At 47.0% G+C, this 144,179-nt stretch overlaps 1 protein-coding gene across 4 annotated transcripts; it reads left to right on the top strand.

The window, feature by feature from the left end:
• Positions 1-31,911: 31,911 nt before the first annotated feature.
• On the top strand, positions 31,912-119,116 carry CYRIA (CYFIP related Rac1 interactor A). Of its 4 annotated transcripts, none has more exons than XM_079791514.1 (13): positions 31,912-32,018; positions 73,388-73,428; positions 75,111-75,260; positions 93,693-93,772; positions 104,597-104,718; positions 105,949-106,054; positions 107,951-108,087; positions 108,537-108,614; positions 108,791-108,907; positions 108,998-109,077; positions 110,746-110,872; positions 114,113-114,183; positions 115,771-119,116. In XM_079791514.1, exons 4-13 carry the CDS (start codon positions 93,703-93,705, stop codon positions 115,832-115,834), a joined length of 972 nt encoding a protein of 323 aa, XP_079647640.1. In that variant the 5' UTR covers positions 31,912-32,018; positions 73,388-73,428; positions 75,111-75,260; positions 93,693-93,702; the 3' UTR covers positions 115,835-119,116. The 4 variants fall into 4 exon arrangements, with proteins under 4 accessions (XP_079647640.1, XP_079647639.1, XP_079647641.1 ...); XM_079791513.1 differs by having other exon boundaries at positions 75,108-75,260; XM_079791515.1 differs by lacking the exon at positions 73,388-73,428 and having other exon boundaries at positions 31,913-32,018; positions 75,108-75,260.
• Positions 119,117-144,179: the final 25,063 nt, after the last annotated feature.

The raw sequence follows: 144,179 nt of genomic DNA, 5'->3' as shown, positions 1-144,179 counted from the left end.
TATTCCAACAGGGCTGGCCACGCCCTCTGTCACTCAGGTTTTTTGGTTTCTCTACTTTGGGTGAAATATGAGAATGTCTTGTTCTCCCACGTATACAGTAATCCCTCGTATGTCCATGTCTACATTGTTCGAGCTCAGCAACACAAACCAAGCGTTGATACAGACAGCGGAGGCCCTGTCTGCCGGGAGGTCTGTCTCTCGCGTCATCTCCATTTCCACTTCTGTAAAGGAGACCTTGGTCCCCTTCGGTGACACCGACTTTACGTCCCAGGCATCATGGGAGGCAGGGTGGAGAGCCACTAATTGCAAAGGCACGTCCTCACATTGATGTTCCTTTTACTTCTTTACGTTCCATGTTGTACGTTATTTAATAATCACAGCTTACGGGAGAAGAAAATTACTAAGTGAATGGTTGCCTCTAGTTCATAGACAACACTGTGGTTCAGATGCACAGACATGTTTCTAATTCTCTGCTGACTGTGAAATCTCAGCTTTCTTTTTTAAAAAAATACATTTTATTGATTTTTTACAGAGAGGAAGGGAGAGGGATGGAGAGTTAGAACATCGATGAGAGAGAAACATCGATCAGCTGCCTCCTGCACACCCCCTACTGGGGATGTGCCCGCAACCAAGGCACATGCCCTTGACCGGAATCGAACCTGGGACCCTTCAGTCCGCAGGCCAGCGGTCTATCCACTGAGCCAAACTGGTCAGGGCAAAGCCTCAGCTCTTTCCACGACAATATCCAGCTTCCCCACACTTCAGACCATTGGCCACAGGAGTGACAGTTAACACACACGTGACTTAGAGGAAAGTAAACAGAACAATTAATGCTCTGAAATCATTTCTGTGTGGGCCCGGCTGGTTGATGCTGGGGACGGGAGATGGGAATCTGGTGGGGCGGGCACGGGACTTGGAGGCCACAGACGCAGTCATTGGTCACGTTGAATTCCGTGTCATCAGATTCTGAGTCTATCAGTGGGGCTTTATTTGCGTTAAATGAAAAGCGGTCCCAAAATACACACTGTTGCTAAGGTTACGTCTTGCTGGATGCAGATGAAGATGTGTTTGTTCAGACCAGTTAAAAATACCCTGGCCCTGGCTAACGTTCCCGTTGGCATAAAGGGAATAGCAGCAGCTACTAAACGGAGAGCTGGGGCTTACCTCACTCGACATGAGGGGTCTGGATGGCTTCTTTTCTGAGCAATATTTTTAGAACTTGCAGAAACTACTTTATTATTATTATTAATTCAAGTTGTAAGTCTGGTTTCAGTAGGTTGTTGTTTGTCAAATATCCAAAAACAGGATCTCTACTACTGAAAATACAGAGCTACGCTTCCTCCCGTTTCCAATATGTGTGGAATCTGGGGGGGGGGGGGGGGTGTTGGGGGTTGGGGGAGTGAGAATAGGCAGGGATGGGGTTGCAGCCCAGTGGGACAGGTGAAGAAGGAAAGCATGATGTTCACCTTGTTGAGTCTATGATGTCCTTGATTTTACTTAGTAACCCTGCAAAACAAGTATTACCATTTTCTTTTAAATTGGGGAAACTGAGGCTCAGAGACATCCAGCCATTCTGTAGTAAGTAATACGGGGCTAATCATGAACTCCTCCCAGGGCTCTCACCGGGAAAGAGGAGCAATCTAATACAATCGCTTCCGTTGATTGGGCACCACAGCCTGCAAAGTAATGTCCCTGTTTCCACGTGGAAATGAGGGAAATGAACCCACCAAGGCCAAGGCACTGGTTCACAGCCACACAGCTAGTCAGCGGGGCCCCTGAATTAAAACCAGAGACAGGGTAACCACACAACATATTTTCTTTCACAGTAAAACATTGAACACATTTTTTTTTACTGTTTTTGTATGTTTCCCAGCATTATGAACTGAGACCAAGGTGTAGAAAAAGTATTTGGGGTTAGATTGAATTTGTCATAAAAAAAGAACTTCTACAGCGATCGTGACTTGCTTCTGAAACCTCCCTCTTCCTGCATCATCGCACCCTTCTGTGACCTCCGTGTCCCTGGGGTCTCCTTCCCAGGTTCTTCTCCCCGCTCTGTGTGTCCTTGGGGCAGTAGGATGCCCAGTGCTCTCTCTGGGACATGGTTTCTTCTCCAACCACATCTTCCTTCTGTTCAGTTTCATCTGGTCTCCTGGCTTCATGTATCTAATACCTGAATGTCCACTCACAAATCTGCATTGCTAGCCCTGACCTCTGAACTCACTTATCCAACTGTCTAGTCAACATCTGCACAAAAATGTCTGATAAACATGTCAAATATAACAAGTAAGGAAGGAATAAGTTGGGTGGTTCTCATTTTCCCTGAAAACACCCAGTCCTTCCATCCTAGTCCTCCCAAACACCACTCTTTCCATCTGAGTCCATGGCACTTTATAATCCACCCACTTGCTCAAAGCCAAAACCTATACATGCCCCTGGACTCCACCCTATTCCCTGGTCCCACTTCAAGTCCCGCCTAATGATTACACCCTTGACTTACATCTTAAAGCTCTCCACCCTTCTCCATTTACGCTGCTACCACCCTGGCTCAAGACATGACCATAAGTTGCCCAGACAATTGCAAAGTCCCACCCTGATCTCCCATATCTACTCTTGTTCTTTGGAGCAAGGGGAGTAAATTTTTTAAAATACAGGGTGTCTCCCAAAAATGTATACATACTTTAACAGCTGCTAGCTCAATTTTGTCAATGAAAATGCATTCTAATAAACACTGCCTCTACAATTATTCAAAGTGTGTGTATACATTTTGGGGGGATACCCTATATACATCAAATGATGTCACTCCATTCTTTAAAAAACTTCAACCCACTGAATTGAGAAGAAATCGCAACTTCTTAACGCAGGATTGCTCCCTTGTTTTTCTCTTTAACCCACTGTTGTACCATGTTCTAGGTCAGCCGCCATTCTCCAGTCATGCTGACTTCCCCTCAGAGTAGCATGTCTTCATCAGTCACTGTAAAGGAATGTTTTCTGTAATACTCCATCATATGACCCTATTTCACTTCTCCCGTATGCATCAATAGTTAAACTCTACCTTTTATTTATTTACTGTTAATTATTGCTACGGACTGATGTTTTGTGTTCCCCTCAAATCCATATGTTGAAGCCCTAATCCTCAAAATTATTTTTTTAAAATTGATTTCAGAGAGGGATGGAGAGGGAGAGAGAGATAGAAACATCAATGATGAGAGAGAATCATTGATCAGCTGCCTCCTGCATGCCCCCTACTGGGAATGGAGCCTGCAACCTGGACATGTACCCTTGACAGTAATTGAACCTGGGACCCTTCATTCCGCAGGCTGATGCTCTATCCACTGAGCCAAACTGGGTAGGGCAAGATGATTGTATTTAACATGAACTTATCTATACGTGTATAGGTAAGCGCAGAGCAGAAGTTTTAGAAGGACACCCAAACCGTTAACCGTGGTGACTCTGGGGAACAGAGTGGGTTGTACATTTACAAGTGGGCACCGGCCTTTTACTTTGAGCTCTGCATACTTCTATATTGTCGAAATGTTTGCATTGGCTATGCATGCCCATACTGGCAACGCTTTAAAAAATGATTCCTTAGCTAACCCATCATATCTCAATTACCTCATATGCAACTCCTTGCTAGTCCTGGTCCAGCCCTTTCCACACAGCCCCCCAGTGCTCTCCCGCAGCCCCCCCGGCCCCTCAGCTGAGTGGAGAACCCAGCTCAGGGTCTGGATGTCTGAGTGCGAGTGGAAATGCTGGGAGAGCATGATGGACATGTCATTAGGCTTCTGCAGGACAGGGCCAGGACTGCTAGGCTTGGCAACGTGCGTGTGGCTGCCTGGGAGCACGGTGCAAGGTTGCTGCAGTGGCTGGAGTAGCTGTTTTCATTATTGATGCCTCCCAAGCTAAAGAAAAGAGAAATATCCTCTTATAAATATAAGTCATTAAGTTTAAAAAACTACCATTTACCAAGTGCCTACCAGGACCCACGCTAAAAGCTGTACATGCACAGGCCCACTGAAGGTTAATAAAACCAGGCCAAAGCGATAGCAATTGTCCCCACTTTACAAAAGAGGACCTGGAGCCGGGAGAGTTTGCTTAACCAGGATGATTCTGAGATGTGCTCATGGAGCACTTGTTCTCCTAGGAGACAGAAGAAAGGAGCATGGGCAGCACCCGCCCCAGCTTCCCGGACGCTAATTAATATCTTCCACGTTATGCCTTTTGTCTCTCACCCACCACCCCACCCTCCCCAAAGTGCAACTGATAAAGCAAGTGAGGAGCGGCTCTGAGGCGCCTGCCAATTCCTCTCCCCGTAAGGTTTCCTGAGTCATTCACTCCTGCCTCTCACCACACATGAGCCTCACTCTCTTGGCACGGGTGCGGGAGGAGGGGGGAGGGTCTGGAAGGGAGTCAAGGGGGAAACCCAGGGGCACATGCCTCCCAGAGAACAAGTCAGCTGGAGCAGATGTCAGAAGCAGAGTCTGCTTCAGACCAAGAAAGGAAGAAGCTGGAGTGAACTAGGAGGGGGGCGGAGGGGAGTAAGGGGAAGCAGAGTGAGAAGCAGGAGTGTGTACACGTTTTGGGGAGACACCCTGTATTTTAGAAAAATTACTCCACTCGCTCCGAAGAACCAGAGTGGAATATGGGAGAACCATACGGGATTGTGAAATTTTCTGGACAGTTATGGTCATGTCTTGGGCCAGGGTGGTAGCAGCGTAAATGGAGAAGTGTGGATTGTAGGCCATCGGATGGCTCCCCGCGTTCTGATCAGAGCCACCCCTTGTTTTAGGGCACACCCCTAGCCCCCAGTAACGCCGGGTGCACATGAGTATTCCACAGAGAACAGCGACCTGAGGCCCAGGGTATTCTAACAACTGCAGATACGCAATGCCTTTTGGAGGAAGGAGCTAAGGGGAAAAGAGCTCCTTTTATTCTTTCAATGTAAGAAACACTTTTTGGAGCATTTGATTTTAAATATTCAGAACCAAATGGTCACCAGTCATTTTCACCTCACAGGGCTTTTCTGAGAGCTCTAAATGAGACTTAGGAAGGCGCTGATGGTCATGAATTTGCTTTAGTTCCTTTTAATGCTCTGTATCTGACGTGCTAAATGCACTAGCTACCCATTAAGCTATACATTGAATGGAGAACAATGTCATTACCTTGTTCAGGGACTGAGCTAGCCATTAGTTAATTCACCCATTTGCAAAGTAGACAATAGACATATTTTACCAATAGGAAAATTTTATTTTAAATAGCTCTTATTAATTCGTACTCCTGGCATGCAGGCATGAAGGCAGGCCAAAAGGCACTTCCATGCTTCTCCCAACAGAAGAAAGAAAAAAGGAGAGAATTCATGTTCACAGCTGCAAGAGTGCAAGTCAAAGTAATTCCTATGAGTATCTGTATTGGATGTGCGACCCGGGAGCTAAGATTTGAGCTCCTGTGGAAAATGAAAAGATATGTGTTGAAAGGAATCCAGAACTACCTCGTTGCATGGAACCCAGAGCTACAGAAGTGGTACCGCCTCTGGGCTGAGACTAGAAATATTATGAACAGTGAACAAGAAAAGAGAGAGAGAGAGGGAGAGAGAGAGAGAGAGAGAGAGAGAGAGAGAGAGAGAGAGAGAGATGGAATTTATTTATGACAAAGTGGCTCTGCAAAGCCATGGGAAAAGACTAGCCTTTTCAACAAATGGTTCCATGGAAAATGGATTTTCATATTGGAAGTCATAAATCTTGACCCTTACTTAGCATTATCACATCAATTAATTTCACAAATATCAGTTTCAGATTAATTGATTATCTAAATGTGAGAGGCAAAACCACACAGTTTCTAAATGACAACATTGACTAAATGATACATATGATAAAGCATATAATTCAGCCAAAAGACAAAGCCAGGAGAAAAACAAATGAGTTAAGAAGTTGATAAAATCCTATATAATAAAAACCTAATACGCAAATTGTCCCCTTGACCGGGAGTTTGACTGGGAGTTCGATTGGGAGTTCAACCAGGGGCCAGGGCCAGCCAGCCAACTGCGGGAAGGGAGGCTCCGGCCGGCAGCTGGCAACCGGCACCTGGCCTCTAGTACTTTGTAAGTCTAAATGTTGTTAATTATGATGTTAAAACTTAAACTAAATGTACATGAAATTAAATACTATTAACATAAAAATGCATGTGTTAAAGAGAAAATGAAAATGGAAATTAATATTTATAAATGAATAGAATATACTACACCTCAAAATTGGAAGTTAGAGCAGTATTTGAAAATATGAAGCCAAATGCATTCATTAGAAAACAAGAAAAAAAAATGAAAGCAAATGAGCTACCAACGAGGAAGAGAAAAATAATGTGAAAATCAAAATGAAAATACTTTAAATAAACAACAAATAAAATGGTAATAGAAAATAAGCAAACACATATCAGGAATGCTTATTCTTCCCAAATATGTTTTTTAAAAACAAAACAAAAACTAATGAAAAGGTGCTCAACATCACTAATCATCAGGGAAATGCAAATCAAAACCACAACGTTAGCATGGCTGTCGTCAAAGACAAGAGATGAGTGTTGCTGAGGATGTGGAGGGAAAGGAACCCTTGTCCACTGTTGGTGGGAATGTAAATTGATGCAGCCTCTATGGAAAACAGTATTAGGTTCCTCAAAAACATCTATGTATATAAAAGCCTAATATGCTAAATATCCTACTGTTCAACCGTTCGACCGGTCGATATGATGCACACTGACCACCAGGGGGCAGACACTCCAACAGGTAAATAGGTTAGCTTGCTACTGCATAGGTAGGTTAGCCTGCCCAGCTGATCGGGACTGGGCGAGACAGGCCGGACACGCCCTGGAGTCCTCCCATGGTCCCTTCCCGGCTGGTCAATCTCCTGAGCTACCTCCCTGACCTCTAAAATATTTCTTCTAATTAATTTCCTTTCAATGTGATTGAATCCGTGCACTGGGCCTCTGGTAAATGAATAAACATAGAGCTGCTAGGCATTTTCAAAGTGAGTGTCACTGCAAGTCTATGCAAAGCCTGGGCCCAAAGGAAGCAATGTCTGTGCAATGCCCCTCCCATGTAAAGCTTTTGATCTTTGCAACAACCAGAGCCTCCACAAAAAGTTATGTGGCAAGGAGCCCTCAGGGGACCCCAAATTACCTTCCAGAAGGAAAGACCCACAGGGAGCCTTTTCTGTGCTTGACCCAGCATCCTCAGCAACAGAAACATCAGTCCTGCCGCTTGGCTGAAATGACCACTTTGGTCATTGCTTATAGACAAGGGAGATGCCTCAGAGTGGTCCAATGGGCCTATTGGCAGAACTAATGGCACCCGAGGGAGCAAGGACTCATGAAAATAAAATCAAAAGGAGGTTTCTGTGGCAGACACTACTGTTTTTCCACCCAAATCCTCTCAGGTCCTTGTACTGGTTGGGGTACCTGTTTGTCCCTCTCTATTGTGTAAGGCTTCACCTGAGACTCATCTTGGGGCTTCTGCTTTGTCTGAAAGCACAGAGCCAGGGGCTCTGGGGGTTACATTCTCCCTCATCACTCCAGCACTCCCAGCCCCCTGAGGCTCTTAGCCAAGCGACCGGTATGAGAATATGAGACTCTATTTATTTATTTATTTTATTCATTTCAGAGAGAGGAAGGGAGAGGGAAAGAGAAACATCAATGATGAGGGAGAATCATTGATTGGCTGCCTTCTGCATGCTCCCTGCTGGGGATTGAGCCCACAACCCACGCATGTGCCCTTGACTGGAATTGAACCAGGGACCCTTCAGTCCCCAGGCCGACACTCTATCCATTGAGCCAAACTGGCTAGGGCTATGAGGCTCTTGAAACTGAAAGGGAGAAGCTCTGAGGCATGATGAACACTCCAGAGCTGCCTTGTGGCGTCATTTAGTCAGGGGCTTTGCTTGTCATTTCATCCTTGCGTGGTTTCTTCCTCTTTGCTCTTCCCTTTTCTGCTCTCCCCACTCCCTCACTGGTTTATCCTGGCAGCACATTCTGCATAAATCATTTGCATAAAAATTTTCTCCTCACAGTTGGGTTCTGGGGGACTCAACCTAAGGAAGTTTTTTAACCCCCAAAGCAGCGTACAGTTGTATAAACATGGACATGAATACAGTGGTGTTTATTCAATATTCAGCCAACCAATAATAACGGGCATCTTTAAGTGAAAGCCCCATGCTACATGTTATAGAGATGTAATGCTGGCTCAGGAAACTTTCCAGGCTAGTGAAGAGCACACGACAGAACACAGGTCATTGTACCATAAAGCACCACATAGGACGCCCAGGTCTCAATGGCCCAGATCTTGACTCCTTCCACATCCCCATTTCCCTTCCCAATGTCCCACTGAAGTGAATCAGCCAGTGAGAGAGACTTTAAAAAATATAAAAGCAATGGGAAATAGTGACAGTTCATACGGCATGCTGAAGCTACAGGTGAGGGGGGAGAGAGAGAGAGGCTGTTTACCACATTCAAGGTGAAGCCCTTCCGGGCAGTAGGTGAATGGAGCCGATCCCACCCTATCTCTCCTCTCCTAGCTTCTCACCAATATCACAATAACTCATTGATAATTTCTCAGGATGGGCAACAAGGGCAGGAGAGGCATAAGGTCGCATGTCAGAACACATCAGGACAAGAGTCCTCTCCCATTGCTGTGGACACACATGCACAGACAGCCAAAAACACGCCTCGGCTTTGGATGAACAGGATGGATGGGAGAAGACAGTCATGGGAGGAATTGTGGGATTCCCTCCAGAAGCTCTGTGGGCGCCCATCTTAGTTCCCGACATCTAACAGACTCAGCCTCCTTCCAGCAGATGTTGAGGCAGAGAAATAGCACTGGATGCTTGAACATTTTCAGGAGGTTATTAAAGGTAACCCAGCTCAGCTCCCAGCGCAAGTGAGACATAGGAAGGGAGAATCTCTGGGAGAAAAAGGACACAAAAAACAGAAACAGCAAAGCATTCCTTGTGTTCTGAAAGCTCCAGTTTTCAACTATCTGGGCTTGAAGGTCATAAATGTGCACATTCTGCTTCATTCTTGACATTGATAGAGAAATACAGCTCATTATTTAATGTACAGTAATCATGAGGGGACTTGACATAGAATGAACAACTTCCAAATCAATATAGTCAAAACCAAAGAGGAAATAATAAGCACAATCAACAGAAACAATAAAAGAACACCCTGGAATGAGATTATAATAAATGTGACCGGATTATGAAAACAAAAGTTAAAAAATGGAATAAAATATGCCCCAAAATGTAAATAAAATACAAGTTGTAGTGGCCATTTTATAATAACAAAATGGAAGTCAAAGTAAAAAGCGGTAAATGGGACATTACAAATTACAGAAATGTATTCTTCACAATGAATATAGATTTTGAACACTTAGAAATATTTTTTATGGCATGTTAAATTATTTATTGGAGACACATTTTTAAAAGAATATTTTCTTTATTTTTAAAATGTATCTTTATTATCGAAAGTATTACAGATGTTCCCTATTGTTCCCCATTGACCCTCTCCACCATGCACCCCCACCCCAGGCCTTCACCACACTGTTGTCTGTGTCCATGGGTTATGCATATATGCATATAAATTCTTTGGTTAGTCACTTCCCTCTGAGATTCGACAGTCTGTTCCATTCTTCTGTGTCTCTGGCTCTATTTTGTTCATCAGTTTATTTTGTTCATTAGATTCCACATATGAGTGAGCTCATGTGACAGTTGTCTTTTTCTGACTGGTTTATTTCACTTAAGATCCCTCAGAATTTGCTCTAACAAGTAGGCAATATACAATAATATGACAGACTAAAGTATACATTGGGTAAGCTGAAATCCATAATCGTATTTTCTAATGTACACAGAACATTGATAACGTAAAACTCAACAACCACAAAAGTGCCTAAAATAGAGATTTACAGGCCATGTTCATCAATGACTCCACAGTGATGCAGAAAACTGCTAGTAACGAAATAAGAAGCTTAAATTTAAAAAATGCAAACAACACTCTGAGTATTTGTTTTAAAGAGAAAATAAAATTTGACATCATAGGTTATTAATAAGTTAATAATCAACTACAACAAAACACAGCATAGCAAAACTTAAAAATTCACATACCTAAAGGAAATCCATAATCTGTCTTTTATTATTAAATAAGAAAGACTGAGAATAAATAAATATCAAGCTCAAAAAGTTAAAAGAAGGAAAATAAGATTTGGGAGGAAATTCATAAAGTTAATTAATATATTATAAGCTAGAAAACAACAAAAATATATTTTAAAAAAATTTAAGTAGAATTCATGGAAGAAACTAGTAAAAAAAAATTTCCTGGTAAATTATATTAGGGAAAAGAAGAGATAAAGCAGAATTAAAAGCCACAAAAAAACAGACTTTTGAAATGGATTTTAAATTATAAGAGAATTTTCTGTAGAACAAAACACTAATAAATTTGAAAATGTTTTTATTTTCATGAAAATGCAAATTACCAAAACTGACTATGTGAAAAAAAACAAAACAAAATCTGAATAGACCTATAACTTTGAAAACATATTTAAGACACAGTCACTTAAAACTAGCACATAAAATGACACTACTGCAAAATCTCTTTAAAAGTAAACCTTAATGGATTAAATACTTATTATGTTATTACGTTTTTATAACACAGACAAAGCTGAAACATTTGCTAATTATTTTTATAGTTGAATACTAGTATTAAAATTTATAAAGGCACTCAAAAATAAAATCACAGAATGAACAGATTTGAAAAAAAGGGTGTATATATATAAATGAATTACATATTAGCAAATAAAACCCTACTATAGTATATTTCATGATTTGAAAAACAAGGTCGCCCTGTAAGATTACTCTGGGCAGAATGGTTGCCATTTAGTGAGCAATTTTAGCAAATGGAACGAGTAGGATTAATTTTGGTTATGCAAAGGTAATTCAGCTTTAGGAAATGTATTAAAGCAATTTAGTGCATTAAGAAGACAGAGTAGGAAAAACCCTATGATAATTTCTATAGTGAGCAGGCAGGCATTTGATAAAATTAATTTCCTTTCCTGATAAAAACAAGTTAATTTTTCAAATTGGAGTGAGAGGGCTACATTTACATGCATCCAGGTCAGAACCACAGGTGAGAGGTCAGCAAAGGAGGTTTGGGTTTTACTCTCAGGATCTCATTAAACTGGTTGTGAAGTTTCTGTGCTTGAGAACAGTTAATACAATAGGAATTAGGAATTACCTCGTTTTTACAGCAACCTGGACAGGGCTCTTCATAGGGCTGGATCTTGGCTACGTTTCTTCATTTCTCCCAGGTTAATAGACAGGTGTGCTAACTTTTATTGACTCCGTTTTGCGACATTGTATGTTACTACAAGAATCACCCATAATTTCTATTTTTTCAACTTTCATCAAAATGAATGTATTATTCTTTTATCATTTTAATCATCATTTTCTAATCTTCATATTTGTTCTGTATCATTATTTTTACTATTTATTTATTTGTTTTTTAGCTTAATTTGTCAAGATTTTCTACTTTATTGATGTTTTCAAAGGACCATCACTTCATTTTACTGTCCAAATTTTTGTTACTTTTGTCTGATTTTTATATTTTTGCTTCTCTCTTTGCCAAAATATTCTTCCATTTTATTTTGATTTATTTTTATGGTTTTTCCTACCTTCTTTAATTGTATGCATTCTTCTTTTATTCTTTATCTATTTCTCTCTTATATGAAAGTAATACTATACATTTTCCTTGGAATACTACTAAACTGAAATTCTCCAGCTTATAAAATGTAGTACACTCACTACAAAATAGACCTTCTAATTTTCTCTTTAATTTAAAACTCATTTAAAATATTTTATATATTTTTTTATTGAAATATAATTAACACACAGAAAAGCTCACAAAATTACCAGGATGGTATATACAACTTTAAAAAAAAAATTGACTATGTATTTTTTAGTGTAAGCTATTATTTTGAGGTATTTTCTAATTTTATTACATTACTAGAGGCCCGGTGCATGAAATTCGTGCATGGAGGGGGGTTGTCCCTCAGCCTAGCCTGTACCCTCTCCAATCTGGGATCCCTCTCACAATCCAGGACTTCTGGCTCCCAACAGCTTGCCTGCCTGCCTTCCTGATTGCCCCTAACCACTTCTGCCTGCCAGCCTGATCACCCCCTAACCACTCCACTGCCAGCCTGTTTGCCCCCAACTTCCCTCCTCTGCTGGCCTGGTCACCCCTAACTACCCTCTCCTGCAGGGTTGATCACCTCCAACTGCCCTCCCTTGCAGACCTGGTCCTTCTCAACTGCCCTCCCTTGCAGGCCGGGTGCCTCCCAACTGCCCTCTCCTGCTGGCCATCTTGTGGTGGCCATCTTGTGTCCACATGGGGGCAGCTATATTGTGTGTTGCAGTGATGATCAATCTGCATATTACTCTTTTATGAGATAGGATAGAGGCCTGGTACAGGGGTGGGGGCCAGCTGGTTTGCCCTGAAGGGTGTCCCTGATCAAGGTGGGGTTCCCTTGGGGCGTGGGGCAGCCTGAGCGAGGGGCCTGTGGTGGTTTGCAGGCCGGCCACGCCCCCTGGCAACCCAAGCGGAGGCCCTGGTATCTGGAATTTATTTTCCTTCTACAATTGAAACTTTGTAGCCTGGGGCTCCCTCTGCGGCCGGCAGCCATTTCTGTTGGGGTTATAATTGAAACTTCGTAGCTTAAGCAGGTGGGCCTGGCCAGGGTGTGCGGAAAGCTTTGCTTCCCCTGTTGCCACCGGCAACCCTGGCCTGCTCTTTCAAGCTCCGTTCTGCCGCCATTTCTGTTTGAATTTGTTTACCTTCTATAATTGAAACTTTGTAGCTTGAGTGGAGGCTTAGGTCTGGCAAGGGCAGGCGGAAAGCTTGGCTTCTTCTGTTACCTAGGAAACCTTGCTCTCTGTGGCTGTAGCCATCTTGGTTGGGTTAATTTGCATACTCGCTCTGATTGGGTGGTGGGCGTGACTTGTGGGTGTGTCGGAGGTATGGTCAATTTGCATATGTGTCTATTATTAGGTAGGATAGCCAGAGAAGAAGATCTATAATAAACATTTTCATTATTTAAATTTTATTGAGATTTTCTTTGAGATAAAACACATTGTCAATATTTTTGAATATTTTTATTTTTATAAAGAAATGGGTTCTTTATAGGTACAAAGTCTGATAGAAATTTTTAAAATATATTTTATTGATTTTTTACAGAGAGGAAGGGAGAGGGAGAGAGAGTTAGAAACATCGATGAGAGAAAAACATCCATCAGCTGCCTCCTGCACACCCCCTACTGGGGATATGCTCACAACCAAGGTACATGCCCTTGACCGGAATCGAACCTGGGACCCTTCAGTCCACAGGCCAACTCTCTATCCACTGAGCCAAACCAGTCAGGGCTGGAAAATTTATGTAAATACATAATACAAACATATATAGGAGATCATAATATGTGTCTCATCATATCATGTCCCAGATTCGATTTAACGTTCCTCAGTCATTCCCAAATTTGTTCAGGTCAGAGCACAGCTCACCTAGAAACTTATTTGAATGGCATCTTCAGATAATGAGCAGAGCTGTTTGAAGTCTGAGGTGATTGATTCGAGGCGGTGGCCGCCTCAGGTCCCACCAGGCCACGCCTGGCCACATGGATCAATCACTCAGCCCTTCAGTGGCCCATCTGTGGCCACCGCTGTGCACAGGACTGGGAGCTCAGCTCTCAGTCCTTTTTTATTGTCTACTTAGTCTGCCAATTTCAGAAAAACGTGGTATTAAAATGTTCTCCTTTAATGTAGATTCGTGGGTTTCCCATAGAATGGGTCGATTTTCTTTGCATATTTTAAAGCAAGGTTGTTAGAGGTCTGAAAATCTGTGGGTCATATTTTCTTGCGTGTTATTAAACACTTCGTCTCTCTGTCGTCTCGCTTAGAAATTCTCACTTTAAATGGTCTCCTCTGTTAAATGAATACTGCTCCTTTGGCGTTTGTGCAACACTGTGCCTGGGAGAGATACAAGAGTCACTTTAAACTGTGCCTTTTATGTTTCTTGCTGGTTTAGGTGAGTTACTCACAAACAGACCCGAGCTGCCGCCCTGCTGAAGGCATCCTATTCATTGCGATTATGTCTGCTGGGCTGCTCTTGGCACTCATGTTTTCCATTTTGTACACTTGCTTAGTGCTTCTTTTTATTTCTGTCTTGTTTTTGTGTTAATTGGTTGAGTTTTTTGTTCACTTTGTTCCTCTGGTGTTTTAATGTTTGGTACATCCTAATTTTTGATGCTGAAAACCCTTAAATGAGTACATTACATGTCGACCTTGCAGCCAGCTGGTGTACATGTGCTTCACCTCAACAAGATAAACACCTGGCCAAATGTCACTCTCTTCCTCTGTCTAACCCTAGCCTCCTTCTATATTAAGATCCATATTAGTTTTAAATAGTTTACATTCTGCGAAGTGTGGTTTTGAATGTTATAATCCTTCTTTCCTTCTTTCCTTCCTTCCTTCCTTCCTTCCTTCCTTCCTTCCTTCCTTCCTTCCTTCCTTCCTTCCTTCCTTTTTTCCTTCCTTTCTTTGCAAGGCCAGTTTTTTAATCTATACCTTTCTTTTTTTGAATTTACTATCCGTTTTGCCAGAATCAAGGCTATAACAAATCTCTTGGGAGAATCTCCAAGGTGAAATGCTGTGTCCTTGCATCACTCAAATAGCTTTACTTTGTCTCCTTTGAATTTCAGTTCGACTCAGTTCTGTGATTCCATTTTCAAAATAATTGTATGTCATAACTTTGCAAAAGCCTGTGTCATTGTTTTAACAACTGACGTTGCCCAAAGGGAAGCCAGGTGATAGGTAATCCCACCATCAAGCCTCTGAAGGTGTCCTTTTTACCCTTTTTCTGTCTCTAAAATCTTGGAAGAATTACTCTTTTCTTTTATCCTGAGCTTGGGCCAGCATGGGTCTGGATATCCATCATTATTTATTTGTTTCTGTGTGTGTGTGTGTGTGTGTGTGTGTGTGTGTGTGTGTGTGTGTGTGTTTGTTTAAATTGATCCCAAGCAGCACCTTTTGGGTATTTAGATGTAAAGATTCTGTCCCTTCCTTTGCTTCTGAAGAGGAAGGTGTGACCTAACTCTTTGAAAAGGTTAACATTCCTGCTGTCAATCACCTAGAGAGGGACAGTTATTGGTGTAGGATCCACCCAATGGGGAGGCCACATTAACGTCCCCACCTCCCCAGTCTCCCTCCAGGCAGAGGAGAATGGAGGCGGGCTCCCCAAATGATGGGGCAAGTTTTACCCAACAAGAGATAAATGCCTTAGAGATTATTTACATTTTAAGATCGAACTAAGCTTTATACCAGATTGAACTTTAGGTCAGGGTAGTTTTTCTTTCGTCTATAAGGCATGTGTGTTATAGGTGTGTGTTTGGAATTTGTTTTATTCTGGCTAACCAGCATGCAAAGATTTGAGAGAAAGGCCATTCAATTATATGCAATTTTTTTAAAAAAATTACCATTTTCTCTGCAAATCCAAGTTGTCCTGCGATTTAACCTTGTGACTTCCTCCTACAGTAGCCTTTCACTACATTGTAATGAGAAGAAAGATGAGTAGGAAGAAGAGGAAACTGGGATAAAATCCCAGGAAATTACTTAACCTGACATTTAGCTCACTTGGCGATCGGTGCCAACTTCGCTTCAAGTATTACTTCACGTTTTTCCCTTTCATCTACCCAATCCCTTTCAAGAATAATTCCTTCCTAAATGAGAGCCTCTCGGAACATGTAGTGTCGCTTCGTAACTAGAAAATGGCTCTTTTATTAGAAGCAGGGACGTCCCCTCCTGCCACCTGTCCTGCTGGGCCTCCCAGGCCCACGTTCCTTTCCCTTTGTTCTGAGTCTTAGGCGCGGAGTATCAAGGCCGAGCCTCAGTGGGCACAGAGAATGGGAATGAAAGTGGAGATGAGCAGAAACTGGAGCACCAGCCTGGCAGAGACATGGCATCAGATAAGAACCAGCGGGCAGGGACAAGAAGGAGGACTCCATACAAGCCGCACAAAACTGGCCTTTGTGTAGAACCGGCACTGCCGGGGGTTGAGGAAGTGGCCTGGCCGGGCTGTTTTCAGGAATTCCCAAGCATCCCATCAGCGGCCCCTGGCCCTGTTGGCTTGTCAGCTTTCTCTCCCCGCAGGTGTCGGGCTCCAGGCGGGCACCTACTGCGGAATCAGCAGCGGTGCCCATGCAGAGGAGGAATCTGGTTATTGACCAAGTTTCATTAGGAAAACCATTGAGAAACTTCCATCAAGTGTTGGCTGCTGTGTGCACTGAGCTAGGACAGTCAGCTGCAAGGTGTGTGTTTTGTTGTTGTTGTTTTAGATATATTTTTATTGATTTCAGAGAGGAAGGGAGAGGGACAGAGAGACAGAAACATCAATCATGGAAGACAACCATTGATCAGCTGCCTCTTGTACACCCCACACTGGGGATCCAGCCTGCAACCTGGACATGGGCCCTGACCAGGAATCAAACCATGACCTCCTGGTTCACAGGTCGATGCTCAACCACTGAGCCATGTGGGCTGGGCTGCAAGAGGGTTTCATCAGGGGGTACCCGTATTAATGGGACTGTGTGGGGGCCAGTGGACCTGGGCACCCACAGATCAGGATAACCCGGCGATGGAACGGGTGCCGCTATCGGCGCAGAAAACTTTACCTCCATGCTGAGTTTCCAGGAACCTTCTTAAGAATCACTATGGAAATGAGCCTACCTGGGCCGATGCTCTGTCAGATCACCCTTCCACTCCCAGCCCTGGCTCTGCCCCCATTCATGGCTCCGCGGGTCTGTGTGTCCCATGAGCATCACAAAGCAGTTTTTGAGATTCTTGAGAACATGAATGTGGTTGCTATAACACCGTTCTTGGAAATCCATCAAAATGTAAGTTGTTCTCCTTAGTAACTACAGGCAGTCCTCGGGTTACGTCGGACTCCACGTACGTGGTTTCGTGGTTACATCGCCATCTCCCATTTATTTACCAAAAAAAAAAAGTTCCGTCATTTCGACGTCTGTACATATGTGCTTTATGTTTTTATTATTTATTTACCACAAGTAAAGGTCAGGAATTGTTATCTTTCTTTTAAATTTTTTTCACTGTGTCACTTCATTACTGCTGTGTATGTGCTCCATGTGAGTGACGTAGGTGCTTATGTAGGTGGGTCCTGACTTACATGTAACCCGAGGACCTACTGTAATGGCAAAACATCTTCCATTGCACCTTTTCATGTCACCCCTCAGTGTCATCTCTCCCTGATGACTCCCAGCCCTGAGCCTCCAGGGAAAGCCCGGGTTGGCATCAGCATCAAGGCACACGTTTTGAGGCCTCGGGGTCTAAGGGACAGACCACATCAGCTTAGTGTTCATTTTGGAGCCGAGTGACCGTCTGCGTCCTGGCTCTGAGTATAGGGACCGTCTCCCCTTAGAGGGCTGAGCGCATGTGCCCGCCTGGGTGGGCTGGGTCTGCCTCGCAGTGACCCCCGGGACAGCTTTTCCAGCCTCTGCAAAGATGCATGACATGGAATCATACAGCAGAGGTTCCAGCCCACCACCCAGTGAACTTGGCAGGCGTTCCTTCGTCTTCCCGGGGCTGTGATCGCCCACGTAGACGCTCCTCCCGTTCCCGGAATGGCCCATCATCCCCTCTCCGCCTGTATGTGAGATCTCGGCCAGTTGGCTCTGCCCTGTGTCGCAGCCTCACCGGAGTCCGCCTTCCTCCGCCCCTCATCCTTGCTCAAGCAGATCCGCTTTCTCCTTAATACCACTGGGCCCCTTGGGTCCTCATGCGCTGCCCAAGTGCATTTCCAGACCCCAGCTCAAGATGACCCGGCCTCTCCCCCTCCAGCTCTCCCACCCTGCCCACCCTCTGTGACCCTTACTGAAACCCAGAGAGTCTCAACAACAAAATGCGCCGACCCAGGGTAGGAACACCCCCTCCCGCAGCCTGGCCAAGCAGCCCGCCTCGTGTGACCAATGATGGTGGAATCCCTGCCCCCCCATTCCTCTAGGGTGTGCTGCTCTAACAAAAAGTTCTTCCCCCAAATCAAAGAGAAGTAAAAGGGCCTTGTAACGTTCAGGGAACACACATCTATTGTGGTCCATGAATGACACTGGGCCAGACGGTGACAATGAACTGCCCAGTCACTCAGCAAGTCTGCAGTCCCAGGGCTCAAGGCTGCATGGCCTTCCAAGCTCTGAGCATGACATGCTACCCGTCTCTCAGGCCCAGCTCGGCCTTCCTTCAATGTCACCCCAGCCCAGTGGTCGGCAAGCTCATTAGCCAACAGAGCCAAATATCAACAGTACAACGATTGAAATTTCTTTTGAGAGCCAAATTTTTTAAACTTAAACTTCTTCTAACGCCACTTCTTCAAAATAGACTCGCCCAGGCCGTGGTATTTTGTGGAAGAGCCACACTCAAGGGGCCAAAAAGCCGCATGTGGCTCGCGAGCCGCAGTTTGCCGACCTCTGCCCTAGCCACACTGCTGTCCTTTGGGGTTACAGGGGACCCATCTCCTTCTCTCCCTGGTAGGCCCCCCAACTCTTCTTTATGCAAATTATTTCCATAGGTTCCTGGGGCCTTCTCATCCTCAGGCTCAGCCCCCCCACTCCCTATGATGGATCCAAAAGTTTATAGCAACCCCACCCAGGCTTTTACTCCTGCCTTCACCCCAGTAGATTTCCCTGTGGTCTCTGTTTGTGTGTTTTTAATACACTGAGCTTCCTGGAGGCAGGCACTCATGTATTATTGCCCATGTGTAAAGAAACTGTACATAACTTTTCCATTAATAACCACTGTCTGACTTCCTAATTTTGTCCAACTTCACACAGGAAAGTGAAGCCGGGGAGGGCGGGTGATTTCCAAGCTCTCTCAGTTGAGTGCCAGGAAAGCCAGACTAACACCCAGGTCTCTTGACTCCCATTCCAGTATTTTGTTTTTCCAACACATGCCCTTTGCGGGGGCCAAATCCAGCGGGGGCCAGATATGGCGGGGATCTCCCTTTTCTGCGTCCAGCAGGGAAAGAGAGATGAACGAACCAGTTCTAAGTGGAGGCGGCAAGGGATTGAGAAAGAAAGAAGAAAGAAAGAAAGAAAGAAAGAAAGAAAGAAAGGAAGGAAGGAAGGAAGGAAGGAAGGAAGGAAGGAAGGAAGGAAGACACAGAGAAAGATTAAAAGCTGGGAGCCGGGTGGGACGCTGCCACTCTGATGGAGGGACAGGACGACCGAGCCCACGCAGCGCGTTTATTTTATACCCCCAATACCAGGAAGTATCACCAAAACTTAGGATCAAAGGAGCTTATTTGCATTCTTGAGTAGGCCCGAGCATTCCTGGTGCTTGACTGGATTTACATATCTAAGCCTGCCCCTGCTGACACCTGGGCTGATATGAAGGCCAAACTGATAACATGTCCAGCCCTTTTGGGGGAAGCATGTTCCCAGGGCGTGGCTCTGCCTATCGTCCTGAGTTCAGCTGACGATAATTAAAGAAATGCCCATGTGCCTTCCCAGGCGCTGTCTACACCCTTGGCCTGTATACCATTTCAATACACCGGTTCTTTATGTGGATGGCTTACCTGATCAGGTGTGTGTACATCCCCGGAGTAACATGATCGCCCCTTTAATAACATCCACAAGTTCATACAGCATCTCTAATGGAGCCATCAGATATTTTCCGCCTTTTGAAAGAAGCGTGCACAGATGGCCACTTAGTAAATGCTTTTTTGATGACAGTAGTGATTTTCACGAAAAGCCCTTATTTGGGAATAAGCGTGCAATTCAGGGGAACGAGGCTCCAGTTCTTACGCACATGCCCACGTGCAGCGCAAGCGACTCGGGAGCTCTGCAGATGGAGGCTGCCTCTGGATTGCAACTTAAGCTTCCTGCAGTCACTTCTCTGCAGCCACCCTCACATGTCAATTCCCCAAACAGAAAAGGAACTGAATAGACATTAACAGAGTAATCTTTCCACTTCTTTGAAAATTGCAAACTAGCTGAATTTTTCTCTTACAGTTGATAATAGCCATGAAGAAACCAATCACAATTGCTTTTCCTCAGCCTCAAAAAAGCTTTCCTTACAAGGAAATAAAAAGACAAGATAATCCTATTAGAGATCAATAAACGCATCTAGCGTTATTTTCATTACGTAGTAACCTCGGAGTGTGGTTAATTTTCTTTAAACCATTTTTTAAAATGTGGATGGACTAAGGGACACGTTTCCTTAAAAGCCTGAAGTGATCAAATTATAGTGATAACTTTTTTTTTTTCCAAGTTTATAAATTTTGAGACACAAAAGGAGTCTTGCGCATCTTTGGGTATTTTTATCTGCAATCACATATCCTAGCTGAAGTCATTAAGCCTAGGGCCTGACCCAGATTGAGAAAAAGGGAACATGCATTCTAAAGGCAGAAACATCTGGAACAACCCCTGTAGCCACTGTTCAACGTGGAGGCTTCGGTGTTCTTATAGGATGGACAGGGGACTTCACGTGGGCGCTGGGCACACATCATAGGCTGAGGAGTCCCCTGAGAATCTTATTGGGTACCATCCAGGGCAGGCATCAGCTGGCCAGGCCCTGGAGAGTCAGGCGCAGGCATCAGTGACGTCAGAGGCCAAAAGAATGGTGTGGTGGACAGGTCAGTTGTGTGACCAGGCAAGGCTGACTCTTTGATGCTTAATAAGTGGCATGAGGTGAGAGTCAAGGACAAGGCAGCTGCAGCCAGTGTTCCCTGTGCACCCGCGGAGTGTCTGGCTGCCCACCCGAGGGCCTGCCTTTTGTGTGTCCCTTTCAGAATGTATGTCCCGCAACCACTGAAAAATAAGGCAAGTTGAGCTCAAGTGGAATTACTTGGAAATTGATAGAAATGCTGGACTAAAAATGAAAACACCAATTAGCTAGCAATTGTAAATTCATAGCTTAACAGAAAGGACATTTCCAAAGTGAAACAAAGGGAGAGGAACTCTCCAGATTGGTAAGTGGAGTTAAAACTGAAACGTGTTACAGTGGGATGGGAAACTGTGATGGGCGTTAGCAGCTGGGATGAGCGGTGGATGCCCACACAGAGAGGGACACTCAGCCGGTAGAACCCTGTGGGTGGGCAGCTGGAAGCAAGTGGCCTGAATTGGTTCTGCAGCCACTATATTGTCATTTGTAAGAACATCACTGCCCACCTAATCCAGAAAAGCTGTAATAAAGCTCGCTACCTCCCTCACCAGTGGATGGAAACAGACACACCTGCAGGTAATCAGAACGAAGGAAGGGGTCCAAGTTTAAGCCACCTCAGTAGTTCAGGACCCCAAAGAAATACGTGAACATAAACATTAGTCCAGTATACGTACATTCATGAACGCTCAGCAGAGGCAGACAAGACACTGAACTCCAAAGCAAGTCACATGCGTTTCCCATTGAAAATATTCTCACTGACAGCAAGATCGTGGCCAGAATTATAAACCATGTGAGAAAATGAGTGGCCAGGAAGAAGAGGCAAGAGGAGCACCAAATAATCCTGGAGACAATGGAATGATTTTTGAAAGACCGTAAAACAATTATTTTTTATTGTTTGCCGACATAGAGGAGGAAACAAATCACAATGTAAGAAAAGGTCAAAATGAGAAAAGAAAAATAACTTCTAGTAATATAAGTCAATAAGTAACTCATGACATCCCATGCCCGGAAACTACACTTTCTTTTCAGGTACACAGGAACTACTTCCAAAAATTAACCATGTGTTAGGACACAAATGAAAGTGTACTCTTGGACCAACATGCAAGTGTAACTCAAATAAACAAAATAATTTTTTAAAAAAATATATTTTATTGATTTTTACAGAGAGAAAGGGAAAGGGATAGAGAGTTAGAAACATCGATGAGAGAGAAACATCTATCAGCTGCCTCTTGCACACCCCCTCCTGGGGATGTGCCCGCAACCAAGGTGCATGCCCTTGACCGGAATCGAACCTGGGACCCTTCAGTCCACAGGCTGACAATGCTCTATCCACTGAGCCAAACCGGCGAGGGCAAAAATAAATTTTTTTAAACAAAATTCAAAGCTGGAAACTTCCAGGTTCCAGTCCAACATATACAGCCCTTGGAAGTCTCCACTCCCATCCTCACAACAAGAAAAAAGCTGGACAGACTGAAAATCAACAACCTGTCAGAGGTGCATCCGAGAGCCGAGGTCACGGGGCCTAAGACGTGGAGAAACAGGAAGACGGAGAGAGTCACAGCTTACCAGGCGCAGAAGCCACGCGTGGAGCCTGGTGGAAACACGTGAAGGGTGATTGACTAACTGCTGGAGACTAAGTGAGGACAAAAAGCCTGAGAGGTAAAAATTCCTGGACCCAGCCGGCAGGCATGGCTCAGTGGTTGAGTGTTGACCTATGCACCGGGAGGTCACTATTCGATTCCTAGTCAGGGCACATGCCTGGGCTGTGAGCTCGATCCTCAGGATGGAGTTTGCAGGAGGCAGCCGATCAATGCTTCTCTCTCATCATTGATATTTCTGTCTTTCTCTCCCTCTCCCTTTCTCTCTGAAATCAATAAAAATATATTTTTTAAAAAAACACAACTCCTGGGCCCAGCCTTAGGCAGCCCCCCTCACTTGTAGGAGCCACACCAGATTATCAGGATAAAGATGAAAGCAAAACCCCCTCAACCTTTAACATTGTTTTCCTGAAAGTCCTTCTCGCAGCCTAGGTTTAATGCCTGTCCCTGAGTTCCTTAACACCCTTCTCATACAATAAGGCAATTCCTTATGTATTTTCATGTCTGTGTCCCACCTGGCCAGTAGGACCACAAGCGCATCCTTCCTGGTATCCCTGCCACCTATCAGAGTGGCTGGCATATAGTAACTGCTCAATAAATTCTTAATTACATGAAAATATAAAATTTGTTCAGACTTCATATTGTTTGGTAGAAAAATAAGGGCCAAAGAAAACCTGACCACCGGAAGGAAATTAGCATCAAGTTCCCACGCATGCCACTTTAGAAATAAACAAACTCAAAATATTCTGCTGCGCTTTTGCTGCTACACGAAATAACGAGTTTTCATCGAGCTTCTCACAGTCTTTCCACATCTGTCATTTCATTTGATTCTCTCAAAGGTCCTCTTGGGCAGGCATTTATCATCCATGGTGGACAAATGAAAACATGGAAACAAGAGAAGTTTACTGACCTGCCCCAAATCATACAACAAATCAAGCAGAGGATTCAGGACAAGCTCTTCCCACCAGACCCCCTGCCTGTAAGAATGGCAATTTCAGTCTCCTGTGTCCAGACTTGGCCTGGGCCGTCACTACACAGACTCATCCCATTGGGGACAAGACCCGGTGTAGGCCACTTAAATAGTTTTGGATCTATGAGAAATTGTGGGGGGAAATGGATAATTTATGTCCACCGGATAAGCACCCTGGGTACACAATAGGCTGAAAAGCTTTAGTGATCAAACCAGAAGGTGGCTGCCCATTTGTTCAGCATGGGGCGGGGGGCGGGGGGGCGGGAGGGGGGGAAGAGGGGGGGAAGAGGGGAGGGAAAGGTTAGTGTGAAACCAGAACGCTGTGTTTTCAATCCCAGGGATGCCATGTACTTACCATATGACCTTGGGAAATCCTCTTCCCTCTCTGGGCCTCAGTGTCTCCATCTGGCAAATGAGCACATTGGGTTAGATTATCTCTAAGGCCCCTTCTGCTCTGAGATTCTTTAAAGATCTTGCAATGTCTAAATATGTGGGGGGAAAAAACACAAACAGGTAATGTTCCAATTATTTCTTACGACCTATATTAAGTAGATTCACGGAAGCCTGTATATAGAGAAATGTGGAAATCAGAAAACCAATTGTGCTTATGAATAACAACCTAAAAATCACCGTATTTTCTAAAACCTTCCATTTCCGCTGAACAGATGGGAAGCAGTTTGACAGGGTTTGTTGGATGAAGCAGCTGCCATCCGAGCAGTCACGCCACGTGAGTGACACTAATGAGACAGGTGAAATATTCAAGAGCCCAAGACTCTCCCCAAGAAACCACTGCCTCTCTACCGGGGTCGCACTGGGCATGCCTGGGAGTTAGTCTGCGGCTCTAAAAATAGACTGTGTAATAATATTTCTTATAATGATGATGACTATTATTTACAGCTTGCCCCACCCTCCCAGGCAAAGGTCCAAGAGGAAGAACAAAAAGATGCTTAGTATAATTAAAACAAAGAACATGCAGAGGTCTTGGCATATGAGGAAAGGAAGCGTTTCAGCATCGGAAGACGAGATCTGTTTGTCGGATTTGATTAGTAATCACTAATGCGGATTTTATTTTAAGATCACACAATTAGAAGAGCTCATTATGGGAGTTTTGTTTTATCCACCACAAAGGAGAAAAGGACTCTGGAATCATTCTTTTATGAAAAAGGTCCTGTGTTGCTCTTGCAGGCTTTAGTATATTTTGCTTTCCCAGAAATAACTTGAAAGGGCAGTTTTTCTAATCTCTGTTTATTGAGGGATTTGGTTTAACTCAGAGCAACTCAGTGGTTGTTTATTGCATCTACGTTAGATTGTCAAGCCCTGGGAACACAGGAGCCCAGCAGTGATGAGCAGAATGAAAACACTGTGAGCGAAAGGGTATGAATTACTGGGCCTGAGAATTCTGAGGCTCGGCGTTCAGAGATGACTTTGTTACAAGGTGGTGTTTCTCCTTCTGGGAGGATTACTTGGAGTTTATCCATTTGATAGTGAGGAGTGGGGCATTCTGGGGAGAGGAACCAGCAGGTACAAAAAAGCAGAGGAGTGATTTAATATTTTGAATTCCAAAATGAAAGGGAATGAAAGAAAAACAACCAAGGAAAGATTACAAATGACCTAGGAATTCTGCAGAGGATGTAAGACTTCGCACTAAGGTGGTGGGGAGCCATTGAGGGGTCTGAATAAAAGGGTTGTCGTGATGATCATATAGGTATGGAAACATTACTGGGGCTTCAGGATGGACAGTGGACTGGATGAGATGAATATGAAGGCAGGGGGACCAATCAGAAATGACTCAGGTGAGAGCTCATAGGTGTTGATCTGCATAGTGGCTCAAGGGAAAATAGCAAAAAGAAGAAAAATATGAGTTCTAAATACACTGAGTGGCCAGATTATTATGATCTCTGAAAACATAATAATCTGGCCACTCAGTGTATATCCTATATCAGTGGTCAGCAAACTCATTAGTCAACAGAGCCAAATATCAACAGTACAACGATTGAAATTTCTTTTGAGAGCCAAATTTTTTAAACTTAAACTTATTCTAACGCCACTTCTTCAAAATAGACTCGCCCAGGCCGTGGTATTTTGTGGAAGAGCCACACTCAAGGGGCCAAAGAACCACATGTGGCTCGCGAGCTGCCGTTTGCCAACCACGGTCCTATATAATAAAAGGCTAATATGCAAATTGTCTCCTGGACCAGGAGTTCGACCAGCAGGCAGGCCGGCCAACCGCCCATGTCCCCTCCCCCTGGCCAGGCTGGCCAGACCCCACCCATGCATGAATTCATGCACCGGGCCTCTAATATATATATATATATACTGAGTGGCCAGATTATTATGCGTTCAGAGATCATAATAATCTGGCCACTCAGTGTATATTAAAGTTATTGCATCACTATTCTAAGTCATTTCTCAAGTGATTAAAGAGTTAAAAAGCAAACACAATAGGCTGAAAACCATTAAAAGGGCCATTTATGTGATGGTCACGTATATTAGTTGTGTGCATTTAAGCCTATTCATACATTACTAGCAGGACTTGTGAATAAAGCTCTCTGGAGTTAACCATTCTGTGTGGTGGTAATTTTATCATGGTCTTAGCACCCAGTTGGGTTTTCAGCTTCCTAAATTGGACAAAAATCACTGATAGCAAGAGAGAGAACACTGACTTATGCCTAAATCAACTAACATGCTTGGTCACTGATAAATTTCCCAAAGAGCAAAGGAAGAGAGGGAAGAAGGTCAGGCTGTCTGAGGAATTCAGTGCTTGGTTCTAAATTCAAGGAGCCATGGCACCTGTGTTTTATTTTTATGGTTGTGGCTGAGATGCAGTTGATGACTTGGATAAGTTACATCAAGCCTTCATTTTCCTGGCTATAAAATGGGTACAGTCATAAGTGACCCCTACTTACCTGCTTGTGATGCTACCTAGATGACTGGGCTATGCCTATAAAATGCTCTCAGCCTTTGCTCCGAGGCCCTGGTATATGTGTCATTACTTTGCTGATGGTGATTTTGGAAATGGTGTAAGCTTTGTGGGTGGTGAGGTAGACTCCCCTAGAGGGGCTGACTCATTTTGTCAAGATGCCAAAAATTGATGCAATCAAACATTGCTGGATTTACCTGGCCAGACAGAGATTGAGATTAACTGACCTCTGAAAAGGTATCAGAGGGTTTGGACTCAGAAGAGGTTAGAAGCCATACCTAGAAATCTTGCAAATTAGAGAAGGAAAGAGAAGAGAGAATAAGAGTAGACATAATTTATGGTAAATAATTAAAATCACTTTTTAAATTTGGTAGCTAAGTTACATCAGGCCTGTGTTCAGCATTCATTTACTACGTGCATGTTCATGTTGTCATTCATGTTTCTACCTGGCACACAGTAGGCACTCAATAAATGTCAGTTGCATGAACAGCCCTTTATGGGAAGTCCTATTTTTCCCATTATATCTATGTGAAAACCAAGAAAGAGGGAAGTTGAGAAACCTACCCAAAGTCATGCTGCTGTAGATGAGGGAGAGGGCTCAGGTTTAAATCTTGACCTCTCCGCAAAGCTCCTGCATGGTCCCTGTGATGGCCCTGCCTCCAGTTGTCCACTTTCCTTCCCTCTACCACTCTGCTTCATCCCTTTCCGTCCCTGGACTATGTAATTTTTCTCATTGTTTCCCATTGGCTATATTTTTTCAGATCCTTCTAATTCATTGCCCCCTTTTCTCTTTGGGAGAAATGTGTGGATCGTTTTGTTCATAATCTTTACTCATCTTGGAAGTCATTATCTGGAGTATCCAGATGTGCCACACACAAGGGATGTACCCCACACAGAACGTTCCATATATTTGAAGGCACGAGTCTTCTCAGATGAATGAAAGGAACCAAATGAAGTCCTTGACATTCCTATGAGAGAAGAACCAGACACATTTTGGTATTTTATTACTATAAATTTATAAGTTGTTGGGGAAATCCCTCAAGAAATGCAAGTCTGGATTGCATGGTGCATTCATTCAAATATTGAGCATCAGTTTTTTATGTATCAGGTGCTCTTAGAGGTGCCGAGAAGACACAAAGCCCAATAAAACAGATTTGGGCTGCAAAGAGCTCCTAGTCAAGTCCGGAAGCACATGCAATCCATGTTCATTATTTGCGAATTCTACATTTGTGAACTTGCCTACTCGCTAACTTTTACTTACAACTTCAAAATCAGTACTCTGGTGACTCTTTGTATCCTTTGCCATCTGCAACATACAGCAAAAAACATGAGTCACCAACATGCATATTTCAGCTGAGGTCAATTTAGGCAGAGTTCTGTCTTGTTTCAGCTCCCTTTCCCTGATCTACTAGTGCCATGTTTTCCACATGTGCTTTATATTGGTGAGTTCACTGTTTAAAATGGACCCAAGCATAGTAATGAATTGCTATGTAGTGTTTCTAAGTGTGAGAAGGCTGTGTTGTGCCTTACTGGAGAACATGTCTGTGTTAGACAAGCTTTGTTCCAAAGTTATGTGAGCTAAAGTGCTGTTGGCTGTGAGTTCAATGTCAATGAAGCAACAGTGTATATTAGGTAAGGTGTCTTTAAACAGAAACACATATTAACCAAGGTTACGCACTGATCAGTTGATGAAAATGTTGGGAGTAGAGGCTCACAGGAACCTAACCCTCTATTTCCCTTAGGGGCAATGGTTCACTATTTGCTAGTTCAGTGTTCCTGATAACTTCATAAAACATAGCTACTGGGAATAACAAAAATGGACTGTGTAAAATCTGAGGTGATCAACATGGTCTGATGAGTGGGAAGGTAAAGGTGTGAAGGAAATACTTTGGAAACATACAAGAAAGAACATTTGACACGACCTTAAGAGTAGAAGAGGGCTTTAAAGAAGGGTTGCTTTTGAGCTGGGATTTTAATAAATGAGTAGAAATATAATGAGTGGGCCAGGATGCAAGGCCATTTAAGGTCCAGGGGACCATGTGCAAAGGAAGGGTGGTCTCAAAGAGCTTGACAATCTCAGTGACTAAAGAAGCCATTCAAATCATGGGCTCCAACCCAGCCACAGCCAACGGTTTTCAGCCATTACCAAGTTTCCCTACATAGATTGGGCTGTGATCTCTGCAACGAGGAAGTGTGCAGCATGTCAGCTGTAAAAATTGGCTCAATATTCATAATCAGATCTGCTATGCTCCCTCTGAAGCCTGACCATGTTTCCTTAGAAACCCCTAGTTACATAAAGCAACCATGGCCTGTAATTGGCAAGAAAACCCGCCACCTTTGGAAGTCAATACAGTAATGCCAGAGGGAGAGCACTATATGATTCCTGGGGAAACAAGTGAAGTGGGAGGATAAAATGGAAACCCCTTCGTATAGAGCAGCAGCAGAGAACATTGTAGGGCTCTCTGACACCGAATCCGTCAGCCTCCACTCCTGGTCCTCAACGGTGAATCAACCCACTAAGTAGCAAGTAGCACTTACTGCCTGACCAGCATCACTCAAGGCACTAGGAGGACACACACACACACACACGCACGCGCACACACACACACACACACACACACACGCACACACACACACACACACCCCTATTCTTTCTTTCAGAGCTACAAAGCCCTCCCATCAACTTTCTAAGGCAGGTTTTACTACTCCCATTTTTTTTTGGAAGAGAAATTCAAAACTCCAAAGGCTTAAGTAACTTCTGTTCGCACAGCTAGTGAGTGGCAGAATGAGGATGCATGCTCAGCTTTGATTCCACACCCAGTGGGGGTTTAATCCGCGTCTCAGATAAGGTCCTTTTCTTATCTGAGACACAGATAAAAGAAGCGTTACCCTTCGTGCCACCACTATGGTGAGGCATCGTCAGCATTGGGGCAAGTGGTCTTTGATGGCTGGAGATGGGGTGCCTATGAAGGAGCAAAGGTCCAGAATCAGAAATGATCTTTCAAAGAACAAGGGGGCTTTTGCTGAGAAAGGGCCATGTTCCACCTGCCCCAGGATGGACCTCAGTGGATGGAGAGGAGCCCTGGGTGGGACCAACCCTTGTTGCTCTATCTCCAGAGTGGATGCCCATCTTCCATGTACCTATCATTCTAATATTCAATAAATATAATTGGGGACTGGTTTGTGTCAAGAATTATTCTCAGCCTGGGGATGCTTTTCAAATGCGAGGGAGCAGAGCCTGGTCCATGGAGGGCAGCTCACAACCCTTGGGCGATGGTGGTAGTGCTCTTCTGATTATTCTCACTGCTGCCTCCTCTCTTTCTCCGTCTCTGGTCCTCACGTGCTCTTAGCCTATCTTCGTTCTCTTTATTGGCGGCTCCAGTCAAGGCTGGCCCGTCCTTGGAAGCTCCCAGGGTCGAGTGCAGCCTTCTCGGTTCTGCACTCTCAGCCTCACTTTGTCCAGTCCTTCTAGCGCTGTGGCCACACTGACCCCCTTTGTGTCTCTACCTGGAGTGTCCTTGACCCCATTTCCTACCTATGGAAGTCTAGCTCATCCCTCAGGGTTCAACATAAAAGGGTCTGCCCCTGATTTCCCCCCATCACAATGAATGCCTTCTCGTGCTGGGTCCATACCGCCAATACCTCCGTGCTCATCTGTTTCCTATTCTGCCTTGTCACATACTGGGCTGGCAAGCTGTCAGTGCACTCTCCCAGGCTGGCACAGGGTCCATCATTTAGCACAGTGCCTGGCACTTTGCCAAAGCTCAAGAAATCTCTTTAAACAAAACAAATAAGTGATGAGGGTGTCCTTGAAACTAGAATAGTTCAGTTTAAGTTTAATTTAACTACGACATTAAAGTTCATTTGAGCAAATGTACATTGTGAATAAAAACCATCTGAAACTTGATCTCAAAGCTATCTGGCTCCCTCAATGATAGCTTAATTTCATTGTAATCTTTATTATACAAACCTCTGAACTTGTTATTAGTATTACTGATGACGCTGGAAGACTATTTCATCTGATCACTGTGTCTTAGGAGACACTGAACTGTTAAATTCCTCACTGATCATTAGGAACCCTGTTATTCCACAGGGGGCTAGGCAATACCAGGGGCGTATCCCTCAGTTACTGAAACGGAAGCTGTCTTGACGTGCGTGGAAGTGAAACTTCCTGCATCCAATAGTCTCCTCTCACCAACCTAAGCTGTATTCTGAGGACAGGCGGGTGGGAAGTAAGGAGTCCTCTGGTTTTCTGAAATGGTAGTATTTTATGGGGTGAATGGCGTCTGTGGCTGATTCATCCCGGCCCTTCCCAGAGCCTGACCAGGTTCAAGGAGGATGGAATAAATTTGACATGTTGGTGTGTACGTGTGGGGGTCGGACGAGAAGAATTCTCTAGTAGAACCACCCCAAATTAAAGTGGGTCGTCCTTGTAGGGAATGACAGCAGGGGCTGGGCCGGGAATGTCCGGCCTTGGCAGACACACATGAGGAATGGATAAGTGTCTATTCAGATCCTAAGGCCCCCTTACCCATGGGGAGACTAGTTCATTCTGACCAGACTGTGCCCTCCTGGCTCCTGTCTGAATTCTTGCCAAAACCCAGCACAGGAAGCCGTGCCAAGCGGCTCAGGGGAGCTTTTCAGACCCACCTATGGATTGTCAGAGCCGCAGGGGGATCTGTGTGGGGACCCGACCAAGCTCTCCCACAGGGACCCGACCAAGCTCTCCCGAAGCTTCCTGCACTCAGCCCCGCCTGCCTTCTGCTACCAGCCCACACACTCCTGCAAGGACACAGCTCCAGGCACACGCCTTGGCCCCTTGCAGGAGTCTAATCAATGTCTCGGGATGGGGATGCTCCGGCTGATGGCCTGGAAAAGGAAGCAGGAGAAGCCAGAGCCTGCAGGACCGGCCCAGTCCCCCCCCCCACCCCCCCCCTGCAACTGGGGCTCTGACTCACAACCTGTTTGGCACAGGGCAGCCCTCTCTGGTTTCCTGAATTTCTCTTTAATGCAAAAAGCCTTCATGGCAGATGTTTTAGAACAATGATCATGACAATGACACTGGAATCCCTGCTTTCCCCTTGCATCCTAGCGTTGTTGTTTTTTTAAGTGTTTTTGTAGACTTACTCTTCTGGGTAATTATATTTGAACTCAGCATCCGTGAAGACTTTTCTAGTGGTCTCCTCAATGAGATAATTGTGTCCCCAACCCTCCCCCCGCCTCTCCAGGGGGGCTGGGAACCTGTTACCAGAGTGGGCAGGGAGCTGGGTGTCTAATCCAAGGTGATTTGAGGGTGGGGAGAGGGGTTGCGATGGTCTGACTGGGCGCAGGGGCACTCTTTGAGGGTGGGTGTGAATCTAGGAGTGGATTGCTGGGCCTTTCTTGAGTGTTTGTTGTTGTTTGTTTGTTTGTTTGTTTCTCTTTTGGGAGGGTAGGGTGGGAATGGAGGAATTCCATGGCTAGAACCAGCAGATCCCGGCTTCCCCGGGGGAGGGCGAAGCCCAGCGGCCCAGGCTGAGCGACGGGCAGGGGTTACCGCGGGTGCACCGGGTCCGCACCAGCTCCGGGGCACCGGGGGCCGGGCCGAGCCCGCGGGGGTGGGGACTCCAGGGGCGGGGCGGGCGGCCGCGGCGGGCCGGCTGGGGGCGGGGCGGGGCGGGGCGGGGCGGGCGGGGCGGGGCTCCGGAACCGTCTCGGGCTGCGGTGGCCGCTGGAGAGGCGTTCGCGGCGGCGGCGGCGGCGGCGGGGCGGCGGCGGACGCACGGCCGAGCGGGGCGGCGGCGGCTCCGGTGAGCGCGGCGCGGGCGCGGCGAGGGCGCGGTGGGGACGCGGCCGGGGTCTGCAGGGAACGGTCTGCGGAGGCGCCGGCGAGCCCTGCATCCTCCCCAGCCGTGGGAGGGGGCGGGCGGGAGCGTGGAGGACCCAGTCCTCAGCCCTTCTCTCCTGCAATCGCCGCCCAGACGGCCTCCTGGGCAGCCCACTGCCCTTCTCCCCAGGACAGCCTCCCGGTGTGTTCCCGATCTCCGCCCTCGCCCCTCAATCTCCACCCCCCTCTTCTTCCCCCTGCCCTCCCCACCCCCTCCCCCAGGTATCATCAGCTCCCAAACCATTTTTCTAGGGGACCCCAGCCTCTGCTTCCCCTTCCCACCTGGAGAGGCCGGTTCCCCGTGAGTCCCTAAGGCCCCAGGGACAGGGTGAGCGCTCCCCGCGCCTGCACACCTGGACCCTTCCCCTGCCACCTGCCCCGGAGATTCTTAGCCAGGTGCAAGCTGCTGTGCCTGGGACCCAGGCCTCCTTGCTACCCCCTCCCTAACCCCCCCCCCCCCCGCAAATCTGGAAAAGGGGACTGGCTTTATGGATCCCGAGCTTTGGGAACAATTCGACCCACTTCCTGAAAGGCTGGGCCCTGGCCAGCAGGGCGGTGTGGTGGAGACACCTGTCTTGCCTGCCCGCTGAAGGACCAGAGCCTCTGTCAGATGGGCCAGGTGGTCCCTGGGTCCTGTCCCAGCCGCCCTGGTGTACTGGCCGCTATCCCCGGAGACCAGGCCCAAGAGCTTGGCCATTTAAGATCTCCAAAGCTATTTGCCGACCCCACCCCAGATCCTCAGGATTTCCCCAGCCGCTGGTCTCCTGGTCTCCCATCCCACACCCTTGGTTTCCCACCTGCTCCAGGGGGACCCAGGGCTGGTGTTCAGGGCCTTGGTCTCCCCACTGCTCGGTGGCCCCCCTTCCTTTCCCTGTTTGAAACTTTCCCCCTCTCGCCAGCCACCATCACTCTGCACCGCCTTGAGTCCCCAGGGCGCAGAGCTGGGCTGGGACCGTGCGGGGCTGGGACCTGTGCTGGGCCCGCACCAGGAGGGTGGTTGCCAGCCAGGGCGGGCTGGGCATCGGGGCCTGAGGGCCAGGGCTTTCGGGTGGGTCCCTGGCTCCCCCTGAGCTCCGAATGGGGTCCCAGGGCTTGCTTTGCCTGGAAGAGAGGAGGCAGAGCAGGGGCTGTTTTTCTTGCATGCTTCCGACTGTCTTCTGTTGCCATGGTGACAGTTTTGCCTCCCTTCCTCCTCCTGACTCTTCTGGGAGCTGGTTTTTATTGGTCTGTTGTCCTGTCTTTTATGGCTTTAATTTCTCCTTTCTACTTGCTCTGGGATAAACAGTCATAAACATGGGCACTGGGCCAGGCTGGGGGCTAGCAGAACTTCACCTCATCCTGGCCCTGCGCTCCTGCCAGGGGAAATAGGGCAAAGAGGTGGGGACAGACCTGCCCACACCCCCTCCTGCTCCCAGCTCTGCGCGGGGGGTGGGGGGGAGGGTGGGCACCCACGGGCACGGCACCACAGTCCTAGGCACCCCGTGGGTAGCATCCTGCCCGGGTCCTAATAATAGATGTCGAGTGCGGTGCGGGAGCTGGCTGGCGTTATTTCCTTTCATCGTGATGGCAGCCCTGTGGGGTCGGGGCTGTCCCCACTTTGCAGAGTGAGCTATCTCCCTGGGGTCACGCTGATGTTTGCACACAGCGCTCAGTTTTTGTGAAATGAATGGGACAGCGATGGAGCTGGCACCCGCCCCTGACGCTCCTCCCTGCGGGCGGGCGGGCCTCCTGGTCCTGCTCCCAGAGGGACCGCAATGCCCCCTGAGCCCGTGTTCTGGGAGGCTCATGGGAGCTGGCCCCCAGTTTTCCGGCCCCTCTGTGTGCGGCTGGACTCCCACGGCGGCGGAGGCGGAGGCGAGCTGCTGGGAGCTGCCTGATAGGTCCCTTGACCCCAAGTGTTGGGACCCAAGTTGAGAGGAGAGAGAAGCCACTTGCAACTTCCTGTTTTCACTCGGCACTGAGAAGCATTCAGTTTGCTTTTACTCTCAGGGCCTGGATGCAACTGGATGAGTCAGGGACACTGAGCCCATCTGTCCTTCCCGAGCCAGCCCCCCCCCTCCCCCCGCTCCCGTTCAGAGCGCACCCGGCCCCAGGGTCACGGCTGGCAGCTGTCAGTGACACTCGCAGAGAAGCGCCTCTTCCCTTCCCTTTCATTCTCCCCTTCATTCCACACTCTTCCCCCCACTCCCTCCCCTGCTCCCCTCACATTGCCCGGGCCTTGGGCTTGTTAAGAAGCTGGAAAAGCACTCTGGTCACATGAAAAGACCGGAGAAGCAGCAGCCTCAAGGTCAAACGTTGACCCTGAGGAAGTGCCGTCACTCATCTGGGCCTCAGTTTCAGGCTTTAGAATGGGTTGGCGGCATCTGTCCTCGCGGCCACGCTGGCTTGTGCTTGGAGGATGGGATGGAGTAGTTTATAGAGAGATTGCTCTGGAAGGTTGAAAGCCTGAAGCACCCAGAGAATCCTCTCCGGTAAAGAGACCTTGGACCACCGCTCAGAGATTGAGAACTGGTTTAGGAATAATTAGCTGCAAACTCTCAGGGTTAGAGGCATGCTCTGGTCATCTTGTCCACCCTTCATGTTGAATCTATTTATGTACCTTTCATTAATTGGGCATCTACTCTGTACCAAATGCAGTTTGGGGAATTGGGGATTAAAAAAAGGAGTACAATGACTGTTCACAGCATGTAGTCTGCTGGTGAAGACAGACATGGAAAGAGATCCTTGTAATACAGTCAGGGAGGTGGTGTCCTAAGGGAAAAGGCAGGGTGACGTGGGTCCCAGAGGTGGTGACTTGACTGGGTCACCCGTGAAGGTTGACGCAGGCAACCTGTGCTTCGTGGCTGAAATCCAGCCGTCCTGCCCCTGCCCCCTTGGCAAGCCCTGGTCTGGCCCTCACAGCGATGGGGTGATTGCTGGAGAGCCCCCCGTTCAGCTCCTGTGAGCAGGGCCCGGAGAGAGGCATGTGGCAGGGAGCCAGCCCTGCCTTCCTCGCTGCGTTTTGACTCATCCACTCGTAGTAGCCGCTGGTTCCTGTTTCATCTTGGTCAGAATCCTTCCTCAGGGGCTACATGGTGATTGCGAAGAGTAGATTTCGAAGTCAGATCTGAGTTCAGACTTTACTGCTGTGATGTCCTGGCTGTGAGACTCTGAAAAAAAAAAAAAAAAAAAAAAAAAAGCACCTCTCTGAGCCTCCATTCTTGCATCTGTAGAATGGCAATAACAATACTTGCCTTCTAAGAAACAAATTATCTTATGTATTTATAGGGTCTGGCGTGGCGCCCACCTCACATTAGACTTGCTGTCGTTTAGTTACATTGATTAGAAAAGAGTTCGCAGTTACTGGGCCTCTGGGTCCTCTTAGAAGCGCGGTGGGAAGCTCTTCGGACTAATCCTGGCCTTCAGAGATCCATTCATTATCTGGGAAGGTTAAAAATCGCTCAGGCTCCTCACGCTGCTGGTTAATCTCTGCGTTATCTCTCGCCAGATAAGCGCTGTTCCACAGCACCACAGCACCGGGACACTGTGTGAATCACCAAGGCCTTTGTTTTCTCAAAGAGGAACACATTCGAAATGGCAACAAATGCCCCGATTTTCAACAGACATGTTCCTGCCTTGAGAATGCTTTAATTTGGTGTAGTTCCTTCCACGTGTTTTTTGCTTTTGTTGCCTTTGCTTTGGTGTCAAATCCAAAAATGCACCACCGAGACCCATGGCAAAGAGCTCACTGCCGAGGTTCTATTCTAGGGATTTTATGGTTTCGGGTCTGACGTTCAGGTTTTGAATGCATTTCGAGTGGATTTTGGAGTCTGATGTATTGTTCCTTTGCACGTGGCTGTCCAGTTTGCTCAACACCATTTATTGAAGAGACTGCCCTTGCCTCATGGCATACTCTCGGTTCCTCCATCAGAAAATACTTGAAAATGAATGTTCCATCGTTTTTATTCTGAGCATGTTTAGCTTCCTTTTGTTTTTTTTCCAAGTTACCATATGTGTGTATTGACATTGTTTTTCGAATCCTCAATACAATTTCTGGGCATTACTGTTCCCATCCCCTATTTCCAGTTAAGGAAGCAGGGAGAGGTGAGGTCGCTTGCAGAGCCCAGCGGTTAGCGAGTGGCAGGGCCAGAATTTAAAACTGGGTCCCGCCGGCCCTTTGTGCCACTGCACACAGTCTTGTCATTTTCTTGGCTGGCGTGCCAGTGACCTAAAATAATTGTGCTTGAAGAATGTGCGCAGATTTCAACGGCGGTGGAACTGGTCAGTGTTGTAACTCGGACTCCTAGTAAATATTTAGAGACTTTATTAGGGTTCTGCTCTTGGCTCGGCACTGACGAGGCTTTTCTAAAAGTGATGAATGGGAGCTTGACACATCTGAGCTGGGAGGGGACGTTTGAGAACGCTGGGAGTAGCTTTCTTTGCACAAGAATGGCTTGCTGGTCTTGTTGAAATCAATGGAACTGTTTTCATAATGGAACGTGCGAAGGGAAAGCAGGACAGGGACATCCCAGGGACTTAGGGACGGAAGCAGTGAGGCCAGAAAGTGGGTGGGTGGCTGCTTAAAGTCAAGGGCGGTGTGGATTCGGCAGGCTAACTCCCGTCTAGGAACATGGAGGTATTGGAAAGAAAGCAGTTACAGAATCTCTCACTAACCTTTCCCGGGGAACGTAGGAGTCTGTTGGCCTGGTTTAGGCGCCCCATTGGACCAGCGAGTCCAAGTGCTGGCAACGGGCGTGTCCTTTGCCAGCAGTGAGCTTACTGGGTCCGCCTTGGCCCTGCCGACAGACGCGCTTCTATTCGCAATTATCTCAGGCCTGTGTCTGGTGTCTGCTTGTTTAATGACTTCCCTTTCTAATAAAGCTTCTATATGGCCTGGATAATTAGGTATTTAAAATGAAACTGGGGAATGCAGTGTCCCCAAAGAGTTTAATTGCACTTTTAGGATGGATGAAGCATCAAAATGAGATCATTCATTCATTCATTCATTAACCCTGTGCTGCAGGAGATAGGCCACTGTGGCTCTCATTCCACGGGGAGGCAGAGGGGCGGAAGCAGGGATCCGGGCAGAGCACGGTGTCCCAAGGAAACCAGGGGACTCAAGAGATGTCTTTGTCTCAGAGCCACACAGCCCATTTTCTTCCCCGAGTGTTACCTGTGGAGCACCTGAATTACACCTGACATGTTGCAGGGGGAGCAGGGGGGTGACGCATGGGACCGAGAAGCACGTGGCCTGGACTGGACCCAGGTTCCTCTGCTCCTTGCTGCCTGGGTGGGAGCAGGGCAGGTCTCTACTTCCGTCCCACTGCTGGTGAAATGGGAAGGTTGGATTTCATAACTTGCAAGGGCCCTTGCACGGCGGCCTTTGAGTCTAACAAGCCCTTGGGCTCCTTGCCCCGAGTGACAGGTGAAGGAGCAGACCCTGGCAGCCTCCGCCAGCAGGGTTGCCGAGACAGAGCCGGGACGGGGACAGCTCTGTGTGTTTCCAAAGCTTCCTCTCCAAGCGCAGAGAAACCTTGCTTTTCCTCCCAGGAAGGGAACCGCGTTCGTATTGAGCATCTGATAAAAGGCTGGAAGTCAAGGCCAATCACAAAAGGGAGAGACAAAAAAAAAAAAAAAAAAAAAGGATGCAGGAGCTCAGTGGAGGGGGTGGGGAAGGGGGATGGGGGAGAGAGTCACCAGCCTCCTCCCAGGTCCCAGGCCCCGCACTGACGTGGACACGGAGGGCTCGACCTCACAGATGCCTTCGTTACCGCAGCCTGCTTGTGTTTTAAGTGAATGTCCTTTAATGAAATCATTTGGGTTGACGATTTCCAGGTTTTAGAATAAGGTAAAATGTACAGTCATTTTAGGGTCAGGCGGAACAATGATAAATGCACAACTGTCTCAACACACCGTCAACACTCACGTTCCCACTGGCAACCAAACTCACGCAACGATGAAATGCGGGTGGCAGCACCCCTGAGCCACTAGAGCATCCGCAGCAGGAATACCAAGCCTCACTGTCCACTTTAGCAAGCTTCTGAGGAGCTTTGGTAATAGATGCTGACCCGTTTTGTGGTTGAGGAAACTGACATCCAGAGGGACTGGCATAATGTCACCTCCTTGGGAAGGTTGGGAGCTGATATCTGCAACCACGTCTGGGTGCCCTCAAAGCCTGGTCCTTCTCTGCCACCCACACTAGAACTGGGAGCTGTGCATGTGTGAGGAGCGAGGAATTCATGCCCAGGTGTCGGATAAAATCCTCATCTCAAAGAGCTAGGTGTGCCTGCACACCTGAGAATTGAGAACAGTAAAATAAAATATAGGCTGTGGGTTAAGCGTTCCTGTGACCCGTCTCTCTGGCTTTGGACTGATGTCCTTCCTGGTGGCCTCTGCCCAGCTCACTTCACCAGAATGCCGCCTGGCAGAAATGAGCTGAGCCTCTGGTGGGGGCAGTATATGGCCTGGCTGAGCCGGGAAGTCCAGCAAGTGAGGCAAGTTGTATAGAGCTTGTTTTCTAGACCCTTCCCTGGGACAGCTGAAGTCATGGGAACCCAGGGATGGCTGGTCTCGGCTTGCAGAATGGCAGACTCCTAGGTGGCAAAGCAGGAAGAACAACTGTAGTCTAGTTTCTCTATTTTATAGAAACTTAGGTCAAGAAATAGATAGATGATAGCTAGCTAGCTAGCTAGATACATAGATAGATAGATAGATAGATAGATAGATAGATAGATAGATAGATAGATAGATGATAGATACATACATACATACATACATACATACATACATACATACATAGAAGGATGATAGAGAGAAACCCAAAGTCAAAGGCTTTTCCAAGGCTGGGACAAGAACTCAGCCTTACCAAAGCTACCACTGGCCTACACCTTTGAAATCCAGAGGCGGGAAATGTGCTCTAGAAGTTCCGGGAAAATACCCGAGGGCCACAGGGTGCTTTGCAAGCAAAGAGAGCTGGTTTGGGATCCGGCTCTCCCTTGGGCAAATTCTTTAGGTTTGCTACGTTTCCTCGTTAGTGAACTGAAGCTGATAGTATTTGTGGCTCAGAAGGAATATTGCAAAGAATAGATGAATCAAACATGCCAGTCTTGCTTTTTGCCCAATTTTTGAAGAAAATGTGTTTGAAAAGTGTTGGCCAGTTCCGTTAGGCTCCACTGTATTTGTTGTATTTGGGGGAAGGCAGGGAAGGACAGGGGATCTCTCCTTTCTCCAACAGACACATTCCTGGTCTGCCCGTGGCAAAGCTCTCTGTATCCACTCCTCTGGAGTTCTAGCCCAGCGTGTGAGCCTTCATTTCATTCTGGAAATGAACCTGGATATGATGTTTACTGGAGTGTAACAAGGATAACTATTCCAAGCAGCATCCAGCTTTGCATTTACTATATGATCGATTCCCCCACTTCAAATCTTTTTCTTACTGAGTGTGTGTGTGTGTGTGTGTGTGTGTGTTTGGGAGTGTTGAGGTTTCAAATCTGGGGCCTTGAGCCCTTCAAAACTAAATGGGGTCGTAAGCTATTTTCTGGCATTCTCTTTTTTATAAGTCCCAAATCCAAAAGTACTCTGAAAAGTTGAAGTTTTTTCATAGCTCATTTGGCAGCAAAGCTGGCTTGCTTGTACATGAGTTGATTTACAGGCGAGCCTTGCAGATACTGTGGGTTCAATTCCAGAGTATCTTAATAAAGCAAGTATGGCAATAAAGGGAGTCACACAAAAATTTTGATTACCTGATGCATACAAAAGTCATGTTCACACTAGACGGTAGTCCATTAAGTGTGCAATAACCTTATATCTAAAAAAAGATGTACATAATTACTTTAAAAAGTACTTTATTTCTAAAGAAAAAAACGGGGGGATAACCATCATCTGAGTCTTCGGTGAGTTGTAATTTTTTTTTTTGCTGAGGGAGGGTCTTGCCTCAATGTTGGCTGCTGACAGATGGGTGGTGGTTGCTGAAGGTTGGGGTGGCTGTGGCAATTTCTTTAATCATTTTTTTTTTTTTGCAATTTTTTTCAAATAATGAAGTTTGCCTCATTGATTGACTCTTCCTTTTACAAACAATTTCTCTGTAGCATGTGATGCTGTTGGATGGCATTTTACCCACAATAGAGCCTGGCTGTCAACCGTTTCAACTAATTTGATGCAGTATTCTAAATCCTGTGTGATCACTCCAGCAATCTTTACGGCATCTTCACCAGGTGTAGATTTCATCTGGAGAAACCACTTTCTTTGCTCATCCAGCAGGAGCAATTCCTCATTCTTTAAAGTTTTGTCATGAGATTGCAGTAATGCAGTCACATCTTCAGGCTCCACTTCTAACTCTAGTTCTCTTGCTGTTTTCCCCACATCTGCAGTCATGTCCTCCACTGGAGTCTTGAATCTCTCAGTCATCCAGAGGATTAGAATCAACTTCTTCCAAACTCCTGTTAATGTTGATATTTTTACCTCTTCCCATGAATCACAAATGCTCTTGGTGGCACTAGAATGATGAATTCTTTCCAGAAGGATTTCCCAGACTCATCAGAGGAATCGCTGTCTATGGAAGCTATAGTCCTGTGAAATGTATTTCTGAAATAATGAGACTTGAAAGTCAGAATTACTCTTTGATCCATGGGCTGTAGAATGGATGTTGTGTTAGCAGGCATGAAAACAATATTAATCTCATTTTACATCTCCATCAGAGCTCTTGGGTGACTAGGTTCATTGTAAATGGGCAGTAATATTTTAAAAAGAATCTGATTTTCTGAGCAGTAGGTCTCAACAGTGCCTTAAAATACTCAGTAAACCATGCTGTAAACAGATGTGCTGTCATCCAGGCTGTGTTGTTTTATTTCTAGAGCACAGACAGAGCAGATTTAGCATAATTCTTAAGGGCCCTAGATCTTTAGAATATAAATGAGCACTGGCTTCAACTTAAAGTAACCAGCTGCATTAGCCCCTAACAAGGGAGTCAGCCTGTCCTTACAGCTTTGAAGCCAGGCATTGGCTCCTCTATAGCTATGAAAGGCCTAGATGACATCTTCTTCCAATATAAGGCTTTTTTTCATCTATATTGAAAATCTATTGTTTTATGTAGCCACCTATATCTATTATCTTAGCTAAGTCTTCTGGATAGCTTGCTGCAGCTTCTATATCAGCACTTGGTGCTTCACCTTGCACTTTTATGTTATGGAGATGGCTTCTTTTCTTAAACCTCATGAACTAACCTCTGCAAGCCTCAAACATTTTTTGTTTGTTTGTTTGTTTCTGGAGCTTCCTCATCTTTCTCAGCCTCACAGAACTGAGGAGAGTTAGGGCCTTGCTCTGGATTAAGCGTTGGCTTAAGAAAATGCTCTGGCTGGTTTGATTTTCTTGCCAGATCACCAAAACTTTCTTCTTAAGAATAAGACCGTTTTGCTTCCTTATCATCCATGTATTCACTGGAGTAGCACTTCTAACTTCCTTCAAAAACTTTCCCTTTGCATTGACAACTTGGCTAATTGGTACAAGGGGCCTAGCTTTCATCCTATCTTGGTTTTCAACATGCCTCCTTCACGAAGCTTAATCATTTCTGGCTTTTTAGTTAAAGTGAGAGATGTGCAATTCTTCCTTTTATTTGAACACTTTGAGACTATTGCAGGGTTACTAATTGGCCTAATTTCAATATTATTGTGTCTCAGGGAATAGGGAGGCCCGAGCAAAGGGAGAGAGGTGGCGGAACAGCTGGTCAGTGGAGCAGTCAGAACACACACAACATTTATTGATTAAGTTTGCCATCTTATGTGGGTGCCGTTTGGGGCACACCAAAAGAATTACAAAGGTAACCTCAAAGCTCACTGATCACAGGTCACCATAACAAACATAACAATAATGAAAGAATTTGAAAGATGGCAAGAATTTCCAAAATGTGACACGGAGACACAGAGTGAACAAATGCTGTTGGAAAATGATGCCAACAGACTTGCCGGACATGGTGTGACCACACACCTTTAAATTTGTAAAAACGTAATATCTGGGAAGCGTGATAAAGTGCAGTGCAGTAGAAAGAGTCATGTCTCTATGCTTCTCATTTATCCCTCTTGGGATGAACACGTTTTCATGGGCTGTGTGCCCCAGACCTTGCCAGGGGTGTACATAACATGGTAAATGTATTATGTTACCTTCCTAAAATCTGAAAATTTCTGATGCACATCTGAGCAAAGAGTTTCAAAAAACAGGGTTTGTAGACCTGTCTTTCAAAAATAAGCCCACAGGAACTGACACAATGTCTGGGGTCGGGGCATTGGGAAGGCATAGGTGGGCCCTGGAGTCTCCTACCTCTGGATACCAGATGGTGTGATGACCTGCTTCACCTTGTGCTCTTCCAAAGCCTCAATGGTCAGTTTTACACTGAGGGGCCAGATTATTATGATCTCTGAATGCATAATAATCTGGCCACTCAGTGTATATCCTATATAATAAAAGGCTAATATGCAAATTGTTCCCTCAACCAGGAGTTCGACCAGCAGGCAGGCCAGCCAACCGCCCATGTCTCCTCCCCCTGGCCAGGCTGGCTGGACCCCACCCATGCACGAATTTATGCACGGGCGTTCAGAGATCATAATAATCTGGTCATTCAGTGTATATTTCATCAATTTACATAATAGCAACTGAATGAAATGACCATCTTGGCACAAAACAACAAGTGCTTTTAAAATTGTGGGTTCCAAAATTTCATTGGAACAAAGTAATTTTTTTAAAAAATGGGGGAGGGGGATAGGGACGGGAAGAGATTAACCAAGGAACTTATATGTATACATGCCCCATAGACAAAGACATGGAGGGGGCAATAGGAAGGAAAAGGTGGGGGGGTATATATGTAATACTCTCAACAATAAATTTTTTTAAAAATTCCTTAGAACTGAAAATGAGCTGGGAATTTTTGGTCTAGTGTGGTTTGTAATCAAGTTTCCTCACTGGCCTTTGCGGGGGGGAGGGGGTAGAAGGGAGTTTTTAAAGCCTACTCATCATTTTAGCCTTGTGAGGAGGAACCAGGGCTAGAAGGGTGAGCATGGGGAAGTGAAACGCCCTGCGGAGCGTGAGAAGGTCTTGGTTCTTATCTTGGGTCTGTTCTTGACTTGTTCAGTGAGTTGGTTGGGCATGTTGCTTTCCTACTCTGGGCCCTAGGAACTCCTAGGAGCTCCGGTTCTAAGTAAAGGAATTCTTTCTTGTTCTCCGTCTCTGAGAGTCTAGGCGCTGAGGGGGACCCCACAGGAGGTGGAAAGGGCTGAACAACCTGCAGGGCTACATTCTTGGCGCTTCCCTCCAGCCCCTGATGTGGAAAGGCTTCCTGCTCTGCCTTGGTTTCCTGGAAATTCCTTTACTTCTCTCAACTGGTCTCCTCATGCCTTAGGCTGGTTTGTCCTGGGTTCACTTGGGCTCTAGCCCCTCCGTTCATGTGCAGCAGGGACTCGCTGTGTAAGGGAGCCCTTCAGTTGGCCTGGCATTCTCAGGGCTGTAGTGGAGGCGTGCTAGGCATTGTGGACGGGCGTCATGACGGAACATGAAAGCCCCCTTTGTAGAGCGTGGGGCCAGTGCAGGGTGTCCCCAAGGAAATGGAGCAGGCCCTGGTTATGGCCTGTGGCTGTAGAACATTTAGGTAAAGGGGCCTGGAGACCTACGGCCTTCTCTCTCTATCTCATTCGCTCTTTCATTTCTTTCCTTTGGTTTTATGCTTATTGTATCATAATTCTGACTTTGCCAGGGGGGAGGGTTGACATTCCCTCCAGAGTCTAAAGAGGTTTGAAAGCCAGTGGGTGTGTCCCTCCAGGAGGTCCTCACTTAGCGGTAACTCACCATAGGAACCAGGGGCCTGACCGCAGGCAGGGGGTTTCCACGATGGAGAAGTGACCCTGAATTTTAGGGCCCGGAAGGCCTGCCGTTTGCAGAGACTGTTGGAGCCGCTCAGGAGCTGTAAATTTGCTTGGAACCCTGGCACACTGAGATGAGGATACTTCTGATAATGGCTGGTCCTTATATGAGAGAGACTGGACCCTGTGGGGTGGGTGGTGAATGGGCATTTGTGAATACAAGTATGTGCCTGGTACATGGGTGTGTATGTGAATGTGTGAGTGTGTGCATGGTGTGTGAGTGTGAGTATATGTGTGAGTATGCAAATGTATGTTTGTGTGTTAGAGCATGTGTGACTGCATGTGCACGCATGTCTTGGGGGGTCCTTTCAGATCCTGGCAAGGCCAGGCGCTGCCAGTCACCCTCTGGACAAGGCTGTGCCTCAGCCCATCCCTTGGCCTTTGTGTTTAGGATGGAACTGGTCACAGAGGTGCTGTCGAGGAGCTGAGGGACTCCTATCTTTTACTGATCACTAAGAAAGGCAATTCTGCCAAAACCGGTTTGGCTCAGTGGATAGAGCATCGGTCTGCGGACTGGAAGGTCCCAGGTTCGATTCCGGTCAAGGGCATGTACATTGGTTGCGGGCACATCCCCCGGTGGGGGTGTGCAGAAGGCAGCTGGTCGATGTCTCTCTCTCATCGATGTTTCTAGCTCTCTGTCCCTCTCCCTTTCTCTCTGTGAAAAATCAATAAAATATATTTAAAAAAAAAAAAAGAAAGGCAATTCTACCCTGTAATAGCCCCTATTTTTTTTTTCCTCCCATGAAACCACCTGTGCGTCAAGGCCCTATCCCTTTTTCCTTCACTCTATTCATGTGGTAACCTGCTAGTGAGGCTGTGGGTTGTGTAAATTTATCGGTTCAACCTCAAATTCAGGAAATAATTTGAGTAGCTCATATAAACTAAAATAGCTACAGTGTGCTTGCTGTTTTGTGGTATATGCATGTGAGTTATTTTTTTTGACTTAGTGGTTACAGGTTAGCCAGTACCCACATGCCCCCTAATTTTTCAAAGTAGACACCAATTTTTAATTATATTAATAACAATGAATTATGCTCTTTAGCATGTCTTTAGCACCTATTAATTCTGTTTTGCTAGTCTGTTTGTGCACGCTTTTCACCCTACAGACCACCTTGCAAGGTAGATATATTTATTTTGCTTTTGAAGCAAAGACACTGAAGCTGAGAGGTTTTAAAACTTGCTTTTTAAGACAGAGGATTGTAAGTGAGTGGGGCTCCAGGATTCTGGTTCAGGTCGGCCTGGCTCACAAAACCCTACAGTTCCCCACACACCACACAGTTCACACTGCTTCCAGGCCACAGTTTTATTTTTTTAGGAAAATAAAATCTTTTTATTTCTGCCATGACTCCACTTAAGCCTCAGAAAATACAGTCATAGCTGGATTTCTTTGCCTTTTTCCAGAATGGAGTCCCAGGGCTCTCCCCACCTTAATGTAAACTTCGTGCAAATGATGTCTTTCCATCGAACAGGCCTTTGCCGTGCACTTCTGAAGGGCCAGACACCGTTCTGGGAACGTTCAATGTGTCATTTCATGGGAGAAGATGCTGGGCACTTCATTTTACAGGGAGTCGGACTGAGGCTGGGAGGTGCAGTTGTTCACGAAAAGGCAGGTAGCATACGAAAGGTCGTGGCTTGCTTTGGGGAGTAACAATTCAGAGTGCAGTTCGGTACGGTGCTTGGGATTTTGCCTTCAGCCTGGGACCGAAGCACCCCTTTCTGAACGGTGAGATCAAGTCCTCTGACCCACCAGCTCTCACCCTCATGGTGCCCCACCTCCTCCGTCTATGCCCGCTGCCGCCAGAACTCTGTGCAGTGGTTTGGAGAAAGGCACTTTCCCTCTTATCTTTTTCTGGGCCGCACCAACCCGTGTGAGCCGTGGCTTCTTTTAGTTGGCCAAACTCCTATTTTAGTTTTATGGCTCATCAGAGACTTGCCAATACTATGCATGAGCTTCATATTACAGAAGAGAAAACAAGTCATGTGATTCATCCAAGATGACACATGAGGTCCATATTTTCTCTCCAAAACACTCTTTCTTTACCCAAACATATCCCTGAGATTCACTTTGGTGTTCCATTCTCCTGGAAACTTCCCCCAACTCTCCACTAAAATTATCCATCCTCCCATCTATCATCCATCCATCAATCCATCTATTGTCCATCCAGCACCCATCCATCATCCATTTCCACCATTCATCCATTCATCCATCTATCCATCCATTTCTACTCATCCATTTGTCATCCATCCATCCATCCATCCATCCATCCATCCATCCATCCATCCATCCATCATCCATCCATCATCCATCCATCCATCATCCATCCATTCATCATCCATTCATCCACTTAGTCAACAGGTACTGAGCACCCACAGTGAGGCAGCACTTCGCCTTTGGGCCATTCGCTGGAGAGTCAGAGGTGCACCCAAGAGACAAAACTCCTTGCCCCCATGGAGCTTATTTTCTATTGGGAAAGATGGATCATAAGCCTGTAAACAAGTAACATGTCTGTTGTGTTAGATGGTGATACGTTTCTGGAAGAAGATGAAGCAGAGATGGGTGTGCAGAAAGAGTGGTTGGCGGAGGGAGCTTGGGAGAAAGAGTTGCTATTTTAAGTCAATCAGGGAAGACCACCCTAGAAAGTGGCAAGGAGTGAAGACCTGCAGGGGGTAAGAGAAGGAACCATGTGCTAGCTCCGTGTTCCAGGCAGAGAGTTGGCAAGCACCAAACCAGGGCGGGGTGTGTTCGGCCTTAGCAGAGTGGACAGTGGCCGGTGGCTGGTGGCCGGTGGTGAGGTTGGGGACACATACACGCGCCAGCCTGTGACTTCAGGACCTCTTGGTGCTCCCAGAGAACGTTTCCTATATTTTTACAGTCTTTTTTCCCCACTGATCTGTCCCCACCCTGGCCTGTCACCCCGGAGGGAAGACCTCACTTGTCATCTGTTTTCATATCCCCAGCACGAGCTCCAGGGCAGGGGAGAAGGAGAGTTCAGCTTTTAGGATAACTCCGCTCCTTCTTTCTTCGTTTTTTTTAAGGCCAAGAGTTCTTTTGTTATTTTTTTTTTTACAAAAATGGGGATTTTGAAGAAATGCCACCTCAAAACTCCAATTAGCCAGTTCCTTTTTGGACACCCATCACAGGGGCATTGCTAGGTACCGAGAAAGAGCTGGAAGTGAACGTGGGGGGAGGAGAGTGTTAAGTGGGGTCCTGAAGAAGGGGCTTCCCCAGAGAGCCCAGCAATTACTGGGACTGCCCATCCCTGCCGGGGATGGCAGTTTGCAAGGGTGACCATGGCCTGAACAAGGAGGCTCTCGAGAAATCCTCAGAGCATGTCAGGACCCCAGCCAGGACTCTGCTGACTCAGAGGGGAGCTGGGGGGAGCAGGGAGCTGGAAGGCTGTGTCTCTGGAGACCTTTCTGGGGAAAAGCACATTCTCTCTGGCCGGAGTCTCTCCTTGGAGCAAACCTGGTCCCTGAGAGGCGGGCTTCCTCGGAGGCAGGGCAAGAATGTGGGACATGCAGGTGGGTGGGGCGGCCGGGAGGAGGTCTGAGCAGGAGCATCTCCCACCAGTGACCTGCCGGGCCAGGTCGGGGACCTCCCGGGCCAGGTTGGGGACCTCTCGGGCTGGCAGGCTCGTTTCCAATCTGAATCCTGTGTGTTCTGGACTAAAGGACCCTTCGTGTAGTTTATTCCCACTCATGGCAGTTGGGACAAGTAGCTCAGTGGGGTGGGAGCATGGGGTGGGGGGGTAGTAGTCAGTGGACATTGGATGAAGCAGGAGGCATCCTGAGGCCACTGGGGAATTCCAACGAGGCCAGGCAGTGGCGAGGTGTGTGTGTGTCCCTGTGTGTGCCGCAGCCATGACGTTGGGGAGTGTTCATGGATGAGGGTTGGGGTGGGAAGCACTTCCTTGGTAGCTGGTACATGGGTGGTGGGCTTGTTTCAAAATAATACAAAAGGCCCCAGCCAGTTTGCTCAGTGGGTTTTGTTTTGGTTTCACGCTAATGGGCGAGAAAGGCCAGGAGGGTCGCTCAGGATGTGAAAAGCTTTGGGTGTGACAAGAAAACAGGCCTCTGTGGGCCTGAGGGGGAGGGAGGTGTCAGAAGGCGGGGGTGGGGGGGTGGGGGGAGGACTTTGGGCAGGGTAAGAAACCGGCAGTGTGAACTGTCTCCAAAGCAACATGCAGGGGGACAACTCTGTCAGACGCCCCGGAAAACAGTCATTGGAAATGGAGCTTCAGGGAAAGAGATCAGAGGCTGCAGGATGCTTCCCACCCATGTCCGCGTGCGGGACAGAGCCTGACACCTATGCTCAAGGCCACTCGCTGCTCCTGGGAAAGGAGCTGTTTAAAAGAGTGAAAGTGAGAGGGAAAGAAGGAACAAAGCAGAGAGAGAGAGAGAGAGAGAGAGAGAGAGAGAGAGAGAGAGAGAGAGAGAATTTAAAACAATAGGAACAAGAACCTTGAATTGGTCACTCATGCCGGGTCCTATCAGCCGCTGTCCTGAGTCACTGCTGACTGGTTGGAAGGTCAGGGTCCCTGTGTGGTTGCATTTCCTGGTGAAATAACACACCACTCCCAGGACTGGTTCCAGGCCCGTGACGGGCGGCCTGGGGCGGTTTGTGCTGGAGATGCTGCAGGGCTGCTCTGCCCTGAGCAGGAAGCCTGCTGAGCGCGGCCCCTGTCCCTGGGGAGTGTCAGTTCGACCCCGGGCAGCCGCTGGGCCCCGGGAGGGAGAGCTGAGGCTCACGGCCCGCCCGGCCCGGGCAGGGCAGCTGGAAGCTCTCTGTCGGTTCTGCCTCCTTTTTAGTGTAGATCTCTTGTTTTTCTCTTTTTTGCTACATCATCCCGGATATCAGGAACTGGCCCAGAGACCAATGAAATCTTTCTTATTTGCTAGCGTTTTCATCAATCTGCAGTTTGCAAAAGGGATTTTTACACTAAAGTTGAGTCAGTCTTGTTTTCAACCACACTCGGCTGTGATCAAGTACACGGTTTCCTTCCCATGGCTCGCATGTCTTTGCTGTTTGATCCTGGCCCATCACTTAGCCACTCTTGGGCCTTGAGGACCTCATCATAAAATGGACATACGTCCTTCTTTGCTGACCTCCACATGATATCTCTCAATGTGAAGTAATTTAATCTGGGAAAATGTGGCGTATTAGTCAGTTTTGCTGCGTAAGAAATAATCCCCAGATTTCAGTGGTTGGTAGCAGCAAGCATCTTGCTTGTTACCACGTATCTGGGGCAGCAGGTTGGCCTGTGGCTCTGCTCCATGTTTCTTCCTCTCCTGGGGCTGGCTGACGGGGCAGCTGCTTCTTGGATTGGATGGTGCTCATGACGAGGGAAGAAAGTGAGCAAGACACTTGAGATGCTTCTTGAAGCTTCTGCTTTGTTCTACTCACATTCCGTTTGCTAAACAGGGCAAACGGCCAAGTGCTTATCAGGCGTGTTCCCCCCGTGGGAGGGAGGTGGTGCATACACGTCCCATGGCAACCGGAAAAGCGGTATCATCTTTTTATATTTGAAAACACTATGCAGCCCAACCCACACACTATGAACCTGTTCACCGAGAGGTGAGCATTATGTTCTTCATAAAATAACACTTAATGCTGCTGTAGGAATTGAGCTTATCGATGGTGTAGATATTTTATTCAACTGGACTGCACCGTACTAACCAACATTCAGTGATACTAGAACATAGCTGCTCCATGCCGGGAGAAATCCTGTTGCATTTACCCCCATGTGCGGCTGTGGGGGTGGTCCCTAACACTGGGCCTCGAGTAGGTTTTTGATACAATACCAGTTATTCTGAATAACTGCCTGAGGCACAGCTGCTCCAGTGCCCAAGAGTCAGATATGATGAGAGTTTCTACAGTCTGTTTCTACAGTGTGATACAGTCTGTTTAAGATGATAAAATATGGCCAAGCATGTATTTTGACTTCGTGCTAGATACACAGGTTTATCAATTTATTTCTTAAGTTCGGATGTAATTGGGTCTGTGGAGCTCCCCTCCCCGCACCTGTGTTGGAACTCATCCCATCACAGAACTTCCGTGGTGCAAACGCAACTCAAAGTGTCCAGCTTTGCTGACGGCCACCGTCCTTGCAGGGACAGTGGTGACACGGCTTGCGATCATCGCCGCGTCTTTCTTCGGGGCTGCCCTGGACACTTGCTGTCCTCCCTGTCCTTTGCTGTTGGTTTGGCTCCTGCCTTATCTTGCCGGAAGCCATCGCAGGCTCTGAAATGTAGAGAAATGAAAACCAAGGCACCGAGATGAGAGGGCCCAGCCAAAGGCCAGGCAGGGGGTGCGGGCCCCCCTGCTCCACTCACCAGCTGTGTGACCTCGGGTTACTTACTCAGCCTCTCTGTGCCTCACTGATCACTTCTGCGAAATACAGATAGTAGTCATTGCTTCCTCCTCCTGCGGGTGCTGTGAGGACTGGCTGGTGATGCCTGTGAAGTGTTTGGAGCCATGCTCGATGCACAGTGAGTGCTCAGGGCATTCACGGTCTGTTTTAGTTATCAGCTCTGACCGGCGTTGGCAGAGAGCAGCAGGCCGGGAGCAGCAGGCTGGGCCGCGAGCAGCGCCGATGCCGGCTCCCCGGGGACCATGCCGCATGCTGCTGGCCTTTTGAGAAGGGAGAGCCAACGTGGAAACGCGGTCCTGGGCTGGGCTGGGCTGGGATGTGGGGCTCCCGCACCGAGGGACTGAGGGGGATGGTGAGGGAGGACGAGCTGTGCAGCAGAGGTGGCCACACCATCTGGACCAGTCTGGGGACATGGTGCACAGACCCGAACACTCTCCAGAGTCAGTGTCCTGGGCACTGCTGTGCCTGGGCAGTCCGGACCCAGCGGGCACTCGTGGTGGACAGGCCTCCTAGTCAGCCCGGCCATGGACTCAAACTGCTGTGGAGTGACCCTCTTGAACACTAAACAGCAGGCACAAGAGACATGCGCATGGACGTTGTCAGACTTTGTCCAGGGCCTCTGAGGATGTCTCTGCGTGGCCTGGGTCCGGCAGTGTCCAGCCCGTCTGTGGAAGTGAGGGCCTTTGTGTGCGAAGGGAACCAGCTCAGAGCCTGGTCTCAGGAAGAGGCTTGGGTTCCGGGGCTGGGGGTGGGGACGTTCACAGTGCGGAGTGCCCCACTCAGTCTCCCTCTAAGACCCTGAGCTGACAGTGTTCCAAGGGGCCAGTGTGAGCCGCCGTGTGAACCTGAGAATGATAAGACGTCACCCCGCCTTCATTCTGTAAGGGAGGTTCCCTTTCCCTAACGCACCTGGGTAATTCCATCCTGAGCATCCGGACATCTCAAAAGCCGTTTCAACATGGAACGCTTTTGTCACCAGGATGAGCAGGTTGTCGCGAGACAAAACAGCTCATTTAAACGCTGTGTTTTAGTCGTAGCAGGGACAATCTCGGCCTTATTTACATGTTAGTCATGTCCCTCTGCCAGCGTTAGTCGGGGAACATGTTCTCTGTACAGCTCTGACGTGTTCAAGGGCCAAGGACGCTGAATTTCAGGTGGGTTCCCACCCACGCTGTCTCTCTTACTCTTCACAACCGTCCTGGAGCTTACGCATGATTAACGCCCGTTTAACGGAGAGGGGACTGAGGCTCAGGCACGGCACTTGGCCCGGGGGATAGGAGCTGGCGACAGAAGGGCCAGGGCCTGCACCTGCATGTGTTCCTGGCTCCGCAGAGGGTAGTGGTCAGCGGTGTGATGTGGAGACCAAGCTTTCTGAAGGCCGAGGCGGGTGAAGATTTGTGTTCATGGAGATCGTTATAATGTGACTCAAAGTGTTCATGTGAGGGTGCTCGTGGTGGTCAGGAGCGGTGATGCCCCCCTGTACCGGGTCCCCTCCCTCCTGACTGTGCTGTGTCGAGGAGAGTGAGTGAGGGGAGGTTAGGGTTAATCCATCCTGGGGTACCCGTGGGCGGGTCTTCTCCTCTGTACCCTGCTGTCAGCTTCTACCCAAGGCTGTACGGCCACCCTTTGTACCTCTGAGCATGTGCAGTGGCATCGAGGATGTGGTGACTGGGCCTGCTTCATTCATTTATTCATTCATTCATTCATTCATTCATTCGTTTATTCACTCATTCATTCCCTTATTCTGTTAACAAATATTTATTGAGCACCAAACAGCGCATTCTTTAACGCGATCATCTGGACTAGGGATTTTAAAATGTTCTATGTCTGCCGAAACCGGTTTGGCTCAGTGGATAGAGCGTCGGCCTGCGGACTGAAAGGTCCCAGGTTCGATTCCGGTCAAGGGCATGTACCTTGGTTGCAGGCACATCCCCAGTAGGGGGTGTGCAAGAGGCAGCTGATCGATGTTTCTCTCTCATCGATGTTTCTAACTCTCTATCCCTCTCTCTTCCTCTCTGTAAAAAATCAATAAACTATATATTTAAAAAAAATGTTCTATGTCATGGCCACATGGAAAATAGTAATTTTTGTACAGTACACATAAGAAATGGGTAAAGCCACTTGTGGCCACGGAGGTGTGGCCAGCAGGGCTTTGGCCCCCCTGATCGCACCAGCTGTCTCCTTAGACTGAGAACATAAATGAGCACATCTTTGCCACATGGCTAGGAAAACGTGATTTTTAGACCAAGCCACGTATTTAAAGATGGGGATACTGAGGCCCAGGGAGGGAAAACCCGAGCTACCTGGCCCCAGTCCGAGACCTCCCTGCACGCTCCTGGTTGCACTGCATGGCTGCCTGGCCATGGCAGTCACTCTGAGTTTCTGAATTATTCATCGGCCATTTGTCACAAATTGGCAGGGGCAGCTGACTTGTGTATGTGTGGGTGCATGTGTATAGACACACATGACCTCTTCCCAGCCAGGCTATAAATTATCTAGAGACAAGGTCTTTGCCATGCTCTCTTTCTTCTCTTCTACCCTCCACATGAGCAAGCACAATGGCTTGGACTTCTTTATGAATATAAAGGAATAAGCATCCATCCTTATCCTTTAAAATACACTGGCATCCTCCTACATCGTGTCCCTTCTTCCAGAAAGCCTTCCCCGATGTCCCTGGCTCTAGGTACTCGCTGCTCCGTCTGATGCTCCAGAGCATTTTCTTTGTGATCCCTTAGAGCTTGTCCTACTTTCCACCTTCTGTTGGAGTCATGGGTGAATGGAGTCCACCTCCCTTTCCAATAACACAACCACTTTGAAAGCAGAAGGAAGTGCCGCTCGTGTCACAGAGTGGCATTCACTCAACAGGCCTTCAGTTCAGACCAGCATCTTGGAGGGTCTGCTGCACCTCAGATACTGCACTAGGTCTGTCTTTTCCAAAGCTCATTGGATCTTCAGCAGCCGTGGGCAGTGGGCGTGGCCTATACCTACTACGTTCATGTTATCCTGTGAGGAAACTGAGGCTCGAAGAGGGGAACTACCTATTCAGGACTCTTCGTTGCAGCCAAGACCTCTGCTCCAAACACCGTAACCTTTGCACCAGCCCAGGATCCATCCTTTCTCACCTTAGCTGATGCTTGTTGACTAAATATACAAGCCAAGAAGAGACGAGTGGATGGATTTAGAGGCCAATAAATGCCGACATAAGTCATGTGTGATTTTTGCGAGGGGTTGTAAAAGAGCCCTCGTGTTGGAAAAAATGAGAACAATGTTGGTTCTCATGGATGTGTTCTGCTCGCCTGCCAGTTGTCCCCTGGAATGTCTGCGAGTTCCGTTGCAATATGACTTTCGGGTGAAAGAATGCACCCACTGTCCCAAGTCTCTCTCCCCTGATTTCTGCCACAGTAAAGACAGGGATTTGTACTTTTTCATTTTGACATTAATCAGTTGCTTTGATAGGTCTTGCATTTACCAGGTAAATCCACTCAGCTGCTGACCCCTGGGAGGCTTAGTGGCTGTGGCTCCTTGTGTGTGTGTGTGTGTGTGTGTGTGTGTGTGTGTGTGTGTGTGTGGCAGGGCTATGAGCATCTGTGTGTTTTTTTTTTTTCTGCTCCACTTTCTTCTTATTTCCCATAGCAATAATTGACCCCCTTTTGTGTAAAAGACCCTCCGAAGGTAGAAGAAACAGGCACAGCGGTACTGACTGCATTTTCCATGTGATTAGCTGAGTGTGGCCTCCGAGGAAGTTAGTTCTCGAGCCCAGTGCATTCCTGGCTCTAATCAGAGCTCACAAGCCCCTGATCATGCTTCTGAGTTGGGTAATGGCCAGTCTCTCCACAAACATCTGCCAAGAAAACACGCCTCGAGGAAGCTGGAGAGAGCCAGCGGTAGTGAAGCCACAGCACCCGCCAGCCACATGCATCTGGAATCGCCTGGCAAGCTCCAGCTCACTGGGGCCGTGGCAGGGAGTGCCCGCAGAAGACATAGTTATCCGAGGCTAGTGCTCAATGAGGTCAGTCTCCAAAGGGTCCTACAGATCCTCTCCACAGTCCCCGTGGCACAGTGTGTGACGACTCCTTGTTATGGATGCAAACACTGAGGCTTCCGTGGGAATGATTTCAGAGTAGAGCCTTTCTGATTCCAGTCATAACCCTCCTGCCTGGCAGGGTGGACCCCACAACTCAGTGGGGTGTTCCATGGCCCCCACACCAGCTCTGTCTGGGATCAAATCACAGCAACAGAGTAGAAAATACTGAGAGCCCGGTACAGAGAGTCAAGATGAGGGGCATGTATATCCAACGAGCTGATATATATGCCTGCAGGGATAAACTTGACTTGTAATTGTTAAATCCTTATTGAATGTCTGCTGGAAACCAGGCACTGTGCTAGACACAGGGGGCTAAGTGAGGGCTCATGCATTTGCTGTCTCGAAAACAAGTTTAGTGCAGAGTTACTTCTCAGATGATTTTCTTACATCCTGGAACGGGCCCTGGCGGGAGACGTGAAGGCATTCATTCACTGAACAAGTGATTTTAAAACACTGTGTCTGGGTGGCCACTGAGGGTATGACAGGGGGCAGGACTGACATGGCCTGGTCCTGTGGGCGAATGTAGATAGAACTAAGGATATTATATTTGTAGTATTTTAGGGGAAGAGTGTGAAAATATGTGATGCAAATGACATCGTAGAGGCACATTTATACACAATTATTTACCGGCGTGGGTGTGTTTCATTTCCATTGTGACTGCACGTCTTTCTTACAAAAATAGTATAGTTGTCCATGGAAGTCCCTTGAAACTTTCTGTGGCTGGTCTGGACACGTTGGAAACTGCTCAGCGCTCCCTCTTCATGGTTTGGTAGAATCCGGGCAGGCTTTATGGACGCTGTTGCCTCTTAAGATGTTGGGGAAGGGTTTATCTCCAGGTCTTTGCCTCTTGTGTTTTTCCTGCCTACACATGCCTTGCTGTTGCCTTTCTCTGTGGCTAAAAGCTGTTGGTTTTTTTAAACTACAGTTCAGAGATCATCAGCTAAAGTCATTCATTCAAGCATTTGGCAAATATTTATTGAATGCCTGTGTTTGTGCCATGCATAGTTCTAGGCACTGGTGAAAGAAATTAGATAATAAATAAATAAATAAATAAATAAATAAATAGGACTGCGACTAACTCAGGTAAGTACAGCAAAGTGATATTTAATGCCTTTTCGTATATTAGACAATCAAAAGAGGAAGGGGAAAAATGGAGCGGAGCAAAGGGGGTATACTTGGATGTGTGCTGATGCATTTTAAAGATAAAGCCAGAAGAATTCCCCGAAGGATTGGATGTGGGACGTGAAATAAAGAGGAGGCTAAGATGACTCAATGTTTTGTCCTAAGAAACTGGAAGGATGGAATTGCCATTAGCTTAGATGAGAAACACTGGGGATGAAGCAGGGTTGGGAGGGGAGATGAGTTCAGTCAGAGGCCACAGTAAGCTTGCCTTAGGCATCCAAGTATCGATTTTGAGTGAGCTGTTGGTTATTGCCAGCACAGGAGAGGTCAAGGCTGGGAATCTGAATTTGAGGTTTAGCATGATGTGGCTGATACTGAAAGCCATGCAACTGGGTGAGATCATCCAAGGAGCGAGTCTTGATGGAGAAGGGAGAGACTGGAGACCTGAGTCCTAGGGAAGGCCAATGTCAAATGTTTGGGGGTAAAGAAGGAACCAGTCAAGGAGACTCTGAGAAGGAGCAGACATTAAGTAGGAGGGAAAAGTAATTGACCGCAATCTCCCAGAAGTCAGGTAAATAAGATTTCTTAGAAGGGATGATGACTCGATTGTGTCATAATTGCTGATGATCTTGTAAAGGTGAAGACTGGGAGTTGTCTGTTGGATTTGGCACCGTGGAGGTCATTCATGTCATCCACCTAGGACCCCAGCTCACCCAGATTGCCTCCTCCGCATCCTGTGTGCTCCTTTAGTGATGCTCTTCTACACACAGTGATGTGATCTGTGTGGGTAGCTGTGCCTCCCACAGAATAGCTGCATGCCCGCAATCCTGGAGCCATTCCCATGAACATTGCATAAGAGAGGCCCCTGCCTATATCAGACCTACCTCGCATGAATATACTGAGGTCAACTGGGCATTCCTCTGCCTTCAGATACCTTGCAATGGAAGGAGAATAGCAAGGTGTATAGAATCCATTATAAAAAAAAACAAACGGTCCAACCACCATGGTTCAGTGGTTGAGCATCAACCTATGAACCAGGAGGTCACAGTTGGATTCCTGGTCCAGACACTTGCCTGCAAGTGGGCTCGATCCCCAATGGGGGATATGCAGGAGGCAGCCAATCAGTGATTCTCTCTCATCGTTGATATTTCCCTTTCTCTCCCTCTCTCTTCCTCTATGAAATCAATAAAGATGTATTTAAAAACAGTTTTTAAAAATCTATTGAGATGTAGTAAAATGGTGAGAGTTCAAAGGATGGGGACATTTTCCTTGGGAGTCAAGGTTGAGTCCATGGCTGAAGTGGTCTTTGAATTTGGTATTGAAGGATGAATAGGATTTGGAATGAAGGAGATGGAGTGGAGCGAAGACTCTTAGAAGAGCAAGACCATGAGAAATAGAAGAGCAAGACCATGCAGGTGGGCCCGCTGGAAAGGAGGCACTGAGCTGGAGGGAAGGCTGTGGGAGGAGAAAGAAGGATGAGGCTAGAATTTTGGCCGGGACCTGTGCGGAGAGCCTCCAGGGCTGGGCTTTATCTCTTAGCCAACACGAAAATCATGGCTTTTGAGTCACGCAGTGGGGCAGTGGTGGTTGTGCTCCTTCAGGAAGAGCCATCTGGCTGCCTGTGCACGACCATCCTGGACAGATAATAGGCCTAAATCAGGACAGCGGCCATGGAAGGAAATAGGAGGGACGGAGAGACACCGCAGAAGCTGAATCCATAGGACACAGCACTCCAGAGTGCAGGTTGCAGGGAGTGTAACTTCATCCCTGAGCCCCCCCCCCAAAAAAAAAAACCAACTGCAGTGACTCAGGTGGTCCCTTGTCACCTCTACCCCTATCCTCTTCCAAAGTGCCAGGGTTCAGGCTTTACCTCGCTCATTAATGAACTGAAGCTTGCTGACTTTTAGAGCTCTGTGATTCACAGGGTTGCTGGGTTTAAGAAACAAAGGACCCCTGAGCATTTCAGGGCTGTGCACCACACTGCACCCACTTTAGAGAGGTGAGCATGTGAGTGCTTGTGAGGGCCCGTCCAAGTCACCTCCAACCCCCGTCTTGGGTCCTCTGTTGCATCTGAGCTGATCAGCTGCGTAGAGCATTTTCAGGAATTGCTTTGCAAGAGCAGTTCTCAAAGCTCAGAGAGGCAATTCCTGGTGCCACCCCGACCAGCAGTGCCATCGGAAATGCCAAGCGGCTCAGATGGTGCCCAGGCAGCCTGCCTTCTCCTTCCCCCCAGCCAACCCAGCCCCAGGAGCATGGCCATGGTGCCAGAGCATGGAAACCTTCCAGCTGCTCTGTGATTTTCTCCCCATCGGCTGGGTGGGCTGAGACAGGGCAGGTAATGGCACCCAGGGGGGTCATCCCCGATTTCAGGGAGATTGGAACCCCAGGCTGTGGGGGGAGGGCCTGGCTGGCAGCCAGTCCCAGCATCCAGATCCATGTGGCAGTGGCATGGCATTGGGGGAACAGGCTTTGTGGCAAGGCTGGCTTCCTCCTGAATTTGCCCATAAAAGGATAAAAGCGCTGCTCTCTGGTCGGCATTGGGTAGGGTTGCTGATGATCAATTTTTTTAAAGTGTGGATATTTTTTCACCTTTGTGCAAGGAGTGTGCGTGCGTGAGTGAGTGTGTGTGTTCCCGCTTTCACACAGTCTGCAGCCTGTATGTGCTAACAGATGGATTCAGCCTCATCTTTTATCTAGTGTTACAGGAGACAAAACTGGAACTGGGTGATATGCTGCCTCTTCAATTGAAGAGAGAGAGAGAGAAAAATAAAATAAAAGGCTCTTTAAGGGAAGGACTTATGGTAGAAAAGAATGGTCCAACATATTGTCTGGCTTTACTCAAAAGGCAAATACAGAAGATCCATTTAAAAGCGATTTTCTCCTCCCCCTTCCTGTCGTCTCCAAAATATATGATCTCTGTGTCAAAGTAGGCCAAGCTGTAAGGCAGCCATGAATTATATATCAAGAGACATCATTACCCAGGAGTCTTGGACAAATGCCCCATGGTTTAAATTTTACAGACATCACTCCCCCTCCACCCCCACCCCCCGCTAGTGGCAGCAAGTTCTGTCCTTGCATTCTTCCTGAGATGGAGAGGGAGCGTTTTTATAAAACGCAGGAGGAGGCTTGCTGCTAATAAAGGCAATTGTGCAGGGGTTGGAAAGGGTCCCTCTGAAGGGAGCTTTTCTCCCCCACGCTGGCCTGCACCCCAGGTACTAGGGCGGGGCGGGCAGTCTGCCTGGGGAGCTTTGTCCTGCCTGCTTCCAGCAGGAGGCAGACATCCACAGAGCCTGGCTGATGGAGGGGGGGATCGGATCAGCCGGGTGCGTTCCTGTGCCCACCGCCAGGGCAAAGACAGTGTCATTTCACCCGAATAGCAGGTGCGCTTAGCCACCTCTGCCTTCGCTGGGATTCGGGAAGGGCTTTGTGGAGATGATGCTTCCGTCGGAAATGGGAAACATTAACTGGGTACTTGGAAAGGTGCGCGTTGGGTGGTTGCTTTTTGCCACTTCACAGCTGTTGCCTCGATCTGAAAATTAGCCCAGAACATGGGCTCCCAGGACAAGCGGTCCCAGGTGCAGGCGCAGGCTCAGCACTGGGCGGGGCCCTCCCGACAGGAGCAGAGAGAGTCTCAGCTCCCTGCGCCCTGATCTCCTCCCCCTCTCCCCCCCCATTTATTCTTCTGGTTGGAGGTGTTTCAACTACCCTCTGCTTTATAGGCCTGAGGGAAGTCATGGGTAATTTTCCACATAGTTTCTCTTTGTTTTTAAATCATTAAGAACCCTTTTATTCCCCTTCTCACTGTATTATCATGCTTTTGGGATATGGAGGGGACATGGTGTTTTCCCCATTTTAGAGATAAAATAATTAAGGCCAGGGCAGAGAAGTAACTTGACTGAGGTCCTACCACCAGAGCGAGATGTGTATGAATATGATACAACACACCACTCGGTCATGGTCAAATAGTAAAAGGTAAAACCCTGTGATGGAGCCCCCATTAGGCATGTCCGGTCCTCCATGAGTCTTGTCCAGCCCAGAGCTTTGGCTCAGCCCCGCCTCCCAGGCTGGTCCAGGCTTCTCTCTACACCACCCCGCCCCTCTTTTTCTCACATCCAGCCATACCCAACTCCACGTAGTTCCCATTCCAGAGCTTCCTCACTCCTGTCTGTTCTTTGCCTGTGGCCTCTGCATGTGCCCCCTTGCCCACTCGCATCCTCAGGGCCCTGTTTGCCCCCCACGTCCCATGTGAACTCGAGTCTCAGCTCAGGCAGTGAGTGACCTTTCCACAAAGCCTTTATCCACCGTTCCCACCAACCAAGTGAGGGTAGGTGCCCATTACTGGTGATTCCACATCAGCCTGTCTCCACGACATCAGAGGCCACCCTGTGTAGGCGGTCCCTGCCTCACGATGGCTGGAATGACCAGTTTTCCACTTTACGATGGTGCAGAAGCAACATGCCTAATCAATTCCATGAGGTATCCAACATTTTATTGTAGAACGAGCTTTGTGTGGGCTAGTGTAAGTGTCCCAGACGCATGGAAGGCAGGCGAGGCTGAGCTATCATGCTTGGGAGGTTAGGTGTACGAAATCTATTTTTGACTTATGATATTTTCAAGGTACCGTGGGTTTATCGGGATGTGACCCCATCGTAAGTCAAGGAGCATCTGCATTTTCATTGCTGTTTTACGTAGTTACTTTTTCTGTGAGCTCACGAGCCACCAGCAAACATGAGTGAGGAGCCACACTTGGTTCTCAGAATCTTCATCTGCGAAGCAGAAAAAACACAGGCGGTACTGATAGGGTGCAGGGTGGGCCTCTATGGACCCTTCCTCCTCCTTGCTGTCCCCCTGGATTCACCCAAGGGCCCCACCCACCAGGTAGAGTTTGGTGACTGTCCTGCCTGTCTCTCAGGTGTGTGGCTGCATTCACACTCCACGGTGAAGTCGCAGTCGCTGCCCATTCATTACCTCCACCAACCCAGGCCCTGGGCCCTGGGCCCAGGGGACACATTTAAGAAGGAGGTGGGTCTCCCAAGTCTGTGGTGTCTGACCTAGCACTGAGTCAGCCCATCAACGGGGGACACGCAGGTCATTAGGGTTGAAGGAACACAAAATTCAAGAGTCAGACCAACCTGAGAATCCCAGTTCTGCCAATGACGGGCTGTGTGATCTCAGGAAATCCACCTAAACACTCTGAGCCTTTGTGCCCAGACCAGTAAAATGAGAGAGAGGTTATGTAAAGCTATTTGCTAACAATGAGAGGTTATTTTGGCATATAGAGCATATTTAGAAATGTTGGCCATTAACAGGATGAAAAAAGCCAAGCTTGCAATCTAATAAATCAGGAAATCCCTATCTAATTAAAAGGGGAATATGCTAATTGACCCTCACAACATCACAAAGATGGCAGTGCCCACAGCCAATAAGGAGGGAATATGCTAATTGACCACCTTGCCCTCAAAGATGGAGGCACCCACAGCCACAAGATGGCAGCGCCCAGTCCCCTCAGCCCCGCTGGGGTGGCAGGTGTGCGGCAAAGCAGCAGAGGTGTGATGGGGCGTCGCCTTCCCCTGATGGTCGGGTCGCCTCCCACCCTTGAGGGCTCCCGGACTGTGAGAGGGGGCAGGCCGGGCTGAGGGACGCCCCCCCTCCAGTGCATGAATTTTCATGCACCGGGCCTCTAGTTATTAATAAAATAACAAAATAATTTTGCCATGACTGAAGGAGTTATCACATTGTTGTTTTGGAGTGTATAACTTTAAATTAAAAAAAAAAAAGAATTGGTTTAAGGCACAAGCATCAGAACCAAGTAAATTCATTAGCTGATTAGCCTTGGGGGCATTCCTTTACTTTTCTTTGCATGGGCTCCCTTCTCTCCATTATGGGCTCCATAAGACCCATGTTTCAGGGTCCTGGATGCAGGAGTGAGTGAGAGGTGAAGGATGGAAGGGGCACGGAAGGGGCGAAGCTCAGCAGGGACAGAGTGGGTTCTGATGAGGTCTTTGCTTTGAAATGTTTCTCTGGAGCTGTCTTGCTTCCCCCCTCCGGGCCCAGGTCCTACCTGGATTGTAACCAGCCAGGGCTGAGTGCTTAGAGACCTGAGCAAGTTCTCAGGGCCTGTGTGCAACATTTACATTTGACTGGGAGTCAGGGAGGAACTCAGAGCAGCCCTGGGGGCATCCCGCCTCCTCCCCTGGGCCCCAGCCCCTCATCCCCAGAGTGAAGGGGTGGGGCACTGGGTTGCTCCGGTGGCTTCCAGCTCTGGCATCTGTGCATCTGATTTAGAGTTGAGTGAGCTGTCATTCATAGACCAGGAAGGGCAAACCAGCTCACTGTTCTGCTCCCAGGGCCGGCGCCTGGGAAGCCACAGGGTCCTGCAGGTCTAGAATGAGCTCTGAGCCCTCGGGCTTTTAATTAAAGGTCTTTGTGAGTCAGATGGTTTAGGGGGAGATTCAGATCTTCTGGGAGACTCCAGGGAGGTCCTCTGTTCTGTCCTCCACTCCTTGAGAAATCTGCCACTCCCAGCTCGAGGATGGGGGCGTTGGGATCCCGGCAGGGGACTCTGGGGAGAGGCTGTGGTTAAACTTCCCTCACAGCCCCACTGACTCCAGGCCCCCAGGGCCAGTCTGTGTGTTCCATGTGGTGGCTTTCCCCCTTGTGTCTGAGCTGTGTCAGCCTAGTCCGATTTTGATACCTTCCCCGTGTTGGCTACAAGGCCCAGGGTGTTTCTTACCCAATGCTGTTTCCGCTCAGGGTGGTGTGTGCTAAATGTATTTTCAGCCCCAAGTGGTACAAGGGATAAAAGGATTTTCTACCAAAAAAAAAAAAAAGTGGTTTCTAAATGTGTCAGAAGCAGGGCTGCCTGCTGTGTGTTTTTCACAACTGCCTCCCCAGAGGAGGGTTTGAAAGCCTCACCTTTCAAGATATTTCAACTCATATTAGAAAGTGCCTTAAATAAAATCGCTCCTCTGACCACCGCCACTGTGCTGGCCCGGCTGGTGATTATTTGCCTAAGTGGCGTCTCCCGGGTGGGAACCTCACACCACTTTTCCCATGTTCCTCGCAGAGGAGGTGAGATTATACTTGTCAGATTCTTCTACTTGTTGTCATCTGGGGCCTGGGGGAATGTGCACCCCATGGAGTGTGGGCCTGGTAGCCTGAGCACAGTATGGTTTCAACTGAATCCGTTTGCTTTTCCCCAAAACCATGATTGAGCACCTACTGTGTGCCCGGCACCATGTAGGACAGGAGCTGACTTACTCTTGCTTGCATCGTCACCTGCAGGGATCCCCACAGTGTTCTGCCACTGGCCTCTAGGGTTCCTGACAACTGACCAGTTCCCTTCCGTTTTCTCCTGGACGTGGATATGTTCCGGGAACTTGAAGCAGCCGCTGTGCTGAATATCTTTAGATCAGGCTTCTCAACCTTGGCACCACAGACATCTAGGGCAAATTCCGTCTTCATTGTGGGGACCATCTCACACATTGTATGATGATCTCAGTATCCCTGGGTGCCAGCGGCACCAACAATTCAGTTGTGGCAACTCAACATGTCTGCAGACATTGGCAAATACGCCCTCACGACTTTACATGGACCCAAAGGCCCTTCTCTACTCTCTCTTAGTTCATATAGTTATGTGTAAAGAAAGCCAGGATTTTTGCTCCCTTTTTATAAGATAATTGAGGACCAGAAAGAGAAGAAACTTGCCCATCAAACAGTGAGTTGGAGGCAGAGCTGTAGCTACAATTTAAATCTTCTATCTTCCCAACCCAGTGTCCTTCTCCTGGATCCATTTAGTGGTGGGCTGATACATATTATAGAACTGATTCCCTGGGAAAAACAAAGACAAAACACACCTGATGAGGGATGTTTGCCAATTTCATGGTGTAAATACTCCCACCATGGCTGGTTTCTACTTATCAGACCTCATTGAAGCTGAAGTTAGGGAGGATGCATGTATAATTGGCTCTGGTAAGCTGGTGTCACCTGGATCCAGGAGTACTTGGCTCAGATATTCATCTTGCTTCCTCTGGACCTTGTCCTTCCATCTGTCCTCCTTCTCGCATAATCACACACATTTATTAGTGTGGAGTGTGATGGGGGTGCTTTAGCCTGGTAAGGGTTTTTGATCATTTGTTTGAATAAGGATAGAGCTGTTAGAATGAAATGTTCTCTCTCCCTTTTTTGTTGAATAAACATTTCTTTCTATAATCTTTCTAGCAGGAGGACAGAGCAGAATCCCTAGAGAGCTCATTAGTAAGATCTCCTGGACAGCATGAACCCCTGGGCAGGAACCGAGGGCCGTTGCTCAGCACCAGATATGTTGAGTGTGTAGTGCTTGGAGGTACAAGATAGTGAGGGCCAGGGGGCTGTTGGATATACTGTGCTAGATAGAGCGCAGGAGAAGGGTCTTGGCTGGAGTTTCAGTCCAGATATAAGCCTCAGTGTCCACACATGTGAAAGGACAAGTAATCTTCTCACTGTTGATGGAAAGAGCAAATGCTCTCTCTTACGTCTGAGCTTCCAATGACTGCTCTTGCATTTGCTTGTTTGTGGATTGGCTGGTTGTCATCATATGGAAAACTCATCAAGCCTAAGGACCTAGCTGGTCTTGTGTTTTTTGACCTTGGCCATGGTTCCGTGCCATATGCTTCTAGTCATCTTCTCCATGGTCCAGCATCCGACCTGGGAGAGCCCGGGACTGTGGTTATCAGGAGACCTGGTTTCTCCTCCCACTGTTGGTGCTACCTCATTACATAATCTCGGGGAGTAGTTTGGTGTGACTGGATGTGGGTAGCCCCAGAGGAGGGGTGGGAGCATGCTGTGGTGTTTGGATTTGATCCCGGAGGTGGTGGGAAGTGCCTGAAGGGTTTTGAGCAGCAGGGAAGACTTGATGCATCATCAGAGTTATGCTTTAGGAAATAGTTTCTGCAGAGCACTGGCCAGGGTGCAGGCCGGATGAAACCAGTTAGGAGGCTGGTGCAACAGTCCAGTCCAAAAGTGATGAGGTGCCCCATGGCTGCTGAACGCTGAGCAGCGCAGATAGAAAGTGCTATGAGAGTTGAGAGAAGGAGAGGTCAGTGTGAAGGGGAATGTCAGCATATCAGAGAAGGTTTCATGGAGAAGGTGAGGCTGCTGCTGGCCTTGATGGTGACAGAAAGAATGGAGGTGTGTGGAGCTATAGGTCTGTGTGCATATCAGGGCAAGAAAACACAAAGCTGCTGCAAGCCATATGGGGCTTAAGTCGAGAGCTTATATGAAGGATGGTTCTCAACTCGTATGGACTTGAACGCTAAACCTAAGAATATGGATTTTGTTAGACAGCGGTGGTTCTCACAGGGAAAGTACATTTTCTGTAGTTGATTTCTGTGGGGAGCTTATCCCCAGCATTTTCCTGTCCAGAGCTCCCTCCTGCACCCCCTACAGCCCTGAGCTGGGGAAGGCAGAATCGCTTTGAGTCTTGAGGCTGAACAGGCCTGAATGCTGATCATGTGCCTGGGGATTTGCCGGGCAGCAGGGACCCTGGACCGGGAGCAGCTGTGCTATTATTTCAATGCCGTCTCCAGGGTTTGCTGCCTGGGCCAGCGGACCGTCCTCAGCAGAGTAGATAGAGATAAGCCGGCTGCCAGCTGTCGCAGGTACCTTCTCAATCATTCCTCCTCGCGTCATCCCCGAATCGCTCCCCTTACTAAGAGTAATGGAAATCCCCCGTTTTCTCCCACGCCTGCCTGGTGAACGTGTATCTGGATCTGGTGACGGAAGGGAAGGATGGCCAGCCTCGTAGGTTTGAGTAAAATGAGATCGGTGCTTTCTGGGAAGTAAAGCAGATACCATTGCCTCTGAGGCTCACAGGAGAAAACAGGCTCAGAGGAGTAAAGTAACTCACGAAAGATTGCACAGCCAAGCATCGGTGGGGTGGGAACTAGGAACCAGCTACCCATGGACTTGAGCATGTTCCTGTTAGATCACAATGGGGGCATTCTGCAGGACAGGTTCCTTTAAATGGGGTTTTGTAGCAAATGGCTTTCTCAAAGGGCAGTGTCTCTCGTGGGTGAAGCTCTTACAGTCCACTTTGTTGAAAGGCTGTTCCAGACACTGAGGTCCCAAGTCCCAAAGTCCACTTCATTGGCAGGGAGTGACTTGCCCAGTGTCTTAGAGAGATGTAAAGTCAAAGCAGGCCCTGGCCGGGGAGCTCAATTGGTTATGGCAGTGGTCGGCAAACTGCGGTTCGCGAGCCACATGCGGCTCTTTGGCCCCTTGAGTGTGGCTCTTCCACAAAATACCACGGCCTGGGCGAGTCTATTTTGAAGAAGTGGCGTTAGAAGAAGTTTAAGTTTAAAAAATTTGGCTCTCAAAAGGAATTTCAATCGTTGTACTGTTGATATTTGGCTCTGTTGACAAATGAGTTTGCCGACCACTGGGTTAGGGCGTCATCCCAATACAAGGTTTCGGGTTTGATCTCCGGTCAGAACACATGCAAAAATCAACCAATGAATGCATAAATAAGTGGAACAACAAAGCGCTCTCTCTCTCTCTTTCTCTCTCTCAAATCAATCAATAAATAAAAATTAAAAAAAAAAAAAAGAATGCTTGAGGTCAAAGCTGAAACAGGAGCCCAGATTGCCTGCTTTTCAAGCCGCAGTGTTTTGCCATCCGCCAGCCTTAGGGGGCAAGTGGGTCTTCATAGAAGAACACCCAGTGTAAGCCACCCAGAGGTGGCCCTTGTCGGTGGCACTGTGGGCCAGGGGCTGCGGGGAGCTCGAGGTGGTTTGTGGCTCTTGGGTGGTGTTGCCATGGGAGACCCGCCTGGTTCGGGTACATGGGTGCTGCCAGTGTTTGCAGATCCCTGGAGCACACCAGCGTCGGCAGGAACTTGGGCAACAAATGGCTGCAGCCAGACTGGCCCTCAGATTGTGCCCAGTGCAGTCCGGCCAGGCCCCCATTTCTTAGTTTCCTATTCCTGGGCAGCACTGACCTTGAACTTCCACAGCCATCATCTACCCTGACAGTCCAGGTCAGCGCTTTCTATCCGTGCTGCTCAGCATTTTTTTTAGGGGCCGTTGTATTTGCTGAAGTTCAGATAGGTACCAAGTACTGCACTGGCTACGTTTAACATTGGGGTAACCCTAAGGACCCTGACATGGAGCTCTTGCTCCCATTATAGAAATGGGGTAGCCAGGGCTCAAAGAGGCATTGGTCCTGATGCCCCAGGCTCTTTCCACAGCCCATCCTCCCACTAATACTGACAGGAGCACTTGATACACTAGCTACCTGAGGGCATCCCAGGCAGCCTCAGGCCCAGCCTCTCACCACCTCCTCCGTCCTCCCCGGCACACTGAGCCGCTCACTGCCTTCCAGGAAGCCGGATTTTACAGATCCCACCCTCCTCACTCGTCATGTGTGCGGGGCTCTGGATAAGTAAGACATTCCCCTCCTCTCGGGAAACTTTCCATCCACCGGCAGAGATGAAACATGACCCTCAAGAGCTACGGCACGTTAGAGGAGAAAGCTCACTGGGTCTTCAAAGTAGCCCACAGCGGCCTGCTGGGCCATATCCTTCATTGTAAGGTCAGCGTTGGACAGACTTTGCATCTGACGATCAGAGAGAAGAAATGAGGGACGACAGGTCACATCGCCCAGCCGAGGCCACGCTGGGGGCAGACCCAGGTCTCCTCGCCTCCCTGTGGAGCCTTCCTGTTCCCACAAGCCGTCGTCCTGGCTTGTGGTCCCGCAGGGCCTCTGCAGCCGGAACCGTGTTCATTTCTGTCTTCAACGTTTTTTAAAATTTATTTTTCAATTACAGTTAACATACAATATGATATTCGCTTCAGGTACAACATAGCGATTAGACATTCGTATGCATTGCAAAGTGATCTCCCCGATGAGGCTGGTACCCGTCCGACACCTTCCGTAGTGATTGCCACGTTATTGCCTCTTCCCTGAGCTGCCTCTCCATCCCCACGACTGTTTGTATAACCGGCAATTTGTCCGTCTTCCTCTCTGTCTGATTGCTGCCTGCCTGGAGGAGACGAGGCCGTGCCTCAGACTCCAGCCTGTCGAGTTGTTACAGCGACACCCCTGAAGTCAGCGACACCCCTGAAGTCGCCGCCCTGGGAGGAGATGAGCGAGCACGGAAGGCCCCAGGCTGACTGCGATGTCATCGCCCTGATGTTCGGGGCTGTCAGAGGGAGGAGGAGACGCATCTCATTTGATTTCTCACATGTCCCTGCTCCCAGCCCAGAGGAGGGCCTGATGTCACCAACACCGAAATCCTGCCCGAGACAGAAAGAAGGCCTCAGGCCGGGCCCATCTGCTCAGATGGAAGGCTGGGTGGGGTTTCCCCAATCCCTCGGCCAGTTTGACCCGCGTCCCTGGCCACGCACATGGGGGCGCTCACCTTCTTGGCTGTGTAGGTGGGAAAGAGGTCAGACCCGACGTTAAACCACAGCTCTGGGAAATGGAGCCAGTGTGAGCTTCGGAGCTGAGACCCGGGCTCCGGTCCTGCCACTGGCCACTGCCCTCCTGCCCTGGGTCAGACGCCCCATCTGGCGTGATGGACGGACCCTCCATGGCTGTGGAGCGCAGGGGTTGGAGTGAGCGCCGTGAGATTGAACTTGGGTTCAGTTGCGTGCTTCACGACCAACTCTTATAAGCGTGTGCTGTTAACCATGGGCTGGACCCCCGGCCTCTCTGAGTCACTCTCCAGCTGCTTATCTGTGAGATGTGGCTAGTGGGCGTGCCCTCATTTTCAGCAGGACCGATGTGAGGGCTGAGGGAGACAGTAATGTGACAGGCGGCACAGGGCCTGGGCATAGGCAATGCCCAGTGAGGAAGAGTGGCATTCTTCGGTGCCACCACCGTCACCCGCTCCTTGACCCCTGACAGTCTTGGATCGCCGAGCCCAGGCCACTCTGGTCAGCCCGGTCAGGTCGCTAGGCCGCTCCCAGGACAGGGTTCCCACCGTGGGCTCCCAGCACGCTGACATGGAAGACCCTGAGTGGGTTCCCAGCATGCTGACACGGTGGGGAGACCTGCATCCCAGTCCTGGCTTCTCCACCTGCGTGCTGAGTGGCATTAAACAAGTCCCTTCCCTTCTCTAGGATGGAGGTGTCTCCTGAGTAATATTAGAAATGATATTAGTCGTTATCATGATACTAATAGAGGTAGTGGGTTGAATGGCACCCCACCCCCCAAGGTGAGTCCATGCCCTAACCACCACGGCCTGTGGACGTGACCTAATTTGGAAAAAGGGTCTTACCTACTTACAAGTGTGACCACTTGTAGAAGCTCCTACACAGAACAGATAAGGAGCCTGGCTTATCTGTCTGCATGGCTGCGGGAGGAGGGCCCCCTCCAGGCGCCCCTGGGCCCTCAGGCCCTCAGCCTCAGCAGAGCTGTCAGGAACCTGTGGCCTAGATGTCCTGTCATGCTCTGTGATTCAGTAAATGCCAGGGTCTCTTCAGCAATGGACGGAGGCCTACACTTTCTTGTTAGCATTTACTTTACCTGAACTGATGGGAGAGTGTGAGTCAGGACGGGTCCCTGGTTTGAAAAGAAGGCAGATTCTTCCTCTCCTTGGGCAGAGATTCCTAAGAAGGCAGATTCTTCCTCTCCTTGGGCAGAGATTCCTAAGAAGGCAGATTCTTCCTCTCCTTGGGCAGAGATTCCTAAGAAGGCAGATGCTGAGGGAACGAGCAAAACAAAAATTGGCTTTACGTGCTGCCTCCGTCCTCCCTGGGTGAAAGGGGAGATGCCCGTCCAGAGGGCCCACTCCGTACCCTCCGGCAGGGTCAGTGCCTGCTGGCGGTGGAGAAAGGCCAGGCCTGTCCCAGCAGCATGCAGCCCCTTGAGGAAACAGGGTCTTGTGTCCTGTCGGTGGCCTGTAGTCTCCAGCTGCCTTAGGTAGGGGAGCCACCGAGCCTTTTGAAATATATTATTGCCCAGCCGGTGTGACTCAGTGGTTGAGCATTGACCTATGAACCAGGTGGTCACGGTTCGATGCCCAGTCAGGACACATGCCCAGGTTGCAGGCTCGATCCCCACTGTGGGGCATGCAGGAGGCAGCCGATCAATGATTCTCTCTCATCATTGATGTTTCTCTCTCTCTCTCCCTCCCTCTCTGAAATTAATAAAAATTATATTAAAAAATAAGTGAAGCTGGTCACACCCTTGCTTCTCCCATCGTAGCACGATGCTTCATACTCTGTGGCATCGGCCTGTTTTATGTGCAAAGCCTACCGGCCCAGCAGATGGCGAAGACCTTCCGTGAGCAAAGGGATGTGAACGGGTGCAAAGGAATGTGTGTGTGGATTGGAAAGCCGGGGATTGCCAGGACAGTTCTCTCCCGACACAACAGCACAAGCATAACTGGCCCTCGGGGCTGTGGGTGACATCAGGGTGCCCTCATGTCCTGGGTGCCTGCCACCGTCCCGGCTCATGCCTGTTGTCCCGGTGGCCTTAATGGTTTGCTTTCCACTCCCACAAGCACTCAGTTTAGATGGTGAATCCCACGGTCGCCCGCATTGTATGCGACTGGTACCTACCCGCGTGCAGATGCCACGGGGATAATGCACTCAGGCAAAAACCTGCACCCGTGTTGCCGACAGCGCAGAAGCCGGCTGTGCGTCGGCACCACTGCACGGTCACGGGTAAGGCACGTCACTATGTCACAGCACAGGCAGTGACATCATGGGACAAAATGTCACACAGACCACAGAACGTACAGCAGCTCCTGTCTCATACCGGCTGGCTTTCAGACCGGGCAATTACTTAGTGTAGCTCAGCTACAAATGAGGAGTAATGACACGGCCGTCACAGAGTGGGTGTAATTACTAAGGACCTGTTTCCTGACACATAATAGGCTGCCACAGATGGCATCATCGTCATTATTGTTATTATTATTCCGTGACTGTTATTATTGGGGCTTTAATCTCCCGCCTCTGAAGTGGTGAGAGGTGATTTCTGTGCTGTCCTGCTCCCAGGTCTTCATGAGGCTGAAACCAGAGCTGGTGTCGCTGTGAGTGTGTGCGACAGGGGAGTGTGTGTGACCTGGGAGAGTGTGTGCGACCTGGGAGAGTGTGTGCGACCTGTGAGTGTGTGTGTGACCTGTGAGAGTGCACGACCTGTGAGAGTGTGTGTGACATGAGAGTGTGTGCAACCTGTGAGAGTGTGTGCGACCAGGGAGAGTGTGTGCGACCTGTGAGTGTGTGTGCGACCTGGGAGAGTGTGTGCGACCTGGGAGAGTGTGTGCGACCTGTGAGTGTGTGCGACCTGGGAGAGTGTGTGCGACCTGGGAGAGTGTGTGCGACCTGTGAGTGTGTGCGACCTGGGAGAGTGTGTGCGACCTGGGAGAGTGTGTGTGACCTGGGAGCGTGTGTGCGACCTGGGAGCGTGTGTGCGACCTGTGAGAGTGTGTGCGACCTGTGAGAGTGTGCGTGACCTGGGAGTGTGTGCGCGACCTGGGAGGGTGTGCGACCTGAGAGTGTGTGTGCGACCTGGGAGAGTGTGTGCGACCTGGGAGAGTGTGTGCGACCTGTGAGAGTGCACAACCTGTGAGAGTGTGTGCGACCTGAGAGTGTGTGCAACCTGTGAGAGTGTGTGTGACCTGTGAGAGTGTGCGTGACCTGGGAGTGTGTGCGCGACCTGGGAGGGTGTGCGACCTGAGAGTGTGTGTGTGACCTGTGAGAGTGTGCGCGACCTGGGAGCGTGCGCGACCTGTGAGAGTGTGTGTGACCTGGGAGTGTGTGTGCGACCTGTGAGAGTGTGTGTGACCTATGAGAGTGTGTGCGACCTGTGAGAGTGTGCGCGACCTGGGAGCGTGTGCAACCTGGGAGCGTGTGCGACCTGTGCGAGTGTGTGTAACCTGTGAGAGTGTGTGCGACCTGGGAGCGTGTGCAACCTGGGACCGTGTGCAACCTGTGAGAGTGTGTGCGACCTGGGAGTGTGTGTGACCTGTGAGAGTGTGTGCGACCTGTGAGAGTGTGTGACCTGGGAGCGTGTGCGACCTGGGAGCGTGTGCAACCTGGGACCGTGTGCAGTGTTTGAGGTGGGACTTTCGACAACATCATGGTCACCCACCTGTCCAGTGGGCCCATTCCCCTCTGACACGGGGATGGATTCCCAAGGCACCAGCCCTTCTACTCACCCAAGGACTGTCATCTCGACCCTCCCTGTGCCCTCCCCAGCCTAGCCTCCTCCTCCCTCCAACCCCCCAACACCAAGCCATGCTGTGTGCACACCAGGGACAGATGTCACTGACTAGTGCTGGTTGACTCCCGTGGGGGGTGGGTTGGGGGAGCAGGGAGTGTTGAAGGGTGGGGGCAGGTGGAAAGGAATTGGGGGCGCTGCCACCCAAGGGGGACTGGGGACAAATTCCTGGTCCTGTGGGCTCAGCACCTCTCCATGTCCCCACCTGGAGCCTTGCCTCCTTCCTCTGCCTGTTATTCCTGATTTCTTCCCATGGTCTGCCCTCCTGTGCCTCACCCTTTCCTTTGCTCGCTGCTGCCACTGCTTGCAGAGGGAGTGCTGCATGGTGGCCTTCGGGGCCGGTGCCCCCGCCCTCCTGGTGCCATCAGGAGGCTCTAAGTCTCCACTCATCAGTATTTGCGTTGCAGCATGGTTATCGATCATTGGGCTTGCCTATTTGCGTGACTAGCGATCATCGGGCCTGTCTATCTGCGTGACTAGCGATCATCGGGCCTGTCTATCTGCGTGACTAGCGATCATCAGGCCTGTCTATTTGCGTGACTAGCGATCATCGGGCCTGTCTATTTGCGTGACTAGCGATCATCGGGCCTGTCTATTTGCGTGATGAGCGATCATCGGGCCTGTCTATTTGCGTGACTAGCGATCATCGGGCCTGTCTATTTGCGTGATGAGCGATCATCGGGCCTGTCTATTTGCGTGATGAGCGATCATCAGGCTTGCCTATTTGCGTGACTAGCGACCATCGGGCTTGCCTATTTGGGTGATTAGCGATCATCGGGCTTGCCTATTTGCGTGACTAGCGACCATCGGGCCTATCTATCTGCGTGACTAGCGATCATCGGGCCTGTCTATTTGCGTGACTAGCGATCATCGGGCTTGCCTATTTGCGTGACTAGCGACCATCGGGCTTGCCTATTTGCGTGACTAGCGATCATTGAGCCTGTCTATCTGCATGACTAGAGATCATCGGGCTTGCCTATTTGCGTGACTAGCAATCATCGGGCCTGTCTATCTGCGTGACTAGCGATCATCGGGCTTGTCTATTTGTGTGATTAGCGATCATCGGGCTTGCCTATTCACGTGACTAGCGATCATCGGGCCTGTCTATTTGCGTGACTAGCGATCATCGGGCCTGTCTATCTTCGTGACTAGTGATCATTGGGCCTGTCTATCTGCGTGATTAGTGATCGTCTATTTGCGTGACGAGCGATCATCGGGCCTGTCTATTTGCGGGACTAGCGACCATCGGGCTTGCCTATTTGGGTGATTAGCGATCATCGGGCTTGCCTATTTGCGTGGTTGTTCTGCTTACCATGCCCATTGGGAGTGGGGGACTTCTGTAAGAGTCTATAAGCAAGTGAAGTGGACACCATGGACAGGAGGAGACTGGGGGTGCGTAGAGGCAGGTCCGGAGGCGACCTGCCTTCCTCCGGCCTGGCCCGCTTAGCTTCGTGGTAGAAGAAAGTGGGGCTGTGGCTGGGCCCCGGCAGGTGGACCCAGTCCCAATCATGAACACTGAGAGCAGGTTATACGTTAGAGAGCATTCGGGAAGGAGAGTGGCGGGGGGTGGGGGGGAATGACACCCCTGAGACCCCTCACCTCAACGGCTCCTCTCTCTCGTTTCCAGGTCCTTGTGGGCGCACCTGGGCTCTCAGCCACAGCCAAGAGGTGAGGGACACGGCCTTACCGGGATTCTTCTTTGGGAACTGGTTCTATTCTTTGTCGGCACCAAGTGCTTGTGGGAGACAGTGCCTGTGCCAGGGCGCCGTCTTCTCGGGCCGTGCCCTGGGCTGGAGATGTCATGGGCACCGACCCCAGTCCCTCCCCGCTGCCACCATGGCCCGCTTTCCCCAAACGCAGAGCCAGCCCCATGGACGCCGGCTCAGAATCACTTTCTCATCAGGCCAAGGACTTTTCAGACTTGCTGTGTTTTCTCTATCATTTCCTCCGCCCCCACTTCCTGTTTTTTCTTCCTCTTTCTCCACCCCAACCCCATCTCTCAGCCCTGTCCTGTAGCCTGAGAACAGGAACAAGCAGAGTGCGTTGATAATCATGATTTCCTGACCTACCAGCCCTCTGTCTGCTGCTCAGAGCCCGAGCCAGAGGGCCCAGCCTCTCCGGGCACGTGAGCCGCGGCGGGGAGTAGGCAGGAAGACGGGGCCCCAGAGCTCTGTCTGAAAGAGAATCTCCTAAGACTCATTCTTCATGCCCTCGCAGCAGTTTACAGCTTCCAAATTGTACCCTCCTGCGTTCGAACTAAAACACTGCACAACTCCCAGGGTTTTGGCCGAGTAAATACAGTCAAGTGTCGATGGACACAGCCTAGGTGTGGAGTGAGACAGGAGTTTGTTAATGATTCTCTTTGTGGTGCTGCGGAGCTTTCTAGCTCCCTGACCTTTGGGAAAATGAAGTCGATGGTATTCATGAGGAGAAATTAGGGAAATACATCTGTGAGGAGAAATTAGGGAAATACAGGTGCTCCTGGCAGATAGTATTTGCTTAACAAATGCAAGCTCCCTGGTTTGGTTTTGGTTTTCTGCTCAGGGAAATGGCTCTTCAGAAGTACAGTAGCCAGAAAAATCACCTAATCAGTGATGCCATGGGGGAGAGTCCATGTCTGTTGCTATCTTCCTGAAACAGGGAAAGTGAGATCGAGAGCGAGAGCAAGAGAGAGGCAAATAAAGACAGAGAGAGAGAGAGAGAGAGAGAGAGAGAGAGGGAGGAGAGACAGAGCAAGAAAGAGGGGAGAGACAGAGAGAGACCCACTGAGAGACCTACTGGCTGGTGCTCACATGCCCATCCCTGGACAACAAAGCCTGCCCACCCCTGCGCTCCTGGGCACGCTGTTCCATCACAATATTTGTCTAAGGGAAGCAGGGAGAGCCACCCGACCACATGCCTGACGGGGACTGTTTTACTGATTTAGCTCCCAGGGTAAAACTGCAAAAACAACACAGACAGCGATCTGGAAAACGCGCCACCTCCCTTTTTGAAAATCCGTTTGAAAAAAAAGAAAAAAAAAGGCTTTGCATTCAGGGTCAATGACCAGTTGTTTGAGGAGTCAGCCGGACCATGCGGCTGCTTTTTAAAAAATTCCAAAGGCCAGAGAGTCCAAGACACGTGCTCCTCTGGGTTCCTCGTCCAAGTCGCCGAACCCCGAGCGAGGCTTCTCTGAACCCCCGTCTTCTCAACCACGAAATGAAAGCATGAAGCAGGGTTACCGCGGATTCCTCTCAACCTGGGAATCTGAGATTCGGGGACTCTCTGCTCTCCTTAAAAAAAAAAGTGTTGTTATTAGAGGAGCACAGGAAATGGCCTCTCAGTAACATGACTTGCATTCCTTTTAGCAGATTACCACTCACTTAAGGACAGAGAAACCACCGGACTCCAGGGGGCCGCAGCCCTGACCCGGGAGCCAGACTCGTGGTGGCCGAGGGCTGCTCCGCTGGTCCGTCCCATCAGCCTGGACTGGTGAACCGACTCCCAAGAGCCCTCTCCAGGTGAGATACAGCTTCCGAGGGGCGGCGGGGGGGGGGGGGGGGGGGGGGAGGCAGGCTGCGCAGCGATGCCCAGTGGTTTCTGGGGGGGATGGGTGATCTGCGTGCCTAGAGAGTACGTACAGGAGGGTCATGTCACCAGATGTGTCATCTCTGATTGGAAGCCATGCCTCCTAACCCCACATGCATGTACAAGAACAAAAAAAAATGCAAAACAACAAGGACCTCATTAAGAATTGACGTGCATTTCAAGGTAGCTGCGATGTTGACGTGGTTGAAGGTCCCCAGGTTCCATAAATGCTTTCCGAGGGGGAAGCTATCTTGAGGCGTTTGAGTGTTGGTGTGGTTTTGAACTGTGTGCAGGAGGGGAGAGTATCCCAGCTGGTTTGGGTTGCTTTGTTCTTGCAGAATCCACTTTGGATCAAGCACATCGGGGTTCCTTTCTGCCCGTCCAGCCAAGCAGGGGGAGAAGTCCTTCAGTCGCCACTCTAGGGGGAATTTAGGTCTTGGCAGAGGTCGGGCTGGCATCTTGCTCGCTGAAACAGTTTTAGAGACAAATTCAGTTCATGAACTTGTCATCCGAGAGCAACATGGTGCACGAGCCGCAGGTCACCATTCCCTCGCCCTCTTCCCTCACCGCCAACACCTTGGCTCTCTGTTACCTCCCTCCTCTCTCACCTCCTCCCGATCAGTTATGGACACTTTTCTTCTTATCTACAAAGAGAGGGTCACATCTGCTTGAACTTCTTCCTTGAACTTGGACCTGACATGAACTGACATTCCTTCCCGATGACCCAAGACCTACTGAGTGTTCCGTGCCTGGACTAGGCTATGTTAACACAGCTCCTCTAAGCTGGCCCAGGGACCCACCTACTGGGTCAGGAATCACTCAGGAGATGCCGATACGCCGGGCTGGCCCCACGCCTGTCACCCCTCACTTCTGGCTGGTGTCGCCTTTTGCCATCCTCCCTCCTAAAGGTCGTCTTTTTCATCTAGCTATCTTGAGTTTCCTTAAAAACCGAAACCAGAGCATTTCCTAAAGCTGAGCACAGTACAGAAGGTCAGACCAGGTGATTTCTAAGGTATTTTCCAATCCTGCGGCCCCGGCGTCCTTTTATCCCACACTCCTCCTCACGCCAGAGTCTCATTCGCTGGGGAACGAGGTGTACCGGGTGCTCCCTTTTCTTTCTGTGGTTCCTCTTCCTCGTGGGGCTCCCTGAGAGAGAGCCTAACTCAGTTTCGGAATGAGGCAGACCTGACTTCGAATTTCAGTTCTGCTATTTATGAGCTGACTGGTTTGGCCCAGATCGTTTTAAATCCCCAACCTTCTGTTTCCCCATCTGCGGGGCGGGACAGTGCGGTGCCGTCTAATTTGTAGATTTACGGCGACAGTCAAAGGACATAATGTGTTAGCTTTGTTTCTTTCTTATATTAGACCTCAAAAAAGGTCAGCTTCTCTCCCCGTCCAGCCTTACTTCGAACTGCTCAAATATCGCTTTTCTCCTCCATGGGGTTCCATTTGCGCCTTGGGCTTTGGTTTTCGTTTTCAAGGAGCCTCAAGGTGTCTAGAAGAAGAAGGAGCACTTTAGGAGGGAGGACGGCACAGTGACACCAGCAATTAGTGCACCCGCGGGCGGGCCTTGCGCGCACACCCTAAGTCCCAAGCAGTTACAGAAGAGAGAAGCTGTTACCAGGCTTTTGATATCAGAGCTTGTCCTCAACAGCAGCCTTCCCTCGCCTCGGCTCTGCAGCCCCGCCATGGGGAAGGCTTGCTCTGTTATACCCAATGTCAAGGCCCGCTCCTCTCCCAGCCTCTTGACCCATCCTTTGTCACTCAAGGTGTTAGGTGAAAACTAACTCCCTCCCCACAGCCCCTTTTCTTTTAGACCAGCGGAGTCTCAAGACCCAGGGGGATATCCTGGCAGCTGGCATCGGTTCATCTGGGGGCAGGCCTCCTGGCCTGGCGCTCAGCAGGAGTTCGCTTCAAGAATGTGTTCCTCCAGGGCCATGACATGGGCTTTCTCCCGTGTCTGTCCGCTCTGTGGGGCATGCATTCATGCAGCCATCCGTGCATTCCACAAACTTTTATGGGGCACGGGCTACCCGGCAGGTATCCTTGGTGTTCGGGGTACAGCGCGGAACAAAACCATGTTCCCGTCTCCTGGAGCGTGCATTCCAGTCAGATCAAGGGATTGTCAACAGGGAAGCAGGCATACGTACATGATCTCAGGCAGTATTAAGTGCGGTAAGAAAGTAAGTCTATTCACGCCAGAGGGCTGGGATGCTGGGAGAACGGGCATTCCTCTTCCCTAGGCACAGGGAAGCCTCCCTGGTCTGGCGTTATCTGAGGAGGACCTGAGCCAAGTGAGAGAGGGCGGCATCTCCAAGGCCCCATCCCTAAAGCATCCTCAGTAGAAATAAGTGTGGATGTGCTTTTCTCACAGAGTTTTAGTTACTGAGACTCTGGAGATGAATGGGACTGGGTGCCACGCAAGGGGCCCGTGGCCTGTTGCTCGTACAAAGCTGCGTGGGGAAGTCGCATGGGTAAATCGGGTCGAAGTGAGCAGCTGTCCTTACTTGGTCATTGTGAGACAGATTTGCCAGAGTGGGAATTTTCCATTGGAACCTCCCACTGGTCACTGCTACCAATTCTCTTGGAATTCGTTCACCTAGACCACTGCCAAGTCTTGGCTTCAGGGGAGAGGGCAGATCAGTTCACTCAGCAAACATTCGAGTGCCTATTGCATGCCAGCACCCGTGCTAGACACCAGGGGTCAGGGTGATTAGATTTAGTCCCTGCCCTCCAGTTGTTTGTGGTGTTATTGGGAGACCTACGAGTGACTAGACAACACACACTTGCCACCATTGTGTACGAGTGGGTGTGCAGGAGCCCAGAGGAGGGGTCCCTGACCCACACTGAGGTGTAGAACCTGGGAAACTGCCTAGAGACACGCTACCTCCACTCAGCCTTAGACTTGAGGGCAGCAGGTGAACAGCAGGGAGGGTGGGACCCTTCAGGGTGGGGCATGTGGGCAGAGGGGAGGCATACACAAGGCTGCCCCTGGGAGGCCCTGTGTGCCCAGCCATTCACTGTAGCTGTGGAATGTGACGTGAGGCGACTCTGAGAGACGGGGGGGGGGGGGGGGGGGACACTCATGTGGAGTGAGAAGCTGGAACCTTGAATGTCAGGCCAAGAGGGTTGAGTATGTCCTGAGGACAGCTTGGCGCTGTGAACTGTTCTTGAAGCAAAGATTGGTGGGCAGCTAAGATTGGAGTTTTATGAAGCGAAGGGTCTAATTTTCTTTGAGCCCCAGTTCCTTCAAGGGCTTATGTTACACCCATTCCTTCTAATGTTATAAGACCACGGTTTCCTCGGCTGTAAAGGAGGTTAATCCAGACGGGCTGAATGGGATGTCCATTGGGAGCAGGTGGGTCTAGGGCACGTCCAGCACCGAGTGCCCCCATGAATGTTCACTGTGGACAGTGCTTCACGGGCAGTCTTGGTACTAAGTTGCTGGGGGATGGTTGGAGCATGAGCCTTGTTTCTGATGGGAGAGCGGGGCTGACAAAAGGCCGTGCTGTTCTAGTAGGAACCATGGAATGTAGGTCCTGATGTGCTTTCTCCTGGTGGGAAAATGGATGGGTACTATCCATCTCTTACCCCTCTCCCTGCTGAATACTGAAATAAGAGTGTTCTCTTTAGAAATGAATGGATTCCTTAAGCAGAGAATACCCGAGTACCTACCTCAGGCCAGATACTGTGTGAGGCCTTGGAACATCAAGACACATCAAACATGGGCAGCCCCTCAAGGAGTGCATTAGCTTGGGGAGGAGGCGGCGCGGAAGGCGCCAAACTCACAGGGGCAGACAGTGAGCAAGAGTTTTGGCCTGAACAGAGCGATGTGGTTGCAGGAGCATGCTCTCTGCCCAGGGAAGTCAGGGACGGCTTCCGGGAGGGGCTGATGAGCTGGGCATTGAAGGATGAATAGGAGTTGGGATCTGGGAGAGAGATCTGTTCTAGGCTGTTCTGTACTAGGCTGTTCAGTACTAGGCTGTTCTGCCTAGTACTGAACAGCATTCTACAAACAAGGGCGAACACTCAATTCTCTGTGATGCTGGCGGGGAGGAAGTAGCCAGAGTGATTGTCGTGCACAGATAATGCCTCAACTCTGCCTTTTAAAAGGCAGCCACCCCCTCATGTTCCCACTTTGTTCCCAACAGTGATTAAAAAATAGCTAAATTAACTAATTTGAGTTGATCTCTTCTCTGACCCCTTGGAGGTGTGAATGAGCAGAAGAGGATAAAGGGGACCAAGAGAAAAGGAGGAGAAATCCATCATCATCCCGAAAGAGAGGACCTGCTTGACAGTGGTGTTTCGGTTTTGGTGCAGGTTAGCTGTGTGTTCAGACGTTTTGGTGTGAAATGCCTGCGGGCACGAGGTGCAGATCCCTCCACTTGGCCCAGCTCTGGTGTCGGGGGAGGAAGAGGGCCCTGGACGCGGACATGGAGGCCCCCACGTCAGGACAGGGCTGCTCCCGGCGAGTGAGTGAGCACAGGCCCCTCTGTGTGCTGCCTGGGAGCCTGGCCTGGCCTCAGCCTCTTGAAGGCCCACAAAGACGTGCTTGTTCTCCCCTGACATCAGCCTGGCCCTCAGGATCTCTCTGTCCTTCTGGGGCAAGATCTCACAGAGAGATAATAGAGTGAAAGGGAAGGGGGGATCAAGTGAAGGCTGGCTCCGCGTCACCATGCCAACCGGAGTGGAGGCTAGAGACTTGCCCCGAGTGCCTACCCACCCGCCAGGCCACACCTGCCAGGCCACACCTGCCAGGTCACATCCACCAGGCCCCACCTGCCAGGCCACACCCACCAGGCCACACTCAGGACAGCCCCAGGCTGCTGAGCTGCTGGTCCCACCAAAATAGAAGCTACCTGCATTGGTCCCCAGAGAGGAGAGACGCTAGCTGTCTGGTCAATCATGGACAATACATTAGAGGGTGACATTAGTCCTAGCTGCATACAATGTGTTGATTGTTTAAGTAAGCAAGTATTGCATTTAAACACCTGGGTTTTCTATTTTAGCAAAGACTTGTAGAGAGAGTTTGGCCTCAGAAATTTCACAAAAGCTCACTGTTTAGAGGGTTCTATGAGAGGGTCTGGTCTAGCTTCTGTCTGATCCTTTTTTTGGGTACATAAACCGAGGCCAGGAAAGCGGGAGGCAGTGCTGGAAGTGGAGAGAGGGAAGACTTTATAGCCACATAACCCCGGGCTCCAGGGCGGGAACATGTACGGAAGGCACTCAGCACAGACCTGGCCCACAGCGGGGGCTCAGTACTCCTGGTTGCTTTATGAACTTTCCTTTGTGCTATCCAGGGAATGAGCTCCCTCCTAAAACAAAATGCATATTAAGCCAGGACAAGGGAACTCCTGATTTTCTTCATCCTAAACCAACCGGTCCTAAAACAACCTTCTGGTCATAGAGACAGGATGGAAAGGGAATTTGACATTGAAACTTTAATGCTTAGTCTAGTGTGGTGGCTCTCAAAACTTCCGGCCAAGGTCAGACTAGCCCTTGAAAGGTGAGCTGGCGTCTCCACTGTCCCTCCAGCGTGTTTCCCACACTCCACTGGGCACCCAACGACCCGGGATCGTTTGTTTAGCCGGGTTCTCAGATGGTATGAACTGAGCGGGGTGGGGGGCGGGCCTGGAGTTTGAATAACGATTTGCTCTCTTCCCGTGGAACTCAGAAGTAGCCTAAACAATATTTGATCTGCCTGTGAGGGCTGCGGACCCGACAGCGAGTGAAGGGCAGAGCTTCCAAAGTTAGTCATTTGTGGCCGCAGACACCAGCCTGGGAACCCGGGCCGCAGGGTCAAGTTGAAATCAGGACAACACATGGTTTAGTCATCAAGAACAGGGCTGGGCTTCAACATAAATTGGGAGATAAACTTGGTGAGTTTGTTTGTTTGGTTCCATTGTGGTCCGGGTGGATGAATCCAAACAGGGAAGTCCCGCCGTGACTTCGCTGCCTTCTCTGTGTATCGACAGCTTCCTGTGGGCGCACCTCCGTGCAAGGCACCTCTGCCCCTGTGGGTCTCTCAGCCCCCGGCTGGGGGGACAGACCGCGAATGGAGGCTTTCCCACTGTCTTAATTTGCATTTCCAGAGTAATTTCCAGTTTCATAATATAACTGGAAGTGAAAATTTCTCCAAAGTGAGTGATAAGAACTCATTTTGATAAGTTTGGAGTAGGATTTTAGCCTTAAAAAAAAAAAATCCTTACTCTTTGCAACCGGAGTCAAGAAGATTCAGCCACAAGACAGATGTTTCCCTCGGTGGAAAACGTGATTTAAAAAATTAGCAGAAGGGGCCAGGAGTGGGGGAAGGGGGGACAATTTCTAAGCCAAATGGTTGAATCTATTCATCTTTCATTCCCAAATGTCACTGCTCCTTTACTTATAATGAATCCTATGAAACGATCTTGAATAGGAACTGAGTTACTGCATTGGGTGCTACAGCTGTGGGTATGAACAATTTTTACAACTAAGAGAAATAACATTTAGAAAATATTCAGGATGCTGAAATTGATCCTCTGCTTTTCACAAACTTCTGCTTTTATACTAAGTACCCACCCACACAGGGGCCTGCAGTTTTTAATATGAGATGGTATCTCCCCCTAGTGGAAAAACTACTTAACTGCAAGCTCTTGAATTTGCCCAAAGAAAAGCTCTTTAAAATATATCATTTTAGTAACTCTTAAAACCAAACGACTTACCTGCTTTTGAGAGTTATTGTGAGAATTAATTGAGATAGTTTGTGGGAAGCACCTAAAATTCCAGGATTATCTGGTAATGAGGATTTTTTGAAGCAGGGGACTGAGGGAAGTAATATTTTGATTTTTTCCTTCCTTCTCTCGTTTCTTTCATTCCTCCTCCTCTCTCTTTCTCTCTTTTCCCTTTTCTTGCCCACCCATCCTCCTTCCTTCCTTCCTTCTTCCTCTCTTTCTAATTAATCGGCTGGAACTCAGAGAAGAGGTTCTTGAACATAGGCTTTGGGCCTGGTCTCCTTCACTTCACTCATTTTTTTTTTTTTTTCTGTTTACTCAGAAACACATCCCCTGAGTGGCCTGTTTTGGAATCAAGCCTAAGTAAGTCCTAGTTCCCAACCTGGAGTGCTCTCCTCCCAGCAGGAGTGGCAGGAATGTGGACAGGCCTTGTGAGAGGACTCACGGGTTATGGCAAGAGAGGCAGGAGGCAGGACTGGGACAGGCATCCGGGCCCCAGGATGGTGGGGGATGGAAGCTTGCCCGGCAGAGAACTACCTTGAAGCAGGTTCAAGTGCCAATAGGAAGCTGGTCCCGCCAGGAGATATATTGGGGGGAAACATTTCAGGCAGAAGAACCAGCAAATGCAAAGATCCCGTGGCAGAAACATGTGTGATAAGTTCAAGAAAGAAAAAGCGAGGAGGCCAGAAGCAGTGACTAGTACAAGGAAGGAGGGAGAGATGTCGGGGATGAACTACCTTGGGATGGCATCACCCTGGCCTTGCTGATTATGATAAGGACCTTGTATTTCACTTCGAGTGGAACAGGAGGTCATTGAAGGGAGTTAAGCAGGGGTGTGACATGATCACCATAGCTGCCACACAGCAACTGACTGCGTGGTTGGGCGTGGTTAGAGTGAGGAGATCTGTTTAGAAGGCAAGTGTGATACTCAGGGCAGGAGCTGGTGATGGCTGGTAGCTTGTCCTATACCAGTGGTCGGCAAACGCGTTAGTCAACAGAGCCAAATATCAACAGTACAACGATTGAAATTTCTCTTGAGAGCCGAAAACCGACTTCTGCGCATGGGCCACGAAGTTTCAATCGCACTGTACGTGCGCGCCCGCACGTGGTGTTTTGTGGAAGAGCCACACTCAAGGGGCCACAGAGCCGCATGTGGCTCGCAAGCCGCAGTTTGCCGACCACTGTCCTAGGGCACTGACGATTGAGGGTGTGAAATGAATGAATTTAAGACATACCCTAAAAAGTAGAGCTGGTGGAATTTGTTAGCTTGGATGTGGTGTATGAGAAAAACAAAGGAGTTGAGAATAACACCAATATTTTTGGACCGAGCATCTGGAAACATGGAATGGTCATAATTGCCATTGACTCAGCTGGGAAAGCCTTGGGACGGGACAGATTTCAGGGGGAGAAACCAAAACTTTAATTTTGAATGTGTTCAGTTTGAAATGTCTATTAGAAGTAAAATGGTCAATTGGATATGGATATGTGAGTCAGGTGACAATTATGAACTTGGAAGTCATCAACATACATACGAGGATGGTATTTAAAGCCCTCACAGGTAATAATAGTTATGTAGGAATGAGGGATTCCTCTTCATGGCCAGGGGAACAGAACCAAGGCCAGTGGGTAGGACAATAGAAATGACGATAGTAACAGTGATTACAGTAACATTTATGTCTAGCTATTTACACACGTTGTCTCATTATTCCTGAAAACCACCCTTGGAGAGGTTGAGTTAATCTCTGTGCTGCTCATATTGAAGCTCAGACTCAAGGGAGGTGAAGTAACTGTTGTCAAAGGCATTGATTAGCACCCAGCTAATAAATGGCTGAGCTGGGATTCAAACTCAAGTTCGCGTTCTTGGTGCCACACTGACCATCAGGAACCAGTTCACAGCGCAGGTTAAGAGGGGCACTGGTGTGGCCTTGCTTTCATCTCTGAGATGTGCAACTGAGCGAGACTTTCTGCCAGCTCACCCCCCACCTTCTCGCTGAGCCAGCCCTGGAGGCCGCATGTCAGAGGCCAGGGAAAACTGTGCATGAGGGTGCTGTCCAGGCCAACACACATTCTCTCTCTCTCTCTCTCTCTCTCTCTCTCTCTCTCTCTCTCTCTCACACACACACACTCTCTCTCTCTCTCCTTCTCTCTCTCACACACACTTTCTCTCTCTCTCTCTCTCTCTCTCTCTCACACACACACACACACACACACACACACACACAGTGGACAGCAAGGGAGAGCAGCTTGACATGAGGTCAGAGAGAGGACACCTTAGGAAGATGAAGTCACATTTCTGCTTCAAACACCGCTGCAGCCTAAGCAAAGATAGTACCACTAGGTGCTTATTGACTTCCCTTATCAGGTTCACAGGTCAGACGACAGGGCCTCCTCTGGAGGCAGGTGGAGAAGAGGGGAGGCGGGCGGGCATCTGTCCCACACTGGCCAGGGGCAGGCACTCCTTGACGCCCGCCTCAGCCAAATGAGTGCGGAGGTCTCCTTGGGGGAAGTAAGATCTGGGGCACGAGATGGCTACTCCAAGGTCTACTTGACAGCTTTGAGCTGGGCTTTCCAGACCCTGAAGGTCATGTCTGTGGCACTGGACTCCTTAGAAAGGGAAGGAAGAGGCTGGGATCCTGAGAGCACCTTAGAAGCTTTACACCCAGCACCGCCCCACGCGCCCCCGCCTCCGTGTCCCAGCATGCAGTTCCGTGGACGGCCAGCAGAGGGCAGCGCGCACCCGGCTTTCCCCAGCCCAGGCCTCAAGCCACATTGAATGAGCAAACGTCTGCCGCCGCCTCCGTGAGATCTAAACGTCTCCCCGGCAGGAAATCCGCGAGGAGCACTGCGGGGTTGTGCAAACAGCCGCACAATGTCCGCTTGTGTGTGTGCACCGGGCTTCGCCCGCGTCGCCCACAATGCTCTGGTTTTCTGGATAATGGGGCTCTGTGGGCCCGTATGCCTTGTCATGCAAAGGGAGGGACCCGCGCCTGTCATCAATGGGCTCTTGTGTGATGAATGGCCCCGCCAAGGAGCCGCAGCGGCCGCCCAGCGCCCGGCTGCACCGAGGCGGTGGTCTGAGCAGGGCTCTCCGCCCCGGCTCCACAGCTGCAGTGCAGAATTCACTGGGAAAGGGGAGCGGCTTGTGTGCATGGCGGTGGCAATCTTGTAAACGCAGGACGGGAGGCGCCGGCAGTTAGCTGACTGCATGCCAGCTGGGACGCTCGGTGCTTCACCTGCATCGCCTCACGTCCTCAGTCACAATCCCGCGGAGGAAAGCCGGGCTCAGGGACAGAGGAGGAGCAGGACTTGCCCAGGTCTCCTCAGCTGGTGCTGGTTCTGCTGCGGGACTCTCTTTCCCCTCCAGGGCGGCCGGTGATTTGAAAATAGATGAGGAGTTTCTATTCCTGGGCGTCCGTGTGCTTGTTGTACCTCCTGGAGTTACATGCAAAACTGTGCGGGTCTGTGCATGTGCGCATTTTGCCGAGAAAGCTGATGATCGTCACATTCTCCAAGTCATCTGTGGCCATAAAAGCAACGGAAGCACGTACCCAAAATATTTGTATTTGGCCCTAACCGGTTTGGCTCAGTGGATAGAGCGTCGGCCTGCGGACTGAAGGGTCCCGGGTTCGATTCCGGTCAAGGGCATGTACCTTGGTTGCGGGCACATCCCCAGTGGGGAGTGTGCAGGAGGCAGCTGATCGATGTTTCTCTCTCATCGATGTTTCTAACTCTCTATCCCTCTCCCCTCCTCTCTGTAAAAAAAAAAAATCAATAAGAAATATTTGTATTTGGGGAAATGCTTGTTTTCTCTCACCCGTTCCTCTCACCAATGACTGCTTTCCTGCTCGGTGTGGTTGCAGGTGGCACCTTGTCGCTGTGGCTGTGCAGTGCCTCCTGATCTCCCACTCCAGCCTTTTCGCCGGCATAGGTGATGGGGGTTTGTGTGGGAGCTGTGCTTGGGGAGGAGTGGTGGAAATGGGGGACATTCTGAAAATGAAGAGGACGTGGTCTTTGAAAGAATTCACAGCCAGGGCGGCGGCTCACTCAGCCTGGGCTGTGGGTAGGAGGTTTCTGGGAGCAAATGCTGTTTGACCTGGACCTGGGAAGACAGGCAGGGCGTCCAGAGGCAGCGGAGGAGGGAAGGGCGTTCGGGACAAAGGAGGTTTGTAATCCAGAAGCCCGGACCGTCTGCCTCCTGTAAACCACTGAGGGACCGAGCAGCCCAAACTAGGCAGCTTCTCGGTGTTCCCTTTTCCATTCCAGCCGGAAGTGAGGCCTTACAGAGAGAGGAGATCAGCGACTTGGCCAGCGTCACTCGGGCAGCCAAAGGCAATCCCAAGACCAGCCCTGAGGTGCCTGGGCTGCTGGCTCCTCAGGGGGGCTCTTTCCCTTGGGAATGTGGGGGGTGGGGGGCGGACACTGCCAGGCCTCCCAGGTAAGGGTCAGGCTTACCCATTAGCTCCCTCGTCACCATGTTCTTGATCTCACACGTGAAAGGGAGCAAATTCACCAATGACGTCCCAGCGCTGGGCTGGTCCAGAACGCAGCCCCGGTTGGATTGTTTCCATGCTCACCAGCATTGGACATTGGGGGGCCCACTGACTTTCACGCCCTAAAAAAGAACCTAATTTTCCCCTCATTTCTGGGAGACTGTTGCCGCTATACTATTGATGTTAACGGGGGAAATGAGCTATGATGAGGTAATAGTCTATTTTAGAAAACCGAGCGCAGATATTGATGGGGCTGTGTTTGACCTGCACTTAATTGTTCGGCTCTATAACGGTCTCCTGATATTATTATTCATTTTTTTTTTTTTGGAGAATTCCTGGGGACTGGCTTACACTGGACACCAGCAGCAGCGTGTATTCCACAGAGAACGCCCCCTTTGAGGGACACGGTGGTGGTATTAATGATCGATGAGAATATTCAAGGCATTTTCCCATTTGAGTGCCATTACTTGTAGTGTTAAGGCGTTTTGAAAACACATTTTAGCCATTAACTCATTTTTATTGTCAGATGAAAGTGCCTAATAGACTCACTCTCCTTCAGTGTTGCTCCTTCATCTTGGAATGAAATCATCTGTTGGCTTCTTGGCAACACATCGGGCAACAGAACAGAAAACCCTGTGAGTTCACTGCAGAAGTGAAGCGGCAGATGGGGAGGGACCGCCACCCGGCCCCGCTACCTAACGTCACTCACCTGGTGGAGCAGACCAGGCTCCCGGAACGTACAGGCTGAGCTACTTCATTATCTGGGTGCCTTTCCCCCAGAAAAGCAGGTGCTTAATATCTTTTAAGAAATGCACCTTTACAACCAGCCAGCCTGGCTCAGTGGCTGAGCATTGACCTATGAACCAGGAGGTCCCAGTTCAATTCCCGGTCAGGGCACAAGCCCAGGTTGTGGGCTCGATCCCCAGTGTGGGGCGTGCAGGAGGCAGCCGATCAATGATTCCCTCTCATCATTGATGTTTCTATCTCTCTCTCCCTCTCTCTTCCTCTCTGGTATCAATAAAAATAGATGGTTTTAAAAAAGAAATGTACCTTGACTTTAGTTGAGAAGTACTTTTTTTTTAAAGCGCACTGTTTTGTATCTGATATATCGTAGACTCCTGACTAACTGGTTTTGCTTATAATTCAAAACAATTAAGTAGTGGAGAAGCTGTACAAAGGGGTTCGTCGGTTACCAGGGGAGTGTCTCCCAGTCCTGTGACTACTGGCATGTCAGGTGGCGCCCTGGACGCTGATGCATCATGGGAGGCAAGCAGAGGGGTTGCTTACCTTGCAGGGTGTGTGGGGAGTCCACAGCCTCTGGGGCATTGGCAGCAGCCACTATCCTGGCTGCTGTCATGATTTCTCCACCTCTGAACCTTGTTGACCAGGTTGAAAGGTGGATTGTCTTAATCGCCCCCCTAAAATCACATGCAGCCCCCAGGAGCTTTCCTGCACGAGAACCGGGCTGCTTCTCTCCCCCACCCCTTCTGCTGGGCACCGCTGCAGTTAGGGGTCAGGCTTACGCTACAACGAAGACAGGCAGGTAGCAGCGGCAGGCGCGCTGGAGGCCTGAGACAGGGAGCAGGTGCCTCAGTGGCGTGAATTCTGGTGACGTGCGGGAATGCGGTGGGACTACGAATCAGGAAGCTCAGAGTCCATCTGGAGACTCTGGGAAAGACACTTTACTATACCTGACCCACCAGTCCTGATCTGTGAAATGGGTTCCATCATCTGTCTTTGACACATACTCAAGTTGAGGACAAATGTGGCCGGACAGATCTTTGGCAAAGATGTGATGTTCTGTAAATATATGTCATTGTAGTAGTCATGACTGGCCTATGGTTTATATGGTGACTGTGTTGCCAGAAAATATTTGGATCAACCAGGTCTTCCTAATCCCCCAAATATTGAGTTGTGGACAGAGAATCTAAGTCTTTGGTTTCTTAAAGTCTTTGCACCAGGGATGCTAAAAATTGCAGATTCTGGGAGGCATTGGCTCACTCAACGTGCTAACAAAAGCCGTGCTTTGCCTATGCATTATCTTAGCCTAAGAAAAGTATCGGAAAAAATGAAACCCTGCAGGGCTGCTATTTTATTTTGTTATTTCCCCCCTCACCTTCTGTTCTGTATTGACAGAAGGGGTGTTGGCTTAGGAATCCCCCATTCAAATAGCATAGCTGCAGAGAAAGTCCTGAGAGCTTGTTCTCTATTCAGGAAAATGGGGCGTTGACATTCTGGTGGAGGCAGGCAAGGGCCAGCACACGCAGCGCCCACACCCCGGACCTGTGTCCTGTTTACAGAAAACAACAAGTTTCCTCAAAAACTATGGTCATCTCTTTTCAACACAAGCCCTGGTGGTTTTATTTGGTTTTATGTTCTGGGAAAACAACGAATGCTATTACTTAATTTCTTCCTCCCAAACAAAAACAGAGTTCAAAGCAGAAAAACAACAACAACATACACACATAAAACAAAACACAACAGTGTGTGTGTGTGTGTGTGCGTGTGTGCGCGTGCGCACACACTCCAATTATCTCCTTGTTTTTGGAACTGGAAATGTTCGCAGAGAACTGTTGCTTTAAGAGAGTAATTGTTTTCTACTCAGCAGCCTTAGAGCCAATTCCCTTGGGAATGGTTTCGAGATCAGAGCCAAGAAAGTAGTCATAGAAAACACCGTGTGTACATCCCAAATTGTCTCCCCAGGGAGGAGTGCCGCCCTTGGCAGGGACGTGCGGGCCGTCTCTACAGGCTGTTAGCCCTCCTTCAGGGGCTGGAGAAACGCCCTCTTTCTAGGCTACTTGGGAAATAATGTGAAAGGACCCATTTCCTAATGATCTTGCAGTAAATGAACCTTGAGGGAGAAGCCTTCTGTTTGTGGAAGACTTGTTGAGTCACCCAACTTGTATCTTTCGTTCCATTCTCAGTCCTAACCCCAGCCCCCCTAGTTGGAGCGCTTCTCCAGACTCCCAGCATCCTTCATGTCTGGGTGACAGTTTACTTCTTCTGTAAGCCAACTTTCCAGAAAGAGCCCATCCACATGGTTTTCTTTTTCTCTGAATTCCTAAAGAAGTATGTCCTCCCTGTTCAGGCCACGTTGGATTCTAACAGAAACTGCAGACTTTCTCCCCCAGAAAAATGAGCATCTACATACAACAATAGGATATCCTGTGTGCACTTTCCACAGACCATGGATGCTCCAAGTCCCCAAACAGGGACCTTCTAGGGGTCTGGAGCCCAGGTCTTCTCCTGTGAGGAAAAGAACCTAGACCTTGGGTTTCCAGACCCTCAAGGTCAAATGTGACTCTATCTTTTATTGTCTTGTCATCTTCAGAAATATGCTTAACCATCTGAACCTCTTTGTTTTCCAATAAACTCGGAGATACGTACAGCTACCTGACGGGTAGTATTTGCACTACCTTCATGAGTACGTATGCAATTGGTAAACCCTTTCCTGCCTCGTCATCTGGTAGCCAAGACCTTGGACCCTCCCTCGCTGTGCCCCAACCAGACCCTCCTCCCAGAAATGAAATCAGATGGCACAACACTCACGTGCTGAACAGTAACTATATCACGTGCTTTTCAGTGACCTCTAGGGAGCTAAGAGAGGCGTGTGTGTGTGTGTGTGTGTGTGTGTGTGTGTGTGTGTGGTTTAAAGTAAACCTAAACTTTACAATATCTACAAAAACCCTAGTTTTAAATAATAAGCATGTTTACACATTATTGTTTGACCTCCTCCATGTGAAGCTACTCTTACCCGGAGATTTCCTTTTCTCAACTCTCATAGCCATGATCGCTTTTTCCTTTAATCGTAAAAAGCCGTGCTTCTTCATTGTAATCCATTTGTTTTATTTTTGGAAAACCACATCTTGAAAGAGACCCACCTTTCTCCTTTGCTTTGACTCTCAGAAGCTCAGGTCCAAATTGCTAAGCCACCTCCAGCAAATGTGACGGCCTTATGGCCTAAAAGTCCTGCTCCTCGCCTCTCTACCTTTACCTTCCTAGTCTACTCTTCTTTTTCTCTTTCCTCCACTTCCATTCTGTAAGTATTTGTATTCTCTAATGGTATATAACTTCTCTTAAATTATTTTACTGAACGAGATTAAATATTGATCTTCCTGTGAATTAGTAAGCTATCTCACTAGGAACGTGGTGCATAGCAATGTGTTGTGCATGCACCGAGGAGCTGTTAGAAAAGAGTAGAAAGCCTCTGTCACGAGGATGTGTGTGGGTTTAGTGGAAGTCCCCTGGGTGAGGGGCCTTTCCATGTGGAGCCCTGGGTCCAATTCCAAACAACCATTGTCTCTACTCAGGGACCATCTGTGTGATGTTAACTCACTTTGCACACCTTCAACCAGAACATACTTGCATGGATTCTTGGAGGAAGTAGGATGCATCAAATATTTTGCCATTGCCCAGCAGGTATGGCTCAGTGGTTGAGCATCAACCTATGAACCAGGAGGTAACGGTTCAATTTCCGGTCAGGGCACATGCTCGGGTCGTGGGCTCAACCCCCAGTGGGGGGTGTGCAGGACGCAGCTGATCAGTGTTTCTCTCTCATCATTGATATTTCTATCTCTGTCTCCCTCTCCCTTCCTCTCTGAAATCAATAAAAATACATTTAAAAAAATCTTTTGCCATGAAGGAGTTGACGTGTTTTTGTACTTATTCAAGGAGCTTGTGTTGAAATGAATGTCTTCTTGGTTCCATACATCTGGACTGGACCCCTAATACTACGCAACATCCCACAGTCATTGGTGTCCGACATCCAGAATAGTGAGAGTTCCTAAACTGGCCTTGCTTGATGTAAGCTACATGTTCCAAAATATTGGACCGTATCAAGCAACCAGCTCACATAACTTCTGAACAGATAGAAGTCCACGGCCAGCTCATATCTGGGTGTATTTCCACGTGCGTTCCTTTCAGTCTGTTCCCAATTTTAAAGGCTTGACATATTTCCCACCTCGGTCCTCTGACAGTAAAATCATGCACGAGACAGAATTTTAGGAGAAAGCTAAATCCACTCAGGTCCCTTGTGACACATTAATAGCACAAAACGAGGGAAATTAAGAATATTTAACTTCCATTACGGCATTTCATCTGAAAGGCGGGCTGCTACTACGCAGCAGGATCATCTTCCTATAAAAAAAGCCTGGGTTAGAACTGTTCATTAAGTTGGAAATAGATTTTTTCCTGCAAACCCAGAGGGTCTGTGAAAGTTGCCCAGTGGCAGGGATGAATTGTATCAGTTCCGAATTTTAATTTGCTAGAACCTACCCCATACAAGGCTTTGCTCAAAAGCATCTTAAAAGGAGGTGTGCATACAGGAAAAGAATGACAGGGAGAATAGGGAAGATTCTTTTGGAAGGAAGAAGCATGACATTTGCCTCTCTCTCTCTCTCTCTCTCTCTCTCTCTTGCGCGCGCGCGTGCGCGTGCACCCAAAACATTTATATACTTTAAGGTGGGTGAGTTCTAAGAATTATCCAGTCCAGCTGTCTGCCCAACATATAGCTCATTTCTACAATATTTTAAAGGCTTTATATAGCATATTTCTACTTAAACATCACCAGTGATGAGAAGCTCAGTATTTCACAAGGCAAATAGTTCAATATTCAGACAACTCTAATGGTTAGAAATTTTTTCGTGATCTTGAATGAAGATCTCCCTCATCCTTCCCCCTTCCCTAGAAGTGCATACAACCTGTCTAATTTGTCTTTCTTAGGAGAGTCCTCAATCATTATCTGAAGGCTGTTGTGATCATGAGGATGAGGGTGGTGGTGGGACTGATCATCATCATCATCAATAGTAACCGCGTATAACATGTCCTGAGCAGTCCCCATAAGGGCTATGCTAAGCACTTTCTGTTTTATCTCGTTGATCCTCACGAGCTGATGAAATAGGTACGCTGAACCACTTATTTTACAGAGGAGAGTGCAGTAGCTTGCCCTGGATAACAGCCGGCGGGAGACAGCTAGGATCGGAAGCAGGCCTCCCCGAAAGGTCTCTTTGCTAGCCCCCGGGTGGTGGCTGCAAGTGTTTGTTTTCTCGGGGGAGGATTGCGGGGTCTATATGATACCACCTGCTGCACCCACAGCATGGCTTGCTTTCTCCTTTCATGCACAGAGGCTTCCTTTTAGTGTGTTCTCACTACATCTTTCTTACAGTGGCATTTAAAGACATTCCTGTATCGGCATGAATACCGTCGGAAGCCACACGCCTAGAAAATTGCAGCCCTGTAGTTAGTTCTCTTCTAGAGTCCAGTGGTTTTTCAAGTTGATCTCTCCCCAGCTGAGGGGTCTGAGGCACGAGTCAGGGAAATGCCTGGCAAAGAGCACAGCACCCACATGGAATGGCACCTCCCTCACCACGTGCTGAGTGAATGAAGGGGGGCCTCCCCAGGAGGATAGTTTAGTGTCTAGAGCAGTAAAGATTTTGCTGTTGACTTAAATAATAACTGCATCTGGCCTTTTCTTTTCTTTTTTTAGGTTGACATTGCAGCTATGTAACAAGTTTGCATTTCTCTGTAGGTCTGATTCATTTTTGCAAATGCTGAAGGCTGCAATTTCACGGAGAATAAGTTTTGGATATTATACTTTCTCACTTTTACATTTCATGAAGTACCCGACCTCGTCACCACTGACATGTCAGATTCTGAGAGGCTCTGACTTGCCTGGGACTTGTATCTGTGGGAAACGTGGCTTCTGGTAGAGGCTCAAAGGGGTCGCTGGGGTTGTACATCTGCGTTTTCTAAACTCTTCCTTGGGCACTTTAAGAAACTTACCTTTCTGGACAGACATCGTAATAACACCCTCTCTTGTGCTTATCCATTGACATGGTATGTTCCCGCATCAATGGAACAGAAACAAAGCAAAGATGAAATATTAACTGTGAGGAATCAGGGAATTAGTGAGGGGGGGGGGGGGCAGGGAAATACTTTGTAGACTGTACCTAAACTCTGCTTCCTATAACTAAAATACCTGACTCTTTTCATGGAAATAGTGGTTAAGATATTACCCATCTCCTCATATGAAGATGCTTTTTATAGGGTGTTAAGACATAGTTATGGGGCCCAGGGGTATTTATGCAAGTTAGTCAAATATGGTCAATGCTTTCAAAGTTTATTTTTATACTGCTAATGATATTTGGTTTTGTGTTGCTTTTCCTAGGTTTGCTGGCATGGGAAATCTGCTCAAAGTCCTTACCAGGGAAATTGAAAACTATCCACATTTTTTTCTGGATTTTGAAAGTAAGTTTTAAAAATTTAAAGATGATGATAAAAACTTTTCATTTTATAGCTTGCTGATAGGGAAGCTTATAACAAAAAATGTCTCCTTTCTTTTCCTGTTTAAAAATAAACAACAACAAATGGAACATCTTTGTAAAATATGTACAGTTTTCTTTTCTTTTAGAAGTGATCAGCTTTTGTAAGCTTAGCATAAATCACCATCAAGCATTTTTCCCAATAATTTTCATGAATTTCTATCACATTCTAAATAAAAATAGTGTTCATCGTAATTTCCACCGATTAATGTAAAGCAAATTATCATTGGAGGTGAAAGAAAAAAAGTGATTAATACCAGGAATAAGGCTTACAGGTGATTTATTTTTCAGTCATCGCTACCTCTTCTTTATTCATTATTTCATAATGCAACACTATTTCAGGATTTTGAGACACACAACTTTTATCTGAAAGGTTATGTTTCTTTTATCAAAAACTTTAAATATTTTTCCAAGATAAAATGGCTTATGAATCATGACTAAATAAACACAGAGATTCTTTCTTATCTTGTTTATTTTCTTGATTGAAAATATTTACAAGTGAGTGACACTTCATGTTTAATTGACGAAGCTCATGTTTCCACCTTTCCTCCTGTGTCCCCCCTTGAATTTTTGAATTAAAATTCTATAATAGTGGGCACATTCATTTTGAAATGTCATTTTTGCCAGTATTCATCATCTATTGTGGACTTTAAACTTTAATTTTTCAAGTATTTTATCTATATTAAAAATAAGTAGAAACTTCCTTACATGTGGAGTAAACTTCCTAACAGACATTTTCTAGGCAAATGCTAGAAGACCCATTCAAGGTACAGTACACCAAAAGGTGAAAGCTCTCTAGGAATATCTTCTCAGAATCTCTTCTGGGTCTAAAATAAATATTTAAAAATCAGGAAAATTGATCCCAAAGCTCATGTGTCCTGAAAAAAATATTTAGATTACATTCAGTGAAAGACACCTCACCTCTAATTTAACTCATTTAGCTGCTGCTGTTGTTCTTGTTTGGCTGGGTTTGGCTAGGTTTGTCTCTGTTTGGCTGGATTAGGTTGGGTTTGGCTGTGTTTGCTTAGGTTTGGCTGTGTTTGGCTATACTTGGTTGGGTTTGGCAGTTTTTGGCTGTGTTTGGTTTGGTTTGGCTGTGTTTGGCTGGTTTGGGCTGTGTCTGGTTGGATTTGGCTGTGTTTGGCTAGATTTGGTTTGGTTGGGTTGGGTTTGGCTGTGTTTGTCTGGGTTTAGTAAGGAGTGCATCTCCAGAGAGAATAGCTGATACCAGTAGGGAAAAACTAGAGAGCAGACAAGATCTGAGCAAAAGGGAACTTAAGGTAAGTTTATGCCTAAAGTGGGGACATGATTAGTAGAGGATCCAGGAAAGAGGCCACATTGTAGAGGAAGAAAGATATCATACTGCATTGATATTCTTGATGGCGGAATCTGGGTCTCACTCAGTTCTGTGACCCAGACCGTAGCTCGTGTTGAGCACGGAGCATTGATTACCGAGTGAGACAGTGACAAATGCTGGCCATGTGAAGGAATGGGACAGAACAGGCTAGATCCAGGAGGGCACAGATGTTCAAGAAGAAGGGAGTGTAAATGGATTCAAATGCTGCAATGTCGTCATGAAGGATAGGCTTGAAAAGGGAATGATGAGTTAGGTCATGAGCTGCCCCCCTCCTGGTAGTCACTGGGAGAACAGATTTAAGATTTATTGCTTTGCGTACAGAGGCTGGGTTGCAAAGAGTTAAGTAGGAACCAGCAGAGAAAGGAAGGAAGGCTGAACAGCATGTAGCAACAGCTTAAATGAATTTGGCACCTCTGCTTTGAGTGTTGAATATTCTTTTTGAAGTCAGTGATGGAATATAATTGAACCGGGTCAAATAGATATAATTAAGCTGGGTCAAAATATAACACAAAATTAGACACATCTGTCCTTAGGTTTCCAGTTGTGTAGACCTGATTCAAATTCTTGTTTGACCTTTGCAGTGAGTTCTACTCTTTATGCTCACATTTCTGCACAACCACTTAATATCTCTTTCATTGTTGCTTTTTTTCATCCCACTACTTTTTCTTCTTTTTCTCTATTTCCTTGCCATGTCTACATTTCCTCTTTGAAGGCTGGGAGACAGAAGGGGAATAAAATGCAACCTAATCTTTCATGAGTAATGTTTTTTTGGGGGGACAGTGTATGGAAAGATGTGTGCCTGAAGGTCTGCTGATAACTTTAATCGAATTCACCCATTATGGCACCCAAAGTGGGCAGTGGGCATTAGCCTTCCCGTGAAATAGTTTCAGTGATTGCCAGACTGAAATGACCATTGGAAACATCAAACAAACCTTATTTTTCTATAGTTGTCTGTTCCTCACCCCAAAATTATGATTCAATGGCCTAGTCCTAAGAATCTGCTTTTGCCCACATTCCCCAGGTGTTTTTGAAGGTCAGCCAGTCTGGGAACCACATTTAACTAATGGGTCCAAGTGAGGCACTGGCCCAGCCTACTGTGTGGAACCAGAGTGCTAACAAAGTAACCTCTTGAGTTCCAAGATCCAGAGCTGTGGTCTCCAGAACTGATCACAGAAGGCCCCTTATAGCTCCCGTCTCCTATTTTCCCTTGCCCAGCAGGAAGTTACAGCTGGCTGCAAGGCAGAGCTGCAACTCTAGAGTGATACTCTTCCTTAGTCCTTTAGACAGTGTCCGTCTACCTTGAAGTGGAAGGTCTCCAAGACAGGTAGAAGTTCAAATAGATTAAAATCTACATTGTTATCACAGGTATCATTCCCATTATTTAAACCTGCTATGAACATTCTTATAGAATCTTGGTGGGCATTATTTATTTTGGATAAATACCTAGTAGGGGGTTGCTGGTCAGTTATATGCAACTTTGCAAGAAACTATCAAATAGTTTTCCAAACATGATGTACTGTTTTCCATTCCTACTAACAAGATAGGGAGCTTAGCTGTTCTAAATGGTTTACAACATTTAGTATTGTCAATCTTCACCTTTTTAGTTATTCTAGTGGTTATGGGATCGGTATCTCATTGTGGCTTTAATTTGCATTTGCATGGTAACTGATAATGCTGAACACTTTTTCATGTGCTTATTGATTATTTGATTATCATTTTTAGGAATGTTGTCTATTCACATCTTTTACCCATTTTTAACTGGATTATTTTTCTTTATACTACTAAGATTGTTCTAGCTCAGATAGATTGCTTTAAATCCCTTATCGGAAATTAGTTAACTGTACTTGCCCAAATAAATTTTACAATTAGCTTCAATTTCTACAAAAAAAAAAATCTTGCTTGGATATTGATTATAATCATATTCAATCTATAGCTTGGTTTGCTGAGACTGGCATCTAAACAATATTGATTCTTCCTATTTATGAATATGGTATATCTTTCCATTTATTTAGATATTCTTATAAGTTCATTTATAGTTTTTGAGATCCTGTATACCTTTGTTGAATATACCCTGGAGCAGTTCCTAATTTGACCATAACAGTTTTTTTATGTTTTGTGTTTGTATGGTATGTGTGTCTCCATCCTATCTATGTATTAATCTATATACTGTATTCTTGCAAACAACATATAGTTCACCCTTGCTTTTCATCCAAGCTGATACTATCTACCTTGTAATTGGAGTGCTTAATCTATTTGCATTTAATTATCATATGTACATTTAATTAATGTTATTTGAATCTGTCTTGATGTTGACTTCCATTTGTTACATTTGCTCTTTGTTTCTCTCTTAATGTTTTTCTGCTTTTTGTTTACATGAAATAATTTTTGGTAGTCTCATCTGTCTTTTCTGTTGACTTTTTATTTATGCCTCTTAGTGCTTATTTTAGATATTATAATATACATCTTTAATTTATGGAAATCTATCTTCCAAGTATATTCTTTACTTCATGAAGAATTTATGAACCTTATCACAGTATACTTCCAATCACCACCCTTCCCCTTTTCTGTGAGTGTTAGATGTTTTACTTCTACATATAATATAAACTTCTCATTGCAATTTTTAAATTTTAAACTCTCAGTAACCTTGTGTGTGTGTGTGTGTGTGTGTGTGTGTGTGTGTGTGTGTGTGTGGTTTTAATAGATATTTCATGTTTACTTGTTCTGGTGTTCTCCATTCCTTCTTATGTAACTAGGTCTCTTTGGTATTATTTCCTTGCAGCCTAAACAGCTTTCCTGTGGAGAGGATTTGGATGGCATCTTAAGCTTCTATCATTATGTGTCTTATCTAGTGTTCAGCATAGGGCTGGGCATGAAGCCTAGGCTTAGGAACTTGGATTTTCTTATTGATGCTAAATCAGTCACTATATTCAGAGCATCTCTAGCATTATAGCATCAAGTGGGAATAACAGGGATGGGAGTTGGGCAGGAAGGCACAGAGGGGTGACATAGCAGACATAAATATAGGGACATTAGAAGAATATATATTCTTCAAAGAGTGTATAATTTTATTGGGGAGATAAGATTCAAGGACATTGAAGAGGCAATAGTACAGGTAATAGAGAAATCTGTACTAGAACAGAGAGCCAGAAGAAATAAAGGTTCTAGGCTGTGCTAAAGATAGTGACGGATAAAGGATTTTCTTTTAAGACAAACCAAACCTTATGAGATTAATAGGAATGCTGAGAACAAACATGGCGGAGTGAGGTTGTTAAGAAAGAAATTCTAAAGCCTCCAAACCATTTACTATCAGAAAGACTGAATATTTTGACCTATTAGGACTCTAGTCTCCCACTCTTTAAAGCAAAGAGGGTGTCAGATTAGCTGACCATCTGGGATATTTTGGTTGACACAGATTACTTCTTGCCACTACTGACCTCTTCTTTTATCTGTCCCTCTTTGGTACCCTCACATCTGCTAAGGTTGTTCAGAGGACACCAGATAATCTTGGAGAGAAAGGAGGAACATAAGATGTATTTTGGTCACTTTGCAAATGAGAAAACAGACAGACAATGAAACTCCAATAAAACAAAACAGACATGGGGAGCGAATTATGAATTTCAACAGATGGATTCATTCACAGTGATTCCTTAAATTTCTAGTACTTCCGCTTTTTAAGTGCCTTTCATCCATATCCATATCTTCATTATAACTCCTACAGGACCATATAGGTAGGAGACGGTGGTGGGGGCCTTTTAAGAGGGATCTTGTTTGCTTCTTTCTCTACCAAGAATTAATCTGAGGCCTAGAGAAATTAATCATTTTATCCTTGGGTCTTATAGCGAGTGGCAAATCTGGCAATAGGACCTGGGTCTCCAAAAACTCCATTCTTGGAGCTTCCCCTTTCCCCCATGACATCACAGGGGTCCCATTGCATGTGAGCGAAATAAACAAGCCTTCAAGCACCTCCAGTCTCACTGCTCTTCGCAATCCCTCCTTGGTTGTTCCACGGGTAAGGGCCCTGGGCTCTGGTGTGGAATGACTAATGTTTCTACACAAATAAACGTGTCACCCCAGTCACACTTACATTTTCCAGCGGACCTGTGCAATTTTATGTTGTTTCCGTAAGCATTTATAGTATGGTGCTATAAATCATTGCCATTTTACATCCCTGAATGTTAATAATAGGTAATTATTTATGTTTCTTAGGGAGAGGGGTGGAGGAGTGAGGATGTGGGTTGGGAAGAAAAGCTATAGATTTCACTTGCAGTTTTGGCAAATCCTTTTTTGTACCTTTCTTGGTGTTTATAAAACAGCTGGTGGCATGAAGAGATAGTGATAGATCCTATTGATGAAATGCCAGGGATTCCTTCAAAGCCAAAGACATCTCCAAGTCAATTGTATCTTCCCCTCGTGTTATCTTTGGTTGACTTGTTTGATTCTCTGTCAGCTTTTCTATACAATCCCACATCGGTTGTTAGGAGAAGGTATGTGTGTGTGCCCCTGATGCTTGTGAAGACAGAGGGATACTTGGCTGATTTACAAAGATAAGAACCCTTTGAAGTGACAGCCTGCTCTGGGTTGAGCCCTGACATCCCTCCCTGGGGCTTGTTCACCTAAGATGTTCATTCCTGACAAACAAAACACACAGCCACCTTCCTCTCCATCCCCACAGAGGAATGCCAAGCATCCCGCTTTCAGTAAATATCCCAGTCCTCCACGGGGGAAACCTCCAACTGACCCCGTGACACCAAAATGCTGACAGTTACTATCCACCCTCACTAGCACATGGCGCCAAAAAAAGATAAATAGATCCCCTGCAAACAAAATGAATACCTGTTTACCTCTCTCAATTGATGAGGGAATTTTCTCCATTAAAGATTCAAGGCACTCGGCATTCAGTGAGTTCTTGACGATGAATGTATATATTCAAGGTCACAGAGCACATGATACATTGTCACACTTTCCACAATGGCAAGTACAGGACAGGGGTTTAAATCATCGCCTGGGGAATGGCCTGGAAGGGCTGGTTCCAGGGCGCCTCGAGGTATTGGTTTCTGAAATTGCCTGTGTAAATCACAGCGATGTGTAACAGCGTCATTGGTCGACAGGAGCAGCCCAGCTTCATGGAACCATTCTCTTCGATTTCGATGGAATCATTGGTGATGATTAGAAGTGTAGAATGTGATTCTTAGAAGAAACGTCATGAAAGAATTCACTGGCTGCAGCAGGAAAAAAAAAAAGATCCATTTCCATCAGTAATACAATTGGCGAGCGTTGTGTGTATGTGTGTACCGTTGACTAAAGGTCAATCTTTGTGTTAAAATAGACAAACAAAGCCTGTAATTCAGAGTTGGTGTTGACTCAGCACATGCCTTGGGAGGTGGCTGATAGGTTAAATATAATAACCTTTCAATCACTAATTTGTCAAGGTCTTTTTCAAGAGGTCTCTCGCCTTGACATCTGCAGACACATATATTTTTTAAAAATAGGGTTCCCAATGTGGAGCATGCCAGAAGTATCAACCCCAAAGCCTCTCAGAGGAATGTTCTAGAAAGCAAAACAATACGAGTCTTAAGATTGGGAGAGTAAACCTAAGTGCAGTTTTTCACTTAACAAATATCTGATGAGTGTGTTAACTACACTGAGGAGACATTGAGGCCATAAATAAGTGACGGATTATTTAAAAACACACATCTTAATGCAAGTGTGAATAGCTAATCTGATTGTAAGAAAATACATATATCTTAATGGTAATAGTTAGAGACATAATAGCCATTGGAAGAGAAGGGACAGAAGGGACCATCTAGAAGTAATAGGATTTTTTTTCACTGCTTCCCAATACTTACATTCTCTGCCATCTGGTCAATTTCCTCATTTATTCATTGATTCTTGGCATGTTTATTGAGAATCCCCAGTCAGTAGTGCATATGGGGGCACTGAGGATAAGAATACCAACTTCATCTCCAAAGATTGCAGAATTCAAAGACACGCAAGAAAATCATCATGAAACATAGTGTGAGAAATATATTTAAACTAGAGGCCTGGTGCACGAAATTTGTGCACTCGGGGGTGGGGGGAGGGTGGGAGGTCACTCAGCCTGGCCTGCACCCTCTCGCAGTCCGGGAGCCCTTGGGGGATGTTGACTGCCATGGAGGCCAGAGAGGCTCCCGCCACTGCTGCTGCACTCACCAGCCATGAACCTTGCTTCTGACTGAGCTCACTGACCACCATGGGGCAGCTCCTGCGTTGAGCGTCTGCCCCCTGGTAGTCAGTGCACGTCATAGCGACCAGTCATTCCACCATTTAGTTAATTTGCATATTACCCTTTTATTATATAGGATCATTCAATCAACTGTTCATTCAGCAAATTTTTCGGCAGCATCTACTATGTGCCAGGCCCTGGAGGTATGATATTAAATGAAACAAGGCCAGAGTCCTATGGTCTAATGGATCAGATTCTCATTAATGAGTCCCAACTGATCATTTAGCTGGAGGATAAAGATAGGATGAGTTATGGATTTCCACAGGGACATGGGCCGCTGCCAAATGTCACTTAGGGTTGCACAGTCTTTTCCCGTTTGGAAGAAGGAGCAGACAGGCAGATTGGAGCTTCCCCTAGTGAGCAGTCTTCTCCTTGAAAACCAACGTCCCTTGGGATCTGGGTCTCCTGAGACTCTTACACACCCAGAGGACAGGGACTGTGCTGCTGGCATCAAGGACCTCATTAGTAACTGGAAGAAAAGGTGACTCAGTTCCATCACAGGGGAAGGAGGAAAAATTAGGGCATGCAATGATAACACCAACAAATTATGGAAGAAAATGAGCCAACTCATTTCTAAGTGGGGATGAAAGAAGGAACTGGCGGATTGGATTTCTCCCATCCCACCCCTGCTAACCAGGGCCACAGGAAACATTTCAAACAAGACGCTAGGATACCTGCCAAGAGAAACATTCTCCCAGAGACAGAGGCTAGGGACAAGGGTCCCGTTTCCCAGGTCACTCCAGTTTCCAGGGGTGAGTGACCTTGTAGTGGAAGGTTCTTGACACAGCCCTCCACTGCTCCGCCACTGGGAGAGAGGTGACCACCCTGTGCTGCTTGTCCAGCTCTGCGTGGTCACATAACTGTCGGGGTTGATTTGTATCAGAAAGAGTCACTCCTTTAGGCCACTCAGTGAGAACCCATCTTATTTTGGGAGTACGTAAGACCTCTATTTTTAAAAACTGACTTCGAAATATTTTCCCTTTTGTGGTTCAGTAATTGTCAAAAGGATGGGTTTGGGGGTTTTGTTTGCCCAGCACCCCTCTTCCAGCCCACTCAGCTTTCCTTCTGTTTTGTTTAAAGCTTATCCAGCGGTGGCTTGCAGGGACAGAGCCCCGTGACAGCCAAGATTAGGAGGCTTCGACTCCTGGTTTCCAAGTGCCTTCTCAGTTTACACCTACCTTATAATTACATGCAAACACACTGACCCCTCGGAATCTTGGTCACAGGCTCTATTTTTCTTTTCCTCCTCTTCAAAGATACATCTCTTTGAGAAAATGGTCTTTGTTTAGCTTATGATTTTTTTTCGATACATTTATCCGAAGGGGAAAGGATTGGCATGTTTGATTTTTATTTGTTTTCTCGGATCTTTGCTTTGCATTTTTGTCCCGTGTTCACTTCCCTGACTTTCTTCTTACCTTGGAATTGCGCTCCACTTACATACTTTCTTCAGTTTGGGGCTTGCTAGCTTGTGGGTATTTAGGTTTCTGTTTTGAGACACCTCTATGGCTTTGAGAAAAGTTTGGAAAAGCAGGAAAAGACAAACTATAAATTTGTTAATATTGTGGATAACATGGTACCTGAGAAAACTTACCATGTGCTTGTGGGAAAGCATAGAAGGTCACAAAAGGTAAAGGAGCAACACATTTCTTTCCCCTTCTGTTTCCCAGCCCAGATCCTGTACTCCATCCAACCCAGCAGCCTCTTTCCTCGCCAGCTGCCCACCTGTCCCAAGCTCCCATGGATACACTCCCCTCACCTCCCTCTTCTGCCCTAGTCTCATCCTTTACATGAGGGACATTTCACTCCTCCCAGCCCACACTATCTTTCTCTTCTCTGAACCCTCCTGTGCATGTACGTGAGTCCTTCCTCATTCCCTGGTTGAAACCCATCTCATTCCTAGAAGTATAGTTTGCCACGTTTCTGGAAAATCTATAGGGTTTTGGTTTTGTTTTTCTAAAGAGAATTACACCCTTCATTTCCCAAGTAACTCTACCAATTTCTTGGGTCTGAGCAGGGCCTAGTAAGAAAATGGTCTAAAAAAATCCCCTGGGCAACTGCTCAAGGGTCTCGCCTTGGGTGAGTGCAGGTCCAGCACATCTGGCCTAACCCCTAATCCCATACTCAGCCTCTCCGAAGGCCCAGTCAGCATGGTGAGGACCTCGCTTAGATTTCACCTGTCTCGTGGATTCTGTTTTATACCCCGAGGAACACTGTGAATGATTATAGTTCACAGGGGAGTGTTAGACCAGACACAACTCTGTCCGGCCCTTTCATGGGCGTGGTCTTCTGGAAGAATGTAGTGCCTTGGGACTTAGATTTTTGGAAACAGAGCTTTGGGAAATGACATCTGTCTCTTTCCTTCCTTAGTGCCTTTACTTTGGATGGAGATGAATGTTCTCGCTAGCCCGGGCAAATACTCCATCTGATAGGTATTGTGTGATGAGCAAAGCCCAGCCTTTACCAACTCAGCGCTCACCCACCAGCCTGCATAACTACTCTTGGGACAAACGCCTACAGTGGCTACAGGGATGCAATCAAGTGAAAATTCACTGAGGAGCGCAGGGGTTGCTTCCGGGGCTGTTAGAATACGTTCTTCACTTACGTAAGGTCGAATGTGCCACTTATTTGTGTGCTCTGGAAGGATACCTTTCTCTGGGCTCTGAAGGAAAATTATCTAATCTTTTTAGCTTATTTTTATGTGGAAATATGAAGGGGATGGTTTTTTCCCATCTATACTCAGACTCACCGATTTTTAATTATAATGGAAAATATTCAATAGCTTCTCCTATTAAAAGTGGTCTCAAAAAGACGATGTTTACACCTTCCAGCACCTGGTGCACCGCTTGACACATAGTAGGTGTGCAGAAAGTGTGTTCCACAAGTAAAGGAGAACCCATAATGATTCCCACATGCGTGGTCTCCTGTGTGCAGAAAGATGGATGAGTATTTTGCACCGAGTAATGGGCAGGAGTTAACCGCCCCTTCCCTGGTGGCTTATTATACTAAAGAGTAAATACCAAACCTGCAGGAATAAAAGAAGATTGTCTAACAAGTCAAACTGCGTGCTGACCTCTTCCCCAGCTGTTTGTAAACGCAAACCCTCCGTGTCTGTTTGTGTCCCTTCTGCTCAGATGCCCAGCCCACGGAAGGCGAGCGGGAGATATGGAACCAGATCAGCGCCGTCCTCCAGGATTCCGAGAGCATCCTCGCAGACCTGCAGGCGTACAAGGGCGCGGGCCCAGAGATCCGAGACGTATGCCAATGACAATACCCAGCTGACAACACCCTTGCGGGAGAGGGAAACCCACACACGCACACACAGCAGGATTAAGTAATAGGCCTAGTATTTCCTAGTGCAGTAGGAAGAACAAGGACGGTAATGTGTCCTTTCGAAAAAAGTGTATGAATAACCCCTTTTATTGTAGGACATTAATCTGAGCACACACTGCTGTAGGTCATGTCAAATATTAGCCATTCTCTTCCCAGACACACATGTGATATTGCAAGACTCACATGCACACAATGATTTGTCAGCCTGTTACTTCATTTGAGGGAAACGTCCATAGAAAGTCTGTGAACAGCAGTTGAAATATGAGTCATGAGACCTGGGTTTCTATGAACTTTCCAACATTTTATAATAATTTGGGCAGGTTCCACCGGCACCACAAACAACAGTCATGAACTGTCTCACTTTACGTAGCCTGCAGGTTAGGAGATTTAAAAATAAATAAATACATGAAAAACAAGACAGCCACCAAAACAAAAAAGGAAATTGTCAGTGTGGCTTTTGAGACTTCCAAATGCCTGAAAGGCAAGAAACTTCTCACCCTTCTTATTTGAAAAAATTAGTTTTGTGGCAGTACCAACACATACACACATTCATTTGCACACATATATGTACACACAGACATACACACCCCTACTGCCGCTGCCAAAATCGTTCTGGAAAATAAACACCGCTAACGTCACAATCCTCCAGCTGCTGAAGCCCAGACAAAACAGCATTTCTAAGAAAGTAACAGCCTGTTAAAAAGTTGTTTTTCTACTTAGGAGGTCACCATGAATGTAGGTAATTTAGGTAACACCACAGACTGGCAGGAATGTATTACAGAGAAAGGGAAAGATCTACAGGATTTTCGTTTCACAATGAGCACCAGCTCTGCTTAGAAGAATAAATGGTGATGGAGGAGGGTTGCATTGCTTCCTGTTAGATGTGCATTTTTTACATTTATGATAAGGGAAACTAGTAAGTTGACCCAGGATCTAATTGCAGAGTCGTTTGCACTATGTTCAAGTGCTAACCCTCCATTCTAACTGAGCATCCTGGAGGACAGTCTGATGAACTGATGTCCATTTAACAAGTGCACATAGTGAAGTCCATCGGCCATTGTGTTTTTGAAAATGTAAATCCTCTCTGAATTTTAAGTCATTTTGATGTGGAGCTTATCTTCTTTCTAAACAATTCTGTGATTTTTTTTTATAGGCCATTCAAAATCCCAATGACATCCAGCTTCAAGAAAAAGCGTGGAATGCAGTGTGTCCTCTGGTCGTGAGGCTAAAGAGATTTTATGAGTTCTCCATAAGGCTAGGTGAGTTCGTGTTTCTGGTTTCACATCCCACGTGTGAAGTTGTATTATGGTGTTGGCGAAAGTCACAGGAAGAGCTCAGTGCCTGAGGAAATGTCCCACATCCATGCGCTGTGTCTTCTCAGAGGCCATTCATGGACAACACCACCTGTCCTTTTCATTTCTTTCAATTCACCTCAATGTTTCTTCTCCTGAATATCTTGGCATGTTCAGAGTGTCTCTATCGGTGGTCCCTTTGGTCTTATTCTCAGCTAAGTGTGACTCTTAACAGTTTCACTGTGGTCTGATCACATTTCTGGGTGACAGAGAAGTTGGGAAATACAGGTTACCTGCTAAACCAAGAAGAACTTGGTTGGCGGGAGTCATGTGATAAATTTAACACAGAAAAACTTAATACATAAAATTTAATACAAGAAAAACAAATAAAATGCTCTGCCCTTAAACTTTAGAACAACAACAACAACAGAAACAAGATAAATAGAACCCTGGAAGGTATAAGATGGCTTTGCAGAAGCAAGAGCAAAGTCAGGTCTGCTTGACAATAGGCTCAATGGGAGCATCCATCAGATGTAACCACTCCCCTCAACAGGAAAGCTGAGGTTTCCTTAGCCAATATGTCTACAATGAAGAAGAGGCATAATCATGTTCTACTCTATTTTTGCCACAGATAAGTGCTACATTTTGAAAAGAAAACAGTGAAATTGAGGAGAATAATAGCCATGATTTTGAGGGAACTTGAAGCTAAGACCCAGAAGGAGTAGTTGAATAAACCAAAACAGTTTTTCAGGAAGGCAGCGCTTTTGAAGACTCTCAGGTTGATGCAGGATCAGTTTCCTCAAAGTCTGTATCCAGACCCATGAACTGAAACCTAAGAGCCCACGTTTCAGTTCAACAGAAGGAAAAAGACGCCCCTGCCTGGGGAGGTCAAGGTAGAACTAGCTGCCTCAGAAGACAGTGCAGTCCCAGGAGTGGAAAGGGCTGGAAACGCCCTTGTAAAGATGCTGAAGGACATCAAAGGACTATAGAGCAGGTCCTGGCAACATTTCTATAAAGAGCCAGATAATATGTATTTTGGGCGTGTGGGCCATCCCGTCGTTGTTGCAACTAATCAACTCTGCCATTGTCACACAAAACTCACCATAGCCAATATACAGAGGAATGAGTGTGCCTGTTTTTTTAAAATAAAACTTTATTTAATTTTTTTATAAGACTTCTAAATAAAGGGCCAGATTTGACCTGGGGACCATAGTTTCCCAACCCCTAATGTAAAAGGTTGATTAAATGACTCGGTGCTATTAGAAATACACTGACGTGAAAACTGGAGGGGGCGTTTAAAAACAGACAAGTGGGAGTAATGTGACAGTTTCAAGGGCAATAATGGAGGTAGATATGGCAATGGGTTAGTAGAAGAAATATTGCTGGGAATAGGTGAGACTGTAGATGCAGAGAAGAGCAGGAATGGAACCCGAGGTCTCTCCCTGCAAAGCAGGTTATCTGACCCATGTGTTCTGGGCCACGCTGTCTCATCCTGGATCATGAATGGCTGTCTCATGCACGTGATCCAAAAACATGTGTTTATGGTTTCCCAACACTGTTGGCAGTTGGCACTACTGAACAGGGGAAGGTGCAGCTGAGCTTGGAGAGACATTTACATAACCATGTGGCCATGGCGTGGGGTTGGGAGGGGACTTCGGCAGTGGAGGCAGCCTGCTCAGCGTGAAGGCTCCTTCTCTTCCTGGTCCACACACATCGTATCACCCACAGTGACATGGAAGCACAGGGAGCAGAAAGACCCACCCGGCAGGTTAACTCTGAGAATGTCAACGGGGGCTGCAGATGGTGCTTTTGAAGGATCTCTATAGGCCGTCTCAAATATGTATTTATCCCTTTGATTTCCAGAGAAAGCTCTTCAGAGTTTATTAGAATCTCTGACCTGTCCACCTTACACGCCAACCCAGCACCTGGAGCGAGAGCAGGCGCTGGCAAAGGAATTTGCGGAAATCCTGCATTTTACCCTTCGATTTGATGAGCTGAAGGTTAGGCCACATATGTTTGATGATTTAAGCTTGTACTGGGTTCCTGCTGTGTACAAATCCTCTGCAGTGCTGCAGGGTGGGGAAGAGAAACATGAGTGAGATACCGTAGCTCCTTCCCTAGGGAGACGTAGAATGTGGCGAGAATTTGCACTCATTGTGGTAAAGTGACTTAAGATGGTGGTTTTCATGTGAAAATTCAAAATCTGTTAATGCAATAAGAGACATTTTCGAGTGTCTGCTCCTCATTGAGAACAAATATACTTCCCTGTGAAAACAGGGCATATTTTTAAATAATGAAGCTCCGAGTGCTTATTTTTAACCAGAAGTTGCATGGACTCATGTAGCAAAGAGAAGTCTTGATGTGTTTGCAGATCTAGTGCTGGGCTCCCCATGTGAATTCCCCATCTGATGCTGAGAGATGCCCTTCTCCCCTCCCTTCTGAATTTCAGATGAGGAACCCGGCTATTCAGAATGACTTCAGCTACTACAGGAGGACAATAAGCCGCAACCGCATCAACAACATGCACGTGAGTGCCTGGGTCCCTTGGGTCTAGACACCCACACTCCACGTCTCTTTTGGTGTCTGCATCGGGAGGTCTCAGGGAGAAGATAGTCTTATTTATAATTCAATTTCCAGGGGACATTGTTTGGGGATTTTGACCATCTCTTTATCAATTGCATCTTCTCTTCTTGTTTTTATCAGCTAGACATTGAGAATGAAGTCAATAACGAGATGGCCAATCGAATGTCCCTCTTCTATGCGGAAGCCACGCCCATGCTGAAAACCCTTAGCAATGCCACAATGCACTTTGTCTCCGAAGTAAGTGGACTTGAGCAACGAGGTGCTTTTTCCTTAATTGCGGGTAAAGGCTGCTGGCAGGGCTAACATCCATTTGTGTCTCCCATTTAGAACAAAACCCTGCCGATAGAGAACACCACAGACTGCCTCAGTACCATGACGAGTGTCTGTAAAGTCATGCTGGAAACACCGTAAGTGACATCGGAGCGGTACTGGTGGTCGAGAGCTCACCAGGCAGAGCCTGTTGGTATAATGATGCCGATGACTCCTAACCACTGGGTCAGCACATTAGCAGTCACACATCCGTTACCTGAATTAATCTGATAAGGAACTCTCAGTGGTAGGTGTCGTTATCCCATGTCAGAGCTGGAGAAACTGAGGCTGACTCTCCAAGATTTGCAAAACTTGTTAGATGGCAGAGCCAAAACTCGAGTCAAAAATGCTGTAGAGCCCTAGCCGTTTTGGCTCAGTGGATAGATAGAGCATTGGCCTGTAGACCAAAGGGTCCCGGATTCGATTCCTGTCAAGGGCACGTACCTTGGTTTCAGGCTCCTCCCCAGCCCAGGCCCTGGTCAGGGCACATGCAGGAGGCAACCAATCGATGTGTTTCTCTCACATCGATGTTTCTCTCTGTCTTTCCTTCTCTCTTCCACTCTCTCTAAAAGATCAATGGAAAAATATCCTCAGGTGAGGATTAACCAAAAAACAAAGAAAGATGCTGTAGAAATTGTGTAAGAATCAAATGGAGGATTGAGTGAAATAACTGGATAGTATTAGTAATATGTTGGAGAAAAGATTTGAGAGAAGATTTAGAACCAGGAGAAGTGGTAAGACTGTTACAGGAGTGATAATGAAGATCTTTCTCTCTCTTACTTTCTCTCCCAGCATCTTTTTGTATTTAAGCTGGTTGCTAGATTTTTAAAAAATGGTTGAGTTTGTTGAGGATGAGGCAGCATGGGAATGAGGAAATCCACACTCAAAAGTCAGGGTTCCGCTTATATCTGTAGCCCCCTTTGAGCCCAGAGACAAGTGGTCTGAACTGCCTGGGCCCTGGTCTCCTCATATGATACCATTCTCAGAACCCCATCTAAGTTGCAGAGTGTTTGGGATGCCCAGAGGGATAAAAAAAATGCCTTAAAATTTTTGATGTTCTGTTCACGTTGGAAGATGATATTAATTTCAAATATTTTGCTTATACCAAAGTTAATAGTTACTCCAAGACAAAAACAGTAATCATCTTCATTGAAGGGCCAATTCATAAGAAAATAGATATTAAGAAAGCCTCTGGTATTGGCCAGAATTATCTGAATCATCAGAGACCCTGTCAGGGTAAGTGAACAAAATTCAGACTTCACGCATACTCACAGCCCAATGACTGGCACATCATTTCTTTAAGGTATCTTCCACAATTTAATTCAATCTGCAGCCTATATCTTAACAAAGGAAGTTACCCTGACTGGAGACACGATAGCTGCTCTGTGGAAATGAGCTTGATTCTTTTTCTCTATAATGAAGCCATTATTCTCTATAATCTTGGACAGCCAGAGGGAACTGCTATAAAATATTCAGGATTGATGGGTGGGGAGTGATGTACGCGGTGAGCTGGCTCACTGAAGGGCAGAAGAGAAGAGAATTGACTGCCCTCTAATTTACCTTATTTTTGCACTGAATTGCTGGTGGGATAGATTCGAGGAGAATTATCATCATGGGTTTCTAGAAGAGCATATTAACCTGGTTGGTGCATGTCTGGGATTGTTCTCAAGAGAGGATTGGAGGAGTCTAAGGCAGCCAGTGTGGAGCCAGACATGAGCATGCTCGGGCCAGGAAGTAACCCCCCTGCCATTTCCCCTCTCTCCCAGGGAGTACAGGAGCAGGTTTACGAGCGAAGAAACGCTGATGTTCTGCATGAGGGTGATGGTGGGGGTCATCATCCTCTACGACCACGTCCACCCCGTGGGAGCTTTCTGCAAGACGTCCAAGATCGATGTAAGAATATTATAAAATGTGCTTTCCAATAAGAGTACATAAATGCTGCCAAGAAGACCTTGCTGCTCTCTCCTCCACCTCCCACTAAGAATGACCTCTCCAAGACACAAGCCCCATCCTGGTACCTCTCCTCATAGGAAGAAGTCCAATCTTTTTTATGTGCTTACAACAGAGCATCCAACCTCAAAAGCATAGCAGGAACATGGAGGAGCTGATCCGCTCAGCCAGTAGAGGAGCTGAGCAGATGAACAGTCACTTAGCTGCAAGTGCCCCTACAGTTTATCACAGTGTTATATAAATATATATTTTTTATTTTAAAAAATATATTTTTATTGATTTCAGAGAAGAAGGAAGAGGGAGAGAGAGAGAGAGAAACAGCAACGATGAGAGAGAATCATTGATCGGCTGCCTCCCGCATGTCCCCTACTGGGGATCGAGCCTGCAACCTGGGCATGTGCCCTTGACCAGAATCGAACCTGGGATCCTTCAATCCAGTATGCAAGCCAACACTACCTACTGAGCCAAACCAGCTAGGGCAAAATATATTTTTAATACGTTATATGAAAAGCATTAAGAGATACTGGCTCACAAGACACCATCCTCAGATCCCAAACAACATTCCAACTTCCGCTCCACCCCACTTTCCAGTGCCTCCACCAGATTCCCATGCGTTTTCTTGTCATTGGCAGATGCCTGAGCTCTTTTCCCTGCCCTGAGCACCCTTCCTCTTCTCTTGTGGGTGGATTCCTTTAAGACCCTCCTCAAATAGCCCCTCATCCTGCCCCTGCATGGATCAGGGCCCTCCTTCTTTTCCAACCCCGAGAGCATTTACCATTTTGGATTTCCTGACTCCCTCACAGACACAGTTCTTTGACTAGAGCAGAGACCATTATCTATACACCTAATGTCTGACTTACTGCTTAGGAGTGTCCATGGCACATAGAGCATGGGACTCAATAGATGTGCCAGAGAGCTTTTGCTGAATGAATGAATGAATGAATATAATGGGAAAACAGTCGATATTGGTGTGCAAGTGATTTCCTGTTGATAGTGGGATAAAAACATGTGTCCTCTCAGCCCAGCACTTGCTTCAAGCATCCCCCAGTAGTGTATACCATTTGTTGACTTAAAACCTTTTAAGAACAGAATAGGACCTCTTTGTACTAACAGTCTGGCACCCTTTATGATCCTTCATCTGCACAAAACAGCGTCTTTGATGCTTTAGTCCTGGACACGTAGAAAGTCTGCCTGCCCAGAGAGGTCATAAGTCTGCAGAATGTGAGAAAGTCTATCAATTAAAAATGCAACCTGGATCACTCATTTTGAGGATCCAGCTTCCTAGCACAGCTTGACACGACTCTTCAGGGAGTCTTACTTATTTTTTTGTAATTATTTGTTTACCAAGAAAATATTTAGTATGAAAATTTTTGGAAAATACAGGAAATCAAAATACAGAAAATTAAAATGATCTGTAGTAACCTCACCATAGACAGATGATCATACCCTTAGGAGCTCCCCACTGCTCCTCCTATCTCCAGTCTTGCTTCCTCTGATCCATTTCCATATTAGTCACATTGCTAGATTATTTAACACCCATTAAGGGTGTTTTCTACAGGAAAATGCCCCTAACTTCCTAACATACTATGAATGTGGCCCTGACTACATTCATTGAATGTGGCCCTGACTAACATACATTGAATCTGGCCCTGACTACATTCCTAACTGCATTTTGTTATTCACACCCATGACTTTAATCAGCCTGAAATAGAACTAGACATTCCCAAAGCGTACCCACTGCTCTTACAAGTCTGTTCTAATCTATGGTCCCATTGCTCCTTTAGCATCTTTTACAAGAACACGTAGGATAATGAGCTATTTGTCTCTCTCCTCCCACTGAACTATGAGCTCCATTGGGAGAGTGAACAAATCTCTACATCACGCAGTTTGGACCCATCCTGTACCCATGATTGGCATCTCTGATTGACCATGACATTCTTTCTCAATAAGCCTATACATGACCCCCAAATGATTCTCAACCCTGTGTTTTGGCTTCCTCCATCCAACTATCAGGGTTTATCAGGTTTTTAAGAAAAACTTTCACACTGGCTGGGTAGCTCAGTCAGTTAGAGCATTGTCTCAATACAACAAGGTTGCAGGTTCAATCCCCAGTAGGGGCACATTAAAAAAACCAACCAATGAATGCATAAATAAGCGGAACAACAAATCGATGTTTCTCTCTCTCTTCCTTCCTCTCTCTCTCTCTCTCTCTCTCAAATCAATCCAAATTTTTTTTAAAAAAAGAAAATCTTTCAGCATACCAGAGATATACCCGCAGAAAATGTTGATAAGTGACCATTATAAAAGAGGTCTTGAATGTACCCAAACCTGATATAGTGCATGAACATTTGAGTTTAAAACGAGTGACCATATTCTTTGCAGCAAGATTCTTCCCCTGTCAAAAAAAAAATTTCCAGGGTATGCATAATATTATTGTGATCTATATAAATTTGATTTTCATGATCTCCCCAAATTTTGAATAAATTATATTACAAAGGCACAAAAAGCTAAGAAACTTGCCTCGGTTCATGAAGATATTAAACAAGTAAGCATGGATGAAACCCAGTCATTCTGTCTCCATGTGGTTCACATTCCCTACCACTGGTCTTTCCCAATCCTCTCCTGTCAAGTGAGGGAGTCAATGTGGGCACTAACATCCCCAAGGTTCTCTAACTGCCAGTGCACTATTGCGAATGCAGGAAGGTGGTGGTGACTTCTGCCTGGTGAAGGTAATGCAGTCAGAAGAGGCTTCCTGGTATTAATGATCTTCAGTTGAGTCCTAACAAACAGCTGAAGGAGGAAAAACATTCAGGGCAGAGGGATGGGATAAAGTGGTCAGGTTTATAATCCATTCAGCCTCCACTGAGCACCTCCTGGAGGAAAAGCCCTGCCCTTAGCTCTGGAGCAAAAGACAAGAAGATCAAAGGCTCAAGTCTGTGTCCCCACACGCCAGATATGTAAAATGTTCAACTGCAGGACAGTATAACAACTGATGTGGAACCTTCTGGAAGCCCAGAGGAGCAACTCACTGGCCTGGGGGCGGGGGAAGAAGAAGAAGGTCTGTTGGTTACTTCTGTGAGCAGGAATAATGTGATATTATTATGGACAAATACTATAATGGACAGAAGTTATTATGGACAGAATTACGAGGATATTAACAAATGCTGTGCTTTCTCCTCCCAGATGAAAGGCTGCATAAAGGTTTTGAAGGAACAGGCCCCGGACAGTGTGGAGGGGCTGCTGAATGCCCTCAGGTGAGCCTCAGGCCTGGGGTAGCTTTGCCAGGGGTGGCCAACCCTTCAGATCTTTTTGCAAACGTAGAAGCAGTTAGGGACTGAGGGCTAAGGCATCGGGCATAGTCCTTTGCATATGTAATACATTTGCTCTTCCCCACAACCTGTTAAAGTCAGTGCCATTTTTATCATCTCCTTTTTACAGATGGAAGAAACTGAGATTTAGGGAATCAAATAACTTGCCAGAAGTTGCACAACAGATGGCCAAGCTAGGACCTCAATCCAGGTCTGGGTGATCCCACAGGTTGTGGCCCCAACTCCCGGCCACACTGCTTAATGGTTGTGGTTAGTAGGGGCTCGTCAGACAAAGCAGCCTCCCTGGCTTCAGGGATAGATCAGTAATATTCCACCTGCGTACGACGCTTAAAGTTTTGTACTCCGCTCCCAGTCACATTGTCTCATTTCATCATCACAACGCAGAGAAGTAAGGCCCATCAGTTATCTTCATTCAGTCAGTGAAGGAATGAGATGCCTATGAAATGAATAAACTAGACACTGAGATTGATCCTGTTTTGTGGAGCTCCTCCATCATTGTTCATTGTTCAAAACGGTTTTAGAATTACTGTAAGAGCCTTCAGGATTCTGAGGGCCAACCAAGGTTTTCTCCAATGGTGCCCATTTCACAGAAGGCTGGCTTTTCATCTTAGTAAAGAGACTTCAGTTACTGAAGTTTTTGAATCAAGCAAGACTTCCGGAGTAGGGCACTGTGGTAGGCTGTGGGTCTCCTGTGTGTGCTGGCACATGTGTGCCTCCTAGGCACTGATAACGTGAGACAGCACAGGCTTCTGAGGCAGCCAGACCTGTATCCAAATTGTTCACACATCCTTCCTGGTCATCTTTGTGATCTGAAATGGGTCACGTAACCTCTCCACATCTCAGTTTTGACATCTGTAAAATGGAGGTAAATAACCTCTCTTACAAAGAGTTAGTGTCAGTGAAACGAGAACTTACATGGAGAGCCTAGGACATGGTCAAGGTTTTATTACATGTTACTTCTCCTTCCTTTCCTTTTCATAAACTATTTCTGCACCAGGTTAATGTGAGGATGCCGATTGCATCATTTTTTGTCGTTGTTGTTGTTCACTTCCACTTGTGCCCCCTGGTGGTGTCAATGAGGATAAGTGTTGCCTGGAAAGGAGAAAACTAGAAACGTTTTAGAGCTGCTATGTTGCTATGCAAATCCATATTTTCAAATTCGTGACTTAGCAGGGGTGGCCGAGATGGCCGAGATCCTGCACTCAGTCATGTGAGGTCTACTTCCCTGTAAATGAGACTGCTTAACAGCCCCTCCGTAATTGTTTGAGTATTTGATCTATTAGTTTAATAACCGTAATACACAATTCCTCTGGAAGGAAGAATCAAATATTCAATCCATATGAGAATACTCTGGGCATTGGAATGTGGCTCTCTGTCTAAAGAACCAAGCCTAAGCTTGATTTATAAATAGCATTTGTGTCTCCCAAGGCAAAGATGGGCTGGTGAGTCATTATTGAAGCTTTCACAGAGCACTATTCGCACAGTGAACGCCATCCTTCTCTCTCCATCCAGGTTCACTACAAAGCACTTGAACGATGAGTCGACTTCCAAACAGATTCGAGCAATGCTTCAGTAAAGCTCTGCTCCCAGAAGAGGATCTATGTACTGACCTCAGAAGATGTATATGTTTACATAATTTAATACAGATTGATGTTAATACTTGTGTATTTACATAACCGTTTCCTTCTTGTCACTGCAATATATGGACCTTCATTTGTATCCTGACTGACTCAACCCAGCAGAGCATAAGTTGACTTGAGAGCCTTACCTTTGCTGTCTAAAACAAAACCCCCTCCTCCAAAGGCAAAAGTTGGAGATGTTGAACTTTGCCACTGGAGTCCTTTAACTACACCTGTAACAATCAGAAATTGCTGATAGTTTGTGGTAGTGTTTAAATTCTAGATGTGTAATCTCTCTGGGAAGTATAGTGATAGAAACACAAAGTATTTGATTTCCTGTATCGGCTCAGCTACAAGAAACACGACGTATCCTGGCAGAGGGAGAGAGAAATCCAGAAAAAAAGAAAAATGCATGTGGCGGTTCCAGCCCAGGTGTTTGGAATTCAGCACGCCCCCTCTCTTTCCCGAGACTGCAGACCACACGTGCAGCCTTTCTGTTCGCACGTGTTTCATTCATCAGCATTTTCCCTTTCTGTTGGCTGTATGCCCCTCTGCAGTTCCCTTTCCGTTTGCAAGAGGAAAATCACCTGTGTTTGAATCAGTCCGCGGGAGAGAAGCCAGAACAGATAGGTGGGCTGTCGTAGGTAGGCTGTCGAAAGTGGTTGTCTTGGAAGTTGGGGACACGTTGGGAGGAAGGACGCCCAGACAACAGGACAAATCTTCAACCCTCTGTCACAGGGACAAGGACGTGGAGCTCTGGCTTTAAAATTGTGGTAAGTTTGCTGACATTGCAGTTATTTGCATAGTGCTGGGCACTCAGCCCGTCCACATAGGAGCCTTGTTCTCTGTGGACCATTCATGTGACAATAGAGTTCTGGGGTACTTCAATAGTTACCAGAAAACGGGGGGAATTTGGAGGGGGAAAAAATCTGTTTTCTGGTTACCTTGTCTTTAAAACACAGTTTCCCCCTGGCCCATTGCTAGCTTGTTGCCTTGAGTAAAGCCTGGTCAGAGTTCCTGGAGTTAGTTCTAGCCCTATTCATTCACAGTGTGATCTTGGGAAACTCACTTCAGCTGTGTCTCACCTTTCTCATCTCTAAAATGGACATTGAAAACCGACATTCTCCAGGAGCCCTCTATGCCTAAGGCTACCTTTAGAGTCTAAGGCTACCTGTCACTAAAATGACTGACTCCCACATTCTTCCATAGTTAGTGGAGTCCAGTAAGCATCATCCCACCTTATCCTGATGATTGATGGTATGACAAGGCCTAGAGCAGTGGTTCCCAACCTTTTTTTAGCCATGCCCCACCTAAGCACCTCTCAAATCTTGATGCCCCTCTGTGACATATAATTCTTATTATTCAAAAAGTGAACTCCTATTCACATGGAGGAAGCCTAAAAGGCCATTAACTTGGTATAAACAAGCTTCCAAAGAACATGGCATCCATGAAAGAGAAAAATAAAAGAACAAAAGGGCAGTTGAAGTACTGAGGAAGAAATCACTAAGAAATTGTTAAAAAAATAATATGAAGTGATATGAAAAAAGAGCAAATAAAGTTTCAAAACATATAATAGAGAACTGAAATGCATAAATATGTCACAATATACATTTATATACTGTATATAAGGCCCCTAGAACCATAAGAAATGCAAAAAAATCACTGTTAATATCTCATTCTCGAATTGCCCCCCTTAAAAATCAAATTGCCCCCCCCCCCCGTGGGGCATGTGCCCCACGTTGGGAACCACTAGTCTAGAGTTATTTTGTCTGAAGATCAGAGCTTGGAACGAAATCCAGGAAATCTAATCTCAAATGGAAAAAAAGACAGAGGGTGAAGTCAATCAGGACCCCACTGCCCCAGTGTAGGACTAGAACCCAGGATGCTTCACTCCTGACTCCATGCTCTTTCTTTTCACCATGTGGCCTATATATACCTACTATGGGATGAGACTGGATACTTTAAAATAAATCCTCAGTCTGGCCTAGATAATTACTTACCTACTTCTGGTAGACAGCAAGTTACCAAGTGGATGATCATTTCAGAAGCTGGGTCTGGGTACCTTAGAGCTTGGCGCCATTCACAGTGTCTCAAGAAATGAGCTGTCACACCATTGCTTCCCAGATTTTGGTGGCCAGCTGGCATTCCCTTGAGTCCTCCAAGAAAAGGGGAGGTATACATGTGTTTTGTTTTATTTTGATCAAAGAAATCCAGCCGTGGCAGAACAGGCTCCATGTCTGTATCTAAATGTCAGTCAACAGAGAGAGGAAAGACCCTTTTCCTTAAAGCTTTTCAAGCTGAACCAGTACAGCTGCTTGGATGGCTCTTCTCCCACCAGAATAGAATCACACTAGTTGGCCTTGAGTAACTTTTCAAGCCTAGGGGTTCTAATGTCCCAGAGGAAGCCAGAAAATGGGGTAGCAATGGGTGAACACATTCATTAAATATTCAGCTTAAGAAAAGTTCTTCTATTTGGCAGCCACATGGTATCCTTAGGCGACAACTGTCAAGATTGTACATATAGAGGCATTCAATGCTCATCATCACTGGGTCCGTTTTCCTCCTTTATCAGGAAAGGCGATTCAGTCTTGGAAAGAGGAATGGACTTGCAGAGCAAATAGTTGAGCACGGGTATCATTTTTTAATTAGACTTTCTATCAAAAGGGACCAAATACATGGGAGGGGCTGCTGGCCTGCCCCAGTTTAGCCAGGTTGTCTTGTCTCAAAGCCAAAATTCATTCGCCAGGATGTGGGTTCTCCAAAGCCCAGGGTCTGAAAGGTTGCCTCTGAGTGTCAGGAGGGCAGGTTAACTGAATGTCTGTGATCACGGGCAGGTGGTGGACCTTGGGCCCACTCCAGAGCTATTGTGGGAGACAAATTCTTTTAACAGTCTGTCCTCCAGGCATCAGGAGTCCTTAAACAATCATGGTTTCTATGCTGCATGCACATGCATCCAAGACCTATGGGTGGTTTAGGGAAAGTGCTAGCAACAGTCTCCATGTCAATGTTAACTATATTTCATATCTGTTGTCTCATAGTTTTCAAATAAACAGTGTCTTCTGTTACTCCCATATTTATTTGGGGGGCAAGCAACAAAATGAAAATTACATTTCTCAGAACCACTGCTATTTTAGCATTATAACTTTGTTCTCAGAAACCTTTCATGTACCACAAGGAATTAGTAGATTTAAAAAAAAGAAGCGCAAAACAAGTGGCAATAAATGTTTGAATTGTGGTGACTCATTCAGACTGGCATATTAATTAACAACCAGAAAGAAAGTCTTGGATACTATTCTTTTAACTACCAGTTAATATCATGCTTCATCCAAGTTCACTCCTAGTCATTACCATTATACCAAGATATTAATGGCAAACTGAAGTTTTTGATACATCATCACATTGAAGTAAAAATAATTTCATGCTTCCTCAAAAGAAAAATAAAACCTACTCAATTTGGGAATCCAAGTGTCCAGTAGAATTCAGAGACTTCTCATTCAATTGTGTATCCCAGACGGCTGTGCGTTCTCTAGATATTCATAATAAATGTTGAAATTTTATCATAAAGAAACCCTCTGAAGCTCAATTTCCCCACTACATCCATGAAAGCTGGTGCATACACAAAGCTGCTTTAAAGTTTTCATATCTTGTTTGCTATCATTGTGATTTTTTTTGCCTGCTTTGCCTCTTTTTGTACAGAAGTTTTGGGTGTGAAATGAAAATTAAAATTTGGTACATATATTTAAAAGTACACCTCTATTTTATATGATGTTCAAGGTGGAATGGATGATAAGCACATGATCATAGATATGTGACATGCATAAATATTTGCCAAAGATCTGTCCTGAGCACCAGGAAATCACATCTTCTGCCTTTGACTTCTCTATGCCTCAGTTTCTTCAAGTACAACATGAAATACCCCAAATGTACTGCTCTTGGTATCAGCTGTGTCTTATTCATTTCAGCAAAGACTCTCCATTAGGAAAAACGCATAAAATAAGTACAGAAATGCATGAGATATACTTGTCCACGGAGGCTAAGAAGCCTTAATAAATGCTCTTTCAGTCATTCTTATAAGTACAATAGCACTTTGTGAATTTGGCAAAATCAGCAAATATTATATTCCTTATAAGTACAGTTTTTCAGGCAACTTTAGCACCAAGGCAATTCTCTTCACTGTTGAACATTGAAACTATTCTAGAGCATTACTTTCAATGCCTGCAAGTGAATCACCTGAGACCTAATTATGTGTGTTCTCAATGGATCAGAATCCCCAAGAGAACCCTTCTATGGTGTCTTATACAAAAGACAAAAAGAAATTAGTAGAAATGGGACATTTTCTATAAATTGACATATTGGACAGATTATAAGTGGACAAAAGCTGGGAGAGGGGAGGAAGGGAAAGAGAAATCCTAATTAAATGAGGGTTGAGAGTTCAGTGACAGGAAAAATTGAGTAGAGTATATGTGTGATTGTCAAGAGGAATACAGCTAATGAGGAATTGAACACCCTTTATACCAACCAGAAAGTTTATTGTTAATCAGGGTTCTCTTGGAAGCATAGGATGAGGGGTTCAGCTGGCTGAATTCATGAAACCTGGTGAATATTTGCAATTTGTGTTCACACCTGATTTTATGTTTTAGGTTGTCAATGTGTAGATAGAATTCCTAAGTGTTGGCTGTTTGAAAATTATGCACTCTTGTCCAGCCAGCATGGTTCAGTGGTTGAGCATCGACCTATGAACCAGGAGGTCATGGTTTGATTCCCAGTCAGGGCACATGTCCAGTTTGCAGGATGTGGGCTCCATCCCCAGTGTGGGTTTTGCAGGATTCAGCTGATCAACGATTCTCTCTCAACAATGATGTTTCTATCTCTCCCTCTCCTGTCCTCTCTGAAATAAATAAAAATATATTTAAATTAAAAAAAGAGAAGAAAATTATGCACTCTATTTACTCATCACAAACTAAGTGACTGAGTAAATAATACTAATAATAATATTGATTATGTAAGCTATATTCATTAAGTGTATTAATCTATCCAATGTCAAAATCCTGATCTCTATTAGTAGAAAATGGTCCTGATCACACCTACATGGTATCTAAATAATGAGATGTTTTGGCCATTCTGTCTGCTCCAGCTCAAAACTCAAACTTTAAAGAAGGAAGCTTTTTTTCCATGGTCAAATCAAGCTGCTGGGACTGTATTTTTACTTCTATAGCTCTTCTCTTGCCTGTTTTCTATTACATAAAGTGCAGAAATCCTGGAAGTATCCTGGATATCATGTAAATACCTTCTGAAAAATACCTCCATCAAAATACCCTTTGAAATTCTGATAAGATTTTAGATGTCCTAGAATTTAGTTTAGAAAGAGTCTTTTGGCTGAAAGTTCTTGTAAATTCACTTAAGAAAGTCTTATTGAAATCTTTCAGTTTTTCCCATCAATAGCACATATCCAGATCCCTCCTCTTTGTGCTTTGTGATCATTTTTAATAGTTTTGCACCCTGACAGAGCTATATTTATTATCTAATCAAGCATTTCTAAGCCACCCAAGTCTTCCATGTTGTGACTTGAGGACCAGTAGTTTTAAAAGGCCCCTTATACCTCAAAAAAGCATGTTTCTAGAAAAATATTGAAAGTACTTGGGGCAGATATTAAATTATTTCCTTCCAAATGTCAATATATTTGAAAGAATTTTCTTTTGTATGAAAAAATTATATATTCACTGTGGGAATGGGTATCAAGGTGGTGGTATTCTATGTGTGAGGAAGATGAAATGATAGGGAGCTGTAGGTTGAATCTGGAGGTATTTACCTCCAATATGTACCATGGGAGTTTCTACTTCATCATGTTGCCATTAATGCACCCTCTTCCTCATTGTTTATCTGAAGTCTACCACTACATCAAGACCCAGGTCATACTCACCTCCTCCATGAAGCTTTCCCCATCTACCCCAGTACATGCTGATCCTCTCTCTCTTCTTAGTTCCTCATGCATTTAATTTATTTGATACTAAATATAGGTCACCATATAGTACTTTAAATTATATCTTTGCTTTTCAACTAGATTTTAAGTTCCTGAGGGCAGGAAAATGTCCCTTAGAGGACCAAGCTCAACATATGCTAGTGACCAATAGAAGCTTCCTGCAAACTGGAGACTTCAGGGATCTGAAACCTGAGTTTGCTGACATGAATCCCTGAGAATTAATTTTGACAGCTCACAACCATCCACAATAACAAATTTTCTACTCTCCTGGTTGGTCAGTTTTATTCCTAGAGGAAGTATTAACCTATCTGTGAGGATATTTTTAACTTCCATGAACACAGAGAGCTTGCAGCTTGCTGCTGGTCTGCTAGGAGTCCAGCTGAGAAGTCAGGTTGATGTCTTGATCAAAAGTTCGAGTCAGCTAGTCCTAGCAAGGGCAGGTGTGCTATTCAGGTGGGGTCTTGTTCAGTCTGGGATTAGGCAGCTACTCCATCAGAGGCAAGGAAAGAAGGGCAACAGAAGGCATTTCCAAAAACTAGACAAATCTATTCAGCACCTTGGATAGCAATCTAGGACTGTTGTCCTAATAGTCCAGTCATTTATCCTGGCATCTATAAGCACTATTAGTCGGTTCAACTTTGTCTCTAGAATCCTGGTTAGCAAAGACAATATGTTCATTCTAAAAATAAAGTTGCTAGGTACTGTGAACGTATTTTTCTTTGTCCTGGGGCTTCTGAATATCACAGAAGATGAGCAGAAAGTAGTTTGAAATGCCCAGGTATCATCTTGAGTTTCCATTTTCACAGTGTCTTTAGATTCAAGCCCAACTCATAGGCATGACTCTTTCTTCTTCTTACAGCTGATTACTGATACCTAACAAATATCATTTCTAAAGAGCTCTCAAAAACTATCAAATTCTCCCTGGCTCATTTGCTTTATTTACTCCAAGCTTCATTATCTGTCCCTTAGATCACTCAGACTTTACTTTCTTCCTCTTCTCATCCATTCTCTACACAGTCAACACCCATCTTTCCATGACATATATCTGGCAATGTCTGTGCCATACTATTGATCTTAGCCAGTTTCCTGAAAAATGTTCTCAGAGATGTTAATTGCTGTTCCATTAAAAAATTTAATTTTGTTCTTTTTCAAATAAGTTTTGCTATTCTAGTACTTTTATTTCCATTGGAATATTAGAAGCAGATTGTTGATTTCTACCCCCCAAAAAATCTTGGTGGGATTTTATTGGAATTTCTTTGAATCTACACATTAACTTTGGGAGAATAAGCATATTAACAATTGAGTCTTACCATCCATTACTGTAAATCTTCTAATTTAGTTAGGTCTTCCTGAATTTCATTAAATGTTTGACATAGACTATCTATCAATAAGGACCCAAAGTTTTACTTTATCAACCCTAATCCCTTTTATTTCTTGCCCTCTAACACTAAAACCTCTAGTACAATGGTAAATAGAAGTAGTGAGAGTGGGTTTAAATTTTTAAAAAACTAAACAATTATATGTTGTTTGAAGATCCAAAACAATTGTTTAAGAAACCATTTCAACCCACATTTTTAGGAAGATATTCTCAGTACACTTGATTTCTTCCATATTTTTGAGCCTTATTCCTGCACTCCATACATTTGAATTTTAGTAGCTGTTTACATTTTCATAGAAAATAATGTCTTTTATTCACATTTAGAAATAATCAGCAAAAACTTTACAGATTATTGTCTTTAAATTCTCAATATTGTCTTTTTACCTGTGGATATATCAATTTCCTTGGCTCCATTTTCTTGGCAGGAATTCTTCTTTGAATATATTCTTTTTGTACCTCAGTTAGACAAATACACAATTTATGTTTGTGTATGAGCATGCATGCCAGGAAACAGAAAAGTGGAGAGAGTTGGCCCCTGGGTAGACCACTTACACTGCACATGGTAACTGCCCATCACAACCACCACTGACATCCAGGTAGACCTAGGGGCTCTGGTGTGGGGACCCACAATGTATGTTACACATAAAATCGCCTCTACTTATGAAGTGTGCCAACAATCAGATTTTATTATTTAAGGCTCTTTGGTATGTGATTTCTCATTTTTGCTTCTAAATTTGTATCACAGAGAAGCTCAACACAATTCTATTTAGGGATGTATGATAGTATTACCATTTTTTCAAAAGAAATAGATACAGTTCTATACCTTCTTGTTTAACAAATGGTAAATAATTGCTCATATTTATTTGACTCAGAGTTTCTGGATGTCCACCTGGAACTTAAAGAGTATATAACTCTTTAAGTAAATCAGTACTCTAGTACTGGTTAAGAATTAATAGAATAGATACATTATGAAATAATTAGCATTAGGAATTTCTGAAAATATATTGTTTTCTCTCCTATTATTACAAATCATACCACAGACTTACAGAGTGACTTCTTATTTAGACAGAAATAATAATCCTGTAAGAAGTCAACTTGTAATATTATATGATGGGAGATGAAAACTTGATTGGCTCTCCTTAATTAAGAGACTTGTAATTTTTTTCCTTTGGCAATATACCTTATACTACTTCTGAAAAATAATTTCCAAAGTATTTTGGATAGTCCCCTGATATGATAAAGTCAGCACAAAATTAATTGTGGCAAGTAAAGAACATAGATTTATAAAAACAGAAAAGGGGAGCTAAGTGGAGTGTATAAAGAACATCTAAAAATATTTGGGACAGATGATGGATTAACACTGCTACTGGTAATTGGGGATCTTATGTAACATAAGATGTTACAGATGGTAGGAATTATGGGTATGAAAGGTCTCACTTTGACAGACTTTGCTAGTGTTTTTAATAAATGTCCCATTCTAGCCTTAGACAGGAGTTGGGTTGTTTGAGAAGCAGAAATGCTTGGCATGTTGACTTAAACTACCTCTTATTAACTCATTGTGTCGCCTCAAGATAACTAGAGTGTACTTATGGAATTATAGTTTCCCTTGCATGATTTTTCAAAGGGTTGTCAAATTAGCATCTCTGAGCTCCTGTGGTGATAAGTGAAGATCACTGACCCGGGAACAAAGGGAGGATGTCCTCAATGGAAACATCCTTCATTTCTTCTCTAAAACTCAGTCACTGTTCTTTTCATTTCTCAGTTACTGAGTTATTTATATTGACTATAAATAAGACCATGGGCTAATTATCAAGAATGTAGTTATAAACATCAGAGAGTTCACAATCTAGTGGAGGGCATAAAATATAATTTAATTTGACAATGATTGTGACGGAGACGAGCACAGTGTCATGTGATAAGGGGCGTGAGAAACCTAACATAGCCTGGTGGTGTTAAGAGATGACAAGGAGGTCGTCCAGGTGATGGCCACTGAGCATTGAAGACTGGAGTGGGACATCCAGAGGAGCAAGGTCAAAGGGGTGACTGTTTCAGTTAGAAGCAGCAGCATGTGCAAAGGCAAGAAGGCATGACACCGCCAGGGAGTTACATGGCTGGAGCATATGGGTTTTGGGGGGAGGAGAGAGGGAGATAAACATATGGGATTGCAGTGAGAGGTAAGGCTGGACAAGGTGAAAAGATATTAGGAGTATAGCAAGCCATGGAAACACCTTCAACTGACCTCTGGATGGGAGGATGACTTGGAAAAATAGACTGAAGAGGAAACCAGCCATTGCTAGTAAGGGTACCTGCTTATATGGCACTTGCCAGGAGCTAGACCAAGTAAGTGATTATGCATATTAACTTTTCTATGTGATATGTACTATTTTTTTTAAAAAAAAATCCATTTTTGCAGAGGGGAAAACCAAGGCACTAAGATATTTAGTAAATGCTCCAAGTTCTTAGGACTGTGAGGGGCAGTTCTGGGATTCTAAACCAGGGAGCTGAGCCTGTCTGTTAGGAAACCAGGCTTAGTGCCCCATCACCCTGGTGTTGATGGGAAGTGAGGGATTGCTTCTCTCTTAACCTGCATGGTTCCCATCACACATCTCCTGAGGTTCTCCTCAACATGCTAGTTTGGGGCAGCTGTGATGGCCCTAAGAAAACCCAGAATTGGATCTTGGGGACTTGGGTCTCCACAACCTAGAGATTCATAGGACACAGAGCAAGGGAAGAGGTGGCTTCAGGAAGTCATGAGGAGACACAAATGGAGGGTCGGGAGATGGTGACCTCAGTCTCTAATCATCGGGAGATGGGATCCAGGATAGATTTCAGCTCAGTTGGTGTGTAGAACTATCACTCAAAGTACAGGTGTGCATGGGAGGGGAAAGGGAACCTTCTACCAAGTGAATCTGGACACGCTAGCTTACATCCCAAGGTCAGAATAATGCCTTCTGCTAGCTTCCTGGGGTTGGCCCACTCTCCTCCAACAGCCAGTGTTACTGCATTCACTTGCAGCAAGCGCTATCCTGGGACTTTTATCAGTTAATGAAGTTTCTAAACTCACTTTGCAATCTATGAAGGATGGATGATGGCCATGCAGTAGTGGGAGAGACAGGCATCTAATCGTCCTCAATCTTTCATCCTAGCCTCAACCTAACACATTCATTGGCATCTCCCCTAAGTAACTCACCCACAGATGTAAGATACTGTCTATAATGTCCCCATTACAGCAATAACCTTGTAGATGACACCTTTTATCCTGAGTAAAATGCAAGTGTTTTTGGCACCGAGTGTTTCTTCCTCCGGGTGTGTGATGGCTGAGAGTTGGCTAGATGGTTGTCTGTGCACACAGAAATGTCTGCTGAGTTCCATCCCTTGTCTTGGATACTGCCATCACTGACATTGGGCAGCATGTGTGTTGTGTGTTATGTTAAACAAGAGTGAGGGTATTGAATGAATGAACAAAGCAGAGACACAATATTATTCTTTTGAACCATTTTTATTATCACCATTTCATTTGTAAACTACAGTGCATATCATTTATTTCACATAATCTATCAGGATGACACTTCATTAAATGAAGAAATTTCAATTAACTAATGAAGATTTCATTGTCTACTTTTTTGATGTTCATATTAGAGCAGGCCACTTTGATGACAGCTTTTATAGCTATAATTAAATGTTGCTAATAGATTTAGTTAAAATTTGCAAATAATAAGGCATATTTTATCTTTATTTTATTATTCATGACAAATTCAATTTAGCTTGGTGGCAGTCACCCGGGTTTCTGTGTCTTCTCTTATTTCTTCTTACAAGTCTGTGCTTCCCTTAAGAAAAAATCTTGAAGTGCTGATATATCAGCATTATAATTTCCATGAAATTCACACATAGACCCATGAACAAAGGAAGTCCTCCTTTCCCTGCTGTGATATGTGGAGAAAGGCAACCCCAGGTGACCAGCACACATATAAATCTCACAGCTTAATCAGCATAAATCCAGATCGTGACAGTATGGCATGTGTTCCTGGGGTTCCGTGCCATTCAGAAATGCCCTTCTATTACACTCCTAGGAGAGGGTCATTGCCAATACCTGCACACTCCAGCCACGGGAGCTTGGACTTCTAAAGAAATACTGGTCAATTAACTCTTAGACATTGATTTTTAATATGTTCTTTATAGTCGGCTAAAATATGTCCTGTTTTTTACCTTACATTCATTTACTTCCAGATCTATGTTTTGGTTGCACTCTTCATTCTTTTAGTCAAACTTGTATTTACTTTCCATTACATTCCAAGCTCTGGAATGGGTATAAACTTACCAGAGTATCACACCCAGTAAACAGGAGAGTTGGAGTTCAAACGAGATTTCTGGATGCAATATTAATTCTTTCTACTGAGCTTACTGCCTTTCCCTGGGGGCCTGGATGAAAGGGAGACAATTTCCATAGACCGACATTTATTGAACTCCCACCTCTATGCCAGGCCTGAGTGAGGCACTGGGTATGGAGAGCGGGTAAAGGGACATGCTCTGAGCTCTCATGGAGCTTACATTCAAGAATGGGGTTGGCAACTTTATCTTAAAAGGTAAATATAAAAAATAATATTTTGGATGTTGTAGGGCAAAGAAGCAAAATCAAGGACATTAGGAAGGTGCTCATATAGCCATTTACAATGTAAAAATCATTTAAACTCATAGGCCATGTGGGTTGTAATAAACACTTATTATATTAATAGGAAGTTTGTTGAGCTCCAGTCTAGATAAAGAGAGATAAAAAAAAAAAATGAATACATGTGTTAGCACAGAGTGTAAGCAGGGCACAAAGAAAAAGCAGCGGTTCCCTGGGAGACGTAGGGAGACACAGGGGAGATGAAAGAAGCTGGAGGGTAAGGGAGGTTGTATCTGAAGAAGTGCACTTGGACCAGGACCTGAAGGGTGAACTGTTAGTTGGGCAAAGAGTGGAGGACAGAGCATTCTGGGCAGGGACCACACACACACACACACACACTCTCTCTCTCTCTCTCTCTCTCTCTCTCTCTCTCTCTTTCTCTCTCTCTCACACACATACATATACATTCACTCACACTCATACACACTCACTCATACACATTCTCACACACACTCATATACACACACATTCCCTCACATACACTCATACACACTTACATGCACACTCCCATACACACACACTCGCACACATTCACACACACTCACATTCACTCACACACATTCATACACACACACACACACACACACACACACACACACACACACATACACACACACACAAACACAAGTGTAGCTGGAGCATGGAGACCAATGGGAGACAAACACAGAGATTAAAGAGGAAGTTGGGGCAGGCCATCGGATCAGGCAGGGCTTGTGAAGAGGCAGCCAGAGGAGTCCTGCCTCGGACCAATCAGCAGTGGAAGGGAAGGAGAGGGATAGAAGGGGGGCAAATGCAAGGGCAGAGGGGACCTCACAGCCTCACAGCCATGCCCGTGAAATGCTGTTATGTGTGTCAACCTTCAGGGAAGGCCCGCCTCTCCAAGCCCCGACCCTCCCGGCACACATTCCTTTCAGGTCTGGACTTTGATGCATTTAAAGAGAATTCAAACCATCCTTCCATTTCATAGTTTAATCTGTTGCTCCAGGCTGGACAAAAAGGGCAGGAAAGCATCCTGACCGCCTTCCCCCTCCAGAAGTTGGGGCTGCCCGGAGTCCTGGAAAAGGACACGGAGCAGAAGGCAGGAGACCCAGGTCTCTGTTCTGGCTCAGCCCAGATCTCACCTTTCACCTTCGCATCTGGGTTCTCTTTTAATTGGTCACAGAGACCCAATCCTATCAGAGTTACCCGCACAGACTCTGGCCTTGGACACTCTAGGTTCAGTTCCAGCCTCTACCATCCTCCATCTATGCAACTTTGGTCATGTTGCTGAGCCTCTCTGAGCCTCACTCAGCTTCCCCATCTTCAGGATGGGACCAGTTGGGCATCTAATTGGCAGGGTTACTGTGAGTGGCCGATGGTTGTGTGAAGGCTTAGCAGGGCGCATAGCACAGAGAGAGACTCAGTCAATATTTGCTCTTCACCGGATCCTTTTGTAACTGTGCTATAGGCAAGGCACAGATTATTATCCCATATTACAGATGATGGACCCGAGGTTCAATAAAATCAAGTCTCTTGCTTAGGATCATGTGGCAGAGCTGGTTCTCCAACTCATGCCTTCTGAGCTCCAGTCCAAGGCCCACTCCTTCTAGCACCATATTCCAGTGTAGTTACTGTGGGCAAGTCACTGTATCCTTATGGGCCTCAGTTTACCCGACAGTAAGATAATGGGCATGGAAGGGAGTGAATGAGCTCTAAGTTCCTCTCCTGATCTGACCATCCATAAGCTTACAATCCAATCTGAGGACTTGACCTTCTTGGGACCAGCTCTGGTTCTGCCCATGCACTTGATTCAGGGTTTGCCTGGGGGTCTGGGGGCAGGGAGTGATGCTGACCAAGGTTGTGCCCAGCCTTCTAAATAGCAGCGCTTTCCCAGGAGAGGTCTGTGCCAGCTGCCAGCCCCTGCTCTGTGCTCCAAAAGTGCCCTTGTCACATAAAACTCTCCTCTGACACTATTTCCCTTTAGAAAGAAAGTAAATCATAACTTCTCACTTAAGCATTTCTGCTTCTAGTCAGACCTGCTTTAGCCTGGAGTTAAAAAAGAGTGTATTTGGTTGGATCACATTTCAACTCAGTCTAATAGATATTTGCTTAAGGGGGGGAAAAAGGTTGAAGAAAAAAGGGAAATGTCAAAACAGAATAATAAAATGGTCTATAAACAGAAGCAGGTTTTCTGCGATACGTTCCCCCGATAAACCCGCTAATGGTTCCCAAATGCACTGTCCTGGGTGGATGCCAGGCTGGGCGGCCGGGGGTTCTGGGTTATTTTTAATTTTACTGTAGCCAAACCATGACCTCATCCCGAAGGAATTCTCTCCCACCAAAGAGCTGCATCGAGTTATTTGTCGGCCGAAATTCATTTGAATGCGGGTTCATCGGAAACATGTGTGGCCACAGAAGCAGCCGAGAGGGAAATCTGGGGAAAAGTGGGATTTTCAAGGGAACCCTGGCCTTTGTTTTCATGGAACAAGCTGGTCCTCGTGAGACCTCGGCCCTTTGATAGTGTGGGCCCTGGGCCTGCTGCTCCCTGTGACCGCACTGTGCCCCCAGCTGCCCCAGAGCACCCCCTCCCCCTGGATTAAGTGTGGTCATTGTCCATCCCCCACCAGGGCCAGGCCCTGAGGTAGCCCCCCTGTAAGATGGACTCGGGTCTCCCAGACAGGAGCTTTGGATAATACCCACATAACTCACATAACTTAAAGACATAACAATGGTCATCATTAATAATGAAAACTACCCTTTGTCAACCACCTACTATGGGCAATGTGCTAAGGGCTTTGCATATATTCTCTCTCATCCTCACAACGAATATAGGAGGTGTGATTATTTCCCATTTCGTGGATATGAAAACTGAGGCTTACCGAGGTCCACTCCCTAAGAGCACCCTGGCTGTTCAGTGGCTTCATCAAATTTTAAGCCCAGGCCCGTTTTAGCTTAAGCTTCCACTCTTGCCACAATGCTTCCACAGACAGAAGTCTTCAGGGGATTTAGAGAAAAGAAAGATGTCTTTCTCCTGGAAAAATCAGGGTAGGCTTCCCATAGGAGATGGCATTTGAGCTAAGTATGAAGGACAGGTAACATGTGGACAAATAGGAGATACCTTCCATACAGAACAAAAGTCAGGAAGGAAGGGGAGGCATCAGGACATTGTGGACCGGACCCCGGAAGGAGTAAAGGACCTGGTTTGACTCCCAAAGGAGAAGAGGAGCAAATGAGATGGGAAGTGTTTTGTGAGCCTGTGTCATGGACAGTACCTGATTTTCAGGTGACCGGGCAGGCTTGACCTGGTAAGAGAGAGAGAGTCATTGTCAAGTTCTAAAAATGAAAGCATCATGAGTTGTCAGCTGAGAAGGGGTGATGTGGGAAACTCAGGGAAGGAGATCAGGCTGGTGGGGGCAGAGCTCAGGGGATTGGAAAGGGGAGCAGAAGAATAATCTAGAGAACTTGGTGATTGGCCGCCATGTGGGCTTAGGGGGTTGGGGTAGGTTGTAGGGGAGAACCAACTAGGATGAATCTCATTGGTCTTGTCAGATTAAGACTTCCAAAGTCAAGTTCAATGCTTGCGTGTGATTGGCTGTCAGGAACCCCATCGTGAAGTGGCCCATGGATCCGGATCTGGAACTTTTATGTGGCTCTTTTGTCTTAGGTCGAATTAATTGTGACCTTGTCACCCATCCCTCTAGCCTGGCAGTTCCCCCAGGGGGGATCATTCATCTCTATATCCCAAGCCACCAGGGGCGTTTGGCAAAAAGTTGGTGTAAACAAATGTTTGTTGAATTTAAAGTAACTGAACCTTAACGCAAGGATAAAGAGTGAAGCGGCAACAGCCACCAGATGGTCTGCATTCTGCTGGCAAAAACTCACATGTGAAGAACACCCAAATATGTGGTCTGGCTTTTGCATATTCCATCCAGATGTTTGGCTTCAGGTAGAAGCAGACTAGGAAATCCTTAATGAACAGACTAGTGTTTCTTAACATGTCCAGCCTCCAGCCCGCCCCACTGTCTCCTGTGGGAGGCGGCAGGGAATTCAACGTTGTTAAATGGGCTGCGCAGACAAGCGCCCTGGATGGAGTTGCAAGAAATGAGTGACAGGGAGGAGCAGAGGCAGCTCACGGCCCCCACCCCCGACCCGCAGGGGTGTTGGAAGATGAGAGGAGCCAGCTGGCTGGAGTGTGAGCACGAGGACAGGTGATTGGAGAGCTGAGCACCAGATCCCGAGCAGGGGACAATCCGGTGGCCTTATTGGACACAGTGAGGATTGGGCGTCCACCCTGAGTGGTATGGTGGGTCACCGTAGAGTTTCCAGCAAAGGAGTGACACATACATGATGTTTTTAAAAGAACACTCTGACTTGTTCGGTGAGACTAGCCTGTGGGCAGGAGAAAAGAAGGGAAGGGAAGGGAAGAAAGGAATTAAGATGTTACCACAGTCACCCAGAGAAGAGGGATGGTTGCTTGGGCTCAGGTGGGCGTGGTGGGATGTGGCCAGGAAGTCTGGCCGATGGGCATAGACACCACAGGAGGAAGGCCGGAATGTGGTCCATTAGGAGGAAATGGGCAGGCCCTGGGCTCTCAGGTAGAGGGGATTCGGGGCCATTGCAGTAAAGCCCGCCCAGGTTCATTTGACATACCCTGGTCCTCAGTCTATCCTCTCCGCTTCCCACACACTGGTATGAAGCACCAAGCATAAGAACTGGTTTTTAGTTTATAATCAATAAGATATAGCCACTGTTCCCTTATTAATTAGAACATACAGTTGCCCTTCAGTTTACACAGTGGTAATTAAATGGTGAGAATGATGGAGATCGTGATAATTATAATAATTATTATAAGAGCTACTACCTGTTAAGGACTGATATGCTAGACATATAAATGTAACCCCTACAACCAAATAAAATGTATACAGTATGTATTATAAATACAAAGTAGAGTATGCATTATAAATGAAGAACCAAGAGGTTCTAATTACTTGTCTAAAGGCATAGAGAAAGAAAAATGTTGATTTAAGTAAGATTAAGTAAATTGAATCCCATGTAGGCCCTATCATTCAAAAGTATTCTTGTAGCAAATGATTCTGTGATATATTTTCAACCCTTTATAGGACAGCATTTTAAGCACTTAAGATGGTTGAAATTATTTTTTAATAAAGCTCACCTATTCCTGCTTGGATTCCATCTTTCCAACCTTTGCAATAAGATCCGGTGCGGAAGACACTCTCAGAGCCCTTGGCATGTCTGGTTTGGGGTCTTCCCCCCAAGATCCAGGAAGTTTCGTTATTGACTCCAGACTGCGGCAGGTCCCCAGAGCCGGCATGCTCCATGTCTGTGGTAGGGAGAGACAGAGCCCGCTTCCCAGGCCGGGTCCTGTTTACACTCCCTTGATCACAGATAATGATTTGTTTACAGCAGACATTCTGTCTTCATTAGACTCACTTCTGGACAGTCAATAGAGGGACTAAGATGACAGGGCACATGTATATCTGAAGTTCACACATCCTGCCTTGCTCATGACGCCATGCTCAGCCAAGACTCTCTGGTACTGCCACCTGAGATCAGGACATCAGCTGTTCTACGTCAATCAAGAAAGGATGACCCTTTCCCAAAGGAACATGAAGGAAGGCTCAATACATGACTGTTCAAGTTCATCTTCTCTGACTCCTGCACCCCAGCACTGGACAGCCTCAGCGCCCGAGGCTCAGCGCCTGTGGAGTAGTTCCCAAATGTCACTCCTTTTCCCCAGAAAGAAAGAGTCAGAAAGCAGCTCTCCTGCAAGGTTGACAACCTGCTTAGCACCTCGCTCCTGGCCTAGAGAAGCAGCAGGAATAAACACCTCCTTGTTATGAGATCTGGGTCATAGTTCTGGCTCCACTGCCCACTAAGGGACCCTGAGCAAGGCATTTCAATGACCGGGGTCCCAGGATCTCATTTACAAGTTCGTGAGAGCAGTTGGTACCCTAAGATGTTTCAGGGATAATGTATTTAAAAGACAGGATCTAGAGAAAGCAATGCTTGCTGGACGACGCTTTCCGACGCAAATCATCTCGCTCTCCTAATCCTCGCTCCCCCAGGTCTGTATGGCCACGGGAAGTCATCTCCTCCCTGGGCCCCAGACTTGTCACCTGTATAGTGGGAGGGCTGAGCCACGGGCCTTTTTGGAACCCCTTAAGCTCTGATTGCATATGACCCTTAGTCTCTGGCATGTTTTGCCCATTCACCCCACAGAGATGTGGACACTGCAAAGCAGAGATTGGACACGTTCCCCCATTGCACCTGTCAGTGCCCAGAGAAGGAAGGCCAGGGTCACAGCAGGCTCACTGGCATACCCTGGTGTGCTGACACGGGTCTGACCGAGGGCATCGTTTTGCCCACCTGATCAGCCAGTATGATGTGATGCCCACCAGACACCACACACTTTGCTTGGGAATCAGAGAGCAAAAACAGACCCATTGACTCCAAGGTACTTTAACCAGAGGTTGGGAGGGACGGAGAGAGGGACAGGAAGCTGGCCTTTAAATAGTATTGGCAGTCAAAATACCAGATAACCAACAGGTTGCAAGTGTGGGTCATCCTTGAGGCAGCTAAATATTCCCACTGGAAAGAATAATGGAAAAAGCCCAGGTCTGGGGAATAGGCAGACCTGGATTGGAATGCCAGCTCTCCCCCACTTTAGCTGTGTGTCTGTGCGCAGAACTCTCAGCGGGGCCGCCTGGCAGTGTCCCTGTCTGCGGTGACGGGGTGTCAGTGGGAGCAGGGCCCCTGGTTTATTGGTTTATGTTGGTGAGAGGAAAGGCAGGTCGTCTCTGTTTAGATGCTGCAGCAAATCTCTGCTCAGTCAGCCAAGTAAGTGCCTTAGGTTGTGTAAAAATCAGGTAGGCAGGCCAGGGCTCTGGGAGGAGAAGGGCATTGTGGGCTTTCTCTGCCTTATTTAACAGCCAGCACCTTCTGATACCCTTGGTTAGTAAGCTGATTAGTGGGAAAGCAGGAGGCACATTTGCACAGGGGCAAGAAAGAGCTTCTGAAAAGAAAGAAGCTGAGATCTGAGCTCCTTCTTTGAGATCCTCTGTAGCTGGGCCATCGCTGGAAGAATGCAGCCCCCTGTCAGGAGGGTGGAGGGGTGTGGGTGGGCCGGGCTCAGCGCCAGGTGCCTTGTGAGGGGAAGGTGGGGCGTTGCACCCACATGGCTGGGAATGGATGATGGCAGCCCCTGCAGACCCAGCTTTGGTGGCCCCGAGGATGGCTGAGGGTGTGAGTAAAAACCGCAGCAGCTGTGACCGGGAGCACTGAGGCTGGGCAGGGTGCAGGTCAAGTACGGGCACCATAGGAACAGTGGAAGGGGCTCCATCAGTCTGTCCAAGGCCAGGTTTCCACTGAGGTCCCCTGTGCTGCTGGCCAGACTCCACCTCCCTCTTCCTCTGGGATTGAAAGCAGGACAGATCCCTTGGGCCTGATCAAGGGGCAGATCAAAACCTACAGGTCCCTGACATGCCAGTGGACACTGGGGGAGGGGGAGGGGTTGGCCTTGGGAGGGAGAGAAAGAACTTCCTGTGAAGCTGAGCGAATGGGGCTTGGACGATGAACTGGAAAAATTATAAATATTTGAATGTATCCATTCGCAGGCTGGTGACATGGTTCCTACCAGTTACGTGTGCAGCGGGGTTAACGCAATCTGCCTGCACAGGTGTGTGGGGTGCCACTTGGTCTGGCGTGGCACAGATCCTCAGCCAATGTCTGGGGCAGAAATCCACGGGAGTGACCGCAGATGGCGGGAAAGGGTTGGAGCCGATAAGAATGATGCTAGCATTTCAACAGTGTTTCTAGAAAACTCTCTCTTGTTGTCAGCACCGTGCTGGGGTAGGTGTGGGCTATGCAGGGCAGAGAAGGAAAGAGACAGTCCAGGATCTCAGCGGTGCCAGTGCCTGGGGAACAAGACTCTCCCCCAGGCCATGGTTCTGAGAAAGGACAAATGACTGAGGGCTGCCTCCGCGAGGCTCCTGGAGTGTAAGAAATAGATGGCCTGGTTCCCTGAGGTGAGGGGGAATAGTTAGGAAGGCCAGTGGTTCCCAGGGGGGGCGTCTAGGCTCTACCGCACATCAAAACACACCTGCGTGGCTCAGTGGTTGAGCATCAACCTAGGAACCAGGAGGTCACCGTTAGATTCCCGGTCAGGGGCATATGCCTGGGTTTCAGGCTCGATCCCCAGTGAGGGGGGGGGGGGGCATGCAGGAGGCAGCCAATCAATGATTCTCTCTCATCATTGATGTTTCTCTCTCTCCACCTCTCCCTTCCTCTCTGAAATCAATATATATATAAACACACCTGCCTTCACAGGGGATGGGGGCAAAGATGGTTTCCCAAGTGGTGCCCACTGTTGGCAGCCACAGGCCTATTGCCAGGACACCTTTGAGAATAAGGTAACAGGTGCCAGAGGAGCCGGAGCGGCAGGGCTGCGGCCTCGGGGAGCTGGGCGGCCCCGGGCAGCTCGGGGAGAAACTGTGGCACATGCCGCTGGGCAGTGGGCTTCGGCCGGCTCAGGTCAGTGCCTGAAAGCCCATCACGCCGCCTCGCCCTCCTCCTGTCTCTTCTCTGTCTCATGCCTCTGCCTACACATCCGTGTGTCAGCCCGTCTGCTATTTAAAGTCTTCTTCATGTTTCTCTGGATCTTCTTTCCCAGACCAAACCCTCCCACTGCCGTCCTTCTTCCGGATTCAGTGTCCTCAGGGGGCCACGCCCCGGTGGGGGCCAAGGGGGCTTTGTGCTTCTAGGCCTGCCCAGAGTGCTTGCAGGGTGTCGCCTGCTGGGGAGAGGGGCCCTGAGCAGCAGGCAGTGACCTCAGCCTCGGTTCACCCGGGACTGCAACTCTGAGAACAGGTCTGAGGCTCCTCCTGACTCGGTTTTCTCAGCTGTAAAATGGACATAATCACACGGCGGCAGGCCTCAAAGCGGGGTCTGCAGGAGCTTGCCTCTGGCCGAGGCCCTGCAGCTGTGTGTCTGTGGAAGTGGCAGTTTGGCGTGTTTATGGAGCTGGCTTTTTCGGCGGTCCTTCCTTTCTTCTTGGTCCTCACTGTGACTCACAGGCTCCGACTCTCCTGCTCAGGGTGAGTGTTGAGAAACTCTCCCAGGGTTCACAGGCACATCCTGTGGGCAGGGACGAAGGAAGGCCTTGGGATGTCCCCTAAGGCTGCTCAAGAGAGTCTCAGAGAGGGACCATGGCTCCGCCAAAGTCACACAGAGTAGCTGACAGAAGACCCAGCAATAGAAGCCTCCCCACAGCCCCGCGTGTCCGGGACCTCCCGTCCCCCGGTGCAGCCGGAGCTCAGGCAGATCTGCCGCAGGTGCACCTGCCTGGGACCCTCTGCTCTGCCCAGATGCTCTCTGCCTTTGGCCAGGTCAACCGCTCAGAGCCGCAGTTTGCCTCCCAGCCTGCCAGGGGCTATGGGGATGACCAAGCATGACCGGGGAGTACATGTCCTCACCCGTCAGGAGAGCCCAGGCCAGGGCTGGGGCAGCGACCCGCGCAGGGACAAGCTGCGACCCACGGGTGCCTGTGCGAGGCTCTCTGGGTTTCCCACGCCACCACGGCTCCCGGGCCGCCCCTAGATGGTGCTGGTGCACCGGGCAGCGCAGCGCCCGCCTGTAGCTCTGGAGGTGGCTGCTGCAGAGGTGGGCCTGACAAAGGAAGGACTGGGGGCGCTGGCAGGGACCCTGCAATGCAGCTGCGGCTGCTGAGAAGAGAGAGCAGAGAGGCTGCCTGTGGGCGCGCCCGGGGCCTGGGGGTCGGTCCATGCCTGCCCACCCACACCCCCTCACCCCTCCACCGGCCCCTCCAGGGAAGCAGGTGGGCTGACTCGCTAGGGCTTCTCTGAGGAACTGGGCCTGAGCCCCTCTTTCAGGAAAACCTCGGTGGAGGTGGCATTTTAGAAAGCCCCTTCGTGCCATTCGCCAGCCCAGCCTGTCACTCCTTCATTGTTGATTCACCCCCAGATTCTGGGCTGGGAGGGACATGACCTGGGACTCCGGGAAAGAGGCCCTGGCTGTGAGCTTGTGAAACTGGGGCGCACGTGCCTGCTTGCCTTCTTCTTTCCACACTCAGCCAACCTTCCCTGCCTTCTGCTCACGCCCAGGCAGTGCTGGGCTGAGGACCCCAAGATGAACGAAACAGGGTCCTGCAGCAGGAGGCCCGTGGATGGGCCAGACAGGATGGTGACAGGAGGCACTCCGGGGAGGACCTGGCTCCCGGACATGCCTGAGCCCACCTGGCAGCTGGGAGCATTGTTACTGCTCACGGAGGGCAGTGAGCTTGGTGTCAAAGCCCCTCTCACAATTCCCTTTATTCTATGTTGACTTTCTGGGGTCGCTATTCTCAGCTCTTTACAGCACTTACCTCAGGCAAATCAGTATGGGGTGCTGGGAGGAAAGAACAGCCTGGAGTCAGACTGAATTTGAACCCCACCCTCAGCCCACTTTCTAATTGGTTAATTACCCCCCCCCCCCCCGCACCCCAAGACTCCAGCCTCCCATTTGTAGAAGTGGAGGCTGGGAATGCCTGTGTTGCTGGAGCAGCTTTGCGGTAAAGCACACTTCCTACCACGTTTACTATCCAGGCTACACCAGTGGTCGGCAATCTGCGGCTCGCGAGCCACATGCGGCTCTTTGGCCCCTTGAGTTTTTGGCAAAGGCCAGCTTAGGAGTACCCTAATTAAGTTAATAACAATGTACCTACCTATATAGTTTAAGTTTAAAAAATTTGGCTCTCAAAAGAAATTTCAATCGTTGTCCTGTTGATATTTGGCTCTGTTGACTTATGAGTTTGCCGACCACTGGGCTACACGATGCAGAGAGCTGGGGAATCAGCAAACGTGGATCGGAATATTGTTGAGGGATCTTGAGGAAGCCTCTTCTAGCAATTCAATTTTCCCATCCACACAAGCGCTATAGAAGGGGCACGAGACCACCTGGTGGCCCATTGCCCCTCCACCCCACCCCTACAGTCCATTTAAAGGTGCAAGTCAATGGATATGAAGCACTAAGACACAGAGCATGTTCTTAATAAATAGTAGCTGCTGTTGACTGATCAGGCTTGTACTGACTCCTGTGGACTCTGCATTTATAGAGTGCTTAGTGCATGCCCACAGAGGCAAAATGGGTTGATACAAGTGGGCTGCCAGGAGTCTAGCCTTTAGAAATGTCCACCACTTGTTCTGCATGGAATTCACTCCCAGGACACCCCAACCTTTCAGAGGAGAAAGCTCCCAGCTCGCTCCCTCCTCCCTGAGTGCCAGCCTCTAGCTCCTACTGTGTGCTTGTTTCTACCCTGCTAGGCATCCTCAGTGTCAAAGACTGGTCAGAAATTTTTATTTGGAAATAAGGAATGAATGAATGACTGTGTTAGGCAGTTAACAGAAAGCACTGGAGATAAACATGATAGAGTACTTTAATATAATCTAATAACATTATGGAATCTTGATATAGGCTCCAAGTCACTTAACTAGTGTTTGTACTCTGGGCCGCATGCTGTTTGGGTTCAAAGTAAAAAATGGTGGCATTGTATATAAATATGGTGTCCATTTTCTTAGCAGTCAAATGATGACCTCAAGAACTAGTGGCAGGCAAGTAAATATTTACCAACCAGCAACCCAGGGAGAAAATAATAATAATAATAATAATAATAATAATAATAATATAGAAATATGTATACATACATATCTATACATAAGTTGATTATAAAATTTACTAATATAAAATTATCATACACAATTTATAAGGGATAATAAATGATATATTCTTTATTATAAATTCCATATAGCCAACTGATTTTCACAGAATGCTTTCATTGATTTTTTTTAAAGACTCTTCCATCTGTTGCCAACCTAGGATAGCTATTGATGAATAATGCCTGTGGTTTAGGCATGAATGTTAGTTGATATTTTCATTTTAGTTGATGAGTAAGATGAATGTGAAATAATGAAAGCATGTGTTGGAATTTCACTTGTTTGTCAGTGACATGAGCAACATTTTGCTGACTCAGATGATTATTTTTGAATACTAAAGTAATATATTCCTATTTTGTGCTACTCACAACATAATGGCTATAGCTGTGGCACACTTTTAAGTTCAATTTACATTATTAACATTTTATTCATCACTCTCTTATGTCTAGACCATTGACAAATCAATCAATCAAGCCTTGATTTGGGATGTTTGCAGATTTCTATGGTGTACATCGTTACAACCATGACCAATTTAGAGCTACCAAGAAAACATCACTGAACATGGCATTGAAAAAATATGTGCACAGCATTATATAGTATTTTCACTACACAAATATGATCAATGTAAGAAACCTCAAGAGCATAGACAATGATAAAATGTAGTAGAATAATTAGGAAGTAATGATTTTGAATATTTATTACTATTGTTTACTATAATTCATTTAATTAAGATATGTAAATTAATTTTTTTTCTCTTTTGAAGTTTGCTATTTATTTTATTTTATTTATTTATTTATTTTTAATTTCTTTATTGATGAAGGTATCACATATTTGTCCTCGTCCCCCCATTCCCATCCCACACCCCTCCCCACACATGCCCCCACCCCGCTGTTGTCCTTAACCGCTGGTTAGGCTCATATGCCTGCACGCAAGTCCTTTGGTTGATCTCCCCCTTTACCCCCACCCTTCCCTACCCTCCCCCTGAGGCCCGACAGTCTGATCCATGCCTCCTTGTTTCTGGGTCTGTTCTTGTTCATCAGTCTATGTTGTTCATTATTTCCCCTAGATGAGTGAGATCATGTGCTATTAGAAATACACTTATAAGAACCGAAAATGAGACAAGCAATAATGGTTATGGTGACAGGCAAATGAATGAAAAATATCCTGTAAGTAAATTACATCTAGAAAATTAATACTTTAGAAAATTAATTGTAAGGCTAAAAGCAAGACACCCATGAAAAACACACAAGGTGACAAAACAAGCCAGAGGAAAATCATTTGTAAATTAATTTTTAATAATGGCTGGGTTTAACAACCAGGTCAAAAATTTCTAAAAAATTAACAATCAGCTTATGATCTGGCTTGAGCACACACTGTCCAGGTCTAATGAATTCTTACTGGAATTTGGGCAAAAAGTGTACTATTTCTTGGTATTGTTCAGCAAAGTGTAAGGAAAGAGATGGAGAAAGTGGGTAGGAGGAAGCAGAGTTTATGAACATGTTCAGTTTCAACTGAACAGGCTTCGTTTGTGCCAACAGAAACTATCAGTGTGGGCACCAAACCCTTTGAAAGTCCTGCCTGAACAGAAGTCCGTTCTCTGCCCCAATTTTGCTTTTGCCCAGACGTGTATAATAGCTCATCCCCTGGCGATGGCTGGGTATTCCGCTTTCTTGTTTACCCACATGGAGTCCTGGCTGAAAGGTGCAGGGTGTCAGCTGGGAGAAGTATGTGCTCTCTCTCCATCCATTTCTACCTCATGCTCACTCCTGACTCACCCATTCCCCATTCTCGGTGCTGAGAGCAGAGTTCAGGCTGTGTTCTTCATCCATGGGCATCCTGTCATCTACAGCTGTGCCTCTCTCTAGTCAGATAAAGTGAGTGGGTGTTCGGTACCCCAAACTCCAGGGAAATGTGAGAGATGTCATCATGGGCCACAGAGATAAAGGACCAGTCTAGGTTCCCAACCAGATTCCTCAGAGACATTTTTCTGAGACCCCAATTTTTTGAGTCGGTGGCTCACACTTTAGGGATGAAATGGAAAACTTGAAAGAAACATCTCATGCGGGTAGAGGGGGAGAGAAGATTTTAAAAAAGGCCAACCCTATTCACTTGTCATTGTTCTGAAAGCCAGTTTCCCCATGTGCTTCCACCAGCATAGAGAAGGAATGGACTTTGGGAAACATTTAGTCCAATATTCCTGATAGATGAGAAAATTCAGACCCACTGAGGGGAAGTCAGTTGCCCAAGGTCATGGTGGAAACAGGATTTCCCCCTCCCAACATTTGGAGGTCCAGCCCAGAGCACTTCCCAAATGACCTCTTCATCTTCTGGTGGAGTTGGTGGCAAGCAAACGTCTTCAGAGTCAACAGCTTAAACTCCTTGGGGTTTTCTTTCTCCTTTGACTCTCTCTTCCATTTTCAGAGGCTCTGGGTGTGCCTCTGTTACAACTTCCCATCATATCTGTCTCCTTCAGTGACATGAGCCACAACCTTGTCATCTCTGCTGCAGCAGAAAGAGACGGGCTTAGAATCCACACACCTTCACCCCAGCTCAGCTTAGCTGTGTGACTCGAGCAAGTTGTTTATCCTGTCTCGGAGCTCCAGGTTCTGTAACTGTAGAGTGAGAATGACAATACCTATTTATGGGGGCCTTCTGAACATTAAATGCCACGATGTATACAGACTTCTTACTATGTCTGTCTCCTGGGAGGACAAAACAAATGCAATGTATCACAATGCTTGTATCCTTTTACGGATGCTGCAGAGTCTGGCCGAAAGAGTTCTGTAAAAGGAACTGAATGAATGAAGTGACTAAGTAACAAAAACTTGTCGCCAAACCTCTATCATATTTTCTTCCCAAGCATCCCTTGTGGTTTTTGCTTCTTCGCCATCCCTAATGCAACAATCCGTTTTTCCAGTCCCATACAATTTCTCACCTGGATTACTACAGCCACTGCCACTGCCTTTCAAGGCTATTCCTGTTCTATCTTATACACACATCAGAATTAGTCTTCCTAAAGTGGAGCTCAAGGTCAGGTCTGGGTCTTACACAGCATCTAGGTGACTTCCAAATGTCTTCAATAAATACCAGTTCAAATATGCAAAGTGCATATAGCTTTGTAGATGAAATAAATAAGCAATATATTTATATATTTTAAATGTTTTCCTTCTCTACTTTCTCTTCTATCTGTCCAAGTTCTTTCGACTACTAGTTATATACACACCATCTTTACAAGTATACACTGACCAACTCTACTGGTCTTACTTTCTCTTGCTCATTCCAAGCCAGCTGGAGAACTTTCTCTTTCTCTTTACTAATCTCAATTCTGCCCAGTCTGTCAGGGTTGGTCCAAGTCCCATCTCCTGTGGGAAGCCTCCCTTCTCCATCTCTAGCAGCCTAGCCTGACTCCTGATCTCTCCTCCCTCCACTAAGGGCCAATAACCCTCACAATGTGGGCCAGTCAGTTGGGTGCTAATGTGCATGTGGACCATTGTAGCTGTGACAATTGTGTCTCTTTGTTTCCATGAGTCCATTCTTTGATTCTTCATTGTCCAAATGTACAGTATTGGCCACATGATGACATTTCATCAATCTTATCAGAGTACGATTTGAGAAAATGTCTCATTCCTCTGCATCTTGGCCTTTTCCAGATAACTGAAGTTGCAACTGTCAAGCACCAAACAGGAATAGTAAGCTCTTTTTAATAGACATCTTTCTGAAATGTATTTGACATTTCCAGAAATTCTGAATTCCCATCTGCCATAAAGAACTGTGTAGTTTCAAAATCACTCCGAGATGTCACTCTGAAGACCCATTAGCATCCTGAGCAGTATCACAGTTCTGTATGCGGTTTTAGGTCTTTCTGACTCCTCCCTCAGGGTCATGCAATGTCACCTGTGATTTTGCTTGGGGCCCTGGCATCTGCGTCTCCAGAATGCCTTCTCCACCCATTCCCTTTCAGAGTACCAGTACCGTGTTCCTTTTGCTGAGGTTCAGGAAGCCAGATTGTTAGAGGTCTCCAGAAAACACTTCCTGCATACTGACTCAGTGCCAGGCTCCATCCTAGCAATAGGGTAAATAAAGCATGGCACTGATCTTGACAAGCTTAAACTCTCCACAAGCATAGCCATGGTGCAGAATGGCAAAGGCTGTCAGGAAGGCATGCGCGACTTAGGGTGACAGCATAGAAGATGGGACAAGAAACTCATCGGGCAGTTGGAGTCTGAAATAGCTGCTCAGGGTAGTGAACATTTGAGACGAGTTTGAAAACTATAGAGGGGTTTACCAGCAAGAATAGGCAGGAAAGACAATTTCCAGTAGAGGAAACAGCACACTTGAGTAATTGATGGACAACAAGAATCTTCACTCTACCAGGCTTGGAAAGAGGGTATAAGAAGCAATGCATGTAACCTTTAATGCTGGGGCTTTCTGGCAGCTCCTGTGGGGACCCGGGGGACTCTTTTGATGAGTTCAGGATCAAAAGGTCCTGAGTGAGTCAGATTGCTGGGAAATGGACCTGCGGATAAATGGAGTCTAATTGTGGCTTGGCATGTTGGCTGCTTGAAAAGCCCTT

The sequence above is a fragment of the Cnephaeus nilssonii genome (genome assembly GCF_951640355.1).
Source record: "Cnephaeus nilssonii genome assembly, chromosome: 15".
NCBI classification, from domain to species: Eukaryota; Metazoa; Chordata; class Mammalia; order Chiroptera; family Vespertilionidae; genus Cnephaeus; species Cnephaeus nilssonii.
The sequence above is the reverse complement of the archived record's forward strand: the minus strand, read 5'-3'. Positions and strand labels throughout refer to the sequence as shown.

Coding starts and splice junctions, on each gene's coding strand:
- CYRIA (XM_079791514.1), top strand. CDS start 93,703: ATGGGAAATCTGCTCAAAGTCCTTACCAGGGAAATTGAAAACTATCCA. Junction 108,615..108,790: donor ACCGCATCAACAACATGCAC/GTGAGTGCCTGG, acceptor TGTTTTTATCAG/CTAGACATTGAGAATGAAGT. Junction 109,078..110,745: donor AAAGTCATGCTGGAAACACC/GTAAGTGACATC, acceptor CCTCTCTCCCAG/GGAGTACAGGAGCAGGTTTA.